The 144,179-nt window shown below is 37.7% G+C and overlaps 1 protein-coding gene across 6 annotated transcripts; it reads right to left on the bottom strand.

Annotated features, from left to right (window-relative positions):
• Nucleotides 1-23,316: 23,316 nt before the first annotated feature.
• PRUNE2 (prune homolog 2 with BCH domain) lies at nucleotides 23,317-128,152 on the bottom strand. Of its 6 annotated transcripts, XM_066568835.1 has the most exons (19): nucleotides 128,127-128,152; nucleotides 126,704-126,867; nucleotides 120,451-120,603; nucleotides 117,845-117,939; nucleotides 80,635-80,793; nucleotides 73,180-79,675; nucleotides 71,720-72,282; nucleotides 71,481-71,611; nucleotides 50,071-50,150; nucleotides 48,973-49,173; nucleotides 44,477-44,653; nucleotides 40,252-40,354; nucleotides 36,662-36,793; nucleotides 36,421-36,507; nucleotides 32,483-32,581; nucleotides 30,619-30,654; nucleotides 30,042-30,080; nucleotides 28,494-28,541; nucleotides 23,317-26,294 (listed from the first exon to the last, which is right to left on the bottom strand). In XM_066568835.1, the coding sequence occupies exons 1-19, from the start codon at nucleotides 128,135-128,137 to the stop codon at nucleotides 26,273-26,275; spliced, it is 8,796 nt and encodes a 2,931-aa protein (XP_066424932.1). In that variant the 5' UTR covers nucleotides 128,138-128,152; the 3' UTR covers nucleotides 23,317-26,272. The 6 variants fall into 6 exon arrangements, with proteins under 6 accessions (XP_066424932.1, XP_066424930.1, XP_066424931.1 ...); XM_066568833.1 differs by having other exon boundaries at nucleotides 71,481-72,282; XM_066568834.1 differs by lacking the exon at nucleotides 30,042-30,080 and having other exon boundaries at nucleotides 71,481-72,282; nucleotides 120,448-120,603.
• Between the last annotated feature and the right edge of the window lie 16,027 nt (nucleotides 128,153-144,179).

Below are 144,179 nucleotides of genomic sequence, written 5' to 3'. Positions count from 1 at the left end.
CAGTGAGACCAAAGCATTTATTCTTTCTGCTGTGCCTGTGGCACTGCAGCACTGAGCAGCTGCTGCCTGTGAGATATATAAATCCTCTGCAATGAGAAGCAGTGAGAGAGAAATGAAAAAATAAATATCCAGATTACACAATTAATTTATATCTTCTTCAAGCACTTCTAATAGAAGACAAAATACAAGGACCACACATACTCTTCCCTCCCTCTCTTCTTCCTCCCTCCCCACTAAATTTCATTCAAATAGCTGCTATGATGGGAAACCCTGCAAACAAAATATTTCACTGAGATAATGTCCCTGCTCTCTAGGGCAACAGACCTTTGGAGAGCTCTTGTTCTCTTCAAATGACCAAAATCAGAAGGGCCAAAGAGAAACTTCACTTTGTTTTCACAGCAATTACTCAAAGCATTTTCCTTTGCTGGTTTTTAAACATTTCTGCCTGCTTGTGCAACTAAGGGCAAAGTGAAGGAGGTCTGTTCCTCCAGTCTCAGTATCTCCAGTCTCATGGGCTTTTTCATTCCTTAAAACACAAGACTTCTCCCACCCTTGACTCCTTCAGAGTTTCCTACCTTCTTTTCTCCTCCTGCCATGATCTGTGAAGAGAGGGCACATGTGAAAGAAACACTAAGAGACCTTCTACACATTACTTCAGCTGGCCAAGCTACAAAGTCAAGTTTCAGGGAAACTAGTTTCAGATTAATTAGATCTAGCATGTGAGGGGTGTCTGTTTTTCAACTTGGTAGCTATTTTTTAGCTTAATTTTTTAGTAAATTCAGCATTTCAAACCCTCTTAGGAATAATTGCTTTTGCATGTCTCCCTTTTATTTGGCAAACTGCATTCTTCTAGGGTTTTATTTTTGACATCACATTGCTTTTACCTATTAATGTATTCAATCTGCAGTCAATACAGAGGACCTGACCTTTGAAGGTTGAATTTTTACTAGTAGCCTGAAGAATCTTCAGAAAATTCTAAATCTGCCAGACTGGCAGTGCAGCCATATAATTCATGTACTTCAGTTAATTTGGATGAAACTATGAGAACACAAACCTATTTCCATCAACTGAGCATCTTTCTAGCATTAAAATAGTCACACATAGCAATTTTTTAAATGTGGGAAAATCCTCCACAAGGCTACTTTCACAATCCCAAGATGAATGACACAGACTGGAACAGTCTCTCAAAAAATTGGAAGTATGCTAAGAGCAGAAAAGACTGAAAACAAAGTAACAGTCAGAACAGAACAGAATGACAATCAAAATATCAGAACACTTCACATAGCTCTTTCCAAGATGCTATTGTCACCAGTTGCTTTACAGCCAGTGGAGGTTAAAAAGCAAATTTGAACCAGCTGCTCAAGGGAGGGCAGTGATTTAGTGACAGATGATGAGGTACTTGGTGGCTTTCAAGTGAGCTGTCAACCTACCCATGCCTGCAAGCCCAGCTGGTCTGCACCCAAGGGTGCTGAGGATGCTGTCTGGTATCTTCAAAAGGCTGTTCTCTTTCAGCTCTGATGAATCATAGAGACTGGAGAAAGTCCCAAATGGCCAAGGTAAAACAGACGTTGTACCCATCTAAAGGAAGGGCAAATAGAACAATCTGAGCAACTACAGGATGATTGTCTCATTTTCAGCCCCTGAGGAAAGCATCTCTGAAGCAAGAACCCTTAGGCAAGTACAAGCACACAAGGCAGAAGATGGAGACTGACTAACTGATGCCTGATCTGATGATCATCTGTGACAAAATGATTGGGTTTGTGGGTGAGGCAAGAGCAGTAGATGATGATGTTCTGATTGTACGTGAGTAAGACTTCAGCAGACACTGTGAGCAAGCTGGACTGGAGGGGGGCAGCTTTGAGGTGTGTGCTCTGCTACAGGGAGGTTACCGGGGGCTACAGGTTTTTTACAGTAGTTTCCACTAGTAGAAACAGGAGAGTTTTCAGCTAGAGAAAGTAGGCCTCAGGAATTTCCATGGCAGGATAACTAAACACAAGCTATCTGGAGAGGCTGTACCATCTCTGTCCTTCATGGACTTCAAACCCTAGTGAGACAAAGCCCTGAGTAACCATGTCTGACCCCACAGCTAAGCCTGTTTTGGACAGGGGGTTGAGTTTGGTGACCTGCTGCACTCCATATCATTCCATATAACTGTTTTCCTATATTCTTCCAGTAGTTATACAGTTACAAAACCACTCCAGAGAAGTAAGAGCTGAAGAAAAATATTTCCAGAGTCAAATAACCTATTACTTACGAACCAAATGTTTTAAATAATATGTGATACCAGAGGTTTGCTGTAACTCATTTTCCCATGTTGCACATATCCACTTTGTTGCCCCTCAAGTATCGGTCCCCACAAAGTCCCAGCATTATTGGTTTTCACCTGTTGTCTAATTTTTAACTCATTATTCCTTTCACAAGAATACTGCCATGTCTTTCTGGGATTAAATTTGGTCAAATGATTGCTTACATGAAGACTGTTTCCCTCTGAGAGGCCCAGGGTGTGTGCTACATGTAATGTGATGGTATCTCCCCATTACTGGCAGTCACATTTCAGAGGCTCACATAGCCCAGCTGAAGCAGGAGTTTTTTTGAACAATGAAAACACATAGCACTTTCTGGTTCTGTTGTAACCATCATCTGGCTTTGCTCACACCACCAAATGAAGTCATAAACGAATCCTTTTACGAGATACAACAATGGGATGATAGGAAATATTTCCTCACTCTTTCTTGGAGTGCAGTAAGAAGGAAAATGAGTCTGCACTTGTACAAATCTCACTTTGGACACAAAGAAGAATCTGCACAGGCAAGTCAATCTTCTGTATATATATATCTCTAAGAAGGTATCTGGCTTTTGGCTACTTAAATATTGTTTAGTAGCTATAATGATGAGGTTGTTACTTCATCAAAGTAGCTGTGATTATGAACTGTAAGGAAAGCAATTCTGTTTTGTGTAATTATTTTCATGTGTACTCCATCTTGCTCCAGAAGGTCTGCATGTCTGGACTTGTAAGGTACTTTTATAAACAACTGCAAGAAAGGCTAGATACTTGCTTGATTGTGTAGCTTGCCATCTCTTTGGACAGAAGCTGATACGTAAAATTATAGAGACCTTTGATAGGAATTTACTATCTCATATATAGTCTAATAATCCCAAGGAAAATCTTGTCTTGTTGTACATAAGAATATTTCAGCGGTGGTATTATTATTTATATAAAGGCATTGGGGTTATAGTAGTATAAATGGCTTTTGGCAGAAGGCAGTATTTGGTTAATGTTTGTTAAGTGCTACTCTCTTTAACCACTGGGTAAAAAAAAGGAAAAATAACTCTACCAAATTTATTTCAGTTTCTGCTGAGTGCTCTGTGTCATTTGTTGGCAAAGGTAATGGAAGGAAAAACATCAGCAACAAAAAGTGACCATGAAATGGTTTTTTTAACATTAACAGCATTGGCTCAGATTTTCTTTCCCATATTTGGTACTGCCAAAACTGTAGGAAAGGACTATGATACAATTCATATTTCATGCTGCTAGCCTTGGCCAATTCTTAAAAAGAAATGAAAGCACCTAATGTGATACACTGAATAGTTATGTTCAAAATTACATCCATGCTCCACCACACCTCAAGTTAGAGCCATCTTGTTTCCATCACCATCTTATCTTTGACCTTTGATCCTTCACATGTGCATTTACACATCTCCCATCTAGATCAGCCCATACTGCACAGCCCAGCAGCTGACTAGTTTTAAAGTCTGCACAAAGACTTATGCTGTAAGCACACTCAGAAGGCTTTCCTTATCTTCCCCTCCCTGTGTGAGAACAGCACACACTCATTTTTTGAAAGAATGAGGAATACGTGTCGCTGCCTACACAAGAATTTGATCTCTTCTCTGAAGAAGTCAGCAGTTCTGTAATTCCAAGTGGGTTAAAGACAAACCCTCCACTGCCTTGGCCAGCCCCATGCAGTTGGTAATTTCCCATGCTGGCTGTTCATGAGGTTTGCGTAGTTTTTGTGCGTAATCTCAAATAGGGAATCAGGCACATAATGCCAACATCCCTTAGGGAAAACATTTTAAGTGCAGCCTACTGTGTACATCTTCACTGATGTTTGCAGATCTTTGCGCAGATACTGCATGCTATTTACACTTTGTAACTGCTACGGAGGAAGTGTCACTGTGCTTGTCTGATACCACATTCCTTTTATCTTTCTCTGAGGTTGTGGTACAAACCAATCAATATCAGAGGCCCTCTGCTAAGCTACAAGGGTGGCTCAGAGTGATGGCAAGTCTCAAGAACTGACATCTGAAGAATGCCAGGCAGGAGAAGTCAGGAAAACACAACAAAAAATTGCAAGTTACAGGAGCTTGGACCCTGCATAGTTTCAGAAAGGAAAGTTTATCAACCTCAAAAGGCTTAAGCAAATAAACCTCAGCTGGAGAAAAAAACCAATCCTCACTACCCTGCCTTTTAAACATCCCTAGCTACTAGCCAGAAGATCCTCTATCTTTATTTTTAAAATGGCAAAAAAAAAAAAAGGTAGAATTAATTTTCAGATTTGATGTTAAATTAAAAGCTGCAAAAAAAGGATTAGGCTGTTGGATAAAATACTCTCAACACTTAAGTATATGTCAAGAGGCCCTTGGCATTTTTCCTCACAGAATTGATGCCAGTGCTGCAGTTCAATATGTAAATCCTGGTTTCAGAGCTGCTCAGTCAACATTATCGCATTATTTCTGCCATAAGAGTCCAGCTGCTGGGCAGATTTGGGATTCTGCTGTGATCTAATTCCTGTGGCTCTACAGTGTATTTTATGAAGGCTCACACAATACATTTTTTGTTAGACAGAGAACATCAGCAGAGGCTTGCAAAACACAGTGACTAGGGAACTTGAAATTATCTACATTAACTTAGAGACCAAAAATGTCTTAAAAATAAGCTGTGAAAAGCAAAACTAGTGATGAGACTCTGCTTAGCACAAGCACTTGCTTTTTTCCACATAGCAGAGAGATGGGACAGAGGATTCAGTGTTAGATGTGAAGTAGGGAAGTGGCTAGGGAAGGCCATGAAAACCTTGGGAACACAAAAATATAGAAAAGAAAGTGGCACAGATCCGTTCACTTTTTCTGGAGCCCTGGCAGTGGACACACACTGAGTGGACACATAATGAGAGAAAAAAAGAAGAAAAAAAAAATCCTCAGTATGACTTTTTTCTGGAGTTAAATATTAACTTGTCCAGAGGAAGTAAAAGGCAGCAAAATAGCACAGTTATTGATTTCAGCATAACTTTATCCAAGTGCCCTACTGTGGCCAGTGTAAAGTAAACAAATGGGAAGACAGACCACTTCCTCCAAAGAAACTACATCAAAAAAATCATAAGCCACTGCACTAAAAGGCAAGGGAGATGAAGAATATATTTTGTTATACGGAGAAAAACAGAATGAGAAATTAATGTATAATAAAATAATAAATAGACTGAAACTAGAAAAATAGAAAAAACCCCAACAACCCCAAAACAGGAAAACAGGAAGACTGACAAAAAGAGGAACAGAAAAAATTAGTAAGAGGTAATAATAATAAAATGGCAGGATATGGTGCAACAAACTGTTCCAATGAAGTTTTGACATTTTAAAAAGTTGTCCATTCTGTCTGTACCCATCCTATCCACCAGAGCAGTGGTGAAGCATTATAAATTACTTGATATTGTAGTTGTGGGAAACTGCAAGTTTAGACTGGGAGCCCCCTGCACATTGAGGAGCAGTGATCCACACCACAGCCCTGCTGGGCAGGTGCCGCGTGCCGGGCTGGTGGTCAGGCTGTGCTGAGCCACACCGTGCCATGTCACACCGTGCCACACACCTTCCCCCAGCACAGCCTCCCCGTGGTGCTGGAGCCTCCTGTGGGCAGCTCCCACTCAGCACTGTTGGCAAAGCCCTGCCTTTTAACAGGACACAAGAAATTCTGTGGAGAATTTGTTTCTTTTTTGACCATAGAAATTATGAATAGAGTTGCTTTCTCGTTAGGAAATCCTGCAACAGCTTGAATGACTTTCAGGGTTGACTTGCTTGCTCTCCATGTCATAAATAGGGTCTGTGGAATGTCTTGCTAAGAAATACCATTTGAATGATACCTTACAAGATCTGAGTGTTTTTTCTTATGGAGATGGCAACAGACCTGCACCTCCAAGGCAAAACCAGAAGCTCTAAATGAAAATCACTCTAAGGATCTAAAATCAGCACATAGTTAGAAAACTAAAATATAATAAAGCTAAAATCTTTCCACTAACCTCCCCAAAACAACTAGCACAATCTCCTCTCACCTGCCAAGTAGTATGTATGCATTCAGTATAAATTACATCAGGCAGTGTAAAAAGATTTGGCAGTAAATTGAAATAAAATCTTTTTTACACACATCAGGGCTTCTCCTCCCTGGAAAGTTAAATTTCTAGCTTACCTAAAATGGAACAACTGTTTGTGAAAATCTTTCCTTGTGGAAAATTAATTCAAAGTAATAATGCCATTGTACTTTTTAGAATCTAATTCTGAAACAAGCCCATCCACACTGACTTCTACTAAACAAACAAGTCTGAGATAGCTTCACAAACAGCGCAGATCAGGATGCTCATTTCCATCTAAAAGTTGAAAGAACAGGAAGTTATGCATCACACATCAATCATCTTAAACAATGACATATCTCTTGCACAAAGTCATATCCTAGTGTTTTCTCACAAATCATCCATTATCTTGTTTAACCCACAACAGGAAGTCCTCTGGTACTTATGTAGCACTCACCTGGTCTGTTCTTTGGGCCTAAAAGTAAAATAAATTGGATTTTTGCGTTTACTTCTACCAGACAGCTGAAACCGCTTTTCTTCATTTGGGAGAACGTGCCCTGTTTACTACAGCAATTTATGAGATACTGTAATCCAGACAATTCTGTCATGAGACACACAGTCACTATAACTAATATTAGAATAGATTCCAGACACTTCACATGCAGTAAATGGAGATCAAACTACATTATATGTTTATACTGCAAGAAAATAATTTTATCCTCTGTAACCTCAGCACAGGGGTGATTGCAAGATGTCACTCCAAGGTTAATGAATAACAAGAGTACAAAGCATCCCCAGCAAAGACTTGAATCAGTGCAGGAGATCTCAAAATTCCTTCCTATTGCATACAGATATGGAAATGCTCTGTCATAGCAAAGCAGGACTGAGGGACAGTGGTGGAGATGTGCAACACTGCCCTTGTCTTCCTGCTACTGCCAGCTCTGCAGATTCAGCCTCTAGCATTGGGTGAGGTGACACTTCCCAGCACAATGCTCTCCTGGGGCTGCACACACTCCACAGTTTGATGGTGGCCAGTCAGGCACAGGGAACACTGGAGAAACACACAGTGGCCTTGTCCCCAGGGGCAGCCAGAGGGGAGAGTGAACAGGGGACATCCTATGAAGGACTCGAACAAGGCAGGAGCGCCCCAGGCTGGGGAACCATGTGCTTCGTATTTTTTCTGCATTAATGCTGAGTTATTCTTGGTGTGATAGTTAAGATTGATTTATCTCCCCTCAAAAATGCACATACCTTGTCAGATTTAGAAATCAGAGAGTTCTAGATATCTTAACAATTAGTTTAAGTGTTAAAATACTTTTTATTCAACAGAAATGGAAAAGGTTGAGAGTAGAAATGGGTTACAGCCATCTACTCTCAGCAAGCCAAACAACCAAACATAGTTTAATTTGTATATCACAGTGCTTTTCCCTGCTAGGCTGCTAATCTTTAACAGCATGGCCACAAGGATTGCAGAGTTGTCTATTCTTGTAACCACAAGTAAAGATATGTTAAAACCCACTGAACATTTCTTTAGAAAGGATGACTGACTGACTTCAACAGAACTAAATAAGATCTGTCTTATTCACCAGAAAATTTTCAAACAGAAGCCTTTTAGCTAACAGGAACCAGGTGCCCTCATCTCACTATTCTTTCACCACTAAAATTTTCTCAAGTTCCTCTATTTTATCTTTATCCTAATTCTTCCAGCATCATGTAGCATCACATGTGGACATGTGCACTTTTTGCAATGTCAGACTCTTATAAAACTTAAAAATTGGCATTTAAAAATATAATAGTACATTATTTTCACCACATACTTAAAATAGTTAATATAGTCTTATGCCTTCATTCAGCATAGACCTGCACAGCAATCTTTATGTCTAGTTAGACACAAACCTGCGCAACATATACACAAATTAAAGAACAGGCACAATGCCTAGGCAACAAAGAGAGGTTTCATGCACAGTACAATGCGTAATTTTTCAAATGCCAGAGATGGTCACGCTACCGGTTAAGAAATCCCCAATAGAACAAAGTAACAGGAAGAAGAAATAACCTTTCCCCAATGCCCACTGCACTGTTTTTTATTTCACATGCAACATTTGATTTCACATACAAGACTGACAGAAGTTTCCCCCATACACTTTCCAGGGAAGAGGACATACAAATTTGAATGCTCAAAGCCTGAAAAGGACATTTGTAGGTGAATATGTGTTCACAGAGCAGACATTCAAGCTTAAATATTAAGGAAGCCAAGCTGTGATGCAAAAGAAAATCTCCTTTAGCCCTATCCATAGGGATTTACTTGTCTCACCTGTATCTGGATCCTTACTCAAGCAACAGCTCAAAATCAGGTAGTTTTGGGTAGCAACTGAGTAGCGGGTAGTATTTTTGAGGCCAGGTTGTAGAAACAAACAGATGGCAGGTAAGGGATCATCTAACAACAAGGTATCTGAATGGATCTTGCTTTACCTGTGTGCATCATTTAGCGGCTCTAATCCAAGGCTAAACTGACAGTCCTCAGAGGAAATACAATCTCAAACCCACAAACATGCTAAGCCCTTTTCACATATCTTACTTATATCAGTAAATATCTTCTAGTTCAAACATGTTTTCCTTTCACATTTCTTCAGTCTGTTTATCTGACAGACTGTTTATCAGACTGTTTATAAACAGTCTTCATCTGTTTAATAGCCTTGTTCTGGACACAGGAAAAAGCTATCTGGAACAAATTGGTCTCAGACACCATCTCATCTGTCATCTCATCTGGACTGTTGAGGCCACCTGTAATGTATTTTTGGCTTCAAAAGTCACATTAGTTGGCTGTAGTGTGGTGCAAAAGAGGACCTTAGGCTAGCCTAGATGTTACAGATAATTTTAACTCCACTTGCTTTAACTGGTTTTAAGCTTTTCATCTTCCTTTGTCTTTCCATACTAGCAGCCTCAGAGAACACTATGTAGCTCAATTTCATTCTTCACATAGTTGAGTATTTGCTTATTCCCAGCTCCCTTTCTCTCCCATCTGGTAATAAATGATGGAAAATCCTGTCAGAGGTTGCAATACCTTTGGGAAGTTTGATGGCTATAATTTGTGTCATGTATATTACCCACTTGTAATTTGTTATGATTACTGATGATTTATTCAAAGACCTTCTAGGCTCAACTACTTGCACTCTAGCACTCTAACACTAACAGCAACAGGCTGGACAGAATAGGGACTCATCCCCTCTCCTGTGCAGGTATATAAAATAATCCCAATACTATTTATAAATCTAGGGTAAAGAAGGACACCTGCAGATGTTTTCTACAGGGAATAAGATCAATAACTTGACTAACTCCATCTGGGTAGCAGTACTTTGTCTTCATCAGGCTTTGTGCCATTCATAAACTGAAAGAATTACTGTGCTGGTTTTGGCTGGGGTAGAGTTAATTTTCTTCCCAGCAGCTGATATAGGGCTGTGTTTTGGATTTGTGCTGAACACGGGGTTGATAATACAGAGATGTTTCTGTCATTGCTGAGCAGGGTTTACACACAGCCAAGGCCTTTTCTGCTTTTTGTGTTCCAAGCTGAGGGAAGGAAGCTGAGGAAGCTGGGGGTGCCTGGCAGGCTGGGAGGAGACACAGCCAGGACAGGTGGCCCAAACTGCCCAAAGGGATATTTCAGATGCTATGGCATCATGTTCAGGATATGAAGGGGGGGAAGGAAGGTGGAACAGGGGTATGTTGGGACTGATGGTGTTTGTCCTCCCAAGTCCCATCTCCTGGGGATGGCTGAATACCCACCTGCCCATGAGTAGGGCTGAATGAACTGTTTTGCCTTACCTGTGTGTGTGACTTTTGCTTTCCCTGCTAAACTCTTTTTATCTCAACACATGAGTTCTCTCGCTTTTACTGTTCTGATTCTCTCCCCAGTCCTGCTGTGTGGAGCTTGGCTGTTGCCTGGGGTTAAACCATGAATATTACTCTCACAGCAAAAGAAAAAAACCCAAGAGAAGACAGAACTTAACATGGCAGAAAAGAAGTATTAATATTAAAGAATTAAGTAAATTTAAAAAAAAAAAACTCAAGGGCAACCATGAAGAAAGGTCATGTAATGGCTTTAAACTAAAAGAGGGTAGATATGGTTCAGGTATTAGGAAAAAATTCATCACTATGAGGGTGGTGAGGCACAGAACCAGTTGCCCAGAGAAGCTGTGGATGCCCCACCCCTGAAAGTGCTCAAGGACAGGTTGGATACACTGAGCAACCTGGTCTAGTGTCCCTGTGGGTAGGAAGTATCATCATCTTTAAGGTCCCTTATAACCCAATAACCCAAACTATTCTGTGATTCTATGATATGTGGACATTTGTGAACTGAGACAAATCTGAGATAAATAATTCTTGCTTTGTTTTTAGTTTTTCCATGACTTTGCATCTGGAATATTGTCATCAGTAGATCAGGACAATTTCTTTATCATATGAAAAAGGTCTTGATAAAGCAGTAGTCAAAAAGAGCTTTATATTGCAAAATGTTGTTCACTTCCCATCAAGTTTTCCATGAAGCATCTGACTTGTATATAGCACTTTACAAGATTTATCCCAGATCTGTCTCTATTGAAATCAATCCCATGCTATTTTTCTTTTCATTGTGGGTTTTTTTTTTTTCATTGTGGTTTCATTGTAAATGGAACCTACCTCTGTAGCAGCAATTCCTGTTGTACTTCCTGATGAACAACTACAGTTCTGGTTTCCCCATATGCAGAAAAGGACCTGTCCTGGATTTAACCTTGCTAATGAAAGCTGAAAAATAATTGTTTTTCTTGGCTGAACATTTGGTTATTAGTTCAGTCCACAAACCATAAGGCATGTTTGTTTAAGGCTCATAGGAGAGTAGAGGTCAGAAAAAAAAATTAATTCATATTAAAAAATGTTTAAAGTTTAGACTAATTTTCATGACAGATAGGGTTATGAAAAAGAAAGAAGACCTGTTTGGTAAGTTACAAACCAAGAGTTATCAGGAAATTCCAGATCCACAGATGTTCCATGAGTGCCGGAAGGGTCACTCTATTTTCTTTAACACCCTTTTAGCTTTAAAAGGGATGTAGTAGCTTTTTACATTTATTAATCAACATTCATAATTCACTTTTTAAGCTGTGGGGAAATGCTTTAGAAATGTCTATATCTTCTTAAATATTTTGTTGATCTAATTTTTTACAGAGCACTCTGTCTTTCCAGGACAGTTTTTTTTTCAGATATATATTTCTAAGAGCAATGAAATTCTTTTAATGATAATCTCAGTGCTAGCCATCTGTAACAGATCATTTCACTCCTTAGTAACTTCACGGGCTTCAGTCAGTGTTTCTGAATGCTGCTAAACAAGCTGACTGCAGAAAAACCAACAGAATATTTAGATTTAGCCAGGTGTTAAATTTTAAGTCACTGTAAGTTACTTTATTGTCCTCATTACAAGCTAGTTCCTTTTCTGTACACAAAAACACCTCCCACCTTCACTCAATAGTAGCACTTCAGTCACAAAACCATCAAACTGGTCATAATGGTGGAAGTCATTTCCAAGTGAAAGGATTCTGTGAAATGACCCCTGATTATCTAACCCTCTCCAGCTGTCCAGAAAGCTACAGGGCCATGGCACAAACCTGCTTGCTCTGAGGCTCATCCCAGCACTTCTACGGCCACTGCCTCCACAGCTGCTGCCATTGCCACATCTCTTCCCACTCCATTCTCAGCAGGGGCAGCAACACAACACCAGACAAGGGCAGTAGCACTGGTGATACCAGCAACAAGAAGGAAATCATGGCCAACAGCAGAGCTGAGGATTGGAGCAGCAGCAAGGGCACCCAGAGAGGAATGAAACTGAACCTAAATGTGAAATAAAATGCTATTTAAGTAAGCTTATAATCAGAATCCAGCAAGCTGCAAATGGGCTTTAACATTATTTGTGCACAACATAATATACTACAGTAGTGGTTTTAAATACACTTGTTTATAGCAAGCAGCAACTATTTCTGTCACAACTTTAGTAAACAAGAGGCAGTCATGGTGCCCTTCAAGAATGGGGATGTGTCATAAACCATCCCAGTTCTCATTTGCTCACTGACACACTGGGCTTTCTGAAGTTTTTGTACCTAAATGTGAAACTTTTCTTTCCTAGATTTTTTAAAAATTCCACCTATGTTTCTGCAGAAGCTTTCCTGGATACCTAGATTTTACTTCTAGGTTTAAGCCATAGGCTGCCCATTATTTTTGTCAGGTGTATTCTCAATGAACTGTAACTGTCTGGAGGAAAAATACATGTTTACTATGCACTATTTCCCCTGTACGGGATTAGTCATGGTAAAGATGGGTAGCAATTGTACCCTTCTTAATAATTTTGGCATCCCACCTGTCTGTACTTACATGCAGCATCCTGTCATGCTAGGCTGTTCAGGGCACAGCATCACAAACATCTGCCACATGCTGTGATTGTGAACCCTCCAAGGAAACAGGAGAGCCAACCTAATAGCCAGTACTGTTTGGATGCAAGAAACAACACCCAACTTTCTGCTCTGGTTTTGGTTTGGAATACGAGTTCTCCATGTCCAATCCCCACAGGATTCAAAACAACCACTGACTTTAAAGCAAGCTGCCTGGATTAGCATGGGCAGCCCTCAAGAAATGCTTATCACATTGAGTGAATTCTCATTATTTTTCATCTGTTTTCATGGAGTAGATCAGTTTTTGTAACTCTCCTTTTAAATATGTTTAACATTTGTACATACCTTGGCTCTCCCAAGTCTGAGACTCCAGCCCAGACAGCTCACTTCATCCATCCAAAGGGAATTCACTGATGTAAAGGGCGTCTCAACTAACCATGACATGATCCTAAAGTCACTTCTGTTCACTTCAATCTGGAAATGAGGATTCAAACCAAAGCAATTATACAGGCCTGACTAAAATGACACAGACTTTCCTCCTGTCTAAATGAATGTGAACAAGAGTAAAACTGGAGAAAAATAACAGTTCTGTTGAAAAGTCCTGAGCACATGCCCATGGAAACTTTTAAGAGGCTAATAAATAAGACCATCTGAGTGAAAGAGGCTTTTATTCTCAGCTTGAAACTGCAGTGGGTGAAACTGATACCCAGCCAAATTAGTATCAGGCACTCTCAACAGAACTGAACTCTCTCATTTAGTAGTAGTTACTACTGTTCTGAAGTAAAAGCTTTAGCTAGTGTGTGATTAATACTGTACACTGATTTGGTGAGAGTACCAAATGAATAAAAAAGGATTTAAAAGGTAATTGTATCTGCCAGCTTGAAGAACTACTTTCCACATTTGATGAACAAAACAGCAAACAGAAGACAGGAAGTCTCTGAAGAGAAAGCCAGCTAACGTGTGGAAAAAATGTGTGCATACTGAGAATGTCTGGAGGCAGGTACTGAGATAAGTAAGCCAGCTGAGGTTGCGTTTGTGCTAGTGAGCAGCAGCAGTCAGTGGGCTCACCCTTCTGCCACAACCTCCAAGACAATGCACTCACCTTTTAAAATATTGCTCACTGTTAAAAACAAATTTAGAGTACATTATAATGCAGGAATACTTAGCCACCATGTGGCATCTTCTCTGCATTTCCTCTTAACCTGGTTAGTACTTAGAAAAGAAATCATCTATGAATGTCAAGAAACCCCAGATCGTTTAATTCTATTTTCACACTACTGAGGTTACCTGATTTACAGCAAAGAACAAAAGTACACATGCAGCACATGTAATTTTCTACAAGTACATATGTAATTTTCTAAAAATTATACACTAAAATCCCTGCAGAGACATTTAACCTTCAAAAGATGTTGAAGGTTACATGTCCTGACCACTCCATCACTATTGAAGTTATGACCAGTGTGGCTAGAAATTAAATTTAATTAGTTATTTGGTAAAAGTCACAAAAAAGAAAGAAGCAGAACTCCAGATGTAGTAAACTTAATACACGAAGCAAAGCTTCATCCTATCATTCATAGAAAAGCTTCTGGTCACCAATATAAGTGTTCACATTTTAGGAAATGGGACAGGTTAGCAGGTTGTTTTCAGCTGCTCACAGTTGCATTGACTCATTCTGAAATTTATTTTTTTTTTGTCAAGATGAGTATACACATACTAACTTGTACTACTTATCAGGTACTCCCCACCTACCAGTAGTAGAAATGCTAGCAAAACACTTTAGGGGATGTTAGCTTTTCTATTAACAGTAATAAGAGATGGTTCCTCCTGTCTTTGAAATAGAGGATTATTAATAAAAAGAATGACTAAATTGTTAGGGGACTGCAGTAGGACTAGATGAACACACAAAAATAACAATATGATTCACCTTTGAGCTAAAAGAGTCTGAGTTCACTGCTCCAGTTAAGCAATCTCTTCTTAAAAAATGTCAAAGTAAGTCTTCAGATTAGTAGGCAATTTGAAATACACTGTGTTTGTTTATGCAGACTACATTTAATCTGGTGCTAAGCACAGTATTGTGTTACCTAATTCATCTCTGCTCATTGGAAGTGTAAGCAATGGAACATGGTGGTATGCTGGTGATCATCAAAGGCAGCTACAGCTGCTCATAAATGCAGTAAAGCATATTGCTGACAAAAATTACAAGTTTTTTTACTCCTTGACTTTTACTTTTTACCTGAACTTTTTCTCCCACATTGTTAAAATGCTACCTTAAGGAAAAGAGGAAGAGGAATCCATCCTCCAGTGTCTGAGTCCAAGGCAAGGGGAAATCTTGTAATATTTTCACACAGTCACATTTTTAAGGTTTTGGCTTAAGCTGTGCTATCCCATTTGTTATGCCACTAGAATAGCTACAGACCTACTATCACACAAAGATTTTTTAGGAATAATAGGAATAATAATTTTATAAGAATAATACACCTAATGCTTATCAAACACTGAGGCCTTCACAGGCTGAATACTGCCAGTGGGTTTGGGGATCACAGGCTGAATACTGCCAGTGGGTTTGGATTTCCAAAAATGTTCCTCTCCCCAGAAGAGAAGCAAAAAAATAAACATTAAAGGACATTTAATAGAAAGGGTAAGGAAGCAAAAATGAAAGTAATACACAGAATAACTGGAAAACTATGTAGCCAGTTTCAAGATGTGAGACTTCTGAAACTGAAAAACGTCTCACTGGGGAAGGGCAGAAAAACCTGCAACCAGACTTTTCCTGGGGGATTTATATACCTGTAGAAATTGAGCCAACAGTTTGAATTCAACACTGTTGCCAGTAGTTACCATGGATTTGTTACTTATTGCAATTTCCCCACCTCATAATGACCTGCTTGTCCCAGGCAGAAACACAGTTCAGCAAAACTTCAAACTTACAGGAGCTTGGTTACTTTTATTAAAACTATTTCCTGAGCTAAATCCAATTTTATCAATACTGGGTAATGTCTCAAATGAAGGTGTGTAAGAAAACCTCATATATAAGTCTTGCAATAATATTTTTACTAGGTAGCAGGGTATCATCCAGACCAGTTCAGGACTAGTTCCTATCAAGCAGCAGTTTTCTCCTTCAGGAGCATTGCAGTAATAGGTAAAACAGTCTTTCCCATGTTTCACTGCAGTTGGGATAGACTATTGCATTGTCAATAGAACAGCCAGAGAATGTAGGTGTTTAAGTGTACTGGCCCTAGGCTGTCATTTTGCTTATGCAAATAGTTACAACCTATTGCATACAGTCTTGGAAATGCAAGAACAGGAAGAAGGCTACTCCAGAAGGCCAGAGAGCTCGAGGGGGAAGGGTGTGCTGTGGGACAGCAGCAGGAGGACAGTGTACGGCCAGGCAGGAGTGAACCTGGCAAAGAGCTGCTCAGATAAAATGCCCTCTCTAAACAACAGCCTCTCTGCAGGCCATCTTGGGAAGCAGAAATTGCCCAGTCCTGGCGAGGGAAAGGCACTTGCTGCCATAAGCTATGAGCAGAGTAAATTAGGCTTCTGTCTTTCTGAGCCACTGCATGGTCTTGAGTGAGAATTCTTAAGAACAGGGAAAAACACATTCCTTTAAACATGTATTTACTTTTAAACCGTGATCTGGCTCTACAGGAAGAAGCTATCAAAAAACAGACCCAGTCAGGTTTTCACTTTTCTTGTTAATATACTCAGAAAAATCTCATCTTCTCAAACTGGATCTCCAAATGACTAATTTTTATTTTTGATTTCCCATCAGCACCCAGTTTCTAACTTTTGAGTGATCTTGGAACAGCTGACAGAGACGTCTCTCTGATGAATCTGTCTGCTGATTACTGCAGCAGTTGATGACCACTACTATCAAAAACTTGTGTTTCCCAAGCCGAGGCACTGAACAAGCACCCTATAACACCTGCATGTTCAAAAAAAATGTGCAAAGTTTGTTCAGCTTCTTGGATAGAGCTTACTAAATATTAAAAAAAACCTCACTGGAGACCCACAGAATTTCCAAGTTATTAATATCACTATTCATATCAATATTGATGTTTAAATAATCTGGAGTTTTCTAAACACATTAAAATGTTTTTAGGTTTGCCTCTTTTTTATGACGCAATTAGACTTGTTTGCTCTCTTCTCCTCTTTCTTTTCTAGCAGGAGTTGTCAGGGATACTTGTGTTGACTTCCTTATTTGTGTTTCTTTAATCAAGACAATGTCCAGGCACCTAGCAAGCTCAGTAATTTACAAAAACAAAATCCTAGGTGAAAGCAGGACAACATAAGATTTTCTCTCACAACTGCTGCCTTAAGTATTAGCTTTCATATTCTTCAGATTCTGTGCTGCCTAGGTGTGTATCTCTTGCACATCTCTATTAGTCTTCACCAACAACTCTGAAAGGCTGTTATACATGTGCTCCTCCATGCACACCACAAGAATGAGTGGAATGACCAATCAAGCTGGTTAAACCAGGTGCCAGTATATGGGCAGGTTCCTTATGGCCTCCATGGTAGGAGGACACCTACCACGGGGGAAGCTCTGAGCACTTGTGGCCTCCATGCTGCTTCTTCCACGGGAAAAGAGGAGGTGCTGGAGCCATATGGGCACCTCATGGACTTCAGATCTGGATGTATGCAAGTGAAAAGAAACCAAAACGGGCAGACCCCCCAAAGGTTTTTCCTCCCCTTGAATTTACAAAATCTTCCTACAATTCACACTAAGAATGAAAAAAAAAAGGCAAATAGCAGTCAGATATTGTGTTACCAGATGGTGAGTTATCACTGAAATAAAGTTAAAACTAAAAGGACCACAGACTCTGCATTTTTGCGGAGTACCTGAAGAAATTCACAGATTTATTCTGTTGGGCATAAAAATGGCTGTATCCCTGGGACAGCTAACCTAACATCCAGCACACCATTAGGCAGCTGAACAACAGATGCAGATCTTTCAAAGCTTGAATGCAACAGAAAAGCTGGAATGCAGTATAATCTTTCTCAGCTCTGGCTTTGCTCATAAATTAAGGCACCTATACATATGCACATATATTTATTAATATGTGTCTACTGTAACGCATCATATCACACCTGTCTACCTAGGTGAGTTGTCACCATTCTGTTTCACAATCTTTGAGCTTCAGGTCACTAAAGATTCTGAGAAACCTTCTTGTGCTTCCTCAAGATTCCCACTGTACCACATTCCTACTTCAAGAGAAGGCACTTTAAAAAAGTGCTGTGTGAATCAGAAACATGGAAAAACTAAGCCATTCATCAATAGTAATTATTCATTTGAAATTGGCATAAAGCTAGGAAGCTTATAAATGGAAGAAGTGATGGTGAATGGCAACAGGCAAGTAAAAACACCTAATATGGACAATTTTTATTAGTAGTTGTTATTGTTGTTATTACTATTTTTACTAGTATAGTAGAAGTAGTAGTAAGTAGCAGTAACAATAATGATAGTGATGATAATAATTACAACAACTTACCAGGCTAAGCAAACCAGAGACGAAAAAATCCAGAGAAAGCTATTAGGAATGAAAAGAGTGTCTCTTCTGGGTTCTATTCAGCATTCACAAAAAAAAGCCCACCTTTTTCCTAGGCTGTTCCTGCTCACATGAGAGGAAAATAAAGAACCAGCTTTGCAAAAAGTGCAGCAGCTGAAATCATCTAGGCATCCTCAGCTGAGTAATTTTGAGAGGACTTTACCCCTTTGTCCCTGTCTGATTTGGCACAGCAAAGTGCTTTTCCCCCCACCACCCGCCCCCTAGGACCTGCTAGACTGGGCAAGTCAACAAAATTGGTGACAACATTGTTTCTGTGGGTTCACATCACTAGCCTTATGCATTTTTACTCCCTTCATACTCTGGCAATTGAGAAAGTGCTCCACAGCAGGTACTGAACCTGTCTGACAAGCCTCCCATGAACTGAAAGCTCAGAACACCCACAGCATCTAGACCAGTGTCTATCTGATCACTGCTCAGTTTAAGGCACAGCATTTTAAGCTAAACATGCCTGAATTCAGATTTAGCAGGCCAAAATTATGTTTATTAACAGTAGCTTGGTTCTGAGCTGGGGTACTGGTTTTGGCTGGGATACAAGTTCACTTCCTTCATAGCAGTTTGTCTGGTTCTGTTTTGGATTTGTGGCCAAAATGACATTGATAGCAAAAAAAATCACAGAACCATAGAATGGCCTGAGTTGGAAGGGAATTTAAAGATCATCTAGTTCCAACCTACCTGCCATGGACAGGCACACCTTCCACTAGAGCAGGGTGCTCCAACCCCCATCCAACCTGGCTTTAACCAGAGGTGGGGCATCCACAACTTCCCTGGGCAATCTGTTCCAAAGCCACACCAACCTCTCAGTAATTATTTTTTAGTCACTGCCAAGCAGGCTTACACAGAGTTAAGCCGCCTTCTGCTCCTCCACCCACAGCACCAGCAACTGGGAGTGCACAAAGAGTGGGGAGGGGACACCACTGAACCCAGCTGATCAAAGGGATATCACAACCTGACCATAAGGCAACGTGCTCAGGGTACAGAGCTGGGGAGAAAAAGAAGGAAGGGGTGTGTTCACAGCTTTTCTCTCCATCTAACGGGAGCTGTCAACGAGAGACACTTCTCACAGTTACTGGGTGTCACAGCCTACCAGACAGAAGAGAGATTCCAAATCTCCAATCACTGAAAACTAAACAAAATTCTATTTTAAAGGAAATTTAAAAGAAAATTGATTCCAGAGAAAACAGCAGCAGCCAGTACCTATGAATCTTTCCTCCTGGAGTACAGTGACCACCTGGATAGTGTAACCTTATTGATGGACTGGGTTCATCTGGTCAGTAAGTATGATCATATCAGTGATGGAACTCCACCAAAGCCAACTCTTCTACTTAAAGAGTATCAGACCAACTTTAGTGGATCAAGGTCTCACTAATTTTGCTGCTTGATCCTAAAACCTGCAGTGTTCAATACACTTCTTTCACCATACTGATTTTCTTTCCTGTTCCAGTGGTAATGCAGTAGGAAGTGAGCCAGCAGATAACCTGAGGTCTTTTATTGCTGTATAAATCTATGCCATCATATACCACTGTGAGAGTACACCTCAGGAGATGGCAGCTTCTTGTCTGAGCACTGCTATTGATCCGTCAAGTAATACAAGAATTCTCTCCTGAGGCAATAAGCTTTCTTTTTTTATTATTTTACATTGCATTTCTGGTCTCCACTTTTCCTCTTTGGCATAGTTCATCTTCTATTCTGTCATTTCTCTCCTGCAGCTATTTTCCACTATGAAACACCATGTTCCATATGCCCCCCTATTGCATCTTGCTCTTTCCTTTCTATATTTAATTTGTTTCCTAATTCACACTTCTGACGTCTTCTGACTCATGCTTATTCTGCACAAGTCGCTAAGAAATGTGCAAAATTTGATTTTCTAAATTTGTGCAGCATTTCCCATTTCTTCAGCTTTCTCCCCTGTGCTGTCTACACACTGGCTGAGCGAGTTTTATTCTAAACTGAGTGAACACCAGATTAAGCCACTTATCACCAGGTATTCCATCATTTCTTTAAATAAGGCGGGGGGGAAATAACATTTGGAACAGAGCTTACTTGTGCTTCTTTTAAGCAACAGCTCCAGGCAAACAGGCCTGCTATGCTTCAGAAGCTCTCCCCAAGGAGAATCAGAATTTGGAAGGAGACTGGAGCCTCAAGCAGAAGGCTGTCTGTAACCCTACCCTCCCCCAGTCATTTCCCTGACCTGTCCTTCTTTCCCCTAGTTTTTCTTTCTCTGACTGATAATTTTAGCTGTGTTCCTTATTCTTACTTTTTACATCATAAAGGCCAAATTTCACATTAATATTCTGTGTGTTCTTTTGGCTGACTGTTTAAGACAATGTTACTCAGACTTCAAAGGGATGAAGGCAGAGATGAAGTTTTATGGTCCTAATGGCTTAACACACGTCTGTACTAGAAAGCTAGCACTTCATTTTGGGAGCCACTCTCTCATGGAGAAAGTCTACTTTGCATACCAGGCCTCAGGGAGCAGCATGGGAAGTACTCTGTGGATTATTTTCCTATCATTGCTAAAGGCTGCTTTGCTTGCTGCCTACTGAAATACATAATAGAGATAAGAAGATAAAATTTCAACATGGCATATTTGAATTTTCTTTTAACTGCTTATATTTTAGCAGTGAGTTTGGACTTAAAAACATCTAAACAGACAATGCTGAGAAGTGAAACAAAAGAATAAATAAATAAATACTGAGAAGTGAAATAAAGGAATAAGGAACTGTGGCTTGAAATGCTTAGAGTCTATCTGTTTTTCTGATAGACTAGATACTGTATGAGAAACACTGCACTTTTTTTTTCTGCAGTAGCCCTGCACAGAGGCCACAGCTGGTCAACTCAAATGTAACAGGAACCTCATTCTTTGGTGTCAGCATTTACTCCTAAGACTGTTCATAGGTCACTACTGCAGTGTCAGGACAGGCACATGGTCGACTGATATGACCCTCAAAGCATTTAAAAATCATTCGGAAACAGTGCTGTGCTGCATTCAAACTACTTGTTCATAATACATGATATTGGCTTGAAATGACATTTCTTCTGTCTTTACAATCCAAATATGATGTACTATAGTGGTGACAGAGTACAGAGGCATTTTCATACCTAACATAATTCTGGTTTCAAGACCAAAACCTTCATCCTTTGAAACCAACAAGGACCTTGCTAATAATGCTAACATATATGCACATACTAGGACACAAAATTGATTTTTGTCTAATAACAATAGTATTAATTTAATTAAAACAAACAAACAAACAAACAAAAAAAAAAACACCCCAGATTTGCCTTTTGATTCCTATTTTGTATAAAAGACCAAGACACTGGATTTTACAAAATGGAAAAAAAATAAGGAGATTGCAAATGTACTTGTAAAATCAGTCATGTGTGTTTGTCTTTAAAAATAATAATTACTGCAGGATCAACTGGCACGCACACATCAAAAAGCCTACAGCAGTCTGCACTTTTAAATGTACTATCATCTACCAAAAGTCTTGAGAGAAGTTCTGCCTTATTTCCACAAAGCTAGATTTAAGAGGGTTATCTCAAATGCAGGAAAACAACAAGGAATAAAAAAAATGTGTCAAGCTTAGGCTGTAGTTCCTTTCAGATTCTCAAATTTAGCAGGGCAGAGCACAGCCTAGTCAATTCTACTGCTTGGACTGAATGGACAAACCAGAGTCACTAAGACTGCTGACAGAATTCACACTGTGTGAGCAGTAAGTGACCACTTCTTCTGAAATGCGTGAATGTTTCTAGGAAAAATAAGTGTAAGAACCAAGCACATAAATTTTGAAGAGACTTCAGTACCTTTGCAAAGTAATTTTTGCAGTTTGAGAACAGTTTGTATTTTGTAGTGGTTGGTCTTTTGTCAAGCAAGGACTGCAGAACTGTAAATCATGACAGTTCCTGCAAACAGGAACAGCTGACATTCTGACTTCACAGTGCCATTCTCTGGTCTTCTCCTGAGCACAGGAGATAACTGACTCCATGGCAGCTGCATTTTGTAATGGAAACAGCGTGCCAGAAGGGTTGCATGACTGGAGGAAAGGGACAGCGAATGACCAAGTTAAACTGCTGATCTCCTGATGCATGCTCAATTGGCTTCATCTGTGCCAGGCAATACAGGGACACCCCTTTTGTTCCTAGAAATAAATAAATTTGGCTGCACAGCCAACAAAATCTGACCTGTCAGGCATTCCCATTAGTAGGAAACTGAGGGTCACTTCTTACACTTAAACTAGTAATTTGTAAACATCTGATAAATCTCCAAACCTATCAGAAGTCAAAAAAACTATTTTCAACAAGTATGAAAGGTTTGTTTAATCAAACTTCTTTGACTCTGAAAAGGTCTAGGAGCACTCACAGAGCTGCTTTCAGGTGGGTGGCAATTAAGAAGCCACAGCTTCTTCATGCCCTTTAATCTTGTATTTGGAGCCTACTGGACAATGATCAGGATAGCTCCAAAATCAGCCAGGTTTACTTAGTTGCAGTACAGATTGGCCCATTTGACACAGATGTAGAGTGGCATGTGGGCACAATGTACCAGGGAGGTGAGAGGACTCCACGTCCACCAGCAGCTCTGACCCCTTCCTTCAGCGAAGTCAATCAGGTTGTTAACCCACTCAGGGTGGTTTCACAGTCAATCTCCTTCTGCCCCATAGCTTTTGACCTTCTGACATATAAGATGGACTGTCTGTGGATTTGATTTTACATAATAGCACAGACACAAATTAGAAAGAAATTTAAAGAGTTCCTTCTGCTTTCTTTCAGGAACAATACTGCTAGTATCAACAAAGCCAGGATTTTAATACATGGAGATGAGGAATAATCCCATGAGACACAAAATTGACTCTGTTTCAGTTTTTGGAAGGACAGACAGGGAATTCAAAATATAACAAAATATTTCTATACTACAAAAAGAAGTGATCTAAACCAATCAAGTGTTTTCATGCACCCAGGGAATAAAAATCTCTACAATGTGGAGGTGAAAGGAAATATGTCCAGTAGTGGGTTGCAATTCTTTATTTCTGATTCATAGGCATATATATCCATACAATGCTATTAGATATTCTTGTATTGCTTAATCTATAATTTAAGTCAGCATAGGTATTTTAGCAAAAAAAATTTGCAACTACTAATTTATATTTCATCTGAGCACTCTGATACACAATAGAAAAAATCCATATATAAAAGCTTGTATCTGTGCAATGCATACTATATTTCTCTTTCAACAAACTACTGATTTAGTAATATTGATATGTTATTGTTAGTATAACATAGAATTGCTTTATCGTAACATTAGAAAACTTTTCAAAATATATTAATAAGCAAAGATAACCATTCTTTGATCCTGCAATCATTTTTTAGCTATCACATCAATGCCCCATTTTGTTTTAACGTGCCATATCACTTAAACAAATTCCTTTCATCTCAGGCTGCCACCATTATTCTGCCCATAATAATAATATTAATTTGTAACTTTGCTGCTTAGTAATTTCATACAAAGAAGTAGAATTAAACTCAACCCTGAGCTGATCTGATGTCCACCATTAGAATCACAAATCTCTTATACCCCACATAGGTCTCAAAGAGTGAATGAAGATTTGTGCTGAACCTCTGCTTTGCGGCGAACTTCTCTTCTAGTGGAAACTTTTCTTATCTATTGTGTAACACAGGTCATGTGGCTTGTCTTAAGAGCCTTGAACTACAGGTCTACAAAAGATGCAACTTTGCAACTTCATGCTACTAAATGCTTTAATAGTTTAGATCTTAATGAAGCTTAATTAATCTGGAAGTCGATACAAACATTAATCTGTACATAAAACATTATCCCCAATATACTAAGTGACAGCACTTTTGTAAGGCAGACACAAGCCAGGATTCAAATATCTGAGAAAAGGTGGACACTGCCAGACTCTAGTTTAGGATAAGGTTACAGAGCAGCAACAATGGTCAGCAGGATTAGGCCCTTCCTTTGTGAAAATTTACAGAAAGATGTCATACAGCATACTAGCAAGTAGGACAGAGACACCAGCACAAAGCAGAGGGCACATATTTTGGTTTTCACGTTGGCCAATAAGAAAGCACTCTTCTGTCCTTCTGACAATTTTGTCAGTCTTCATTACAATGGCTGAACAATTATGCTCACCATGACAGACACTTGCTTCACTGCTTGCAGACTACCTTGCAAATACAAGACAGAAACTGACAGAGTTGGAAATGTGCAAACCCCCCCAAAAAAACCAATCAAACTTTTAAGTGAAGGACAGAACAGGACTTTCAGTTTAGATCCTGCTGAAAAAATGAAGCTCCACTGACTCTGCTTAAACTTTATGCCCCAAGAATTACTTTGCTTGTTTTCTCTTTCATCAGTAATTCTGAACCGAAGGCAGGACTAGAGTTAGACCATACTAATAAGGTGCAACTTATCTTGAATTGTTAAGTCTAAGGATTTCTTTACAAAGTAAAGAATCCACAGATGTAATTCTAGGACATACAAGAATCTTGTGAAAAAAAGAATAGTATTTCAGAGAGTACGTAATAATAAGACTTCCATTAGGACTTCCCAAAAGGCAGGCAAGTCAGCAGGTTTGGAAAGTGTCTATGTGTATTCATTAGAGTAAGGATAAACATTTGTCATTTTCTTGACTCTCATATTTTTAAAGCCAAGAAACAGAAATCACTAGATAATTAACTTGCACACTTCTGTAAAAGTATGATCTGAGAAACTGAAGCTATTTCCCAGTAAGGAGTAGGACTTACTGTAGTATCGTTTGTGCAAATAAATAGGACCCCAGCAAACAAAAAATGCTTAGGGTTTTTCCACTTTTTTTTACTGGTGTGTTCTGTGACACAGACAATAAAGACCATTACAAGACCTATTTTTATCTAATAGAAACACTTGGAGCAAGATTTTAACAAATCTTCCTAACAAATGAGTATGGCTCCCAGCTTTCAGATCCCAGTAGGAAATAATATTTGATTCATATTCAGAGAATTAATAGCCTTTACAATTGGAGAAAGGATGTCACTTGAAGACTCATAACTTTTAAAAAAGTGTTCTGGAAGATACAGACTTAGAAAGCAGCAATAAATTAATGCTCCAAGGATTTTAGATTATATGAAAGTAATTTACAGGATTAGCTGCTTTGAGGAAATTATGCCTAAAATAAATATACTAAACAGAATTACTAAAATAAAGTTAATTTCAGTTACTCATTCATCCTCTGGGAAGTATAACGAGACTAATTATTATTTTTTAGTATATCACACTTTTCTCTGATCAAACAAAAAAGTAATTTAATGAAGATGGAAAGACTTTTTAGATCTCAAGAAACACAAATTCATAAAAGCATGAATAGTTTGTTTTGGAAGGGCCCTTAGGAATCATCTAGTTGCAGCCCCTTTGCCTTGAGCAGGGACACCCTTCACTACAACAGGCTACCCAAAGCCTGATCAAACACAGCCTGCCAAATTCAAGAAAGTCCTGCATAACTTCTAAAGTTATTTTTAAACAGCAAAGTTGCTGCTGCTCTGTGACACAAGCAAACTAACACTTATTGTAACAACAACTATTGCGTTCAGCTATGCATAAACATTAATATGCTGAAGACAAAAATTAAAAAATCCCCATCCTCATTGACCTATTCATGAGGCACACTGTTGGTAAAATGGTATCCTTTTAAACAGAAATGGCACTCACAGAGAAACCAATGCTAGATGATACAGCTTTCCTAATGAAAACTGTTTCTGAAAACAACAAAAATAACCAGGACCCAAAATTCTGTTGTTTCCATGGCCATAGGATTGGCTCTTTTGGTCTTCTTGAACTGCTAAATGACAGGGGAAACTTATAAACCAAACAAAATTGACCAAATCACTTATTGTACAGCATGGTTGTGATTGTCTGGGTGATGAAAATCCATGTGAACCCTCTTCTTCAAATGCCTGGCAATGATGCTTCTTATTTCATAGTCATGTCAATCCTGTTTATTAAAGACAAAATGACAAAGAACAAAAAATTAATGAGTGCTCTGAAAACACAGAGCTAGTTATTTCCCCAATCCTGAGCTCCCACAAAGTGTTTAGTAACCTTATCTCTCATTTACTTAAATCCAGTAGTGTGAAATAACTTACATCTTATGTACATCTATGAAAGAACACAATTTAGTAACTTATGTTACTGTTTTATTGGAATTAACAATTACTTTTTCAGCAATAGCAATCTGAATACAATGAAGTGTATCATGTTTGGGAAGATCCACTGGTGGAATGACACAACAGTGCGGCAGGAATGGGTACTCCTAAAAATGTTCCTAAGTGTACAGTTTTGCTACATAGTGCAAAGCACATGACATCAAAAACTTTCCAAGTATTCTTTAGAGTAAGAAGTTGTCTTCATAGATGTTGCCTCAAGATACAGTTTTCCTTAAAGAATACATAATTTAAAATTTCCTCAATATTTATGAACTGTTACACAATGGTTCTTCCACTATGAATTATTTCCCAATATTTCTTTTAAAGTCATGGAGAAGTGCAAGGAGTTGAACAAAACAGAACACAAGGGAGCATGATAATAGACAAAAGCCTTTGGAACAAAATGAAAGAGACAACAGAAGCAAACTAAGTGCTGGGCAGACTCCAGAGGTGCTTCAGCAGAAAGCATACAGAAAAAAAGTCTGTGTAGAACAGCTGTTCTCCGAGTGAAGGGATTTACATAGGATGCTATTTCCTGAAGAAATGACACGAGAAATAAGAGATATGATCACAGGAAAACTATTGCCACTTAGGAAGACAGATTAATATTTATGCAGAGAATATAAATGCCATGAATTAACATTAATTTGGCCTTAACTGTATTTATTTAACATAAATGTAAATTCTCTTCTCATATTGCTTTTTGCTGCCCAGCTTATTGAGAAAAACAGGAAAGCTGTTCAAGCCACAAAAGGTCAAAATCATACACATGTCATTTTTTGTTCTTATGTCATCTTTTGTTCTTACTTTGAAAAACAGTTCTCATATTGACTCATTATAGAATAAAACAGCGTCTGAGAAAAAAAGAGATGAGGTGAAATGTCAGTTCAGGAATCAGGAATTTAGCTTATGGTTATAACCTGTGTATAAGCTATCACGGAGTGACAGCTTACTAAGGCACTGTTTGGTTTTTTTTAAGTGAAAACCAAAGCTTCAATTTATTTATGCAACTTTTTGCTACATACACTGCTAATTATTTGCCTGTTTATTAATACTCATGTTATTGGTGGAATCTTTTCTTGAGGATTCAGGTTTACTATAGAGTATTTCCCGTACAGTGTGAGACAACAGTGATTTCTGTATTTCTACAGACCCATCAGATGGGCAGGGAGAGCAGAGGCCTCAATCCCTCTGCCCTGTGCACACTGGCCAGGACACACACTCTACTTGCTGCAGGGCTGGCTCTCCTGACACACTGTTCCAGCAAGGAATTGCCAGTGCTCCTGTGACACACTGCACCTACAAACACTCCCACTGATCAACAGGAAAAGCAGCACTGCAGGGTTTTCCATTTGCATACTACAGTTATGGAATCAGAGAGAGCTACAGCACACCAGGGGACTGACACATTCCCATTTCCAAGGGAACAAGTCCATCTTTGAAAGGAAAAGATGTAAAGATGCTTGAGATTTAACCAGGAAAATAATTATGAAAGAAGCTGAGAAGCAGAAAAGCAAAGAGAAGGCACATGTTAAGAGTATGGCCCAGAAATCAAAGTAAAAGATAAGACTTTTAATCTTTGAATGAGAATAGCAAGTTTAAAATTTAGGATAATGCATGGAACCATCTTCACTGTGATCATCCTCCACTTTTTCTATCTGTTTTTAATATAATTGGATCAGAATATTCTCAGGCTAACAATTATATCTCTCTCTGCCTGGAAATTATTAAGGACGCCTCAAACATGTTCCTAATGCAACACAAATATAACAAATCTTCAGTATTTAACACATATATAAAGTATATAAAATATAAATATAGCAAAGCTTCAATGCTTTGTCTGCTTGTACCATGTTGCTCCTGAATATTATCATAAAAGCATTTAGGTCTCAAAAACGCTTTAAGGAGTCTACCCAGCCTCAGTTCCCAGCAGTATGGTTGTAAAGTAATGTTAAAATGTAATGACAGTATTAGGCATAAATTCTTACTCCTGCTCCACTGAAGCCATTTCTGGATCATTTGAGAGGCAGCTAGTTCTGGATACAAGGAAAAAGATGAGTAAACATTTTTTCTGTGTTGATTTCTTTCTCTTTTAAAATATGACATCAAATTTGGGGATGTAATAACTAACTGTAGTGAGTATCTCTGACAGCACAAACACACAAATGTTGGTGTTTTTAGGAATCTAGGGATCTTAGTGCCCACAGCACACGTTAGTTTGAGTAACAAAGTTTTAAACTATTTCTTTAAGTTAGGGAGGGGAAATGCACTACAGTGATCTCATACATCCAACAGTAACAATAATCAGTGATGCCTCATGTGAATATTTCATTCCCCTTTCACTTGCTTGCAACACTGCTGTCTCTACTATTTTAAATGGAGTAACAAAAAAGCAACGTTTTTCAAGAGTTCTCATTGTCATATGCTTATGTTTATATGACAACATTGCATATACAATGCATTTGAAAATGTCTGAACAGAAAGGATAGAAGTTGTATTTCAAGGGTGGCTAGGCCTTTTAGTTTAACAAAATAGTCAGGTGGTATCAGATAATGGCTTACGTGAATTTATTGCTTCTGAGGCCGTGTTAACTCTTGGAATCAAAAAGCAGTGGCCAGTGTTTCACGTATTTCTCTGTAGTTGTTTTAGAAAGTGACCTCAGAAGAACTGAAGGAAAATGTGTACTGCAAAAGAAGGAACTTTCGGAAAAAGTACAGCAAAGAAGCAGCTGTAAATTGAAAATCCTGAAGGAAGGTGACTGGAAAGAAATTTCAAAATTCAAAATCTTTAGTTACAAAAACTGCAAGGGAGAATGTTATACTAGAACCAACAGACACAGACTTCTCCTCAAAAATTTGGTGTACAATACTCACATGAGGAAAAGTGCACTGTACACTTCCTAAAGCTCTGCTCATAGAGTCATGGACTGTGCACTTCTTGAGGATTTCTTTGGTACTGTACACCATACTTCCACATTATATTCAAGTCAAAGCACAAAGTTATTATTTTAAAGTATCTGATCACCACGTGTCCCTGTTTTATTAAGTAACCATAGACAATATAATATTATTATCAAGTATTAATTCCACAGCCTATCCAGCTGACATTGGAAAGACAGAAGAATCTACATACCTACCTTAACTGAGATAGCTAGCCCTGATTTAATGAACTGTAAAAAAAAATTATAGAAAGAACTACCTCTTAAAAACTGTATAAATCATCTGAGATAAGTGGAAAAGAGTAGAAAATGTTTAATGATCAATTTAATTGAGTATGTGATTCCAGTCATTCCCATGACTATAGAAACAATCATCAAAAAACAGCTAAAAAAATTTTTATAGTGCAAGGGTATGCTTATTTATTACTGAGATCCAGCAGTACAAAAGCAGTGAGAGGGGAAGTCAATTCTCAAATGGGGCAACTTACACAGTAATTGAAACTACAAGCTGCCTGTTGTACCAAACACAATGTACTACAGCATTCAAGTACTCCTGTGAAACAATATAATGCCAGGATTCAGCTGAAAGCTATCTTACTTAGCTGTTTCTGAAGCTTCCCTCAGCTCTTCATCCAGTCTGCATGAGTAAAAGTTATTGATATAAAGAAACAGAGAAGCAAGCAGAGCATAAGAGTGAAGCAGAGCAATAGCAGAGCAAAGAACAAATACAGTACATGCTTTTGTAAGGCACCCAGTACAATTTAGGGCTAAACCTAAAGCTCTTCAGTTCAGTATGATACTATTTATCCCTGTGCTCAACCCACCTTAAATTTCTAAGTCCTTATAAATTTCTAAGTCCTCTAAGCTCACTTGGAGGCAGAGACAGAGAAGCAGCAGGGGTCTGAGGCATGCCCAGTGGACAGAGCTGAAAGCATTCACTTGCTCTATCGGGTAATGTTAAACTAGCTGCAGCCTGGGCCAAGTCAAGGACATTTACAGTTCAGTGAGTTTTATTTGCAAGGGAGGCTGATCTCAACAGCTTGAAGGGGAAAGTAAGATGCCATGTCTTTGCAAGTCCTCTCTCATTCAGCTGTTGAGGTCGCCTGCAGGTGAAAGGCTGTCACACAGATTCACTCTATTATGAGCAGCAGCATGGGCTAGAAAGCAAGTTTTACCTCATTCTTCTCTTAATACACTTATCTTCATCATACCTTACAAGATAAGAATGGATGAAGGAAGAGAAAATATGTACAAGTTCATATACAACAATCATATAGTATCGTGCTTCACTGAAAACTACCAAGAAAATCACATAACCCAAATTCTGGCATAACACCATGTACTTTCTAAAGGTGGGGTTTTTCTTGCCCATAGGTGGTATGCTTGCTCTTGGCAATGGAGCAATTATGAAGACAAAAGATGAGTTGTATTTTTCTATAGGAATCTGTCCAAATTTGCAGCAAAGGGAAGCTATGAACTGAACACTGCTCTTCTCCCTGTGGTAAGAGAATAGCCACTCACAGATGCCTTGAATGCACACAGCCACTAAATCTTATTACAACATCCTGAAATGCTTGCCACCAATGGGTGCAATTGTCATCTTTCGAGGTCTGTCTTTTTCAGCAAAATCATGATCTTTCATCTGGCTGCTGATGACATGAAGCAGGCATTACCTTAAAACTCTTTAAGTACTAAAGTTTCTTTGGTACTACAGCTGTGATCATTTCACCCTTGGCCTGAGAGGTGAATGGACTTTTTGAACACTTTTAAGTTTACAGGGAAAAAAATGTCTGCAACACAGATGCATGTGCTGCCACAGTGTAACAGTAAAACACAGCAAGGAAACAGACAGAAACTCTCTGAGGTTAGAAAAGGTAAGGTTTCTATCAAAGGGAATCATAAGAAACTAAAATGTTTACAGGAACCAGAAGAAAATTTATTAGGGATGTTAGAACATTAGGGACAACTCTTTGTCAGTTGACCAACAGCCTCTGCTCCACATTCTTATCATCACTCCACCTCTAAAGAAGTTACAGCAGCAAATGAACCTCAGTGAAATTCTCTATGATCCCTGAATTTGCAACTGTAATTTACTGTTTTCTCATCTGCTATTGCTAGACCTGAGCTTCCCACCTGCTCCCTGGAATTGCACCAGCAGCTTGACAAAGGAAATTCCTTTACAACTACTGTGAAACAGGTGTGAAAACTCCTGCCTGGGTTGAGGAGATCTATGACAACTTCAAAAGCTGTCACTGACCAGTCATAATGAAAATACAATCATACTTGCACATCTACTCTTCACACTACCTTCTAGAATAAGCAATTCAAAACCTGGGACATTTGCTAAAGAGAACAGTTAAAAATAAAATCCTGAACACAACATCTTTTTAATAATGACTACATGAAAACCGTGATTTTTTTCAGTCATGCTTTCAGTCTTAGTGTATCACTTCTTTTTGTTGCTTTCAGGTCTGAAAAAAAGTCAGTTGAGGTGAGCAATGCCAATCAACTTCCTACAATTTTTTAACAGATATTTTCCTCTGGAAATGCCTGCATTTAGAAAACCTCTTCACATAAGCAGCAAGAACTAAGAAACTATCTTTCAGCACTTGTGAATTTAACCACAAGAACTGACAAGGCAAGGACCAGTAAACCTATAGAATTTCACTGGTCTTCTATTGAATAGGCTATCTTTTAATTAACATTTCTGCTAAAAGCCCTGCATGACTGAAACTTGAAAACACTTCCACTTAAATAGAGGTAAAAGTTATGAAAAAATATAGCACAGATGATTCCTCAGGAAAGGCCAAACAAATTTACCACTCCCCTAGAAGTAAATAGTTATTGTGTTTTGTGTTTCTGTTACACAGTGGTGTCCTGCCACTCAGTTTGACAGTGAAATGTTTGAGGAACAACAGACAATAATTTTGAAAAACAACAGGAAAGTGCTTTCTGTTTTTCTTATGGTCTTTAACACTATTATCAGTTTGTGGAAATAGTTTCCATTAGAACAAGTACATGCTAGTGTACATCACTTACTTGACAATACTGTCTGGTATATGCACATATTCCATTGGAATCATCTCTCGAAGCTCTGCCAACGTGTTGACATACTGTATCTTACTGCTGAACTTAGAGCTGAAACACAGGAAAAAAGGTATTAATTGACTGCCCCCCGATCTTTTATGACATGCTAAAACCAAATGAAGAAATGTATTAAATGTAAGAAATAATTAAGCAATTGGATATTCATATTTCAATTACAGACTGAGAGACTGGACTATTAATGATTAATTACTCAAACCATCCACCTGCCACAGCGAAATAAGGCTGGTAAGAGGCAAGTCCTGTGAGGTGGGATAACACCTTTTATCATGCCAGTCCTCTCTTACATAATGGCTCAGGTGTGAAAACTTCCCTGTGGGGAAGAACCAGGACTTTCACACAGCCTGAAGGTATTCATCCCTGACATAACTGGTGGAACATAAACGACTCAGCTCTAACATCTTCGAAGGCAAGGTACTTGGGCAGTCCCACCTGAACTTGAGTGAATATAAATGCAATGGACTCTGTGTTTTATGGGCTTCCCCCACTCAATGAAGACAGTGACCATAACTTTGACAAGACTGGAAAACTCATCACCAAGAAGACCAGAAGAAGAGGAACAAGGAGATGCCAACAGGATCACTGAATGATGATATTTTTTCTACTTTGTCTGTGTTTGTCATGCTCTTTCTCCTCTCCTCCCACCCACTCTCTTTCTATCTCTCCCTCACAATTACTGCTAAATAAAAGTCCGTGTTTCAGCATATGGCCTTGTTTGCACCTTAACTCAGACAGAGAGATCTCTCTAATAATTTTAATAATCATATCTTAACGCCGTTCAGCTGATTATGAGCCTACCTGAATCACATTATTAAGCCAACATCGTAAATTGTACTTCCTACATACTAGACAATGTGATTAGTTTTACAGTTGGAAGGAGATGCGTAAAAATTTGGAAAAGATTCAAGTCCCTTACAGACCACTTACATGTAAAAAGAGACGGAAAGCATTACTTGACATGGATATAATCATAAACACAGTTATCAAGGGATTGTGATGACTCAGCATTTCTATTTTACACTAATTCTCAAACACAATAAAACTGAATTTCATCATTTATTCAGAAGAGCACAGATCTGATTGTGTCTATTCTTACTGCAGTGTCTTTCTATGATGAAATAATGTGTTTATTTCAGCTGTGCTATATGATTCATTTATTGTGCTTATAAAATGATCACTTGGAAAAAAGGCTAAACTGTTCTGAAAACACACTTAAAACACAAGGCTATTAGCTTGTCTAACCTAAGTTATTTCATAAGTGTGAGGTTATGAGAAATCTTTCTCCTTTGGCTTATAAAGCAATTTTTCACATTTAGCTCTGGTTGTATTTAGATCATCTTAAAACAGCAGTAATAGTGGCAAGCTCATATGGACCATATATGTTAAGTGTAGGTCTTGAAAAACAGAACATGTTCTTTCTGTTTACTGCTGACCTGCAAGTACAGCCAGACAACATGAAGCCTCTGAAATAGCTCTGAGCAGAAGGTTACTGTCCCTCTCCTCAACAGAGGTATCTTCCCAATAATGCAAAGTGAGACAACTCACTTTGGGAACAGGAATACATGAAAGTGCTGTGAACAGTTGTTTAAGCTCACTCATTGTGATTTGTCTCTGTACCCAATTAGCATCACTAGGCACACAGAGTGGTCACATTTTAGATGCAAGAATCACCCACAACTGTCCAGTCAAAGCACGGAAACATACAGATTCTTAGCATTTTATCCAAATTGCTATCATAATCTGCAGCATCAGCATTGCTATCTAAACTAACCTGGAAAACTGCAAGCCAATCATAAGCTTCTAAAGACCGTGGGAAGGGATTAAAAAATCTTTCAGTGGGTAGTTTTTCTTTCCTGAGGATTCTTCTGGGTCCACTAATTCCACTGCAGTGCCTGATTTCTAATTCCTTCATGTGTGAATCAGTGTATGGGCATCCCAGACAGTTTCTTTCAGACTTCAGGGAAAACATGCTGCCAATAGTGGTAACTTTCCCCTATTTAAGTATTTCTGTCAAATGCCAAGTATGTTTCACCACTTGAAGAACCCCTTTGAAATACAATTTCTTACGTAACACAGCTCAAGTAATTTTTGGCGTGCATATCAACAGGGATTCTAAAAGAGTACCTAAGATCTATATCTGCTACCTCTAGTTCTTTAATTCCATATATTCAAACAATACTTTGTCAGTCAAGATGGTCCCACACTCCACTGAATTATCTTGCCAGTTTTTGAGGAAGAAAAAGATAGAGCTGAGGTAGAATTGAGGGTATCCCACACTCAGCCCCTTACCATTTTGTTGTCTTTCAGGATTTTGATTTCTACTGTTTAGCCCCACATCTCAGCTGGTATACAATTAAAATTATGTTGGTTCCTTCAGCTATCTCACTGAAATCTCTGCTTGCCTTGTGGCTAATTAATTTCTCACTCTAAAATTCCCACTGTGCCTGTCACAGGTTCAGGGAACAGCTGAGGGCTAGCAAATTAAGCTATAGTCATTGGCTTTCAATCCAATCAAGTTTTTATCTCCTTAACCCCTGAAGAAAGGGAAGGGAACTCATAATGTTCTTCTATCCTTGGTAAGGGTCCAAATATCTCATGTCATCCTCCACAAAAGTCACACTAGCCAGGTCTCCTGCCCACCTTTTCAGCTTCTATTTGCCCTTCACTTTCTTCTTGCACCAAGACTCAATCTACCTGGCTGAGATAGTCTCTAGTGTTTCTTGTTCCACACTGCTAATCTGCTTTGCCAAACTATTTAGAGTGAACATTTTCTTCTGTTTCACAATGAAAAACCTCTCGTCACTGCTGCTTAATATGGCTACTTTGAATAAATGACTAATGAATTGAAACAGACATGACTTTTAAAAAAGACCAAACTGTCATTTATGGGAGTAAAGAGGATGGCAACCAAAATATCTCACATATCAAATGCAACTCAGCAAATCCTCCTAACTACTGTTGATAATTCCAATTCACTTTTACTCTGGTATTCTGAATAGTAACTTTCAGCTTGGTCTTTAAGATACCACATCTAAAAAGGAGCTCTGTTATGACATTCTGCCTGCTGCACTTTGGCAGCAATGGGACAACTCATGTGCTTCCCCAACCCATGTCACTCTATCAGGACAGAGCACCCTGGGACAGTGCTCTCCACAGAGATCTCCACCTGCAGTGTCTTCACCTGCAGACTGTAAACAGAACGGCCCGAGATCTATCATGACACAAGTCATTCTCTGTGTGGCTTTTGTAGCTGAAGAGTCGCCTCTTGCCTGAAGCAACTCTTTTTCACACCTGCCAGTTTGCTCTCCCTGACCGCATACTTGCCTATCCTCTGCAGTAAGTGTGAGGTCTTTGAAGTTGATAGCTTTTTTTTAAATTGTTTTACTAATCAAACCATTATTTTTGACAGCATTAAACATTTCTTGAATCCAAATGCATTCAAACACCTCAGGGTGCACGCAGTTCCTCTTGTATGAGCTATGAGCAGTAATGATATTTTAAAAACCCAGAACCATAGCCTAATCTTGTTCTGTAGCCAGATTTTTGAATAAGGTGATTATAATTACATGCAGTTCCCTTTTCTATATGCCTTTTTCTGGATTCTGAACAAAGACTATTTTAAGGAACTGAATTCTCAGAACATACACATACAGGTTTAGAAAACCATGCCTATGACTTCCACAACTAGATACTCATACTCACATGAATCACTTTTTTTTCCCCTATTCACCTTCGGAAAGCCAAATTCAACTTCCAAAATCCCAACATGAACTATAAAATGAGCACTATTCAGCGAAAGATTAACAGTTTAAGGCTTTAGGGTGCTTATGTATTCTCAAGGGCATAGAAAATCACAGGTATTTGCTACATACCTTATAAAAGGTCGCGTTACAGCCAGAATTGTCCTGATAAACCATGATGGATGAACAATTATAAATGACTTCAAATTCTTCCGTAATCTAAGTAACAAAAGCAAGAGTTTCTTAGAAAAACAGAAAAACCACAAAAGATAAAGAAAGATCATATACAGTAAACCCTGGCGTACAGGAGAGTTACAGAAATGGACACTATTTAAAATAACGGCTGTGGATCAGACAGGAAAACACTACTTACCGTCGATCAATCATCTGGTAACATTTTTTCATCCAACCCAATCCAGGCATCCTTCTTCTTGGTGTTGCTCCATTCAAGTAGACAATCATGTAGTCTTCAGCTACCATCAGCTCTAAGGTACTGATTACATATCTGATAAAAGTACAGATGACAGTGAGCATATACGGTACACTATCTGATTGATCCCAAACTAAATCAGGCAGTTGGGAATAAATGAAAGCAGATTGAACATTTTATGACAAGATAGGCTTTTCTTTTCCTTTAAACAAAACCAAATATTTAGCACTGATCACCATGGTACCTGTAGATACACACAGCTAGAAAACCACAGTCTTACCTGTGCCTTCAAAAATGTGTGGCTTCCTCACAATAATAGAGTTCTGTAGTGAGTTTTCAAGTATCACTGGTGAATTTGCTTTTTCTTAAAAAGTAATTAAGTCAGGAGATTTTGCAAGGGAGAACATGGCATCCTGTGAAGTCCTAGGAACTTCTGAAATTAACTCTTGAGAAACTTCTATTCACTGTTCTAATCACCAGTTTTGCTCAATACAATAATAAAAGGTGTCAGAAGATACTTGTTTAAACTTCATGTGATCCTTATTGTCCTGCTATCGAGTCTGTGACTGCAAAATACAAATACTTTGACACTCATGCCCAAGAAAACCTGTCCATCAACCTGACATCTGATGGAACAGAGTACTCCACTCCATCACTTCATTTTGTGAGCAAAACACTCCCAACACCCGTTATCATACAGTGCTCTTGGGACCAAATGAATTCTACCTAGAGAGCACACTACTCAACTCACTCAAATAAGAAGATAGTTAAATTCTTGCTGGGGACTAGCTATGCAGATGATCCACTTATATGTCCCTACTCCATTTGGGAGCTGATCATCACAGGAATGTTCAAATTGTTCTCTCTACTATCCAGCCTCAAGGTATGCCTATGTAAAAACTAGAATGCAAAACTACCAAGCCACACCTTAAAAACCTGAATGCCTCAGTGCACTCACTACAAAAGGCAGCTCTATCCCGAAGCATAATGGCCCCTTTCAGAGTTATATGGGAATGCCTCACAATCTAATCTGACCCTTAAATTCCTTAGGATGCAATGTCTTTAGAAGAATTGTAGGAAATCTAGTTCTCACCAGAGAGTGGTATTTTACCTGGGCATAAAGCAGGCAACATTAACTAGACCAGTTCCATGCATTTGGTAAATGCCATCCAAATCCCTACCCCCTCAATGCATTCCACTGCTCATTCTTACCTTGCACTTGTGCACTCCCTACTTTTGCCTCACATTAGTGAAGGCTTATGTCTAACAGTGATATAGAAAAGCAAGGTATTGCATGGACATTCTGATGCAATCCCCTGCTTTTCTGTAATAAAGCTTCATTTAATAGCTATTTCAACAAAGCTACTATTTGACAGGTTATAAGATTAGCCCTTCCCACATGGCAAAACATCTAGTGCTTTAAAGGCACTTAACAGTGAAACATACAAGTTTGTAAGTACAAGTGTGTAAGTATGTATTAAAATATGACAAGACTTTCAGTTATGGAACATGACAGTCTAAAAATGTCAAGGGAGCAAGAGCTCCCTTGCAAATTATACCTATCTAATAATTTCTTATTATTTTATAATAATGGCAATTTCTTCATTATTTGAAAGGATGGACAGAAATTTTCTCATTGACTAGAACAACTAAATCACTCAGAAAGCAAAGTGATGGTTTTGTTTTCAAAGTGTAGTTTTTCAAATTGAGATTATTTTAAAAAATTTTAATCTGTGGACTAGCTTTAATCTGACTTCCAGGCAACCACAAATTAAAAAGTAGATTTTTTTTAATGTGGTTCTGCATTATCTACAAAAACTGCTGTAGAAGCTGTTTCAAGCATTTTCACACAAATTCATCCCTTCAAAGACAATTTTACAGAATTAGTTAATATAAAAAATAGGAAGAAGATAACTGGAAATGTGAAAGGAATTCAGATGGGAAAGGAGCTGTTGAGGACGGTTGTTAATCAGAAGCTAGAGGTAGCTTACATGCTACCAGAAACATGCTGTATAGAAAAAGAGATTCAGTGGTTTGCAGGTCTCTCCAGATCCCTATATAATTCAATAGTAAAGAATTACCAAATATTTAAAAATATCAGTTACTGTATATTTAGCAAACTGTTGTACTCTCTCTCTTTCCATGCAGACCTAGAATGGAAAGAAAGAGTTGAACTTTCTCCTTTTTCTTCTTTTCTTGGAGAGACTCAACTGTCTACAAGCCTTAAAATAAGCTGCAAGTTCACAGCCAACATGAACTCACATTTTTATTACTACTCCAGAAAAAGTGACTTACAAAATTGACTTCAGCAATATACTTAAGCCATGTGGAAAAGGCTCTTAAGGCTTTCTCTGCAAAGTTAATTTATCACCAGTTCTATCTGAACAAGGGTCTTGGGTGAAGACAAAGAACAACTATTGAATGTCAGTCATGGTTACAGTTAGCTTTGTTCCTTATTTATCAAGTTAAAACCGCTGAAGTAATTCCTTCTTCTCTTCTGAATCACTGAGCATTGTGTGTATCAGTTACTATAGATCGCATTGAGTTCTTAGAGGCCAGACCAGACCCTAACCCTAACCCTAACCCTAACCCTAACCCTAACCCTAACCCTAACCCTAATGATACCAGTTGTTCTGACCACAAACTAAAACACTGAGTCTTGATTTTCACACATACAGACAATTTTTAAGGCACTGGCTGCCAACAAGTACATCTTCATAGGCTGGAATATTAAGGGGACCTGGGTCTGTGCCTTGTAAGCTGCAAATGGCAAAGGCCGTGTCTCCTGCTGGCTTTAAATATTACTTACTGCATTTTAGCACAGAAAACATTGGAATGATTGATTTTTTACAGCTGTAAGAGGAAGTAGCTGCAGGCACTTCAGGAGAGAGTTGCCTTCAAAATTTTGGGCTGCCAAAACAATTGCTATTAGGAATAATTTTCCTGTGATAGATTTGGGGTTATGTGTCCAAATCTGTGTCCTGCTCAACTGGCCCCTGCCACTTCTAGCTGAATCAGAAGCAGCTGGAGTCAGGAAGCATAGTTAGAGATGCTTGTGTCAGCAATTTATCCTGTTTTTAAAAAGCAAGCGTCAAAAAAAGGCTCAGTAACTCCTAAACCAAAGACAGCGTATATTAAAAACATGTTCAGGGATACATCATAATAATAAACAATGAACAATGAAAAACTGTCTAAGCCCCTGCTGACTGCTCTCAGCAAGACCTGGAAATCATTAGTGAAACTGTGTAAAGACTGTAGCCCCAACAAGGTGAAGATATCGCACTCCTTGGCTTTTAGAGAGATACTAACAGTCAGACTTGGTCCTGAAAAATACACCTTAAATTGGGAAGATGAGTAGGTAAAGGATACCAAAATAATACCCCACTGGGCAGTTTATCTAAAACTGCTATTTTCCTTGTCACTCCCCTTCTAATGGCCAAAATTACCTCTTAAGGAAAGACAGGTTACCTCTCACTGCATTATTCTGAGTACTAACTCAAAAGACTTTGTCACATTGCTCACATATCACTCACAGGAAAAGATTTTCCATGACATAGTTGTAATCAGCTCGACTGCTGTCTGGCAAGAAGCATGCCGCAAACACAATGATAGCATTCAGACCATCACCATAGTATCCTGTGGAAAAAAAAATGAAAAAGCATTTTTATCTTTTCCAAAAGCTTTTAACAGGATAATTTTTTTTTAATCCTGTAATAAAGCTACTATGTGTACTGCTGAAGCATCCCAGAATGCTTCATACCGAAGGTTTGAAAATATATGAACTATTATAAAGTGATAAAGAAGTTGGACAGTCAGCTAAGCTGAATCCTCAAAAAACGCACATACCACAACTACTAGTAAACTTTTTACAGTGACCAGCAAAAAAACCTTCTAAGGCTTCTACTACTGGTTCATTGCAGCTCTATGGCAATCATGTACTGAATGCTCACCTCACACTGAGGAATAAGGGGGTGAAGAAAATATCCTACATTTGTTGTCCTGAAAAGTTTGAATTAAGTTTGGCAAAGTCTTGCAGTCCAATCTCAGTTGGTCCCCAATGGCTTTAGAACATTATAATTATGACTGCACTCCACTTTACCTTAAAAGCTCCTGGGGATCAGTTAAATCCTTTGCTGCAAGTTTTGTATAAATTACTTTTTAACCTTCAATGCTCCAGTTGTCCAATACTGGCATTCTCTGGGCTGCATCACTGCCTAATGATAGCTGTTAATCTTCAAAGCTGTAGCACTACCATTCCAGGGCCCAGCACGGTTGCTTATTATCCAAAAGAATATGCTTCGTTTTCATGATGGATTAATGTTGGTTAATTGTCTCCACAACCCTTTGCAGCTGCCATGGATTTTCTGTATTTATCATAAATAATAAATAAAAAACATTCCTGCATTTCAGTTGAAGGTTTTGCTTAAAGGATACATGCAATAAGGAGGGGATTTATAAAGATGCCATAGGAATGGCTGTAGGTAGACAGCACTAGTGATGCAGAGACAGAGGACAGATATACTCAGAGAACACTCAAAAACCTTTTGAGTCTAGAAAAATGAGACACTAAGGGAGAGATGATAGTATTTGTGAAGGAAACTTCAATTCCCCTCAGGAACATGTTTTTATGACAAAAATTAAAGGCTAATACTAACACTTAAACAACCTTTGCAAAAGGAGATTCTAAGACTTTTACAGTGCTTTCTGGATACTGGAGAGCAACATCCAAACCTAACTAAGTGCTTATGAAATTCAAGTCCTGTTTTCAGCATGTATTCTTATTCAGCTAGATTATTTGGAATTGTGCTGGTTTCAGCTGGCAGAGACTTTGTTTTCTTCACAGTGGTAAGCATGGGGTTGTAGTTTTGATTAGCACTGAAATCAGATGGCTGACAACATAGAGATGTTTTTATTATTGCTGTGCAGTGTTCACAAAGCACCAAGGCCTTTTCTGCTTTTTATACTGCCCCCCACCACTCAGAGAGCAGGCTGAGGATCCACAAGAACCTGGAAGGGGAAGGGGACACTGCCAAGGCAGCTGGCCCTAACTGACCACATGGATATTCCAGACCATATGGCATCATGCTCAGGAGAGGAAGAAGGAGGAAGTAGGAGGGGACATTTGGAGTGATGGCCTTTATCTTCCCAAATGTTTTGTGTGATGAGGACCTGCTCTCCTGGAGATGGCTGAACACCTGCCTGTCTTTGAGAAGTAGTGAATGAATTTCTTGTTTGGCTTTGCTTATGTGCACAGATTTTGCTCTGTGTATTAAGTTGTCCTTATCTCAACCCAAGACTTTACACATTCTTACTCTTCTGATTCACCATGTGGGAGTCAGCAACTGAATGTGTGGGGCTTGGCTGCCAGCTGGGTTTCAACAACAACAGGCAAAAGCAGTATTTCTCTCCCCCTCAGGTTTACAAATAGGGAGGACACTTCCTTCCTTCCTTCCATAAATTTAATAAAATTTTAAAAGACTTTATAATAAAGCAATCTGTCCAGCTGGCAGGCTCAGGAATTTGGCAGTAAGAGCACATTATGGCAGGGGCATCCACTAAATTACATAGCACAGTTTGCAGTTCATGGAAAGCAAAACAATTATGTGCAGATGCTAACTAACAACACACAGAAGAAAAATCCACAGATAAATCTTAGCCACTTTTTCTCACACATGCTTGAAGAGAAGGAATGTTCACCCTAGGGACAAGTGTATTTTAATTCATCACTAAAAGCCAATAAAAGCCATTTGCCCAAAATCTCAGTTAGACTAAAGCAAAGAAAAAGATCTCTAAGAAATTTCTCCATCAGGATATATTGAAGACAATCTCAAACCTAGGCCACCAAATCTACTCTCCCCTTTCCTATTTTGTGGCTACCACATAGGTTCTGCATTTGCTGTTATCTGTCATTTGGTAGGGAGGAATGTTCAGTAGATCTTTAAATCAAGAAATGCTTGATTTGACTTCCTATTGACTAATTTTAGTCAGAAAATATTATTATTCTTGAGATTAAAGAAAAGACTCCTGGCCCTCTAAACACTCCACTGAAGTACTGCCAAAGGGAGCTTCATATGGAATGGGCCTTGCTACCATAATGTAGAAACTGGTCGAGTTGTCCAAAGTTTTCCACATTAGATGCAACAACATGATTTTGTTTCCTTGTCTTCAACCTGCCACTTCATAAATGCAGAATTTAATCCAGTCCTTAACTTACTTTGATTTGCCTAGATACCAAGAAAAATTTCCAGTTTAGCCAGCAGCAGGCTGAAATTTATTGTTAGATCTTATACTGTTTGTTTTACAATGACTAATGCTATTGACTAATAGCAAAACAGCCTTCCAAAAGTAAAAAACCCTAAATGCTCTTTATCTTACATTTGTGATCTAACAAATCATCAGACATGTAAAATTTGAATTCATATTATTTCATACTATGAGAGTTGAGCTGAATTACCTAATCTCTCATTAAACACTGGTTTTTCACAAAAGCTGATATAAACATAAACTTCAACATCTAGTAGGAAATATACAAGCTTTTACCACAAATGCATATTGACTAGTTTACAGCACACAAAAATACATAAATAAACAACATTAGCAAGGCCCAAAAGTATTTTGTGTTTGTTTCCTAAATTAAAATTCCCATCTGGGCGTGTTTGCTAAATTGTGTCACATTCACAAATCTTTGATGGTAGTGTGCTAGTAGAAAAAGAGTTGAGCCCTAAAAATCTTTACTAATTAAGGTTAAACCTTCTGTACATGAATAGCTGTAGGCTAGCATTTAGCTGCTTTTAATGTAAAAATTAACCATCATTTATTTCTGTAATTTTACCAGACATAGGCTCAACACCGAAAACATTTTAACTTCAACATTTTAGTATCTTTAACTGATGCTGCAGACCAACAACACTGTGAAAAAAGCATCCTCATATAAACTCATAAATCTTACCTCTGAGATGCTACACTGCCTGTCTCAGTTTTTGCAGGAATAAAACAACTCATCTTAACCTAATACCTTGCTTAACAGATAGCAAAGAGTGTCTCCCAAAAATACAGAATCCAAAGATAATCCAATCTGAGACACCAAGGAAAAAGCACTTAGAGTAATACCTACCCATTTGAATTAATTTACATGGAAATGTACTAGTAACACTGAAATTATGAATTCTCTAAGGAAGGTGGGAAGCAGATAAGCAAATGAGAAAATATAGCAAGCACATGGTGCCATTTTCCTCCTTTTCTTTGATATATCATTTGATAGTTATTATGCTCCTGACAACTATAAATGGCAGAAAAATAGCATAAGGTGGGTAGCCATATGAATGGAAGCCCCATCATTTTTCTTTTGCCACTCTACTTGTTTAGATCTGTGCAATCACATACATCATTCAATAAATCACAGAGCATTACACTTCCTCACACAAAAGGTTTTGTCAAAACTCACCAAATAAAGTTTTCAAAATTTTATTTTGCTGTAAGTCAAAAGCTTTTTTCCTTGTCTGAGACAGTTTTACCTTACAATGACCAGATTGTTCCTGACACAAATATGTCAGTATGCTGCTTCCAAAATAGCTTTAAATTTAAAATTCTTATTAGTCATTGCCCCATTGAATTTAAAGCCTGGCTGACTTCAGCCAAAGCTGAAAAATAAATTTTCTCTCCCCATGTCAATATGATAATGGAACAAAAAATAATTCATGATCAATAAAGCATGAAATTTTTTACATCAATTTTAAAAATGCTTACAGCTGCTCCTACCTCCATGTGAAATGACCTTTTTGTATGGTTCAATGACTCTCATATCAATTCTCTGTTCTTGTTCTCCAATAACCACTGTTCTCCATAACCTGTTGTCCTCTCGCTCCTCTTCAGCAGAGTACTCAGGGATTGATTCAGACTCCTCCTGGGAAGCATCCTTAGCAGCAGTCTGCTCTTCTGAAAAGGGGAACTGTATGTATTACTTCTTCCCATTAAAGCTCTAAATATTTTTGCTGTTATGTACATTTGAGATAGATGACTGAAAATAACTGCATTTTTACTGTTCTGGTATAAATAAGAGCAGAATGACACATATTTGAAGTATACTGTTCTTTCTAAAACATTATTCTGTCTCTGCAGTCATAAGAACAGAATTTGAATTGCAAGTCAGTAAGGGAGGTAACAGTAAACAAAGAGTGAGATACATAATGACATACACAAGAATACATAAAAAGCTGCAGGCATTCTATTTGAAAATACTAAGAAGATCTATGAGAATTAAGAATAAACTCAAAGGAGCAGTTTTAATTGACAAGAACTAAAGAACACAATGTTTCATAGGTGCCCTCAAACCTTTCTATGTGTTGGGTTACCTACAGATGTACCTCTCTGATTAAGGCTTCTTCTTGAACTACTACTAATACAAACTGAAGCATATGATCCTCAAAACATCCTAGTTTATCATAAGAATTAAAAAAGTATCTATGAAATCAGGAATATGATAGCATACTGCATGTATACCACATATACTACATAGAAGCCACAGGCACATATACATACATGCACTAACTATTACTTTGTAAAACTGAATTCTCCAATAAATCCTACCAATAATTTCACCAGATCTGTAACAAACACCAAGTTTCTCTAACCTGGCAAAAAAAGCTTCTAAAAAAGATAGGTTGAGCACATATTTACTGCTACAATAGGACTAACAAAGTCTGAATTTCTAATGCTGCCTGTCTTGTATTTTCTGTCCCTAATACAAAATATTTTTACAGAATTATACTGTATATAATATATACTATATTATAGAAGATGCGCCTCTCTGAGGTAGATTCTCTCATGTGCAATGAAATCTGAGTCTATAAACAATTCTCTACTTTAAATAGTTCCTGCCTGATGGAATCCTGAAAGAAAGGAGGAATATTTCACCTCTTTCCTCACTGTCTAAGTAGCCAATGAGTTAAAAACATACTCAAATAAAATTGTATTAATGGTGGAAACAGGGATGGAAAATCAAGAAATAAATACACATGCAAATATAGTGTGACCATGTAAGCCTTTTGTTCCCTAAGAACTCCAAATGAGTTTGAGGAGATCTAAGGTTGGAAAAAAGGACAGTCTGACAAAAAAGTGGGGTTTTTCAAGTATAGTATTTCAAATTGATTTAACAGCTGCTGCTCAGCAGATTATATACTGAGGAACTGAAGAATATATTCATGGTTTCCCAGGGTACAATGCTCATGATGTTTAACAATAGCATTCAGCTTTGAAATACCACGTATTCTGTGACACTGGGAATAAGGTTACTAAATGCATAACCCCACTACCTCCAAACCCAGGTATCTTAATGCAATTTTGTTGCCAGTTTTGCAAAGGTACTGTTGGTAGCAATATGAAAATTACATGCATACAGTCAAGTTATGCAAACTTTAGCAGTTTGCCCATTCCTGCATCCTATATCCTTATACAGGGTCTCCACAGGACACTATTATGCAGCTCAGGTACTTTTAGAATAGACAGATGGGATTATCAACACAGCCTACAAAGACTGTCTGGTCAGCTGATTCCTTGTGAAGTACAAAGAACATGACTGAGGCAGAGAAGTATAGCTGGCAGAACGAACTTTAATAAAAAGAGGCTGGGCTATATACATGGCTGACCAATGTTCAAATTGTATTTGGGGTTTGATTTTTTTTTTTTTTTGCTTGGGTTTTTTGTTGTGCTTTTTTTGTTGTTGCTTGGTTTTTGGGGTTTATTTGGTTGTTGGGTTTTTTTTGTTTGGTAAATCTTAAGACAATAATAGTTACTAAAACCCTGATAAAACTTACAATGTTGAAATTGGATATATGAATTATTTTTTAATAGAAATGGTACTAGACTGCCTCTTCCTGATGAAATAGCTCTCCTTTACCGCCTGGAGTGTTGATTTTGCAGAGGAAGATGCGCCAGTGTTAAATTCACAAAGGAAATAAATGTCTAATAAATAAAATAATAACCATTCTTACTTTATAAATATGCTGATTGGAGAGAAGGCCTTCACTGATACTCATGTATGGCTTTCAGAAATGAATTTTTTTTTTTTTATGTCATCTAAATCAATGATCATAAAAAGCTGATTTCAGAAACTCGCATGGCTTCTGAAGGGAATGTTGGAATGTATGGTATTAGTGACTAAAAAGCCCCAACCCATGAAATTGGTGATCAACCAATCTCTGAACAAGTCAGGTGCTAGTTCAAGACAAGTATTTTAGTATTTCTGCTCTAATCTTCCATGCATATTGCAGTTGTGATAATTGTTCTTCACCATTCATTTGAAAAAATGGATCTCAGTATTAACTTATAATACAGAGACATTTTTCAGTGATGAGGTGAACTCCTGAGCCATGGTAACAGTCTTGCTTTTCTCAGTTGTCTTTTGTAGTTCAAAGGTACCTTCAGCAGTCTGATCATGACAAAAGTCACTGTTCTTTCTGGTCTCAGCAGCTATGTTTTTCTCAGTATTTACTTTTCTGGGTTTGGCAGCAGTTAGAAACATTGAACTGTGGGAGATTACTGGTAACATCATGATGAGTGCATACCAGCTATTAGTAGAGTACAGGAGTACAAAGATAATAAAGGCTATTTACCATGCAAATAAGCCATTCTGCACCAGTTCTTATGACTATAATCTTAGCTATCAGATTAACATTACACATAGCCAACTTCTTTTATTGCTGGCTTATTTTGATAAAATGGGGTTTTTTTTGGTCTTTTCTATTCTTTTCATGGCTCATCTTTTGGGGTTTTTTTTGTTTTGGTCTTTTCTATTCTTTTCATGGCTCATCTCAGTCGAAGGTATTTTTACTATTAACTATCTAAAACTACACAACTGTATAAATGTCACCAAAACCAGAGGGACCCTGGGCTCTTCACTTAAGAGTTTGGGGAAATCGGTCTAACTCTAAGAACCAAACAAATCATCACATTTAGAAAGCAGGAAAAAAAAAACCACTGGGAGGAAATGCCATCCATACAACTGCTACCAAAATCACTGGAGTTACATTTAATTACCTGAGGGTTTAAAGGAAACATCTGTTCTACTGCAGACAAGAGACTTTTTCTCTCACATGGTGGTCACAACAGTCAAAGCATGTGAGCCTCTGGGTGTGTGTTAGTTTTAACCTTCAGTGTAAAATCTTCTAACTATCAAGCAACTCATCACCACATTCTGCATCTACCCACAAGGAAATCATCCTCCTCATGAGAAGTAACATTAGAGATGCTAATGCATGAGTGAGTACACAATAATGCCTCTTTGGCAATACCACTTAAAATAATGCAACTGCTCTTGTATGCTCCAGCAACCTCACTGGTATTAGGGAAAGTAAATGCATGGGAAAATTCACTTTTAACTGATCCATTTTTAAAGTTTCTTTCTGCTCTCAGCTGTAAAATGTTCACACTTGTTTTTCCCTCAAATAGCTTGTGAACTGTTTGTATTTACATCAGCAATTAAAATTCTTACATGTTTATGTTTTATAAGGTACTAGCAAGGAACAGGAAACACCCTATTTTGAATAGCATGAAACTAAGTAAACTGAGTAAAACTTCTACATCATATTTCTCCAAGAGAAAATCATTAATACGTGAAGAAAGAGAGAAATTTCCATTGCACACTTCAGGGTGCATCTGTATTGTACAGCTAGCCCTGCTGAGAAAGGACATCAAAATTAGTGGAACAAGGAATTCCGTTCTTCCATCACCTGAGCTTTATTATGCCATCCATATACCTTCCATATCTCAGATTTCCAATCATGGGAATAAAGAGCAGACCTTTCTTCCTAACAAAAGACCTCTCTGCACATTGTGTCTACCTCACTAATATACTGCAAGATCTTTGGTGCAGCCAACATATTTTGCACAAAGTTAGATTCCTAAATATGGCCAATGTAACTGTAATCTGGAGCTGGCCAGAGCTGCAAGACGCTGCAGTTAGCTACAGCTAGCTACAGCAACAGTCAGCTGCCCTCTCCTTCTTGGAAGAACAAGACAATTGTTTTCAGACAAGTCCTGTGGTACTGGACAAAGACAGGACTTTGAATTTCATTCTCTCTAGGTAGCTCTTACTTTATTAATTCAGCTGAACTATTTCTTTCTGCACTCTGAATAAACAGAAGGATAATAATTTACAAAGGAGGAATAAAAGTTAAAAAAATAGGAGACAGTAAAAATACCTAAAAACAAAAATGCCTAGCATTGATGAACCCTACATTTACAATGTAGACCATTACCTTGTCCAGCGTATTCAAAAGAGTCAGCTTCATCAGGAGTGTCAAGGTCATCTACATTAATGTCAATTTCATCGGGTGTATCCAAATTATCATCAGACAATATAGACCCTTCACTCTGGTCCAATGAGAGATTGATGTTTGGAGCAGTGAGCTTTATCCTTCTGGGTTGGGAACCATTAAGATCAAGCGAATTGGGAGGTTCTGAATAAAAGAAAAAAAAAAGAACAAAAAAGAGAAAAAGAACTGTAGCTACTTCACATACAATTAATCTCCCAGGTACTCAAAAACTACCTTTAAACACAGTGGGACAGATCAATTTTAGTAACACCATGACATTTAAGACTATCTAACACAAAACACAAATATTAGCATTAATATCTAATGAAATGAAACAAAAATCTACAGGAACAGCAAATGTAGTTCAGAGCTCTTAAATTATGTTAAATCCAGAAACACTTTTTTGCAGTCATCAGACAAAATGAGGTTTTGAACATGCTCTGACCCACAATATTTAAGAGCTTGAAGGGCAAATATAAATCATTTGAGTTATGAATCAAGACATTGCTGAGTTCTGGGAAAATCTGTATGAGTTAAAAGCCATTGTAAATATTTATTTTCTCATGCATTCAGTGCTGATTTACAACTACTTACATCTTTAGCTTTAACCATATAATACCTTACTCAATATGGTAACAAATAAAAAAAATCTCTGAGTCTCTTAATCAGTCTTAAATAGAAGTAGTATTCAACAAGACAAGAGCTAGATATAACTTTGCTCCTTGCCTCTGTCTTGTATGGCACATTTCAAGTTGTTCTGCTTAGTTCACTTAGACAGAGGTCAATTATAGAATACATAATACAGACTATTAAACTTTACAAGGACTAAACAAGTGATACCAATGCCCAAGAGAAAATGTCACACTGTAATTATCATTTCTCAAGTGAAGAAGATAATTGACTAAATAAAGCAAACTCAATGCTTTTTTCTTTTTAACATTGAACTGATTCTTTACCAGCACAGAAATATCATTCTCACTGCATAATTAAATGCCACAGGAATAAGGTACAATTAAGAAAATGAGCAAGAGCTTTTCTCACCAGGTCTCATCTCCGCAGAACTGGGGCTTTGTACACCCTCAGCTAAGGGGATGTCCATTCCCACATCCTCTTGTACCAATCTGAGAGGTAAATACAAAGGAAGATCTTAAAGAGATGTACAGCTCATGATCTTATATAGAACTGCAATTTCCTCCAACATAGCCAGTTCAGAAGCCTGAATACAAAACTGATGTTGCAAACAGCAATATTTCTCATTTTACACAAATTAAGATGGTCTTCAGTTATCAAGCAAATGGGAGACATCACTGCAAGGAGCTGCAGCTACTCTTGGTAAAACAGTATATTCCTGACTGAATACACAGTTACTGTATAGTAAAAATGAGTAGGTTTTCCCTTTTTTGGTATTATGTATCTTACAGCAATTCTGATCCAAACCAGTAATACTGATACAGGTAATCTGTCACACTGAAAAAGTTCAGAAAGTAAAAAAGTGAGAATCAAAACTGCATCAAAGATTTTCAAAGACTAAATTGTTGCAAATATCTTACCTAGACCCCATTTTTAGGAAGATACTAAGAAATGACGTTTAACATACATATATACCTACATACACACATACGTACATACATAAGACAAGGAAAAGGCACTAAGTGGTGAAAATAGCAACAAAGATAGTTAAATATTTAAAGCAAGTTGACTTGAACCGTTTTTATGTCTACTTGTTATTTAAATATTTTACTAAATACTTGCTGGAAGAACAGTTCAACTGCAAACAGGACACAACATTTTAAATTTTCAGGACAGTTTTAGCAGCTACCAAACTATCTGCAAACACATGACTTCAAGAGAGTTTCATTTTCTTTATCATGATACTTTTAGTATTTTATTCTGCACTACTTTTCCAAAATCTGCTTTCTTTTCCCCCCCTCACAAAAGCTGAACAACAGACTCTTCTCTGAACTTTGACCAACAGAACTGCGATGAGATCAAAGCTGGTAGTTTTCCCTGCAATAGCATCAGCTAGTTATGTTTTTAATGATTCAAGTGACTCAGCTGAACAGATCTGAATAGGTGTGGCTTACTGCTCTTGCAGTTTCTTCCTGCCCTCACTTTCCCAATGAGGAGGACTACACTTGTTGTATTGCACTAAATAGTTTATTTAGTTGTTGTTTTGCACTGGGTGATGGGAAATTTGTACTGAGTATGGTATGTCATGTAGATTGTTATTTTCCCTTCTCCCATCACATGGTTTATCCCTCATGCACCCCCTGTTATACACACCTGGTGGTCTGTTCCCTGGTTACCCCTCCCCTCGCCCCTCCCCAAGGGTATCCCATTGGCTGCGGTCCTCTTTCCCCGCCCCCCCCTCCTGGGGTATAAAAGTCCACTGCAGGAGTGTTATGCCCTCTTCTCCACCTGGGTGGTCGTGGGAACCAGAAGCATCCCGTCCCAAGCCAATGAACAGGACACTTGTCCCTACATGGAGAAGAGCGCTTCTCGTCTTTTATTTTTGTCTATGCAAGACCGTGTGGGCTAGGGTTTGAGCTAGCCGGACTGGACCCATACAACAGCCCAGAGACACACAGATTCTTGCACACCCTCATTTGATTGTGTCCAGACAAGACCCTTGGGTCAATCACTGTTTCAAAGTGGGAGTAGAGTTTCTGTGATTTATAGTCATTTCATATAAATTATATATAAATGTGCATACTCAGGGCTGCCAAAGGCTTCACTGTGCCTAAATTGAAAAAGATCTTTACTTCAAACCCCGCGAAATCAAATTCCCAGTACAGACCAGCAATTTTTTTTGATGAGACCATAGGGAACACAGTTTTCCATGAGACCATAGAGAACACAATTTACAGCTATGGTCAAACATGTTTGTGCTGCTCAGCCTTCAACCAAACCTTGTCTCTCAAGAAAAACTGATTTTACTAATTTTGATTTTATCCCCACATACTGTATAGTATGTCTTTCATAAACACAGAGATGAACAGCCTAATGATTTTTACAAAACATAGCGATTCTGGAATATGTTTAATTACTGTTAAAGAAGGCTTGAAACACTTTCTCTTAGGATACACAACAGACTAGTGAAGAAATTTGATGAAAGTATACTGTTCATTACTAAAATGAAAGCACAAATTTCCTGTAAGGTACCAGTTCCTTTTTCCCCCCTACTCTGTACAATTATCTGTATTCAGAAGTACTGACTACCACCACAACTTACATAGATAATGTAAATAAATCATTAGAATCTTTGGCTTTTTTTTGTGTGTGTGGTTTTTATACAATCCATAGTAAAATATGTGTAATGAAGTCTGATTCATTCATATGAACTAATTAGAGAGAAATCCTAATTAAAAAGAAGCGCTGTAAGTAACAGCTGGCTAAGGCAAATAACTGTAGTGGAAAGGGTGTGGGGAGAGCATGAATATTTCTAACCCATTTTAAATTCAGATTTGGATTTTATGTGAGGTTTTATTAACCTTTTAAAAATAAAACCATGAAGAGTTCTTCGATTAAACCAGCTCAGGATTAGTCAGATGATAACTTATGGGTACTCAAGGGTTTATATTTTGGTTGGAAAGAATACAATTTTGGTACTGTCATTCAAACAATTAATTTGTGATATTTCTTACAGCTTTATCAGACCAAATGGCAATCCCTTACCTGCACAACCTTTGGGAATTACTGGAGGAAAATATTTGAAAGGAAATATTCAAATCTGTGCAAAAACTAAGGTAGAGCAGGACAGTGATATTTCAGGCTTTCTGTATTAAAAAGCGACTCTTTTCTCTGTATTAAACAAAAAAATTGTTTAAGAAGGAAGATCATCTTTTCCTCTGTATGAAAAGAGCATGACTGAGTTTTATATACTCTATGCCTACAGAAACAGTGACAATTATAATCTGCAAGAAAGCAATTTCCCACAAGTAATTAATTCACAAATTTAGAGCTGAGTAACATTTTTGCAATGCCCAAAACAGATTTATCCTAAATCATGATGTTTCTAGGATTACCTCAAGACTGCTTTTCTCCCTGTGGCATCTTTTTTAAACTTTTTTTCCAACACATACGTACTTGAGTTGGTATTGTAGCTTTCTCTAGGGCCTCTTACACTTTCACAACAAAATTTTGAGGTATTTTTCTTCTTTCAGTGGGACCACTGCAGCTGAGTTAAACCAGAATTTTTTATCATATTTGTGAAGAAGAGTATATTTCTAGGTATTAAAAGCTGCATGTGAAACACTTGTTTGAATTTCTTATAAAATTCAGCTACAAGCAGTATACTCAAAAAATATCCCTACTACTGGATTAGTTAAACAGCGTTAGAATTTGTTGGAGTACTTCTAACTTGATTTTGTTGACACAGTGTTTTTAATGTCAAAAATCTGTACTGTTCATATTGGGTTATTAAATTTGGAAAGTAAGACTCTCTGGTCCTACAAGAACTGGGTCAAAGCAGGAATTTAAAAAGTCCAGTTGCCAAAAGCACTGCAGACGCAAAGTTCTCCATTTTATCTTCAATTACATAAAATGCTATTGCCTTTCAGAAGCTTTTTATCAGAGATTAGGTTTCCTGGGTTTTTTTTAGTTTGTTATTTTTAATTGTGTCAGGTTCTTATGTACTGTCAAAACCAGTCAACCGGCTTTTTGGAGAAGAAAAAGTCTGCCTTGGGAGCTAGTCTTATTTTTCCAAATCCTTTGTGCTTTACTCAAAGACATTAAAGATTCCTTGCCAGACACACACACCCCTTAGGTTCAGTGAAAGTTCTTCATTTTCATACGCCACAGTCAATATTTCACTCATAAATTAATGGGCAATACAGGCATATTTAAAATGGTAATTAAATATCTGTGATATTGTGCCCCAACATACGGCTTCAGAATTGCTGTCACTGAGAGAATGAGGAGCGTATGGATGAAGATTGTTTTCTACAGACACAGCTTCACATTTTCTGATGGATTTTGAGAGCATGTTCTGCTGAGCAGCTCAGCACCTTGCAGAGTAACTTCTGGGTGTGCAGAAGCTCTCAACAGATCTCAGCAGGAACCCTAGCAATGGAAGTCAGACTCCAGAAACTTTAAAATAGACAACTACCTCCTCTTCCTTTCCCACAGACTACTTCATATGCTTTCAAAATTCTGGCTTATAAAATTCCTTGCCTTACCGTAAGGGTGCAGCTTGGAACATAGATGATGTGGACAAAATATTAAAGAAAGATATATTTTTTTTAATCCCCTTTTAATGAATGCTTCTATTGAAGAAATAAATTAAGTTACTTTAGAAAGCCCATTCTATTCAGGTATGATTTACTGGATTGATAAAAAAAAGATCTTGGAACAGAGGTCAAAGTCAATTAAGGTTTTTTGTATCATAAATGACTTCTTTTATGTTGTACACAGACCAGTCATTTAAGGATCAGCTGTGCTGGGAATCAAGTTACTGATTATTTGCTCTGATATTCAGGTCTATGATCTTGTTCAGAAGAAGCTGAACCCCCCTCATTTCTCAAAGGCAGATCAGAGACAGATACCAAATTCATTTGAAAGGAGGAGAGGCAGGAGGCTGAAATACTTTCTCTTTTTTTTGGTTCAGACATTCTTACAGATCAATAAATTAATAAGCTTTAAATAATTCTTAATGCCCTCTCAAATCAGTATTTCTCAAAATTAAAGTTATCCTTCCTGACTTTTCTAGGTACAGCAGCATTCTGCTATTTTGGAAAGAGCAGCTTTGAATATTCACAGCAATATGTCATAATCCCTATGGGCTGTGTTGCCTCACCCTTGTGTCATCTGTGATCTATCACCAGTTTCCCAAGTTGCTCTGCAGCTATTATTATCAAGAAGTTAATTTCTTTAGTCTAAAATAAGATATGCTTTTAATGCACTGCTTTGAATAAATACCTACAACATGCAAAAGAGATCAACATTAATCCAGTTGTGACTGCCACCACAATTTATTCACCAGCTGGACTTCAAAATGTATAAATTTTCTCATTTTCTTTACTCATCATTGCAGATGTTTCATCTGAAGTGGAGCCCCCAACTGCCAGGCACTTTTCCTAGGTAAGTAAATCTTGTTTCCTCCATGCTGTTACCCTTACGTAGAGAAATAATTATATTCTTAAATTTTCACAGGATTCAAAAGTTTTTTTATAAAGTTTCAAAACATGATGAATCAAAGAAATGACATGGATGAAATCACCTTTGTGCATATTAATACATGCTTGGTTTGGATACTAAAAAATGTGAAGAAGGGAGATGAAGTGCAGTGGGATGGTTATTCAGAGGCTAAGCATTTAGGCTTTTTTTATCTTCTCAAATTCCACACATATGCAGGTATACCCTGGTTTTGAATGAAGTAAGAGTCCTGCTGATAGACCACTTTCTCACTAATTTTGCAGAAAAATTGAGTTGCATTGAAGAGTAATGCAGGAAGTGAAATTTTAGGTATAAAAACAAGTAGGGGAACTTAAACTCATTGAGTTACGTTTGCAGCACACAGGCAGCACAAAGTTCTTCTCCTTTGAACCCATCCCATCCCCACCCTGTGACACCACCCTTATGCAATTACTGAGCCCAGGATAATAGAAAGGAGAGCTTGAGGGAGTGGAAATGAGAATATTTTCCTTGGAAGGTATGAAAAAGCCCTTGGCATTTATCCAGTAATGCCTGTCTACTGAGTCTCAGCACAGCTCTGTCTGAAAGTGCTTTAGCATTAAGTATTTTGCCAGAGTATGCAGTATCTTGTGTAAACCCATCTCTGGCCTGCTTGATGGGTCTCACATAATTTTGATCACCCACCTGGAAGATGTCTAACTTTTTGTAGACAAAACAAGAATTCCTTCCTACTAAGAAGCAATGAAAAGCCTTAGAAGAACCTAAAGCAATTGTTCAAATGCTCCACAAACTGCAATTTACATCAAGGATATGTTTACACAAAATGTTTTCTTATTGCTCCATTCCTCTTCAGAGCCAAAATACGTTACCAAATACATGATTTATGAGGGGTGTTTTGCTATCACCCATCTCTGTAGCTACCTTTCATGGTTTAAGCTGAGCTGGTAGCTAAGCATCTCAAAGACATTCACTTTTCCCCACCCCAGTGGGATGGAGTGGAGAATACAAAGTTAGACTTGGGGGTTCAGTGAGGAACAATACATTTGCTCAACACTCACCGAGCCATGCCAAACTCCATCCCCAAGCTACAATCAGTCCTGGTTCCCCCTTTGCTGGGAACTCCCCAGACTGTACACAAGGCATGATGTTCTGTGATCAGCTCGGGTCAGCTGTTCCAGCTATGCTTCCTCCTGGCTTCCTGTGCACCTGCTTGCTTGCAGGGCATGAGACACCAAAACTGTCCTTGACTAAGGGTAAGCATTGCTTAGCAGCAACTAAAACATCAGTGTGTTATCAACATTATTCTCATACTGAATCCAAAACACAGCACTGTACCAGCTGAGAAAAAATGAACTCTATGCCAGTCAAAACCAGGAAACTGCTCCAACATTCATCTCACCTGATATAAAAGAACAGCAAAACCCATTCTGTTAGCACAACTAAACACTTCACATATTATTTAATTTTTAAAAAAGAAACTGTTTTGCTGTTTCACATTTATATCCAAACAGCACATCTTTTGCATTCTCTCATAGACTCCACACTCGTGGCTTGTAATTTCTGCGCCATTTCTGTTCAGAAAAGATATTATAGGTTTATAGACCAACACTACAATAGCATTTTTAAAAAGAACAGCAAATGTCTATTTCCTACTTTTACTACTTGGAGTGCTCAGGTAAGAAAGTCAGTCTGTCCATTATCTTCCAGTTGTACATGTAATTCCATAAACTGTTATAACTGAGATGTGTTATGTCTGAGACCTTTAACACTGCTGGACTAACAACAAATCCTAATATAATCTACATGTGTTTGAGTTTTGATGCTTGGGTTACACAAACAGCAATGTTCTGCAAAGTCAGAGAAATGTTGGACATACTTCAGTAGCAACTGTGTCTACAGCCAATCGGAGATGCTTTAGGAAATACAGTGTTAATATACGAATTTCAGAAATAAAAAGTGACAAAATACTGGGCTTTAGTGTGAAGAAACTTTGATGAAATACACAGGAAGAAATAGAGAAAGAAAGCAAGAACATTAGTCCCCAAAAATCCAAATGGATTGTGTACTAAGAGATAAAGAACCCATCAGCATCTGTACCCACTAAACCCAAAATTACTTCCTCTAACTAGTCCCCTGCTACAAAACTTCCAGACAATAAACAAGAATTTATGCAGATACCTATTCAGAGATAAAAGAGACTGCAGTGTGATTTTTTTTAGGTTTAGCAGAATTAATGATCCCTAAACCGTAGAAGAGTATGCAACAAATCAAAGTGACATACACTGTGCAAGATTTAGTCAGTATCAGTCAGAGATTATGCTTCAGCTCTATCCATATACCAAGAAAATGAGTGTATTGGAAGGAATCCACTCCAGGATATCTGAGACTATAAAAAAGTAATTACTTTTCCTCACAGCTGTGTAAAATAATTATACTGTGTACAGGTGACTTGTAAAAATGGATTAATTTTATAACCTCTCAAGACCTGAATTTAGCAACCATATGTTAGAAATTAGCAGTGTTTCTATTGCTATTTATTTTTTAGCTCTTAATCACAAATTAGTTTAGGAAAAATCTATAGATTGAGTACTATAATTTATGCATAGCATGAGATTTTTATTCCCACATCTGTATGAAAAGGAAAAGAAAATAAAAAAGCTGTGGTGGTTTGTTTGAGCCAAAAGGTTTATTAATCAAACATCTGTGCAAATGCTAACTCATCATTGTCATACTGCTTGCTGCCTAGTAGATTACATGCTCATAATCATATTTTACAGAAATATATGTCATTTATGAAAGCCACAGAATAAGCCATTGCTAAATAGAAGCAAAAATCATAAGTTCCTTAGTTTTTATACTTCAGTTTTCATGTGCTAACATTTTGCTCCATTTTCAGCATGGGAGTTGAGCGAAAAGACTAGGCATAACAGTAAGAGACAATTTTCTTTCTGTAGAAAAATCCTGATACAGCCACAAGATTTGAAAACATGTTAAAATTCTCACTTAGAGCCACTGAGTACATTTTTAACCATTCTTTATTAAAACATTTCCTAGTCTCCAATCAAATTAATTGTTTAGTGTCTGTTTATATACCCATCTTTTCCCTTGTTCCTCTTTTTTAACTTATACTATAAGCCTCATTTTATTCCAGGAAGCTTGTCATAGTGGTAGGCTCTCCTGGCTCCTCATATCAGCTTGAGACTGCTAAAAAAAAAAAGTTGCTATTCTTAAGCATATGCTGCTGCTTTCACTGCTGCTAGGTGGGCACACACTGTCTGTCCTGACCCTTTGCCAGCTCCCTCCCTGTGTCCCAGCACAAGAGAAACAGGAAAAGGCATGGAGGATGCAGAGAGCCATGAAGGGACAAATCCAAGTAACAGGGATAATGGATTTCACTAGGCTATTTCATCAACCTTATGTTCATGCCCATTGATCAGGAAGGCCTACAGAACAGATCCAGGGCTCCAGCCTTCTTCAATTATAAGTGACTTCCAGACACATGAAATAAAAATGCATCTTAACATAAAAAGAGGGAAATTGGAAGTTCCAAACCTAAATGTCTTGCCGAAATGGGGACTTAGAAATGTAAGCCAGACTGATGCTGCCAGCAGCAGATCCCAGAGTTTCCAAAACCACGTAACAACTTCATGGCATTAACATGGACAGAAGACAATTCTGTAGCTGGTGCTTTTGGAATGTGTGCAAATAACAGCACTGTCTCCAACTGTGTCTCTTACAGAGAAATGCCAAACCTGCTGGGTTCCTAATATTACCATTTTAATAATATTCTCTTAAGGCAATATTCTGTGTGCAAAAGCAGAGAGTGACAAATTCTAAGGCAGAAGTAACATATCACATAACACCTATTTCTTTGCTTAGCATTGCACTTGTATACCACCACATAGTTTTGTCCTAAGAGCAGGGGTTGTTCTCTGTTAGGTGCCTAGATCAGCGCTCCTTAATCTTTACTGAAACAATGGAAAATCACCAGAATTAACAACACAAAGTTGGGGAGTTTATGGGTGCTCCTCCATCAATATTGAAAGATCAGAAGGTCCAGCAATATGCTGTGTACATTCAAAGCAGTATTAGCATTTAGAAAGCATGTTTCTGATCTCTTAAGAGACGTTGTTAGTATTCCACAGATAATATTTCACATATCTAGATGGTCTGTTAATCAACAACCACTCTTGAACAAACATTACAAATGCAACATGGTAATGCCAGCAGAGAAAGTAGAAATTAAATCAATCTGATTCAAAAGATCCATAAGTACAATCTGAAAATATATTTTCTTTTTAAATGGTATTTTTAAAAATTTTTACGATGCTAGGGACATGATTCCTACCTTCCACTCTCATTGAGCGATTAATTATTCCCTGAGAAAACTCAGGTTTAGTTCCTAACTTTTAAACCAGTTTCTCTTCCTGAATGTGCGGCTCACAGTGACCATTTTCCTGCCATACTGTCCTGTCAGGACCTATCATCAGAATACCTGCAGCTCCAAATGATTTAACTGGCATATCAGAAGCACTTGAAAAAGCAGGGTGCACCTTCTACCCAGTGCAGCCATCTGCACTTTCAAGAAGTATGCTAATGATTTGAGAGCAGTTAACAGGGGAGAGGTTGCAGGATCAGAAGCCAAAAAATCTTCAGAAAGTTTTAAATTTTATACCCCACTGGACTTGTCTATTCTCCACTGGACATGTGGAAAATCCCCTCCAACTATAACAATCTACACCGTATCAAGCACATTTGTTTCCAAATGAAAACATGCTAAAATGCCTCTCACTGCTCTTAACCATTATTTAAAACCATTAGTTCTGAAACTGAGCTAGTACCTGAACTTCAGTGGCTATTTCTCTTTACCACTTGGTTTTCTGTAGTATTGGCAATTTCTTGCATTGCTTAATGGACTTGTTTCTCTGCATGTCTGGATGATGACATGTACAGTGCTGATGACACTTACTGCCATCCTAAACTAGGCTAGAACAAAATGCTTTAACAAAGCATCTTACAACAGCTGAAGTATCTCTTGATCACATGGCAAAATGTGATGATGACTTTTAGAGCTGCTAATTACAAGAATTCACTTAACATCAAGATGCACAGATTTTTTTTTTTTCATCCATCCATTAAAGCATTAGCATTTTTCTAATATTCTTCTGATTTCAAGATCAGCTTTGGACAATATGTTGATAGACAGGAAAAGATACCTGGAAGCTTTTTTTTTTTATATTGTATGACTTGTATCTTTTTTTCCCCTCATACTGCTTTTCTCTGGTCCTATTTATCATCTCATTCCCTATCCTGAAAATATTTCTAGTTCCTCAAGACCTTAAATATTGTGAAATTCTTTGTCTTCTTTTCTCTCATCTGTGTCACTGCAATGCCAAATGTCCATCATCTTTTCCACATTACTGTATCAATGATTTCACAACTTAAATGTTATTGTGATTTAGATTCCTAGGTGACCTACTACAAACTTAGGAATAACCAACAGCTACATTTTCCCAGTCTTGGCTATGGGTGACCTAAAGAAAAGGCTCTGAAAAGCTGTTAATGTCAAACTTACTTCCCCTCAAAGCTGCAGTTGTTGGAGATGCAATTAACAGTAGGAGAATTTAACTGACAATGCAGAATATGGAGTGGGAATTTTAGCCAGAAAATTTAAATGGAAATATCCTATTGGGTGTAAATTGGTAACTGAAATGAATTCCTATCCATACTGCAAAATTATCAGCTTGGGAAAAATAAATAAGTCCCAAACATGAGCGAGGGAAGGCTCCTAATCAGGCCACACAAGCTCTACAGAAGCAGTTAAACTGGAAAACATGCAAGCTTGCTCTGGCAAGAGGTTTTAGGAGCAGGAAAGATTGTTAGACCCTGAAGCTGGCAGGCCTAAAAGGCATGCTCAAAGAGAGATGGGAGATGCAGAAAGCCACCAGTTATCTTCAGAAGCAGAACTCTGTCACTGAGTTGGAAGTGCCGCAAGAAGCAGTAGGAACATAAAAACCAGCCCAAGTGTGGGAAAGAGGAGTAATGTCAGTCATAGCAAAAATGCTGTGAAAGAGTCAGAGTGACAGGAAATGCCAGACTGAGTAAGTAATATTCAGAAGGAGAGAAAATGGGGCTCCTCCATCCTCAACATGGCACTTATATATTACAGCTAGTGAAATACATAGACAAGGTTAGCTATATTCTCTACTTTCAACAAGCAGGCAGTGGTGTATTCTGCTGGGCTACTGCCCAGCAGACAGCTCTTCAGAGTCTGCTGCCAGTGTGTAGGACACAGTCAGGTTTCACCTGTTAGCCTAAAATGAAAAAGTCCCATCTGCTGCTGTCATAGGTTTTTCGCAGGTGCAAGGCTGTAGATAAGACCACAAATTACAAGATATACTAAGAACTAATAAAGAGTTAATTCTTAATATCCTGTAACAGTGAAACCACTTTCTTCAATGTCCAAAGGAAAAACAAAGTAGATAAACTATGAAGTCTGTGAAGCAACTGGAATGTCACTCCTACCTACCCCTGCTTAAGTATTATTTGTTGTTGCAGTAGCACTGTCATTTTCTAGGTATTTTTACGGGACGTGATAGGAAGTGTCTCCAATACTGAAGACACAACAGTGATAAAAAAAAAAAGGTCTTATCAATTCTCACAGGTGCTTTCAAAAACATATTCTCATCTACACATTTTCTCTTATTAAGTTTGCAAGCTGCAACTTTTGCCCAAAGACTGGAGCTTTAAGATGCCATTTTTTTATTTGCCTTTTCCTGCAGATATATTACAAGCTGTAAATAAAACTGCTCTCCTATTATTGCTGAATTCTATACAGAGATGCCACAAAACTGCAACAGACTGCTCATAGCAGGATCTAAGTTTTTAAGCAGTGAATGTATGCAAAAACTAGATTTGTCTCTAACTACATAAATTTTCTACTATCCAGATTTATGCAAAGCCAAATAAAGAAACCAGACTAATCAAAGTCAGGAAAGAAAAGGCTATTTTAGATCTTTATACATCCCTACTCCACATAAGGTATCAGTGAGGAGCATTGCTGAGAGTGAAAGAATGAACATGGCAGCCCTGGAAGAAAGAAATGTTTGGCAGGGTAAGGATTGGTGTGCATTGTTCCCTGCTCTGACCTCCACAGTTATTTTAATGCCTCCTGATAGTGCTGCGCATCCTCCCTTTCTCAAAACAGCTTTGCTTTCCAAGTAAATATACATAAATCCAGAAATTACATCTCTGCCTGCCCATCCTTCCCTTCCCCAGCCCCCTTCGAAGAATTCTGGCTGAAGAAAGAAACAAGCCTGCATACATTTCCTTTCAATTTTGCTTTAAGTAGTCAATACTTTTACATTCTATATATTTCAATGCCTCCTGTATATCACTATCATCCCTATCATTCATGTGCTTACCATACTTGGAACTGAAGAATATTTTCATTCCTTCATCACAGACAGAAAAGCAAGTAACTGAATGAGCTGAATCAAGCTCCTATAATTAAATTTACAAAAAAATACTGCCTGCACAAACCAACTTTTGCAGTAATTGAATCTCTTACCACTGAGATTACTGCTGCATCCTTCATCAGTTAACCTTCAAAAATTACATATACTGTTCACTGCAACATTTTAAGAGGACATTGCAAAAAATTCAAAAATAATACGCTTCAGTTGATAGGGAAGAAAACCCCGAAACTATAATGCCAAGTAGCCTAAAATGAGAGCTCTCACAAACAGTGGAGCTACCAGTAATTAAGCACTTTTAAAAGCAAGACATATGCTGGCAATGCCCTTTCATCCCTTTTTGCCCATTGTATCCTCAGAGCTAGGCAAAAAAAGCTGAAAATAATCCAGCACATTAGATGATTGTGCAGTGAAGTTTTGTTTCCTAATTATAAATGCCTGTGCTCAGACAAAAGAAATCCTTCTGAACTGATGTAAGCTCCTCTCATAAAGAGCTGCAACAGAATTAAAATACAGCTGCCCTGTTTTCAGTAATGAGGTCCGGAGTGCTTTGCATCATGCTGACTAGCATTTACCCTTTTTCTGACTGAAGTAACTGCAATAAAGAGCTGTTAATCAGAAAATCTCCTGCACATCTGCTGCTTGGAGCCAAGAGACGCTTACCTTCTGAAGACTCGAAAAGGCCTCTCTACTGCAAAAATAGTAAAGATGCTTCACTGCTGCACTTCAGCATCCCTCGTTCCCTAGCAGTTTACTAGGAATACAGATCCTCCACCATTTTCTGGTCACGTGGGTAGTGGTACTGCTAAATAAGGGTGATCACCTGCCTTCACACAGCAGCTACTCGGCTTTGCTTACAGGCGCACTTCAACAAATGCAGAGCTGTGCTTCCGCCGTGAAAATTACAATTCTTTTTTACATTCCCTGTGGCGCTTCATCGGAACATCATCAAACTTTGATGCAGTGAGTCAGCCGGGCGGCAGCAAAAAAGCTCCCTGCTGCTTCATTTCACTGCCTGAGGAAAGCTTATGCTGCGACTGCATGACAAAAGTTCCTCTGGATCCAACTTATCTCAGCCCTCATTTCTGTTTGCATTGATGGCTATAGAGTACATGCACATTCAGACATGGTTTGCATAATTTTTTCAGTTTGCAATTTAGCAATGGGAATGCAGGAGCAAATTTAAACAAAAAAAAACCAAAACACCAACAACCACCAGTTGAGAAGGCATGGTAGATTCTGAAAACACAAACTATGTACAGCAGGAAACAATGCCCACAGCCTGTGGTCCTGATTGCGCTTCTTAGGGAAAGAAAGGATACTTCTTCCCAGGCAGTGCAGTCTCACAGTCTCATTTTCTAAAAGCCTATTGTGAGTAGGGTCCCTAAAAAATCCAGGTTCCTTTCCAAATACAAAACAAATCTCCACAGCAAGGCAATAGACCCTAAGACAGCCTAACCTTCATCTGGTTTCCTTCTTCATATTGCACAGATCCTCCTGGAAAACAATGAGAACTGGAGAAGCTTTCACATCAGACTGCTTAGCCAGAAACAGTCAAAAACAAAGAAAAGCCTAACCTCATTTTCTCTTTTCAGTACAGCTCCATGCACAGCTACAGCATATTACAATTCAGTGGCTCCCACCTTGTTCTTCATGGTATTAGTAATCCTACAGAGAAAGGGGTCATTATCTGCAACACATGTCCTGGTAAGTCAGTCCCAGATGGTATTTTAAAGGAAAACAGATAAATACAAAGCATTTCAAGAAATTTAAAAATCATCACCAATCACCACTTCCAAAGAGGACAGTGCTGCAGACACGTCATCTTTGATGTTTCTGTCACCTAGATGTACGTAAAATTTCCAGTGATGGTGATGTTTCTCGCACTTTTTCAACTGGCCAAGATTTATTTCACTTAAAATCAACAGTCCATAACCATTAATCATGGACCCTAAAGTCCATAATTCCCAGACTTCCTGTATCCAGGAAATAAAGTTATGAAGTATTTATGTACAATAGAAGTCATTGGTAGCAAGATTACAGTGAAGCTGTGAAATCAGTAATGTGGCAGAAAACAAGGTCTTAATTCTACACATGCAGAGTACCATAGAATATTTTTGAGATTTTAGGATGCTATTGAGGAAGCTTCCCTGTCTACGAAGCAGGAGCCATTCTGGCAGTCACACTCACAGCACCTGAGCTGGGACCCCACACTCACACGGTCAGACCAGGTTTCCTTACTGGTGCAACCCTATGATTCCCATAGCACAGTCTCAACCCTTAAAATAACCTAATCATGGTCCAACAACAAAAGAACAGCTTGAGCTGGGTGCCTCTGAGGAAGGACCCCGAACACAGGAAACTCTGGGCTTTTATGCCCTCACAGTCGGTGCGTGCAAAATTCTAGGGGTTACCCAGCAGAGTCATCAGCCCCTGCTGTGTCTTTCAGTGTCCAGTCACTTGCTGGCACAACATTTCCCCATGGTGCCCTTCACTGTGCAAAGACCATAACCAGCTCATGGACAACTCATCCTTAGTAGATGCTCTGCTGGGACCACTTACCTCACTGAGGCTCACTGCCAAAGTCAGGTCTGTGTGAATAGGGTTAAGGTTTCAAAGCTTGTTAACACTTCAGGCTGAAGTCTCTTGTCATTGATCACACTGATTGGAATATATAATTAATTAGGTCAGAAAACAATGGTGCTTTTAATATTGAGGGATTTTTTTCATTTAACTGCTAAACCATACTAACAAAGTCCAGGTCTTCTTGCTTTAAGAAAGTGGCTCTATCAGGCCAATCTCACAATTTAATTAAAATTTCAGTACAATTAGTAAACAATAATAAGTTGTGGGGTTTTTTCCCTTTTGAAGTTGTTTTTCAGTCAGTGATGTGCTATTCTTTTCCTCTTAACAGATTTTTATAAAGGTCTTGATATTTGCCATGTAAATATTAAACCTGTTTTTTACAAAAATGAGATCATCAGGACCTTCCTACAAGCAACCCTCTCAGTTGTTGCTCCTTTCCTTACATGTTTGGTTTTAACCTTTAAAGCACGGTCTTTGTGTTAAGTCAAATGTCGTGCTTTGTGCTGCCAAGTGGGAGACCTAAGTTCAATTCCCATTTCAAGTCCATAATTTTGTAGTTCAGCAGGAGCTGGAAACATAACTGAACCAGCATGCCTGGTCCCCAGAGTGCCTGGAACTCCTTTCTACTGGATATGGCCAATTAATAAACAATCCTGACAGAAGTGAAAGATGGCAGCCCCACAGGCTTCCAAGAAAAAAAAAAGGAAATAGGTATTCAAAGGGAAGTAAATATTATCTTATTTTTTCCGACAGCAACAACATTTTCAAGTCTTTAAGCATCCTATATACAACATCCCTGGCTGTGACCAAAGAAGAATAAGGCAAACCTGGTATGTCTAACTCACTGCCTTATTCTAGATTTGGGATGACAGAAGAGACATTTTGAGAAAATATTTGGTGAAACCTTTGGTCACTGGAATCAATCTGAATTTTTTCCTGGGTACCAGTCTGTCAGTATTTAATTTCAGTACCCACATCGATATTGACTCAAATAATTAACACCTTTGAGATTTATTTGTATTTGGCTAAGTCACAGAGACAGCAGAGTCGTCTCAGAATTCTTACTAATCTTGTAACACATATTTTTCTTTAATTATATTTGAATATCTTTATTCACTGGCAAGCACAGGGGAGTGTGATGAAAGCAGGCTTTTCTATTAATAAAACACTGGATTGCTCCACTACTGGGCAGTTTTAATAGCCAGCAGTATAGTAGTGGTCAAAGAGGGATATTTCATAGAGAGGCAGTGGAAGAACTATCTTTTCCAAAACATCATTATACATGTGAGCAGAAAATAATTATTCCTGTTACTTTGAGAAAATGCTATCAGAAAGATAAATGAAGCTTTCTTTTGAAGTCTTATTCTAGCAGGTTAAATACATTGTGGTAGTTCTTCAAAGGAAGTTGTTTTCTGCTCAGTTTTGCCACCAGTTTTCTAAGCTCTTCCTCAAAACTTCCAAATATCTCTGTTCTTATTTCTACTGTTCTCACTGCTTCTTGTACCTCAAGTCAATACATCATTTAATAGTATTTTATTCAGCTCTTTCTAACTCCTTCTAATAAGGAAAAGGATAATACTACCCTACAACAAACCTAAAAGCAAGAATGATCTGGTATACACAGCCACTAAAATACTCTGACGAATATGCTGAGTAAAAACTAGCATAGCCACCTGCAGTGTTCTCCCTCTGCCTCCTGACCAATTCATCACCACCAACCTTCATATAGCTCTGTAAGACAAGATACCTTCTATCAAGAACAAAATTACCTCCCATCTTCATAAATTTTACTGCTGGCACACCTCCAGTCAGCAGCAGCAAAGTATGTAATCCTGCCCACCTAACATGCTGTACAAAAAGCTGTTTCCTTTCCAGAAAGACTGACCTTATTAATGAGCTATCAAATCTTTTTTACTTTTTTTAGGAGTCCAAAAAAGCTCTAGGGTTTGTTACTTTCGGTGTTTGTGTATTTCTGAGACAAGCTGATGTCTTTTCTCCAGTGTTTTAATACTAGTAAACAGCCTTATTCTTCACTCCCTGCTGAAGCTTTTCCTTGTGGAAATAGAACAGGAGAGGATGGAAGAACTTCACCCCTAGCCATAGACTTCTTTAAAACACCTTTGAGAGTTGTTATGTGTGACACTGGGATGAAGGGCAGTGACTAGCAAGCATCAAGATTTTAAGGCACTTCCTCATTCTAGTTTTTGTTAATGCTTTCTGTTGCAAAACCTTAATTCCCTCTGTGTTGGAATACCAGGCTCTTTCTTGCTCCAAGGTCAGGGCAAATAAATCTGAGGAGATACTGTTTTTGAAGTCTGAGTCTGAAGTTTGTTATCCTTATCTATCATAAACTCAGGACATGTGAGCTCTCTCTTACAAGTCGACAAAGTGAGCTAAACTGGTGTCTATTTAAGGCTATTTAAGTCCCAATTATCCAATAAACAGTTCATATTAGTTATGCTCCTAACCCAATTATGATCACCCAAAACCCACAACACAGACATCTTTCACCCAGTCAGAGAAAACCAACCAGATTCATGAAGAAGAAGGAAGAAGAAGGTGCAAAAAAGACAACTAACCCACACCCAAAATTCTCCATCTTGGCTCCCATATATCATCATATACTAAAATCCCAAATCCAAGCTTTTCACCCAGTGAGATCACATAATACTATCCAAACTACACACACACTGTTTCTGTGCTATCACTCAATTTTTGACGCCTTTTCCAAGGTCTCAGGTCAAACAAGGTTTTTACTTGGCACCCTTAAATTCAGAAAGCTAGAAGTTTTCAGCCATCAGAGTTCCAACATCTCTTCTGTGTAACAGGCAATTTTGTTAGAAGTGGCAGACATCTGCTGGATGTAAGCAGAAAACAATGCAAACTGCATCCTTCACAGACCCTTATTCCACTACAAAGGTCCTACTTCAGCACAGTACAAGTAGGAACCTTTTATTTTTTTCCCTAAACAGGGGCATATGGATATAAAAGGGATTTCAATACAGTTACTAAGTGCCTTCATAAATTAATTCAGCTGTTCATTGGCTGGGTTTGAGTTTGAATACAAATGATAAATTTCTTTATTTTTCTAAGATGATAGAACCACAGAATGATTTGGGTTGGAAGGGACCTCAAAGGTCACCTGGTTCCAACCCACTTGACTGGGGAAGGGATACTTGCCACTACATCAGGTTGCTCAGTGCCCCATCCAGCCTGACTCTGCACACTTCCAAGGATGGAGCATTCACAGCTATTCCAGGCAACCTGTTCCAGTGCCTCACCACCCTCACACTAAAGAGTTTCTTTTCATCCTACTTTGATGTAAATCTTTGGTAGACTCAGAGCCTGATGGTAGCCTGATGACTAGCAACATCAGGTGCCTTCCAGAAATTGTACTGCAACAATCAGAAAAGTCTTAGTTTCTCCTCTTATGTGATAACACCAGTATTCCTTCACTAACCTCCCAGAGGCTGGCAGCTCTGCTGCATTACATTATTTTAAACTTCACTGGCCATGAAGGGCAGTTAATTTCAGACAAAAAAGTCAAAAGCTGCATACTGAGCTATGTTTTAAGAAGGAACTTCTGGTTTTAAAACTGTCAAATAAATACATTAAGAAAGCATTCGTAATTACACACGTCTACCATGTCAGTTGCTAGTTTTTCATCTGTTTATGTAAGAGCTTTCATTAAACAGGCATATCATCTAGAAATAATGATTCCTGTATGTGTTTCATCATAGTATTTTTTTTTGTGTGTTTGCTTTGGTTTCAAAGGAATCAAGGGCCCTGCAATCATGCTGTGGGCATGCACAGGGATGGGTATGTCTGTTCTCCTCGGAAGCCTGAAGTCTTTACCTAACTGACCAAAGAAATAAGCTTACTACAAGTTTATTGAATATCAACTACCAAGCAGAGAGGAAACTGAGGGGAAAACCACACTGCAAAAGCAATCTCTATTACATACAAAATCCTCACAGAAGAGGATTAATTACTTTTAATAAAATTAATGCTGGAAGAAATTTCCATTAAAGTTTACAACTTACCAAGAAAAAGTCTAACAGGAAAACTTAAACCCAAAGCAAAGTATATTTTACTGGTTCCATGCACCCACAATCAATTATCAATGTGGAAGCTCAATAAGTTACTTACTTTGCTTTTCTGGGCATCAGTATTAGTAGTGGAAAGGACAGACATAGCCACTGCTATTGACTAAAAAGGCATTTAGTATTAAACAACTTCTAAGTAAGATAAGACAAACAGCTAAACTAGAAGCTATAGTGATGACATATATTCTATACCAAGAATTATTTTATCTTTTTCTTGCAGGATGCACCATATTCCATCATGCATTTAAATTTTTATTGAACACACAAGAACATTAACATGGTCCAGTTTTGGATTTAAATGTGGGAATTAGCCTAAGCAAATACACTAAGTTCTAAGAATAATGAATTTACTGCATGCAAAATTCCAATGTGAACTGTTGTTGAGTAGTACTTCAGGATTTGCCAAAGTTCCTAAAAAGCCACAGAGCTCTTCTCAAAATGGATATAACAATTTATTGCACTAAGATGTTTACCCACCCCTATAAATCTACGGCATAGAAATGTTTTTTCTAGTACCAGTCTAAGTTCAAAAATCAGATTTTCTTCCTGAGGTGTCAAAGAGTCTTACTGCATCAAAGCTATCTCAAGTTGAAAATGTGCTGGTTTACTTACAAATCATTCTAAATTAGATATCTAGAGTTTTCTTTTCCTCTCTACATCACAGGAATGTAAGTACGACAAGTCAAATCTTGCAGGATGCTGCCTGCATGTAATTAATCAGTATGACTTAGACTGGGCCAGCATCTGCCTGGTTTTAATTTAAAATGCTTTATGGGAGACAGAGGAAATAACAGACGATTTCTTCATGTCAGATTTGCAAGCCTGCAACTAGCTAGTGCCTCTAAACAGCTCTTCCTGATTCCTGTCCCAGTCATTACTGGCCGTGAGCAGAACTGGTAGGCATGTCATGATTCTAAGATTTTTTACTAGAAATGTATGGTTTGTCAAGAAAGTATGTTTCCTAATTGAAATTAGTTGTTTTTAATTAACTCCCAGTGAAACCCTGCAGAGGTAACACCAGAAAATGGCTTCAGGGCTAACAAACAAAGCACCTCCAGGTCAAAGGACATCTCCCTTTCCTAGATTTGCAGATTCTCAGCCATGCTTCCACACAACAACATGGACACAAAACAGCTGCTTGGAAATTTTGTTTGTTTGGCTTCTCCCAGATTTCTCTTTTATAGGAAATTTCAAAATTTACACTTTTCATTCTGGAATGGAATTTAGAAGCTTAGAGGAGCGAGTGCGACAGAAATGCTGTGCCAACCCACCATACTTTGGCTAGTTTCAAGGTCAAGCACTCGATACTTGGTTTACTTCAGGCTCTAAGGTCTGATGAGTCTGCTAACACTTCTGAAAATTTCTCTGTCCCTTGATGGCAGCCTGCTGTTTGCAAAGGAAGAGAGGTCAACAACAGAAGCACCCTCTCCAATACACTACAGTAAATGGAGTCAGGAGGGCCACCCCTCACCCCATCTGATGACACAGCAGAGAGTCACTTGGCAGGAGGAATACTGCCAGCACAGAGACTGCATGTCTACCCAAAACCAGGTCCACATGTACTCACTCAGTCTGCTTCAATCACCAGTTCAATTCCAACAGTCATAAATGCTCCTCTGATCTGACTAGAGCTTGAAAATAATCACAAAGATCACAACTTTCTTTCATGCTTTTCTTTCTTCTACAACCAGCACATTTTTCTCACTCTGGGCCTTGATTTCCTCCTTTCTTCCTTCTCAACAATTTTGCATTGGGCAGACATAGTACTTCACTTCGATCCCTCCATAATCTCATCCTATACTGGCAACATCATTAGTACCTGGCTTGGGCCTGTATGCCCTGGCCATATCTGTTTCACATTTAAAAGTAGGTAACACAATCAGTGGGACTTCACAGAAGGAAGACAAATTTACTCCTGCAAGAAAGTAACCTTCAAATCAATTGCAAAACAACCCTAATTTGGCTCGTATCAAGCGACAAAGAACCAACAATCTGTTTACAGAAAGGAAGTAATACATTGATAGTTAAATAATACTTTGCATATTTCAGACTTGAAAGTCTTGCCATCTATACATAATAGCACACACCTCAATAACATAAGTAACAAATGAACAGAAGACTTTTGAAAGAAAATAGGTTGATTTTTACTTACCCTGATTTTTGATTCAATTCTCTGTCACTGTTGAGAAGAACCATTTCCTCCTTCATTTCTTGTTCTGTTGCTACATTATTCCCAATCCTCTGTTGAGAATGTGCTTCCCATATACTATCACCACCAACTACCTGCAACTCTGGTGTTCCTGCAATGCCCAAACTCACATTCTCAGCAGCCAGGCCATCTGAAGGAGAACAGCTTTCATGTTCAAAAGATTTCTGAAGGGGAGTTTCTACCTGAAATTCTGTCCAAGTGTCAAGAATCAATTCCTGCGCTACAACAGATGCCAGTTCTTCACCAGGATGTCCGGACCCTGATTTTGGCATCTCTGTCTTGGCAGAAATTTCTTCAGGTGATATGTCACTTATTTCATTTTGTCCCAATATAATCCAACCCTCGTCTTGCCCAGAGCTTTCCTGTGATTTCCTTTCACCATCCAGCTTCTGAGGCACAGCAGAAGAATTTTTCTCTTCTAAGTGAACAGCGTCCCATCCAGTCCCAGCAACAAGATGATCTTTGCTTTCATTTGAAATGGATATTGCCTGAAAGGCATCCAAGGAGCCTGGTGAAAAGTCTTCATGGGATTCTTGAAATGCAAAATTAATTTTGCTTCTTTCAAGGGTATCATTTGTTGCAGGTGTTTTTTCTTCCTCAGTAACAAGGATGTAATCCATCTCCAGTGAAGTTGGGAGCACCTGCATCCTCACATCTTCTTTACTGTCTGTACTTTCCAGTTCAGGGCTCTTCTGGGAATTTCTCAGCTTCTCTTCTCTACATAGTAGGGAGCTAGTGCCAGCTTCTAAAAGAACAGGCAAAGAGAAACTCTTTTTAATTTCTATATTACTGATTTAGTCACCATAGTATGCTTTAATCAGTACTGTGAGATAAAGCACTTTTCATTTTGCTTTGCTCTGTTAATGTGTACTTGAATTTTATAACATCATCACCATCATCATTATTGTTAAAGGTTACACATTAACACGGCAATCATCCCCAAGGCACAAACAATTCAGTGTCCCATAGGCTAGGCCCTGCACAAACAACAGAAATTATATTACTACTTCAGTGTTCAAAAGCTTTAGATCTGCCTGTGATGCCTAAAGTTTTAGCTTTCATATTTTCCAGATTCTGTAGTGCATTAGTATACAGCTCTGAACTCTATATAAAGTGTCAGCAAGTTCTCTTCACAGCTCAGTTAGACAAAACAATCCTTTTCCAGCCTGAGAACCAAGGACACCTCAGTTACAGCCTCAGGCCCAAAAAGTGTCAACAACAGCAAACTGAGGAGAGGAGTGGATAGGACTTCATAACCTGAAGCTGTAATTGGACAATTAACCCCAAAATGTAAATGGACCAAAACTTTTTAAAGTTTTGTGAAAACACGTGGGTCCATCTTGGGTCCATCTTGGGTGTAGCCCTGGCCAGGCTCTTGTACTGCCCAAGATGAATCCTTTGAAGGCCTTTTAATAAATACCTACTTTATTCCTTTACCTCTGTCTAACCCCTGTTCCAGGTAGCCTCTCAAGGCATCATCTGAGAGAATGACACTAGAGCTCTTTCCACAATAAATGTTCTGCACATTAGGGAGACACACAAACATCTCACTTCCCTCAAAGCCTCCTCCTCATAGGCTTCATAGAAATACTTCCTCCTTTCGCTGTTCTATGTTTTTGCCCTGGAAAGCAGATTTTCTTACCATCACATGATCTTCTATCTCCACCTTGTGGTGAGTCAGGATCGGTTGTTTCTTTTTCAGATTTTCCTGTCAAGAAATCAGAATCTGGGGGAGTTACTTCAGACATGGAGAGCGACGGTACTGACGTGTGATTTTCCTCAAGACACTTTGTGGATGTCTCAAACACCTTATCTTCAGTCATTAGGATGCCCTCTGCACCTTCCAGAGGAGCTGGCAGTGGCAATCGTTTTTCCAAAGAAACACTGTCATAAAATGGCTGCTGTAACCAGAGCTCACCATTTGCATTCTCACTGCTGCCAGAGGGTTCAGCATCAAAAGATGCAGAAGATGGAGGAGTACACACCGTTGGTGATTGGTCACTGGGTATTTCCTTAAGCACAGGAACATAATTTTCAATTACGGCTTCATATTCTTTTGCTGTGTCATCAAACAGTTCATTATTTGAATCAGATTCATCACCTTCATTACCACCAGGTAGAAAGGACTTGGGAAAGAATGTCCGTTCATCCTCTGACTTCCCTTCTGCTGCCTCACTGCCTAGCAGTGTCAGTATGCTCATTCCACCACGTGTGCCTCCCAGGCCATTAGTCACTGAGGTGTCCCTCATACTATGTTCTATCCCTGTGTCAGAGTCATCTACACATTCTTCTGACCTATCTAGCTCAACACCAGTTATTGCTGTATGATCAATACCAGAATATTTTACAACTTCACCCAAGGCACTAATTTCTTTTAAACTTTGTTCTTCCCTGTCAGGTTGATTGAAATCCATAGGAAGCAAATGCATTTGAGAGGTCGCTATTTGAGCTGTATCAGTTGGTGCTCCTTGATGGCTTGCATTAGTGAAATTTCCATGGAACATGTCTTTCACATATGAGGATGTCACTTTTATAACTTCACTGGCAATTTCAGTTGACTGAACAGGGTCAAAAACCAGCTTATTTTCTAGACTGTATTCTTCTGGAATTGCTAATTCAGGAGGCTCCTGAGGATTAGAAGAGATAAGCTGATAGAATTCACTGGCCTTTACTGGTTCATAGTCCTGGGGGCTACCATTTTCAGAGTGCATCTCATTCTGCATTACTAACTGACACTTTGAGTCAAAATCTGTCTCTTTATTCACATTTGATTTTGTATGAATTGGCTGACTGTCTTTGTCTTCAGGCTCCACTGCAACCTGAGAAGATGGGATAGAGGCATGCTTAGCTCCATATTCCTGGCACACATCAGGACTGCTTGATGACTCTGAACCATTGTCTTGGTCACAGTGACTTAAAATATCAGGATTTTCACCATCTGATTTCAAAGTGACAATCTCCTCAGCATTAGTCCACAGGTCAGGTTCCACTGAAAACTGCTGATTACTTCCTTGTGTGTTATCCTGTAAAATATCTGGGATAAGTGCAGTTTGGGGAACTAATATATTCCACTCTGGGCTTGACTTTTCTGCCATTTCAAAAGATAAGTCTACAGTGAAAGCACCTGGCATGGAGTTGTGCACTTCTACTCTTTCACAGGTGTCTTCCTGCTGTCCTTGAGGAGTGAGACTTGCATTTTCCTCACTGTCTTTTGGTAGATCCAGTACAGTGATTGCTTCAACTGGTTTAGCTTGTTCCTCATCTGAAAAAGAGTTTTGTGGAGTCAGTTGATTTTCATCATCTGTAGAAAACAACTGCTCTATCAACTCCCTTTCTTTTTTATCCAGTGTGAAAGAATCAAATCGATTGAACTGTGAAGTGTCTTCATTTATCTGACCATCAGGACTATTGATAGATGGTACTAGTCTTTCATTTTCTTTTTCATCAGAGTACAGGGGGGCAGATGGATTTTCATCATTATTTGTATCTGTGGAATGTGCTTCTGTTAGTTCTTCATCTTGTGAAGGTGACCCACAGGAGTACTCTTTACTATTTCCTAGCTGATTTGTTACAGAGTGACTTGAACCAGAATACTGATCTTCCAATTGCTTTTCTTCACAAGGTTGTGAACTCCACCAATCTGAACTGTTATCTAGAAAATCAGATGTTCCTACTGTGGATTTTGGATTAGTTCTTGAATCAGCTTCCAGCGACATACTCCACCTATCTACAGCTTTTAAAGAATGCTCTTCGTTATCGCCAGCAGCAGAAGTCAATGCAGGATCTTCATTCACTTGATACAAATATGAGTCTTCCCCACTATCTGGTTTTTCATTGAAAATACTCACCTGAGATACTTCATCAAGTGTTTCACAGTGGCCTGTTGTAGGCTGAATAGTCTTATGATCAATAAAGTCAACAGACCTATCCTCCTGCAATACCTTTTTGGCTTCAATTGTTTCAGAATTTTCACTGAAGGTGCTTACAAGGACATTCTCTCCCACCTTAGTTTTTGCACCTAAACTGTCTTCATTAGCTTCAGGACTTGTTGCATTGGACTGATCATAATCCTCTTCATTTTCAGCTGCTTTGTGCTGTTTGTTTTCACACATTGAATCTTCATTAATCACTTCTGGACATGCCTCTGAATTCTCTGAATCCTCATTTATGTCAGGACTTGATAAAGAAGATACAGTATCATCATCTACATGGGCATTCCAAAAATCTAAGCTTTTAGGAACTTTGTTCTCTTCGCCACTTGTTTCAAATCCTTCTTCGTATTCATTCTCAAATTCCTGCTTTTTAAAGGAATCTGCAAGATTTTTATTATTTTTCATCTCCCACACATCCCTGCTTCTTTCATGATGATTAGCAACTGGAAGGTCTCCCCACACATTCACAGAGGTATCACTTAAGTCAGGACTTGTTCCACTTGAGTGTGTATAATAATTTATTGAATTACTCCACATATTATCTTCTTCCAAATAGCTTTTGATCTGTATATCTTTTGAAATACTGCTTGTGGTATTTGCTATTTCAAGGATTTCGCTTGCCTCAGGACTTGTTCCAGGAGAGTGTAAATCTTCACATGGCTGTGAATCCCAAGCAGTTTGGGGAAAATTGTCATTAAGCACTGCAAATGGCTCTCCACAAAGATTAGTAGCAGGTTCTACATTTTCAGAGTTTTCATTTCTCCCAGAAGCTATTTCAAGTGAAAATGAATTTTCCACCACAGACATATGTGTAATATCAGGAACACTAACAAATCCAGAAGGATTTTTCTTAAACTCATCTGTGAAAGAATTTTCATTGGTCCTCATCAGTTCTAAGCTATTTTTAAAAGATAGTAAATCAGAATTACAAATGTCTGGATGGTTAGGAGTCACTTCATGTAAGCATTCTTGCCCTTCTCCCAGAGGTTCCTGTGGTCTATCCATCAAAGGAATTGATATGGCTTGGCCACAACCATTCTTTCCAGAGTCATTCCAGACACCTGAGCTTCCAGGTATTTTAGCAGAATTATTCTCAGGATTATCACTACCCTTATCAGAACTTTCAGAAGTACTTTCCATCTTGGGACTTGCTGCATCCTCTGTCACTGTAGCCTCTTTCCCAGCTTCCTCAGAAAGCAGCTGTGACATTTCACTATAATCGCAATTTTGTGGTAAGAGGTCATCAAAAAATTCATAATCTCTGCCTCCTTCAGAAATACTTGAAGATTCTAAACTGTTCTGCAACATGTCTTTTCTCTCTTCCTGGCTAACTGGATTACTTTGATTGGAAAATGACACATTCTCTGTGATTAATACTTCCAAACTAACACTATTTCTCTGTTTTTCTGGGGAGGTGGCAACTTCAGTTGTTGGTTCATTTTCTTCCAAATCTGTTTTACCTGAAGATTCATTGCCCTCTTGCACTGGTTTATTACAAATGTCATCAATCATCTGCTGCCCACTTGTCACATGTGTTCTCTTACATTCCTCTCCTTCCTTAGAGATGACAGTGGCATTATCCCAGCCTTCCTCACAACCCTGCTCACTCTGTAAATGCCACGAGTTCACCTGGTGCATTGAATCCTGAATACCCAGCTCTTCATCAATACTGGCAGTGGTTTGTGCTGCATTCTTACTAAGTATCTCACTCCCTAAGTCACATATTTTCAGATCCAAACCATTCTCATTTTCTGAAGTTGGCGTAGAGGTGTTTGTGTCTCCTACAGGAACACTGCCCACTGCTTCTGCCTCATCAGCTGCTCTCTGTCCAGTATTTAATTCATTCTGTGATGGTGATAAGTCATTCACTGTTTGATTATATGCCAGTATTACTCTTCTGCTTTCAGATACAGGAAAGTTATTTTCACTGCTACATGTTTCAGTTGAAAAACATAGATCAGCTGTTTGTTCTGAATTAAGGCAAGATTTAGCAGAGGCAGAAAGAACTGACATTTCAGAATTTCTTTCTTGTAACTGGGTGATGTTATTTAGGGGAGTGTTCCAGATATCGGTATTTCTAGTATTTGAAAAAGGCATATTGTTAGGAGATAATGGTTCCTTAGTTGATTTCTCAAGTACTTTTGACTCAGCCAAATTTGTGTTCATGAATTTACCAGTAACTGTTCCTTCATCAAAATCCTTGTCCTCATTTTCTCTTTCATCTTCCACATATGTAGGTGATATATATGAATCAGATGTTGAATAATTGGTGTCTGGTGGAGAAACAACTAAATCTTCTGCTATATTTGATGAACTAAGATCCGAGTTTTTATATAAGAAGGTATCCTCCCAGGGCACCACTACTTCTGTTACTTCTTTTCTGAGGTTTTTATCATACATATTCCAGGTATCTATATTTTCAAATTGTTTTGGTCTATGTTTAGGATCACCAAACAAAGCTTTTTCCCCTGTGTTCAGCTTGGAATTATTTTGCATATTGTTGAAAACAAAAGTTATATTTTCAGATTTTCCATGGTCTTCTATTGAATAATACCTTCCTTTATCCCACACTTCTGGATTTTCAATTTCATTGTCCACTGTGATTTCTGAAGAATCTGATAAACCTGTTTTTGATACAGCCCATTCCTCAGGAATATTCACTGATTTTAACTCTCTGTCTAGTTTGGGCATGTTCCATACGTCTTCTGAGGATTTACCAGCATTTCCTTCATCAAACTCAGTCCAGATTTTGTAAGAGTCTCCAGCTAGCTGGCTACCTTTTCCTTCACCGCTACACCATGCATCTGACCTCACAGGTGTTGGTTGGCTGACCTTCCAAAGGTCTGTAAAGCTCTCCACTTCTTGCTTTGTCTCATCTAAAGAAGCAGTTTGCAAACATGAATGTTCACTGTTTTTCTCTTGATTCTCATGGTTCCAATTATCTTCTTTAAACTGATTATCCCATAGACCTGCTTTCATATATTCCATTTGCTTTGGCTGTTTTTGGATGAACACAGAATCTGAGGCTCTTCTATCAGTATGTTCTCGTAGCAAAGGACTTTCTTTAGAATCTTTCCATAAGACAGGACTCTGAAATACAGATTCCTGTTCACTTGAACTCCATGCATCAGCATTTCTGGAATCTAGATCAAAGCCATCCCACCAGCTGCCATATCTAACACGAGACGGAGAGTAATTTATGCCCTCTATTTCATTAATTTTTTTTATGACATCTTGTGAGAAAATTAAAGGCTGCCCATTATCCAATGGTGAAGTATCTACAAGACTATTCATAGGAGTTGGTGGAATTTTTGAATCAGCAGATTTCAACGCTTCTGGTGAAGAAGAATCACCTTCAACAAAATCAATCAAACTTGAAGTTTTCTCACACATTTCTCCTGGATTCTCATCAAATTCAGCCCGATTGTCTTCCTCAATTTTTGTTGTACGTAAGTCAGTTGAATACTTTACTTTATCATTTTCTAAGAGGTTTGTCTCATCAAGTTTTTTCTTCAGAGTGAGCTGATGCCCTTCTGATGAATCACTATTGAGAAAATAGTCATCTGCTGGGGAACAATCAACAGAACGAGAAGATGACTCAGATGGAGCTGTAACCATGGGTGCTAGATCAAAATTGAAAAGATCAAAGTTATCACTCTTGCTTCCTGACTGAGACTTTTGCTCTTCAGCTATTGCTCCTTCAGGAATAGGGCTGTAGGAATCAAAGCCAGGCAGAAGACTGTGATGTGAAGCAGCCCCTTCTGCAACAGGGCTGTCATCACTAAGAAAAACAGAACTCTCCTTGGAAGACCGGCTGCTTCTAATGGTAGCCAAGCCACTGTCTGGACTCACAAGGTCTACATTAACATCAATGTGGGCTTGCACAGACCCATTTAGATCTTGAGGATTTTCTATAAAATTGGCAGAACTGGGCTGTGGTTCTACATCAGAACCATATAACTCCATAATACCAGAAGATCCTTGTGAAAGTGGAGCACTTCCAGCAACAGCTTCAGTAGAAGAAGTTCTACTGTTTGATACCATTTCTGGTTGCCTTCTATTTATAACTTCCTTAATTAGAAGAAAAATTTGATCACAGGTCACTGAAGAATTTTCTTGATGATAAATGAGAATTTGGTCACATTCACATTCTAGAGGATTCAGCTCCAAACAAGGATTCTGACATTCTTCTAATTCACAGCAGATCTGTTGAAAAATGGGATATTTCAGAAGTCACTGCAGTCATGGACATAAGGCACATATGACTACTTCATCATGTAATACAGCCATACCTATCTCTTCCTATTAACCTATTACTTGGCCATTTCACTGTAGCAACCTTATTACAATCCCCAAATAGATGATGCATTACAAAAGAGGATCAAGACAAAATATTTGTTTTAAGATTGGTCAGAAATCATACCACTTGACTTTTCGGCTCACTTCTTGTTAAAAAATCCAAATAAAACGTTTGGTTGTTTCCTTGAGAAATCTGAGTAAATTTTATGTAATTAATTTGTGAATGTACTTCTAGAATGGGGTAATTATATTACTAAAATAAATAAATGCATTTATATTGGCCTTGAAAACCATGGAGTCACTTAGCCTCCCAAAAATCATAAGTTTTCAAGACTGAGAAAATGGTTCAGAAGGTTGCCGCTGAGATAGTCTCTTCCATCTGGGGATAAATATAGTTTTAAAAAATGGGAAGCACCTAGCTCTGGACAAACATACAGAATAATAATAATTTGTTTTGATTTCAGAGTTTGAATTCTTTAGGAATAACATATACATATATATGAGTTTTGGTCATTACCACTTACAAGGTGTTTGCTTATCACTCATTGCCAAAAACATATTTGTGTACAAACCCAAGTCAAAACTGGGGGAAAAACCATTTTAACTGAATTGAAAATTCTTGCCCTTTCAGTATTTCTCATAACCTTTTTCTATTAGCTTGGTCTGAAGCAATAATAAATACCATAATCTTTCATTCTCTTACCATATAAATAATGCAGCCATTTCAAATAGCTGCTCAATTGCTGGTCAACTGTTGCTATGTTTTAAAGTCACTTAAATAATCAACATCTTGATATAGACTACTTAAAAAAACCTCAACCCTTTTTTTCCAGGAAAAACATTTCATTCTTTTTCCAGGTACTTACTTGATTGCCTAGCTCTACATTTTCCGAGTATACTGCTATTTGTTGTTTTGTTTGCTTCTCATCTGACAAGCAGTTGGCCAAAATGACAAGTACATCAAATGCATATTTATCTATGAATGCTTTCAGATCACCAATGAGACTCCTGTGTAATATGCAGTCCTGAAAAACATTAAAAAATTAAAAGAAATGTCAGCAACTTTTCTGGTTCTTTTCATCCAAATATGTTGTAAAAATAGCTGTAAATGTTAAAAAGCATCAGCAGGTCTAACAAGCAAGAAAATTCCATTTCACTTGTCAAAACAACGAGTGAAATAAAAATAAAAATCAAGAACCAGTCCCATAGCACAGTAATGGAAGAACACTAGAATACTAAATGCAAGTTTTGCCTTCCTAATCTGCTGGTGAAACATAATTCTTACTTGTTCCTGCTACTTGCTTTTGCAACATTGATTAAAAGTACTCCAAGCCCTAGTGTATACCCATGATAAAGAAACTGGGTAAAGGACTCGCATGGATGAGCATGGAACTTCCAGTAAAACTCAAACTCAAGAAAGAAATATATGCAACGTGGAAGAAGGGTCAGGCCACAGGGAAGGACTCTAGGAACATCGAGTTGCAGGGATACAATGAGGAAGGCCAAGACCCACTTGCAACTGAGTCTGGCAAGGGACATCAAGGACAGCAAGAAGGGCTTCTATGATTTTATCAGCAGCAAAAGAAAGATTAGGCAAAATGCAGGGCCACTGCAGAATCAGATGGATGTTCTGGTGATGGAAGACATTGAGAAGGTAAAATTACTGAATGTCTTCTTTGCTTGTCTTTACTGTTGAGACCGGCCCTCAAGAGTCCCAGACCTCAGTGGTAAGAGAGGAAGGCTGGAGAAAGGAAGGCTTCTCCTTGGCTGTCGAGGGTTGGGTTAGAGATCAGCTAGGCAGACTTAACACCTTAAACCATTGGGATCCATCCACAGGTGATGAGACAGCCTGGCAGATGTCCATTTGCTGCTTTCCATCATCTTTGAAAAATCATGGAGAATGGGTAAATTGCCTGATGATTCAAGGAAGGCCATTGTCACTCTTGACTTCAAAAATAACACGGACACCTGGGAAACTACCAGCCAGCCAGCCAGCCAGCCTGCCTCACCTCAGTTCCTGGAAAAGTGATGGAACAGATCATTCTGGAGACCATCAAAAAGCATATAGAAGACAAGGTCATCAGGAACATAGGAACAGTAAGGATGGATTCACTGAAAGCAAACCAGATTGGACTAATCTGATAGACCTCTGTGATGGCATAGCAGGATGGGTCGACAAGGGGAGAGCAGTGGATGTTGCCTACCTCACCTTCAGAAAGGCTTTTTTTTTTCCTGTAACATCCTCACAGGTAGACTCAGGACATGTGGGTTAGAGGAAAGGACAGTGAGGTGGATCACGAACTGGCTGAAGGCAGAGCTCAGAGGGTCATGATCAGTGCAGCAGAGTCCAGCAGGAAGTCTGCAGTCAGTGGTACTCCCAAAGGATCAGTACTAGGATCAACCTTATTTATCAGTGGCCTGGAGGAAGGGATCAAATGCACCCTCAGCAGGTTTGCTGGTGACACTAAACTGGGGGCAGTGGCTGATCCACCTGAAAGCTCTGCTGCCATTCAATGGGACCTTGATCAGCTGGAGGGTTGGGCAGAGAGAAACCTGGTGAGCCTCAACAAGGGCAAGTGCCAGGTCCTGCACCTGGGGAGGAATAGCCCCAAGTGCCAGCACAGGCTGAGGCTGACCTCCCACAGAGCAGCTCTGTGGAAAAGGACCTGGGACTCCTGGTGCATCACAAGCTGTCCATGAGCCACCAGTGCCCCTGTGGCCAGGAGGGCCAATGTCATCCTGGGGTGCATTGGCAAGAGTGTGGCCAGCAGGTCAGGGAGGTGATCCTCCCCCTCTACTCAGCCCTGGCGAGGCCATTCCTGGAGTGCTGTGTCCAGTTCTGGGCTCCTCAGCACAGGGGAGACAAGGAGCTACTGGAGAGGGTCCAGTGGAGAGCCACAAGGATGATCAGGGGTCTGGAGCTCCTCTCTCATGAGGAGAGACTCTGGGAGCTGGGATTGTTTGGTCTGGAGAAGAGAAGACTGAGAGGAGATCTCACCAATACACAGAAATATCTCAAAGGTGGGTGTCAGGAGGATGGTGTCAGACTCTTTTCAGTGGTGCCCAGAAACAAGAGAAGGAGCTATGTCCATAAACTGAAACACAGGAAGTTTCACCTCAGCAAGAGGAAGAATTTCTTTACACTGAGGGTGGTAGAGCACTGGAACAGCTGCCTGGGGAGGCTGTGGAGTCTCCCTCTCTGAAGACATTGAAAACCCCCCTGCACGTGTTCCTGTGTCACCTGCTCTCAGTGACCCTGCTTTGGCAGGGGGCTTGGACTGGATGATCTTGAGAGGTCCTCTCCAACCCTAACAATTCTGTGATTCTGTGATACTGGTCTATTGCTATTTCTTGAATAAAACCCAGGTTTTTGTTAGAAAAATAAATACTTTATGAAATTTGTCATGCCAATATTTCATCTAAAAAAACAAACATTAAAACAATAGTATTGAGAAGCAAAATTCACAAGCTAATTTAATTTTGCAGTCCTTCATATGTATCCATGATGATGTTAACCTATTGTAACACACAATTACCACAGACTGCTCCAACAGATCCCTTTGTTCCTGCTCTTTGAATTGTGCAAATCTCAAAAAAAAAAAATACACACACACACACAAGTAAGAACTGAGGCAAAGTATTTTTATACCCCTTGTATCAAAAAAGTTGCCTTCTTTCACACACACCCCAAACCAAGTACACAGGAGGTAAAGTTTTATGTTTCCTATTCTCATTAATACTTGGACCAGCCCAGTTAGGTAGGACTTGAAATATAAACCATACATCACCTTTCTCAGCTGAGAACATAATGCACAAAGTATAAATATCTTTTTTCAGCTCTCACTTCTGATAACTACTGCTCAACAAAGACGTAGAAATTTCATTTTCTCCTTTATGTTTCTGCTGTTTGTATTAAAATAATTTTTTGTCATCTTCTAGCCAAGACTTCTTTTGATGCTGCCAAGCTACACTGGCCTTGAATAAACAGCAGTTCATCATGAACACGGCACAACTGTATGTGCAGACTGGCATGTTATTCCCCTGCATCGGTCTCTTACCTAATAATTACTATTTTGATTACAAATATATAAACACAATTTATTAATCTACTCAACTGTGTCCACAAAATGCATCACCCTCCAAGTTAAACTTAAAAAAAATAATCTAGTTTGTCAAATGCTTTGGAAGTAGATTCTTTTCTGCAACCAGAGATGAAGTTTCCCTTTGACATTTGCATAGCACCTTAAAATGAGGTTTATGTGAAATTCACACAGATTAATGCACAAACAAGTCAGCTGCCAGTTTATTGGTGGACACTAAAATGTGAAATCTGAATAGAAAGTTATGATGAGGAACTACTCTGAAAAAGCTTTGAATATCCAAACCAGTAAAATCTTCTGAAGACACAAGTACCGGGTAGATTAGAAACAGTTCCAAAATGTCCTTGAGCATGGAAAAGTCACTTCAATTATCCCATTCCTAACTGCAGCTGGAACAATTAAAATCGATTCAAATAAAAAAATCTGAACTATAGCAGATTCAAAACCTTCTGAAAATTCCTGATAACTCACCTAAACAACGTTAAAGTTTATTCTTTTAAAGTAGTACCAGCAACAAAATTCAGATACTCTCTTCACAGGCATTCAAACATTCAAGTAAATAATGACAGCTGCAAACAAGTCTTAAAAACTACAAAGGCCATATACTGAAAGACATGATAGATATATGGACTGTCCTATGAATTTTATAACCTAAATTAACAAGAACTTATTACAAATGCTTACAGAAAATGAAAAATTTCCTTCAGAAATGAAAAAATGCAAATAATTTCAACAGTTAAGCTAGTACACCCCAAATTAATTACATGCATTTAAAATATGCTTTTGAGGAATTAGTATAGCAGGAGATAAACTAACAATGACAAAGGTCAGTTAACTGGTCATTTTTATACTCTTCTTTTCTTGTACTAACATGTGCTTAAGTATTAGGTAATATTTACATAGCATACAGCAGATAAACAGTGTATGTAAATATTATTAGTTGTCATAATGCTGTTATAATGCCCTCTAAGTATCTTATATACAAAAAATGAATTGTTAGCATACTTGAAATATATGTACTTGAAATAAATAGAATCTAGTAGTACATATATTTTGCATAGTTAACAGCAGTGTAACTACTGGAGTAATTTAGTGTCACAACACGCAATAAAATGGTGCTTTTGTCTAATGCACATAAATAGCTTCCGCTGTAACACAGCAATATGATGTGCATTTTAAAATTTACAAATATTTTTGTATCAGTTAGGTGAGCAGAATGAGAACGTTGAAGAAATCCAAAGACTTTTGAAGGATTTTTGAACATGAACTATTTAGTAATTATGTATTTTTGTTGAGAAATACCATTTTATGTAAGTTCTATACTGTTAGGAAATTTCTTTTTTGGAAACTCTATTTTCTTTCTTGATTCTCAAGAATTTATTTTTAAGTTTAACAGATAATGTAACTATAAACATGGATGATCCTTTAAAAGAGGCAAAATATCGAAGAAATATCTGAAGAGAATCTTAACTTCTCTGTCTCTTGCAACACTGATTCATGAAATCAACAGCCAATTACCCAAGTGATCACTGCAAGTGTACATTACACACACTTCTGACTCTTCTAAGCTAACTGTGTCAATATTAACCTGACCAAATTAAGAACAAACTGTCTCTTTTGTTCTTCACACTTCTCACATGGGGAGCACAATATGGCTTTTGTCAGAGGTGCTCCATCATTTTGGCTCAAGGAAACTGTCAGTACAGTTTGGGATTCGTTATTCATGGGCAGATACCCTGATGAGTCTAATGAAGCCTTTCTGCTGACAACTCATTTGCTAAAAATACCAAACCATCACAAAATATAAATGAGGAATATCGTATCCCATTACAGTTTTCACAACTGATGCAATTATCACAATACAGAAGTCATACATAGTGCTACTGCATTCTCTTAATATTTCATGGTTGGTACTTCTGCATTCCAGTTTATTTCTATGTGATCACTGATAAAACTTTATGACATACTTAAATTGCAATATAATAGGGTAAACACCAAAGATACAGCACACACGCAGAGCTAACAGGCTGTGTGCCATTTGTTGTAAATCCAGCTAATTACTAGAAGCCCCCTCCTTTTTTAAAAAAAAATTAAAAGAAAGGCAAAAGAGTGCAGAAAAATACTCAATTTTTATAAGAAGTTTTCAGGTAAAGGTCAGTAAAAATTGAAAGAACAGTATAAACATCATGATGTTTACCACACTCCAGAAAGACAAACAAGCATATTTTTTGTTTTATCTCTTTTTTTCTTCTATCAAAACCACTGGTAAAAATGCTCTATTAAAAATCCCTACCTTCTCTGTAAGAAAAGACTGTATTTTTCTATCACGTATTTTGATGTACCAACTAGCAGCTTTTCTGCACAATCTTCTGGAAAGAACAAAAATAGCAGCAAAATCTGCTTTCCTTGTGTCAACAGTTTCCAAAGCCAAAAAAGGTATTAGGTCCTAAACTAAAGAGTAGGAGAATGGGCATCTTTGAGCCTTGTTATCTTGCTCTATGACTACCCAAGTGACACGCTCACCTTTGGGTATTCCAAACTTAAGTTGGAATGAATTCAAACTGGAAATACTGTAGCAGTGTGAAAGCTCATATTGAATAATGCAATGAGTGCCTATTTAGCACTCACATCCCTTAGTACTGATGATGGCTGTGTTTTTACAGTCTGTTTCATTAAAGGCAGAGTAATGAAAAAAAAGAAAGAAAAAAAGAAATCAAAGAAAAAATAGGAATTCCTCTTTAATAAAAAAAAGTTAGTATGCTTTGTTCAATTAAAGCATGTTTAGACAGGTTCATAATGGAAAGAGTGTCTTTTCTACAGCATTGGTGCATTTCATCATAGTATCTTAGCAATGATCCATTCTTTATGAATTCAGATTGCAGCTAAACAGGTTTTACTTGCATTTGATATAGCTACAAATTCTGTATATTCAAATTCAGGTTGTCCATTTTAACCAGTGTTTAAGTAGAACTTACAAAGATTTACATGGTTTTTGTGTATTTAGCACAGCACAAATACATGAATACAGCACATGATTTCTGGGCAAGACTGTGAAGTCTCAATTCGTTCATAAAACCTGAGGTAGAAAAATTTTGCTCAGGTGTACTGCCAAACTGCAGTTTCATTATTCCCCATTTACAGAACTAGCTGAGACAACTCTGAATTTAGCAGCTGAGGTACAGCATCTTCATGTATCCTAAAATACATTCTGATATACATGTAACATAAGGATATCATCACGGCCCATTTGGCTTATAACATTCTTCCTAGAGTTGGAATACCTACCTTCAGTGTCTATCACTGTCACTCACCTAAGGAACACAATTTCTTATCCATAAGCAAGGCAGCCCCCCATGAGTGCTGAGGTGTAAAACTAAGTATGAAACACAACAGTGAAAAATGCTCCCCGGTGTCAGTGGGGTTTATGCACATGTACTCAAAATACGTGGCAGCTCAGAAGGGCTGGAGATGAAGCCCTGTTAAGGCACTGCCACTACTGCACAACACAAACATTGAGTGCGTTAGCCTAAAGACATTAACAAACATTGGTAACAGTCTGCACACTCCTGTGTATCTAATAATAATATTAGATTGCTGGGACCTCAATATCTAGAAGAAAAAAAGTTTTGCAGCAGTACAGGAATCAGAGAATATCAAAGTACATAATGTAGTCTGGTGTAGAGATGAAAGTACTCATTTATTTCCATCTCTAAAGGAAGAAATTCAAAGTGCTTGTAATTTGTCTCATTGTAGTTGGATGTTTTCTGTAATAGGAAAACCATAACTGACAAAGATAAAGCTTCCAGTTTTGAGCATTTCTGGTAGTTAAAGGGTAAGTAGTTTGGAGTTGCTAAAAATGCAAAGTAAATTAAAATATGTAGAAGTAATTTTCAAGTTTAACAGCTTAAATGACACCCCCCTTTTCAATCTGTCTTTAAAACTCTACCTCTGTAAAATAAGTGAAGGGACCAAGTAGAAAAGTTGCAATCATAGCAATATGACTTCTGGTCCAACTAGATAAGTATAGAGAAATGTATATGTTGAAATGTACTCCCTCCAGATAATTTTAAAGGTTGAAGTAAATACAATTTTTTTTTTTTTTGGCTAAAGTATATGGAGAGGAAAGTCTTTTATTTTTAAACCACAAGTATACAAAGCTTAAAAGTAAAGGCAACTGCTTATGCACTATACTTATAAGCAAAGATTCCTCACAGAAAATATGCACGAAATATGTACAAAATTAAAATAAATATCTCCACACTGAAGTACAGCATAGTTTACACAATCTAATAATTATTTGCCTCAAAAATTTAGAGGAGAAAAAGAAGCATTATTTTTTTATTAATCAATAAGCTATTTGGACATAGCCTGCAATACACTTTTTTTATTCTCCTTTATATTATTCTGTTTTCTGATTCTAGGTTAAGAACTTGCATCTTATTTTTCCATAGCTTGTAAATCAATTAAAAATACTGAAAAAGACATAACCTATCACTTCAGTTACAAGGTTCATTTAGTCACATACAATATTTGATTTCACTGTTGACTGATTAGCAAGTGGTAACAAGCAAAAGGCTGAATAGACAGAGTGATGAATTAAAACATAAGAAACATCACAACTATACATATACTGACCAGGAGCTGTCTCTTTTAGCCAGCTAAGTCTCAGGTGTAAGGTTATACATAATAATTCATACCTTACAAAATAATGCCCAAGCAAACATGATAATGCAAAAACACATTTCTGGCTGTCAAGAAAATTTCTGGCAAAATTAATCAACCATTCATCCATTCAGGCTCTTTGCATATCCTTTTGTCAAACAGGGAATACTAAGAGATTTCTTTCCTCTTTCACGCGCTCATTGCAATGGTTTGTAAAATCCATCAAGCCTGAGTTGATTTATTGAACTGTCTCTTAGCTCAGCAGTGTAACTATAGCAAATGAACTGGTAACTTCTTAAAAAACAGCAGTGATTCAACAATATCTGGTTTATTTGATTCCTTCTAACTTCAGATTAGCAATTTCTTAAAGGCACTAACTTGCATTATTTAGTAGTTCCATTTGCAATTTTATACCAACACATTTTGTTTGTACTGCCCCACATTTTTAATATTATGTTTTGACAATTGATAAAAGCATTTTTAATTTATAACTGATGTAAGACTCTACCTAAATCTTCACATCTTCATGCCAGGTAGTATGCTTCTACTGCTACTCAGTAAAGCTTTCAAATTTAAATACAATACTGCTGTGTACTATTATGTGAGCCATCTCCCTCATTAGGCTATGAATACTGAAAACTAATTACCCCCACCTATTTCTTTAATTACACAGACAACTTTGCATGCATATTCAACTGTTTTTATATTTATCTATTCGCATCCCTAGTAATGAGAATTGTTATAAAAAGTAGTTAAGGCACAAAAGACAGAGATATGCCAAGCCATGTGAAGCACATGGATTTTATTGCTACGCATCGTCCATTGAACCCCATGAAGCACATTCATCACTCACCAGCTTTGCATTTTTCTTCATAAAGATATATGACCTTTGCCTATTAGATTTCATTAGCAGGGCACCATACAAGGCTCGTCTGCAGATGACAGGATAGAAAGCTAAACAACCTCGCCTGAAGGATTTGTGAGAACAAGCCCATCTTCAATCTTTGTCCCTGGGAGGCACTTCTAACACCTGCCAACCACAGCACTATCATCAGAAAAACATTTAGAGATTTATCTTCAGGCTGGTGATTATAAGAGATAATTTGTTTGGAGTATGGATAAAGTTGGTCTAGCATAAACAAACTACAAGCTCAAATTATACGACGAACCTCATTAACTATTGATTTAACCACTGCAAATCCATGAACAAATGTTGTATCAAAATGTTAATTCTTCATGAAAATTTAATAAAAAACAAAAATGCCAAGGCAGGATGGCAGGCTATTTTTAGTGCACTTTTAATGTTTGCAGCTTAAACTGAAAATGGAGACTTGCTTTTTTTATAACATGGACAAGACTATACTATAGTGATTTTCTCTTAACATGAAGTTTTGTCTGGCAAGAAGTGCTAGATCTTTTCAGTTACTGCCACTACAGAGGGATGAAGGAGTGTTTCCTCTCCTACTTTCAGGAACACTTCTTTTGTTTTGAGACAGCAAGACTAGATGTACCATTAAAAACACCTTCAATAGCAAGAAGCTAGAAGTATTATAAATGGATGCCATCACAGGCAGACAGACTGAAAAATTATATATTCATTGATACTTTCTATATTACAGATATCACACATATCCTATGGAAATAACTTTCTCCTAATCTTTGAAAATTATTTAAACTCAAGCTAAAAATAAACTCTCAGTCTTCAGCCAACATTGTATTTAAAAACAATACAGCTGCATCATTCCTGAGGTCTGTTTTTGAGGGGGAAAGGTTGAGGTTTTTCCTTCTTTTCTAATACAGCGTCATTCAGGCCTGTCCCCTCTTTGGTAACAGAGAGAAAAAATGCTGTCAGACTTCCTGTTGTAATCCAAAGAGAAGAGCCACAAAATATTTCCACCTGATGTTGGTGGAATATGGCCTAGGAGAATTCCATTGCACCAGCTCTGACAACAACACAATTCCTTAATATGCCCATCCTGAGAGCTCATTTGTGCAGAGAAGGTAGAAGGAAACAAGCAGACCTCTTACACTCCAGCAGTCTAAACAAATCATCCAGTGTGACTTGCACTTAATAACATAGTATCAGTACTTTTAACACTATTATTACTGTAGAAACAGCAGACATATTTTGAAAGGAACTCAAAACCTTTCAGGTAAAACATTCAAAATAAGAAGAAATTGTGAAAATATTTTTATGGGATGACATTATTGACATTATCTCTCATTACTAATTGCTTCTGGATGGGAATGGTATTGATTGTGAAATTATTAGTTTATCAATAAAAAAACAAATGCAAAATGACAAAATCTCCTGGGGAAGACAGTATTCCTTACACACCAACATAGCCATTCAAAGTTACATGGCAATTTTAGTTTTTCCTTTTATTTTTTACCTATTATTTCCCTGTCAACTCACAATGTCACTTCAGGAATAAACCATAGTTATTTAATTATTAAAGCCATTTCACTCCATATATATAGACAAGAAAATGATGCTGCAAGATAATTGATAGAAAATGTTAAAAAATCAGCTGATAATACATCTAAAGAGCCATTTGTGCAGAATTCAGTTATATCACTTCTAGTACATTCTAAGTTGTTAATATGCCATTTTTTGATTGTTTCATCAAATTTCAGTAGTCGGTGAAGCTTTCTTTTTCACCTAGCTACATCTTTGCCTTTCTAAAGCAGCTGTTTGATTCCTCACAGTCTTTTGACTGCAAATAATTTTTCTCAAAAAATTTACTTCTTTCATTAATGCTCTTGACTCCAAAATACTATTTTCTCCTACAGGTTTTCTTCCTCCAGTGCTGAAAATTCTTGACTTACATAATTTTTACTTTTGCTATTGCTTGTCATGAACACTCTTGTTCCCACTTTCAACTTCTCATTCTCCTTCCTATTACCCCAAATCTCTCTAGATGCAAAATACAGTTTCACACTGACGTACAATGCTCTTTAATTACACTTCAGTGTTTTTTATACATTTATCCTTTGGTTCACAACAAATGCTCCCTTTCTGCACCACAGATCCACATTTTGAAAAACAGGTTCTCTTCATATGGGAAAATTCAAAGAGTAATTACTACCTTTAGATGTTCAATTTGCAAGCCTGAACAAAAAGGCCTATTCAGAATTTCACAAACTAAAAGTTAATGGAAATCCTCTCACTGACTTCACAGGATTTGGCATATACCACACGTAAGAATTCTCCCAATCATATCTGTGGCGATATTCATAGTAATGCATAGGCACTCAAATTTAGCAAAAGGCCCTTCTTGGAAGCAAAAGTTCTCTGCTAAAAATTTTACTATTTTAGAAATGCATTTTCAATTATTTTGATTAAATCACTTTTGCACTGTATACTAAATCACTGGCACTTTGGTTGATCACCCATAGTGTCAATATGGAACAACTGTCTGGAATACAACTGAAGACAAAAAGGAATTAATTTTCTCTTCATTCAGTTTATCTCCCTGCTGTGGGAAGCTGAACACCTTCCTCCAAAATACATGAACAAACAAGGATCAATGTATTCCCAATGCAATTGGCTTTAGTCTCATCTGCAGTGAGACTGAACTAGGAACTAGAAATTGAACAGAGATGGTCAAAGGCTGTACACCAAACTTTTCCACCCAAAAAAAATCCCAGACAAATAAGAGTAGCAATTCAGTTTCTTCCAATTAATTTAAGTTTCCTATGGATTCTTCTAATACGCACTTACAGTTATGCAAACAAAATGCCTTTAGCAACTCGTTTGTTAAACAGTCAGCTCCTTCAGAAGAGAGAACAGTCATTACCAACAGAAGCAGAACAGGATAAAACAAAGTTTTTTGCCGATGCCTGCCAGGCGACTCACACTTGTTTACCCAAGGCTGAAGTTAGCTGTGGCACCCCTGTCTCTGCTTTACAGTAACTAAGAGGACAGCTTTACTACTGAGATGGTTCTATTTCCTGAGAACCAAATACATGCTTTCTGTAAGGCTGCTTTTGGAACTACAGAACCAAGTTCTCCAACATATATGTTTTCTTCAGGTTGTATCCTTCAAGAAATTATTCTTTGCTCTCTCACTACAAAAACAGAAGTGAAAAATGAGATGCAAAGTGAAACAGTACCCTAAAATCTACCTGAAGTTAACCACTCTGAGACACAAGACTGCTTTGGTGATACTGGCGTGTAAATCCAGTTAAACAATCACCCAAAAGAACTGGAATACATTTCATATTGTTCTAGTTTTACTTGATACTTACATGAAATACTCAATGTTTAAAAGAAATTATGACGAGGAGTTTGTCAAAAAATAAAAAGGTTTTTTACTGATGAACAACAACAGGGGGATTTTGTTTGGGTCAGTAAACAAAAATGTGCTTTAAGATTTAATATTACAGGAAAAGTGGCATGCAAAATCATTTTTTTCCAATATGTTCAGCAGCCAGGTCAATTAATTTCCATAATCTTCTGCTGCATCAGTACCGCCCCTGCAGCATAATACAAGTCTCAAATGGGCTTTACCACCTTACTGGCAATCACACCATGTGCACTAGTGACTCCAGCTAGCACAACTGACTCTGCTCACACCATTACAGCTTTCTTCCATTAACTTAAATCTTGAGCCAAGACTAAACATGTGCTTACTCTCTGCATCATGACTGTAATCATTCATTGCAACTGAATCATCTTTCTAACACACTATTAGGTACTTCTCAGCAATAATGTATTATCAGAACCATGTAGTAGATGCTAAGTTATAAAGAAAAGGCTCTTCTAACAACACTAGAAGAGTGCATCATCTAATAGTGTATCTACTACATTAATATAGTTTTAGTCCCTTGCAACTGTGTTAAGAGTAAACAGCAGTACCACAGACCTACAGCTCCTTAAGTGAACATACCAGTATCATAATCCTTAAAAAAGACATAACTTAAAACATCCAAATTGTAAGACACAATGGTCCAGACCTAAAAGAACATAAAAGGCATGGACTTAACCTCTCTTTATCATGAACCACAAGCCCTGATGTTCCTCCATTAAACAAAAGGAACTGACCATAGTCCTGCTGTATCCTTCACGAGAACAACATTTTTACATGTAATGTGTGGTTTACCTTCACCACTATACATCCACCAGGAAGAAGAGGGAGAGTAACGAGAGAAAAGAGTACAAGACACAGGATTCTTTGCCAGACCTTTTAGCAAACAGCTGCTCACAGGTATCAGGGAAGACAGAGAGGATATGATAAAGAAATTGAGAACAGATATAAGGAGAGGGACAAAAACAGGGTGCCCATTAATTTGGGTCATGAGTTTATACCAGAATAATACTCGTAGAGAATTCTCTGTTAGGTAGAGATCATTGAGTAAACATTGAAAAATACAAGGTAGAGGAAGAAACAGGAAAGCAAGTATGTACAATAGGAAGTATTATGCAATCTGAGTATGAGCATTACCAATAAAGGGAGCAGAGAAGTCTTGACTAAAAGACATTTAGACCTGATTTAATCTTCCTTTTTCACCCACCAGATGGTGCCCTTGCAGCATCCATGAACAAGCTAAGTCAATCTCTGCCTCGTCTACAGACACAGACAGGTCATTCCATGTGTTCTCACACCTGGTTCTGAAGGGACAGTTTAGCTGTATCACTGACACTTGAACTGTTCTTAAAAGAGAAGACTTTTCAGATAGTTCTTGGCATACATATTTTTCAAAATCTCATTAGAAGTCTGACTAATTTTATTAGCAGCATGATCTACAGGCCATACCTACCCCTATGGCAGCTGGTATCTGCTGCGGTGTATGGATCTGTGAGCACAAGAATGACAGTTTGGCATCAATTAGGAGAGCACACAAACTCTTAGAAAGCACTGGAGATTTATTTTGTTGCCTGAAACATGGTTTCTAATCTGGAAATACTTCATCTCTGCAGAGCTGTGTATTTCTCCCACAGTGATGGAGAAAGCTTTGCATCTGTTCAGGTTAATGTGCTCCTGTTTCTCTGCTGAGATTTAAATTCAAGGATACACAGCATTCTTCAAAGCTTGATTGGCACACAGAAGTAAAACGTGTACTCAGTGTTAATCTCCTAGTCTATTACTACTGTCTTTCATAATCTACATATATTTTACAAAATTCTTTAGTAAGAAAGGCTGTCAGAGCAAATGATGCATCAAATTCAAACAGGCCATCAAGATTGCTAATGGATTTTAATAGCAGCTATTACAGCATAATGGTATTTTCCCAACAGCTGTTTGTTTATAAAATTTTCAGTTTACAAGACCTTTATGTCCAATCCCAGGAGATATCCATCAATTCATTTATAATCATTTGGTTCAACCTACATGCAAATGCTGTCTTATTTGCACTGAGTGTGATTGTATATGTGTAGAAGACATGAGCAACTACCACAGCAATGAAAATGCTGGGAAACTTTACAAACTAAACTAATTAGTGTGTGCCTTTTGACTTAAGCAGCAAATTAAAGTGCTTTACTTGTTTCTTTCTTCCCACTCCCGAACAGCTCATTGCAACTAAGGAAGAGCTGCCTGGATTACAGCCTATTTTATGTCCTGACATGTAATTATTTGTTTAGTTCCATGTAGCTACAGCTGGTAAGATTTTAAAACATAGCACATAACTGGGCATAACTGGAGCAACTGGCCAGCAGACAATGGCTCAATGTGGTCTGCAGAAGTGGCAGAGAAGCATTAGAGGAGAAGTATCTTGACAGGCTTACAAAGCTTGATCTGATCTGGAAAACCTATCAGACACAAAACCCATAAAAGCATGACTAAGATTTTTTCCCAGGTTTCTGATGATTTGGTTTGGTTTGGTATTCTGGGGGCATTTTTTGGTTGATTGGTCGGGGTATTTTAGTGTACAAGCACGTATTTTTTGATATCTACTAGACACAAATCAGGAAGAAATAGGAAATTTGGACCCTGGCATGCTTTTTCTATTGAGTCATATTCAGAGCTGAACTGTGTGAAATAAGTGGGATTAAAAAAAATTATTCAGAAGATAACTAGAAATGGGAGCTAATTATGAACTGAGGGAAGAAAAATTGATAAATTTATTGAATGAGATTTTTTGATGTTGCACACTTAGAGATGGCTGTCTGTCCAGCTCTCTTCATGATTCTCAAGCTGCCTATGTAATATAAATTTCTGAGTAACAGTTAATACTGAAATCTGGATAAATGCCTTTAGTATATGTACTAATGGGTAAGATTTTTCTAGAAACATCTAGACTTAAATAATTTTGCTTCCATGGTGTTAGCAAATACCCTACTAACAACAAGCAACTGAAAATTTTTAAAGATATAGGACAAGACAGAAAGACACACACTTCACCTTAAACACTGCCCTCTTTAAACAGCAGGTGGCTCTAATTTTCCACAAAAGAAGGCTACAACTAAAATTTTCAGCCAGGATTCTCATTTCCGTCATACAGGAATAGGGGAGTTATTAGGCAGTAAACAGGATATGGATAAATAAGCTGTTAAGTGGGTGCTATTTGTGAGCAGGTTAGGTAGCCACCCTACAAACCATCAGTCTTCATCCATACAACAAGTACTGTTCTGGGTAATTAGCTTATAGTAAATGTCAATTACAGCAGGCTCTGTAGATTCAGATTCTACCTCTGTGCCTGCTCTGTAGTCTGATATGCACTTAAACATCTCAAGCAACAAGGAAAATTACTAAAAGAAGAATCTTTTTTTTTTCTTGGAATGCCTTGACATTTATGGTCCTTTACATGAGATGCACCATCCTTTCCTCCTAGTCATTTCAATACCATACCATGACTTACCATTACTATTTGGTTTACTCTGATTTTTTCACATCCATTCTGCACAGCAGAGTTATTGGCAGGAATTTTCAGGGCAGAAGAAGAATTTAAAAAGTAAAAAAATATCTGCCAAAAGAGTTATGGTCAGATCTATGGACATGAAGTCAATATGAGGAAATCAATTAGAAAACACAATCTAAATATGATTAACTAAAAAAAAAAAGTACTTTCTACCTCTAAATCAATACAGTAGAAGAGTTGAGCTTAACAGAAAACCACCAATGAGATTAGACTGCAAGTCATATTTATAAACCAGCTGGCCAGAACTGTGGGGGACAATAAAAGAAGTTTTTTCAAATACCTAATGGCAACACGCAGCATAAAAATAACATTGTCCCATTACAGGGTAAGGATGGTTATCTCACAAACAGGTACATGGAGAAGGCAGAGATGTTTAATGCATTCTTTGCCTCTGTCTTCAACACTGATGACTGACCAAAGGGGTCTCAGTACCCTGAGCTGAAAGATCATGAGCTCAAGAACAATCAATTCCCAATGGATCCTGAAATTTTGAGGGACCTCTTGCTCCAGCTGGACCCCTACAAATCCAGTCCTGATGGGATTCATCCAATACTTCTCAAAGAGCCGCTGTCATTGCAAAGCCTCTCTCAGTGATTTCTGATCAATGAGTTCTGGGAACCCAAAACTATAAAGTCCCAGCTGACTGGAAGCTGACTTTCAAGAAGACCAAGAAGGAGGATGCTGGAAAATACAGGCTGGTCAGTCTCACTTCAGTGACAGGTAGTTATGGAGAAGATTACTCTGGGGGTATTAAAAAACACCTGAAGGACAACACAGTCTTTGGTCACAGCCAGCATGGCTGCATGAGAGAAGCTGCTTTATCAAACTTGTTATCCTTTCATAACAAGGTAACCCACCCAGTCGATCAAGGGAAGCCAGCTGATGTAATCTTCTTGGATTTCAGTAAAGCTTCCAACACTGTCTCTCACAGAATCCTTCTGGACAAAATGTGCAGCCCACAGCTGGATAAACACATCATGTGATGGGTGAGCAACTGGGCCACAGGTCAGCCACAAAGGGTTACAGTGAATGGGGTGACATCAGACTGGGGACCTGTCACTACTGGGATTCCACAGGGCCCCATGCTCGGCCCTCTGCTCTTCAACATCTTCATAAGTGACCTGGAGGCAGGACTGGAAGGTATACTCCACCAGTTCCCAGAAAACAAAAAACTGGGAGGAGCTGCTGACTCCCTCAAAAGGCAGAGAGACCCTGAAGAGAAACCTTGACAAATCAGGGGTCTGGACAATCACTAACCATATAAAGTTCAACAAGATAAATTGCTGGATTCTGCATCTGGGATGGGACAACCCTGGATGTATGGACAGACTGGGAATGAGGTGCTGTAAGCAGAGCCATGGGAAGGGACCTGGGGGTCCTGGCAAGTTGAACATGGGTCAGCAGTGCCCTGGCAGCCAGGAGGGCCAACCCTGTCCTGAGGGGCATCAGGCACAGCATGGCCAGCTGGGCAAGGGAGGGGATTGTCCTGCTCTGCTCTGAGATGGGGCAGCCTCACCTCCAGTGCTGGGGGCTGGTTTGGGTGCCACAATATGTAAAAGGATATAAAGCTGTTGGAGAGCATCCAAAGGAGGGTAACAAGGATGGTGAAGGGCCTTGAGGAGAAGCCATATAAGGAGTGGCTGAGGTCACTTGGTCTGTTCTGCCTACAGGAGACTGAGGGGAGCCCTCATTGTGGTCTACAACTTCCTAGTGAGGAGGAGGGGCAGGCACTGACATCTTGTCTGTGGTGACTAGCAGGACCCAAGGGAATGGCCTGGAGTTGTGTTAGTTGGAAAGTTTACGCTGGATATTAGGAATGGTTCTTCACCCAGAGGGTGGCTAGGCAATGGAACAGCTTCCAAGGGCAGTGGTCAGAGCACCAGCCTGAGAGAGTTCAAGACACATTTGGACAATACTCTCAGGCACAAGGTGTGACTCTAGGGGATGTCCTGTGTAGGGCCAGGAGTTGGACCCAATGATCCATGTGGGTGCCTTCCAAGTCCATATTCATAACTCAGGAGCATCATACTGCAAAAAGTCTATTTTTTGATGGGAAAGTTACCTGTTGAGAACAAGCAGTGATAACTTTGGAGAGGTCTCTGCAGAAAAACTTAAGGAAAAAATATGATTCAAAATGGTATTTTCGCTGTTTGTGTATGGACCCTCCTACATCACACAATGACCACATGCCTATGAATATGATAGGCACTGAATATCTTTGGTTTTCATTGAGAAATACACAAATATATGGAAGAAATATTACTTACCTGGTAGTTTTGGAACTCTGAGAAACTCTTTGGAATTGATCTTCTATGATCACAGCATTATTTAATTTCACTGGATGCCATAAAAATGAACATTGTCTTAACTTATCTGAAAAGTGCACAGTGCATAGGCAGGTGCCCACATCTTAGTATGCCATAAACTTCCCAATGTCTTAATTTTTCTTTGTCTCATCTATGATTTTTCCAGAAGGTTTGTTCAAGTACTTTGCACTAAATGAGGCATATTCTGAGATATCATCACAAGTGGTCCCTGCATTAGTAAGTTAGCAAAGATTATAGAGTCTTCTGGCCTATAATTGGCATGACACCACAGTGACTGGTCAATTTTCCACCTTTAGTCAAAATGAAATGTCAACTGCAGCAAAAAATATGATTAAGAAAGCTTAAGAAAGCTAAAATAAGGGTGTGATGGGAGATGAAAGACGAGCCCTCTCCACAAAGCTTTCTTTCAAAATTCTAATACCTTTCCAAAGTGAGAAACTGAAAGCAGTGTAATTAAAGAAAACACCTAAAAGTTAGTAAAGGCAACATTCAGGATTGAGGTCTCTACTTTTGTTTGCTGATAGAGCTGCTTGTGGAAAGAAATTAGTTTAAAAAAAATCCAATGTATATTTATTTTTTACTGCATACACACTGTGTATTTTATACATATGGTATACAAACTCTATATATACTGAATAGTTCATATTTCTAAAGTGTCCATATGCATGTATTTTTCAAGATAGTATATTTGTACATAAACACAGACACACGCTACTGCTTAGGCATTTCAATTCAAGTTGACGCAGTACTGTCAGTAAGTATATATTCAGGGAATTAAGACTTTACAAACACTGTAATTCAGAACTTTGTTTAGTCATATAATAAACAGTGGGTCAGCAAGTTTATTTATATTAGAGATGTTACAATGCAATAGTCAAAAAGTAAAGATAAGCAACAGAACACTAACTCGTTTGTGGTAACTTTTAATTTTAGAGCTCTGGGTAAAGGAAAACCTATAATATATTCTAGAGTATATTGCCTCAAACTTACCTAACTGATATCACCGTTATGCAAAAGCACAGCAGTAACCACAGAAGTGAAATTTATGTAAACAGTCAAAGAAATTCAAAGCTAGGTAATTAGATATAAATACAACTTTTGAGTTGTTAAATACTTTCTTCATAGTGTTTTCCTCACAAATTTATAATAAATAAGTAGCTACACTCTCAGTTCTGGCAGAGCTCTGCTAAACACAGTATATGCATTTGTCTTTGTAACAAGTATCCTGGTTGATGTGCTTCACCGAGTGTTATGTTCACGCAATTCTGGTTTTTAAGGTGCAGCCATGCTCTGACACAACCACAGCAGAAACCAAGTAGTGCCTGCAACAGAAACTGTTTTGCAACCAATTTTTTGATTATTTAATACTCAGCCATCTCAATTATACCAAGAAGTTACAAGACTTTTTAGTTTAAACTGCAATTTTAAAGAACTCAGAGTTCTTAATTCTTGCCACTGTTACATGCTTTCCATGCAATCTCAAAGGTATCCTGCATTCTCCAATGCATGTACCATGCTGACCTAAGGAAATGTTGAATAATAAAACGAAGAGATTCTAAAGAGAAATTGAAGATATAAAGTATCAGAGAGATGACTACTCAAAAGCAATTTTCAGCTCTTCATTATTTGTAACACATCAGCTTACTCTCTGAATAGTTTTCTGTACAATAAATGAAGGGAAGGGAGGGGGAGCCAATACTTTTTAGAGTTTTCCTTGCATGTTCCTTGTACTTTCACTGTTGAACAGAAGAGTATCCAAATATATCATACTATATACGCATAGGAATGCTATCTCTTCCATACAAAATACATAATATTAACTTATTCTTCTGTACAGTGCATGGTATTTCCTTGTACTACTGAACAAATACTGCATTTCTTGCTGCCACTAATGAGGGAAATAAGATTTACGTGGATCAGATACACACAGACGAGAATAGTAAGAGAACACTATTTTTTGGGGGCTAAATTCATAAATCATTATGTGATCTGTCAAGATTCATAATGATCCATAAGAAAAACCTTCCAAAGAACTAGCATGAAAATTGCATATTATGTGATACTCCTCCAGAGTTTATATGTCAAATGTTTTGCCTCAATGGCAAAGAATTTGTCTATTCCACAGTCAGAAATATATGTAAAGTAAAATGTAACACAAAATTTCTGATAATGCCAAACAGATGCATAGCCGGAGCAAAAAACATAATGCATTACTTGCTATGGCCATGACAAACTGGGAGCCTTTAAAAGGAACAGACAACTTCTGCATTTTTTAACACAAAGCAAATATATTTCCTGTTGCCACCAACAAGTAAGCTAGCACATATTTCTGTGTCTTGGATTTCTGCTAAATCCTTGCCAGTTATTTTTACTGATCAAATTATGCACTATTTACTTAATTATTAGAAACTACTCCTAAGCCATTCATAGAACTTTCTAGTGAGTAGGAGGTAATCTACCTCTGCTTTCATCAAATGAATAAATTCAGGTATTTAATTTTATTTGCTCTAAGCTATATTTTAAAAGGGACACAAGGACTGGTAACTAATAATCCTGATAACTGATAACTCAACCCTCATCTTCATAGAACTTATAAATGCTGAGTAAACATTTTTTACATTCATCTCTCAAACAAGCCTTTGTCCTGTGTTCTCACCAAAATTGCCCTCTTTTACATATCAGTGGAATTTACAATATCTCATAACTGCCTGTCCACTTATTAGGTCAGATTCTGATTTCAACTGTACCTCAGAAGATGAGAAAAAATGGCTTCAAATGAGTTAATGTAAGTCACTGGAGACATTTTAGATTGGAAAATACCAATACCAATGCACTGAAGAGATACCAATCTATCTAACCAAACATCTTTTCAGATAGAATGAGTTTCCATGTCTTTCATGCTCCTAACGTTTTTTTATTCTATATTATTTGAAGAACTGTTAGTATTGATTTACTTCACATAAATTAATGGAGAAAATGCTTTCTAGAGCACGATATTTCACCAGAGAATGCAAAACAATGTCTAGAATCCTAATAAATACTGTTATGTCTGAAATGAGTTATCTCAGTAGTGACTTGGGCTCAGATTTATTGTACAGTTCATCAACTTCTCAGCATGCTGGATAATGAATGTTTCATTTACATTGCTAATTGCCAAGCCATGGTTCCTTCAACCTTTAACCCTTACGCTTTATCACATTATCACCATATGTCAATATAATTGCATTCAACATTCCAAACAACTAACTTTTTCATGAGGTCAAGAGATTCTCTTTTTTAAAGCTTTACCAGTGGGAGATCTTTAAAACTACCAAGAAAACCAGTAGTATACAGACAATGGGAAGCTAAGACAATTTTTTCTTCTGAAAAACTGCTTACATCTTCTGACCAAAAATAAGTTCTTTTCTGTTAAAATCACCATTTTCCCACTGTAACTAAATTACACACAGTTCTGTGAAGAGCTTCACCTTTACTGCCTGTAATTATGAAACACTATTAACTAAGTCCTAATATGAAATATCTTCTGTATCTGCCTGTACTTTTTTTTTTAATCTGTGGAATTATGCGGTTATTTCTACATCTTGATCTTCATTCTGCATTGTCCCAAAATTAAAGCATTTTACTGTAAGTACCATTCAAGATGCTGTCTTAGCTATGTCTGTGTTATAAAAGCATTGCTACTCATTTCTTACATTTATACTTTCCCTCAACAGAAAATTGGGCTGTATCTCATCTCCAGAATATGTTAACTCACTCTGCACCTGCGAATTCCTTTCTTTCTGTTGAATTTCATCAGAAATACTTCTTCCATCCCTGAAACATGCATTGTCAATTGCGAAGTTCAAGCTAGATCATACACAAAAACTGTTCTGGAAAAAGATTTTACCACTGAGTGTAACTGAATCAGTTTTACAGCTTGTATATGGTCAAACTTAAGAAAGCATTGTGCTCCTGGTTGGTAACGGTTACACCAGCAGAGACTCTGGCATTTCTCCATTTCTTTGGAAAAAGAAACTTTGACAAGACACCTTCTCAGAACAGTTCTGAAATACAGAAAGTTAAAAATTTATTTCTCAGTATCTGAGTCAGAAATCAGATGCACTCTCAAAGACAGAATTAAGCAAACTGCCTTAGAATAATGAAGATGGGTAATGAAGATGATGAAAGACAGTGAGCCTAATTCATCTTCCATGTAGCAAAACTTTCACATTACATGCAGATAGGTACTATGTCTCAGATATATCTGGTGTATATGCGTATATATCCACAGAGACATAAATGTATGGCACGCTTTTGTATGGACATGCAGTGCCACAAATCAGCAGCCCCATCTCTAAGAAAAATACTGTGGCATAATCTTGAAGCCCACAAGCTGGTGGAAGCTTCAAGCTGGTTTATATCACACTTACACTGTTTTATATCTTTATGTTCTGTACTATAGCAGCTCACTCCCCTCTACTGCCATAATTCCATATTTCTTCTTTGACTCTTGGAATGTCCTTTCTGACCAAACACCAAATCCATGAAGGCTCCTTTCTGTCAGTTACTTTTATCCCTGACTTCTTCTGCAGGAACCTTGCTTGTATTCTACGCCAAGAGCACTACAAAATAATAACTGCATTTGAAAATTCTGAGGTATAACAGAGTTGCAGGCATGAGCCCTCAGTCCATCTTGAGGCTCATATACCACTCCCTTGCAACTTGCATCTATTAAAAAAAAAGTTTTAGCATATACTGCCGTTAACATAACCTTCTTCCCAAACTGTAGATAATCCCTTTTCAAATCATCTGCAGTATCCACCCAATAAACATCCATTTATAAGTGTTCAACTGATCATGTTCCTGGATGTCACAGAAAAGGACTGCTTCTTCTCCCTGCTAGCTTGGACAAGACATAACCTTCTGATTTACCTATACATAAAACATGAGAAAAGCCTGGCATCAGAACTATAAACCCCCTTTGAAGTAGATTAAGACCAGAAATATATGTTTTCTTCAAAGTGTTTCAATCCATTAAACGTATATCAAAACATTTTATAAAATCAAATTCCATGTTACCACTGAGAAATGAATATTCCCTCATGCACACCAGCTGAGATACAACGTAAGTATGTCACTCCTAAGTATGAGGAACTTTCAGCAGTATATGCCAAACAGTGTTCCTAGGAGATTTAAGCACATGGTTATTCATTTCCAGCTGCTTCTGTGGAGTCAAACTTGGTTCTTGTGCTTTCAGGTAACATTATTATCACATTTTGTGAAGGACAGTGACATCAAGCACAGGTAATCACTGACAGTGCAGAGGGCCATTTGAAAGCATGCTTGTTTTCTTAGTCTTTAATGTGGATTAAAAAACTACAGCCAAATTATATGTAACTTTAAATGTGCTCAGAATGTGAGTTCACGATGACTGAGTATACAGTACATGAAGGATCACTCATCACTTAATTAACTTTAACCTCCCACCTACTTCCAGTTGACAAAAGGAACTAAATTAACATTGTTCTAAAATAGTTTAAGGCATAAAATCCAGAGTCCCGAACAGTCTGAATACCAGTGGCTCCAGACTTCAGCTGGTATGTGTAGAAATTTAAATGCATAAGTAGTGAAATTACTACTTTCAGGGTTCTGTTCACCTGGGCATCTTTAAAACCTTACTTTGAGTTTAACAGTTACACTGCTAGTACCCCAAGGCCATAGTAAGAGAGGCTGAGGCTTGGCTTCTGAGTAAATATTGTTTATACTAAAAAAAAAAATTCCATTACCTCAGAGGATCTGTGTAACTGACTGAAACACTATAAACAATTAAGCTAATGATACACATTATATACATGAAGGAAGAATTCATAAAAGATCGTAAAACAACCAATGCTTCCTATTTATTCAGGTATCAGTATTTATAGATTAGTTTGTGGAGAAGACCAACAAGAGTCAGCACACTAGAGCAGTACAAAATACCCAAAACAAACAGTAAAACAAAACTTGTCATTCCAATTAACTCCTATCCATAAGACGGAACAAGGGGAAATCAAACATAACTGCACACACTAATACACAAGCCAAATACACAACCTGGATCACACCAACAATCTGTGGTGACCATGCTTAGACAAATAAATGCAAAACTCTTTCACTGGATGCTGCTATAGTTTTTTAGAGTTTTGCATTTATTTGACCTAAATACCTCCAGATGGTGTAAACTAACTATTTTATCTTGAAGACATGGGAAAAATGTTGCCTAAAGGAAATTGTACCATGATTATTCAATGTTCAATGCACATTTTTCTAGATCAGAATCATGAACAGTTCTGAATTATCACAGAATCAAGAATGGCCTGGGTTGGAAAGGATCTTAAAGATCATCTAGTTCCAAGCTACCTGCCATGGGCAGGAACATATTTCACTACACCAGGTTGCTCAGCCTCATCCAAACTGGCCTTGAACACTTCCAGAGATGGGACATCCATGACTTCCACAAGGAACTTGTTCCAGTGCCTCGTCACCTTCAAAGGAAAGAATTTCTTCATAGTATCTAACCTAAATCTACTCTCTTTTAGCTTGAAGTCATTTCCCCTTGCCCTATCACTACATGCTCTTGTAAATAGTTTCACTCCATCATTTTTGTAATCTCTCTTAGGTTCTGGAAGGCTGTAATTGGGTCACCCAAAGCATCCTCTTCTCCAGGATGAACAAACCCAATTGTCTCAGCCTCTCCTCACAGGAGATGTGCACCATCCCTCTAATCAATCTGGTTACCCTCCTCTGGACTTGCTCCATCAGTTCCATGTCCTTCCTGTGCTGGGACCCCAGAGCTGGATGTGTGGATGCTGGATGTGGACCCCCACCCTGCAGGTGGGGTCTCAGCAGAGCAGAGCAGAGGGGCAGAATCCCCTCCCTGGCCCTGCTGCCCACGCTGCTTTGGATGCAGCCCAGGACACGTTTGACTTTCTGGGCTGTGAGTGCCCATGGCTGGGTCATGTCCAGCCTCTCATCCACCAGAACCCCCAAGTCCTTCTCAGTTGAATCCATATCTGGAATGGGAATGTGCAGGTCTCTTGCTGGAACAGGCAGCATCCAGGCAGAAAAGAAAGCATATGTATTACCAAGGTCTAATGTATAACAATAAGACAGAGGGCGGGATGCAAAACACTGCTTTTAAAGGCATTTCCTTTTGTAGCTTTAATGTTTGCAATTACAATAAGAAGTGCATAATGGCAGCCATTTCTATTATTGGGACAAATGCATCCATTTATGCTACTGAGTTTCTTTTGCTCAGATATGCCTGCTCTGAAATGATAAACAGATTTTTTCAAGGTATTTTTTAATATAGCAATGCAGACCCACCTGTGGGGAAAAAAACTCTTTCTTTGGGCTGGAAGCACTGATTGAAGAGTGGTAACTTGGGTTGCTGCTATATACAGGGCCCAGGGTGGACCAAGCTCTAAAGAGTCCTTGAAGGACAGTAATTGCAGTGAAGTCCCTAGAGAAGAAGAGAACCCACACAGAGAAATAAAGCATGTACACATTACTAAGAGAAAGCCCCAGGAGCTCATTGGAGATTGGAGGTTTCAAAATATTGATGCTACGTATTTCTGTGGCTGTGACTGAGAAAAAAACATACCATTATTTATTTTTTATTTTATACCTCCTTCGGTGTCTGAACCAAATCCTAGCAGTGGCCCAGAAGATGAACACATTCAATTAACTGGTGATCCTCTTGCAGAGGCGCAGGGCAAAGCTAAAGCACCCCACACCAAAGCAAGAAAAGTGATGTTTTCCACCAGCTGCCCTTCATGGAGAAAGCACAGCCCTGGGGCAGCTGGCAGCATGCCAGACCAGAGTGAGGAAGGGATAATTTACACATTGCCATGCAAGCTCCAGCAAATCAGTCTCATGGCAAGAAAAGTGCAGCACTTCAGTCTTCACAAACTCTCAGGAGAGTGGGAAATACACACATACTCAACTAAGTACCACAGCTATATGGACTGAACCTAAATAAGCTGATTTCAGTTTAAAAAAAATGGAATGACGGGAGAATATGAATATTTTCATTGCCTTTTTTTCTGTTCACTCACTGTGTGTTTACCATAAATTAGACCTGCTGAGAGTGTAATGCTGAGCAACCCATATGGCAAATACTCAACTGAGAGATATGAAAGGAAAATCACTTTTTTATATCTGAATTACATCTAGCTTGTTTATTTAGAAAGTCTTCTTTAATAGAAAATGTTCAGAAGCAACCCAGATAACACTGTTTATATTGGAAAGGACAAGGTAACATACCTTTTAGACCAAAACAAATTATTTTCAGAAGAATATGATTCAATATGAAATGAAATATGAAAATAATTACACTTAGGTCAGTGTTCAGTTAAGATTTTTGGTTCTAAAATACAATTACAGAGGTTCTTGGTTGTACAGTTGCCATTTATTCAAACTCATCCTCAAATCCTTCTTCCAATTAAACAATCTAGAACTAGTCTCAGTCCATGGTGTTCTACCAACTGTAGAGCTGACCTAACAGCTCCCATTTAAGGTACAAAATTAATCTATTTCAACTTTTTTCCTTACTAGACTGTGACAAACACTGACGAGGAAATAAGCATGCACAGAGGGCTGTCATCCATGAAACCTAAAAACAATCAAGTTCTGCATGTGGAATTCAGGCACAGATTGCTAACCAGATCTCTCTGGCAATCTTGCTGTGGGGAAAATAATGAAGAATGGAATGCAGATGATTCATTGTTCAATCATTCCCTGTGGACCTTGTTCACTCTTTCTTTTCCTGTAAGTCTAGGTCTTCCCTTCCCTTCTCCCCTCGACCCCCATAAAGGATGGAGAGAGAATCAAGTTTCATAAAATTCCTCTGAGAATGTGACTAAGGCAACAAGAGCAGCAAGATGGGAAGGATAATATGCAGCCAAGTTACAATATATCTACCAGTGACATTTATCCTTCTGTAGAAAGTGCCAGAACCAGTACCAGATACCAACTGATCCATTTTGTTCGTAAAGGTAGCATCCAGGGACTTTTGCCAAGAGTTTTAATTGTTCATGTAAAGGCGGAAGAAAAATCATCCAAAAATGAAAATCGATAACTTACCAGGTTCTCTGCTTCGTTTTACTACCAACTCTATAATCCTGTTTGACCTGAGCCACAGAACAAAGTGGCCCATATTCAGATATATTAATTCTTTCTCACTGAACTGAGAGAACTCATCCTCCTGAAGTGTGAAAAGGTTGTATAATTCCCCATAGCTTTAATGCGAAAACTGTGATTTTTTTCATAATTGGGGAAGATAAAATAAACAGCTACTACTGTTGTGCTCTGGCTTAAACTTGGTGGCCTCAATAGGTTCTTCCTCACCAGTCTAAGGGCTGTGTTTGTATTCTGTTTAGAAGTAAGAATTCTGGAAGGCAGACACCCAATAGGCATAAGAAATTCGGACACACTGAGAACTACATGCTCTCACAAATAAGTAGAAAGTTACAAAACTCAAAATACTGAGATTTATTCTACTGAAAAAGTAATTAAGAAAAAAAAAAACCAGCCGGGAAAACAAGAAATGTAGACCTTCCTACACTGTTTCTTTCTTTTTGTAATTAATAAATTCAATCTGTATTAAGCAACTTTGCTTAAAGATATTGTTTCATTTCAGAAATGCAGCAATTTCAGGACAAAAGTGTATGTTCATGCACAGAATTTCTTATGGAGAAAATAATAAACGTCTTTATCATGAAAGCAATGCAAATTCCTGAAGGAATTTTTTCATTTTACTCTTTATCAAGTCTATATAGAAAAAAAAATTCTAAGAAAGTAAGATGTTGCAGTCTCACAACATACAGAGGAGTTCTGAATGTTGATTTTTCTGGCTCAAAGAGCCTGCAGGTCAGACTTAATATGTACTGATTTAAATATACAAAGTATTTAATGTACCCAAACAATGCCACTATGGAGTTGCAGAAGAAATTACATTTTTTAGGGAATACCATTCTTGCGGTAGCTTTATGATGAAAACTACATTTGGGTAGAGATACATAGAAGCTGTGAATAATTCTGAATATAGAAGTGGTGATCCTTCTGAGAAAATGTTATATGTCTCCAAGAAAGAAAGGACTTTAGTAGACTAGTCTTTAGTAGAATTAGTATTCTCAGCTAATTTGAAAATCTGAAAATTCAAATAAGGGCTGAAGGCTTTTAACCTTAATTATTTTGTAATTTTTAAAATCTCTGTATCATAAATAAAAAATACAAAAATGCACATAGAATTAAATAAACCATGACGTTGCTGGTTAAACAAAACACTTGACTTCAAGTCCTGAGAGTGTACCCAGTTACAGAGTGAAAAAAAGGATCTTTCCCATCATCATCTAAACAGAGAACACATGTGCATCATAAAAATCTTTCAGAGCACTTGATCTGCCTAATTCAAAATTCAAAAATGTTCCTATGTCCTAAAACATCCAATAGTTTCAGGTCTGGGCTTCTGATATGTAGTAGAAGGTATAAAATTCAGTGGTGCATGATAAAAACATAGGCTATTGTAATGTTTACCAGTATTAGGCATTCCTTTATTTTACAGTTCAGAAGATGTTTTAGGACATGCTTTGCCAAATGGAACAAAAGTAGTATTTCAAGACACATCAGACAAAGTTCATGGAATTTCTGCATCAAAATATCACTATTCTAAATAAACATTGCATGATTTTAGAAGTGGAGAGATTTTAAGATTTTTAAGTTAAAAGCAGAAAGCAGTCACCAAGCAGAATATTTGTTTAGAAATACACTGTATCTCTCTCCACATCTTATCCACAGAATTGCTGGTTTCTGTAGTACTGGAACACAAACACTAGCAAACTCAAAATGTCATTTTATTTACAGCTAGAGTTACACTGTAATGTTAGATCAACAGTTCAACATTTTAATTGATTTGTTTCCCACAAAATAGCAAAGAAAAAACAAAAACTAAATAGCAGAAAATATAATTTCTGTAATATTCCTACTGTCATCCCTAACTATTATCAGTTCTTATATTCCTATGCATTACAGCCAGATTTTAAAATGTTAAATGTTCATGCTAGGTTTTACATGGAATTTTTTTTTAAAGTGCATTAAATTTCATAGAAACAACTCTTTATGCTGAACGTTTCTCAAAACAGCACCTCCCGCTGTCAATGTCTATGCCCCATAAGCAGCTAAGCTGAGTGCTACTGACAAGAACTAGAAGAGTATACAAATGATAAATTAGTCAGCTTTGTATAAGTCAGAAATACAGGCCAATAATGATACGGAAGATTATCGCATTTTACTTAGCTGAAAGATAGTGCATATTTTACACTGTATTTCATAAAGAAAATACCTTCATTTATTTAAACACATTTCACAAATTATACAAAAGAAAACAGTTTATCTTTTTGAACAATGTACTTATGAGCACAAGCACATTTTTACTGTAATGTTAGTAATTGTTTATACTCATTCCTTTGATAATTTTCATAGCTATTTTACTTCCTTTATTACCTTTTGAACCAAGACTGAACTAAACTATTAAAGGCAAAATTGTAAATGATAGCTTGGACCAAATTAGAGCAGATTTCACACTAATTATAACCAATGACATCTATCCAATTTATTCACATAGTGAAATAAAAATGAAATCCTAAAAACATACCACTGTGCACCTTGCAGTGACTCCACTGTTTAAGTAGCACATTTTTTAAGTGATACTGCAAGTACAAAAAATTATGCTTCTGGCTTACTATCTGTTATGATAGTACTATAGAATAAAATAATCAAATATACCTTGCAAAAATGACAGTTGAATAAATCAGTACATGCTGATTTGAGAAGATTCATAAATATAATGGTCTTAGCCAGTTTTACAAACTCACATTTTTCTCAAATCTCAAGAAACCATAATAACATCCTACATGACTTCATGCCGAAGCATCTCATTGACTGGAGGAACATTAGCTCGCATCACCCCCACATCATCTTTTAAAAGGAATCTGATATGAAAACTATAAGCAATCCTACTAATTCCTGTAATAAATGTAATTTTTGCTGCCATTTGATTTCAGATACTTAATTAGGAAGCACTCTTTTGAATCACAGAATAACAGGCAGAAGAAATCACAAGGATGACATAGTCCAAACTTTTTGTCAAAAGCACTCTTGACAATGTGGTCCAACACCCTGCCCAGATGAACCTTAAAGTGCTTAATGTTGAGGAATACACCATTTCTCTGGAGATTATTTCAGTGACTGATTGTTATAATTGTGAAAAATTTTCCTCTTGTGTCTAATCAGAATCTCTTTAGGAGTAACTTGTATGCATTATCCTTCATTTTCTCCATGTGATTCCTTCTAAAAACAGAGTCTCTGTCTTTTTTGTAGCCACTCTTTAAATACCAGAACCAGGTGTCAAGGTCTCACCTAAGCATTCTTTCCGAATGTGTCAGGGTTCTCAGCCCTCTGATCATCTTTGTGGCCCTCCTCTCCACCCTCCCCAGCCTGTCCATATCTTTTTTGTACAGCAGAAACCAAATCAGACAACAGTATTGAAGGTGTGGCCTGAAAAACACTGACAATAATGGGATAATCTCTGCTGCTGATGCCCCTGTTGATGCAGCCCAAGACCTCACTGGGCTCCTTTGCTCCAGCAGCAACTCCTCACTCTTATTGAGCTTTTTGCTCACTGGGACTCCCTGGTCCCTTCCCACAGAATTGCTCCTCAGCCTTGTGCTCCCAGCTCGTGCTGCCCTCCTGGATTTGTTTTCCCAGGTGAAAGACCTTTCACCTGTCCTTGCTAAACTTCTTGCTAAACTTCCAGGTTTTCCTGCAGTATGGCTCTCCTTTTCAAAGTGTTCACTTGATCCCTGAGTGATTTTAAGTGCTTTGGATGACCACATGTGAAGACACGAAACAGCACTGGACCCAACACCAATCCCTGGGGGACCCCACTTGTGCCAGTTCCCAGTTGGAAAAGGAGCCATTTACCCCCACCCTGGGGGCTGCCTGAGGGTCAGTTCCCCACCCACTGCATGAGCAGCTTGTCCAGACTGTTACACAACAGCTGGACAGGAAGTCATCCAGCAGACTTGTTGCACAACTTCACCAGAAAGCTGTGGGAGACCGTGGAGAAAGCCTTGGAGAAACACAGGCAGACAACGTCCACTGCTTTCCCCCATCAACCAAGCAGGTTACTTTGCCCTGGAAGGCAATCAGGTTTGTCAAGCACAATTTGGCCTTGGTGAACCCATGCTGGCATTTCCCAATCATATGCTTCATCTGACTTGAAATGAATTCTACCAGAAGGGTTTGTGTCATAACTTTTCTAAGACCTATAACTTCTTGGGTTCTCTTTTAAGCACCTCTTGCAGATGGGGGTGACATTAGTCTTCTTCCAGTTTTCTGAGATGTCTCCTGATCTCCACAATTTCTCTAGGATTATGGAGAACAGCCTCACAATGACTCCACCCAGCTCTCCAATACTCTTGGGTGGATATTGTAAGGTCCTATCAATTTGCAGGAGCCAAGTTCCTGTAATAGCCCACACAGCAATTTTTTCTTCACTGACAATGGGTCTTGTTTGCATCAACACAGATTTTTGCTTCCAGCGTCTGGGGTCCAGCTGAGCTGATGACAACAGAGGTCAAGGAAGTGTTGAGAACTTCTGCCTTCTCACTGCTGTTGGTGACTAATTCACCTCTCCCATTTAACACTGGGCCAGCAGTGTCCTCCTGTTTCTCCTCGTTGTTTATATACTCAAAGACCCCGTTCTTGTAGTTTTTGACAACTCTTTCAACTCAAGCTGAGCCTTTGCTTTTCTAACGGCATCTCATGCCCTGGCAATGTTCTTGTGGTTCTCAATAGATTTGTAACTCCCTTTCCATCTCAGTGTGTTTCTCTTTTGGTCCTGAACAGACTCAGAAGCTCACAGTTAAACCAAGAGGGCCTCATGTTCCACCTACTTCCCTTCCCTTTGAAGGAGATGACCTGGCTTTGTGTTTTCATGAGAGCTATCTCCAAAAACTCACAGCAGTCGCTAGCTCCTTTATTCTCCACGGAAGCTTCCCTTTCAATTGGGATCTGAGCAAGCTGAAGCTTGCTCTTGTAAAATCTAAAACTTCTGCCTTAGTGCTAACCTTCAGAGTGCACAACCAGACCCCAAACTCCACAATATTGCTTGGAGATGACCCTTTTAACCTTGACCCAGAAGCATTTGATAGGGTTTCTACGGGCACTGTAGCTGATTTCTGTACATCTGAGGTTCTCCTTAACTTAAAGTGCCAGTCCCCCTCCTCTTCTTCCCTGACTCTCTTTACAAAACAGCCTATAGCCATCCGTCATATTCCTCCAGTCATGAGAGTTGTCCCATCATGATTCAGTTACTCCTGTGACACCCTAACTTTCAGAAAGGGTGTCGAGTTCCTAGCGTTTATTCTCCCGCCTCTGCATATTTGTATAAATGCACATGAAGTGCCAGGTCTCGTTCTTATCTTGGGAGGCAGCTAAGGAACAGTTGTCACTGCTCAGACTGGCCTGCCTTATTTCCCAGGTGGCTGCAACAGCAACCACTCAAAACTACCACTTAAACGGTTCTCCCCACCAGACTCCTTTCATATCTTTAGAGAAAAGTCACTATAGAGAATTCAGCTTGCCTAACCTCTCCACACCTTGGATTGTACTCGTTACAACTGGGGTACTTTGGATGACCTGAGGCATCAACTGGACAGCCATTGTCCTCCAGAAGACGGCAGTCTGATGTTTGAGTGTGGTATTTACATTAATGCACGTGTGGCTGCATTACTCAGTTATATGAGGTTATGACTTTAGCCTCTTAATATTTCTGAAAAAGCAAGTGAAAGTATGTTTAAGCTTTATGTACTATATATGTTATAAATTTTCCTAAGGCAGATATCACACACTGACATTTTAAGACCTTAATTAAGGTTGATTTATTTACAAATGGTATGTTTTCAACTCTCAGAAATGATGTATTTAATGTTTTATTTTTAAACACAATTAAAAAATAATATATAAATATATACATACTGCAAATGTAATACAGATAACAAATTCATTTAAGCCCATTTATGCACATTAGTGACACACCATGTGGCAGAAAGACTAGGACTACAAGAAGACCCCGTGGCGATTTATTTTATATTAAATCCCTAATGGCCTCTTCTCATCTTTACAAAAATATGCACAAAAGTCCAGACTATGCAGCCATTGAAATGAATGGTTATTTATTTGCTAAACGAGAACCCTATGTTTAATGTTCCTTAGACATAAGGTAGTCTGCAAAAGTCGCATTCCTACAGCTCTATACATCATTTATTTTACATACCCTAACTTCTCACAACAGGCATCAGAAAAATACTTTTGAACCACATTGCTATTGTAAGTTGCTGAGAATTTTGTTTCCAATTCCATTACTGGAAGATTAAATGTTAACATGTTTACTTGGGGTTTGCTTCTTGTTTTGTCTTTTGCATTAAAAACAAATTCATGGACCAATCTGCCATTTAAAACACGTTTATATTTATACCAAGAGGAAAAAAGTTCCCAAATACACAATACATATAGATAATCATTATAGACAGATAACAGAAGTTCAAATCTTCAAAGATATATGTTGTAATCTCACTTATTTGGGTGCAATGGTCTACCTAGGACTTGTTTGACATGCTTCAGCTAAGACAGACGTCCTTGATTTGCTTTACAGAAGTATTAAAAACATCACTTTTCAAAATGCAGAAATAAAACTGTCCAAATTATGAAACAGTGGCATTTCTTACTAATACTACAAAATAGCTTTAAAATTAACATCTATCTCCACGATGAGACTATTTTTTCATGGAAGATGATACACCGTGCACCCAAACACTTCTACATTTCTTAAATTTCTGTGGCTGGAACTGCTACTGTAAGTTCCTCTGAGGCATAAAGCCACAAAGGGGGAAGTTGTTACATGAGATAGAACTTCATATTGGTACTATCCCAAACTCATTTGGACTATGGAGGCTACTTAAGGACAGTCAAGCTTCCCGCAGCAGCATGAACGTGCAGGTCATTTTCTTGAGGTAACAACATTGGTGACAGCAGCCTCCAGTGCAGCTCTGACATGTTCTCTAAGCTTTTACAAGTGGCATACAACCCCTACTACCTGGAAACTGTCTTTATGCAGTATGTGGATGCCATGGCCAGAGGCATGAACCTCAACAGACCTTCAGAACATCCCTTTGTCTGCCACAGTCAGTAGCAGACAATCAGAGAACTTGTTTTCAACTGAGTGACCTGCTTCCTCAGGTGGTAATTCATTTTCTATAATTGCAAGAACAGATAAAGACTTGGTCCAACAAGCATATTATTAATCTATGTTATAATGAGCCATTTCAACTGAACTGAACATTCATGAAACCTGGATTGTTCTCCCAGTGCACTACACTTAAAAATGCAGAGAACAGAGTTCGCTTTACAACAGAAATATTTATTTCCCAGGAATAACATTACTTTCCCAGAAAGCCACATTGAGAAGATATTTCTCATTTCCAAGAGAATTCAGCAGAGTAGGAGCAAAAGATACTCTAAGGGTACAACAAAATGTAACAGAAATTAACTGTAACACATGCATTGAATTTTGCTACAATATCTTATGAGTAATCGTGATTATGACTTTCCAGCAAAGGCTGCAAAAATAACAGTGATCTGGGCAGTCCCACTTTTATTTCATCCTTCTCTTCAAAAATAAAGTGGTTACAAATGTAAAATTCAAGCAGCATACACTCTGAGAGCTAGCCACTGTTGGCAAAGGTCTGATTTCAACTTACAGCTTCAATACCACCTGAATCCAGGAGGGCCAGATCCAAAGGTGATTATTTCAATAAATGCAAAGCAGTATATGGAGTCTCAGAGAAACCTAAACACATTTACACAAAATGGCTGCCCTACAGAAAGCATTTTAATAGATACTCTTGCATATTTGTTGATTATTAAGGAAAAAAAGTGACTTGTGATACTTCTGAAAAAGCAAAAACACAAACACACCAGAGATTCAACACCTGTTGCCAAGCCTGTTCTTCATGTTTCCTTAATATTTAATCAGGTAACATCTGTGGAGCACTTTAAGGATGAATAACAAACTACCACTATCATTGCTGAGAAAACTGTGAATTCATTAAAGTCTGTGTATTCTGAGCTCACAACAGAATTCTGAACTGGAAAGAAAGATCTGGATGGTTTTGTCATTCATTTTCTTGTATATATTGTGCTTCTGACACTGGATGAAGTAACTACATGTGAGCCCTATTGATAATAAAACTGAGTAAAAAACCATCTTTTACTGGCCAAGCACCAAAAATTAGGGTGTTTTCATTTCAAAAAAGAGCAGTAATGTAGCAAATGCAAAAGGCATCTCCATCCCAATAACTTTACAAACATTATACCTAGGAAGAAAAAAGTTACGCTCCTGAAAACTTAGTCCTCTATGGCACAAACTATTCCCAGAACAACAACAGAGCAAAAAGCAAAGGAAGGTACCTGTGACTTCCAGAAAGAAATCCCATCAGAAATACTAGTAATAAAATTACTTCACAGACCGAGACAAAAAATCATCTATCAGTAAAATCTGTTCCGTTTGTTCTTACAGGCAAATGAATCTCCTCTGCCCTTCTAGCTATGTAAGAAAAACAACTATGAAATATTTACTGCTTGACCACCAGATCTTAACACTTCTTTACCCAGGTTAGTCAGCATCAAATGTTACACTTCACTGAAAAAAGGCTGAAAATTTGCCTACTTTAAGAACTAGAAACACCTACTCTTGACAAAGTCGAATTGTGAGATCCAGACAAAAGGAAGACAAGATCTGAGTTACTGTTAATTTGAGCATACAGAGTTGCAAAGAAGAGGTCCGATCAGATTTACCTGGAGCTTAAACCTGTGGAGCACAAGGTCTGTATTCTACATAGTTATCCAACATGATTTAATGTAAAATAAACAGAAAGAAAATGTAATGCTAAAGCTAGCTCCTAGCTCTGTCCACCATTAACTGAAACTGACTGAGTAAAAGAGAAAGATGTAAAACAAAAGATGAGGATTTTATTAAGAACTTTATAAAATCCCATTTTCTCTTTTGGGGATTTATCTTACAACACTCTTTCCCCATCCCCTTTCCACCCAGCCTCAGCCTAATTTTTAGGATCAAATTATGGTTCATAAGCAGTGTTGTTTTGGTGGCAAAGATTGCTCAACATTGGAACAACTAATTGAAAACTAAAAGATTCTACTTCATTTCTTGAAGCTTTGCTACCTAATTTGCTTTCTATATTTTAGTATGCAAGCAGAAATGTATGGGTAATTATTAGCTGGATTGTAACCAACATTGTTCAACCACAGAAGCATCTTATTTTTTGTAAAATGCATCACAGACATATATTATAAGAAATCTCTTAGGACATACAAGGCAAGAACTATTCAAGAGATTTTATTTTTTTTAGCAGCATTTGATATTTTAAAAAGTTTTGATTTAGTGCAAAAGTAGATGAAAATTTCTTGTACATTTCAAATACTTCTGTATACGTGACTTTCATGAAAATGAAGAGACTGAAAATTACAAACATATAACATATAAAGATGTTTTTGCTATTGATATTTTTTTCAGATCACTTAGGTTCTATTACTAATCAATATGCCAGTATGCAAACTTCAATCAAAAATAACAGTACTATGTCGTAACAGAATCATGTCATGTCATTTTTAGTGATCTAAGCATTATTATTCTTAAAATAATGTTTTAAAATAATATCCAGCAACATGTAACTCTCCTCAGATCAAGGTAGAAAGCTCACACCTTCAATTCACCCAAAGGTTCCAATTTGTTTATGCCGTTGTTTTTAACACACCATAGTACAATCTAAAGGGAGGGAATAATTATAATATCATAATAATGGAAGTCAGATAACAAATAGCTAATAGTTCTCTCAAAGTTTACCAAATCACTGAAAACTCTGCTCATACTGGAAAAAATATTGGGAAAATAACTTGTTCACATTCTGTTTAAAAGAACTATCTCCATGTGCAATAAGGCTGTTAAACATATTTTAAGTTCCTCTTACCTCCAGTGTCATGTACACAGTGCTAATTGCTACTTTGATTTCTCCATCTGAAATCTCCTTGAGATCCTTGAGCATAACCTCCTCAATGCTCACACCTGTTTAAGAAAATAAACAAATTTCCATATATACAATTATCTACACCTGACAGATGCACAAGCATAAATTAAAAACATAGCTTAGACCTTAATCCTGAACCTTCTTTCTGTATTTCAGGATGTCATATGAGAAAATTAAAGATAACATTAATATTTCAATGCTTAATGTTTCTAGAGGGATTTTTTTTAAGAAAGGATGAGATTTAATGGAGGATACACACTAACAACAAGTATGAAGAATTAAGTCTACTGCAACACCTGTGTTCTTGTGTGAACACTGAAGTTTTTAAGTGAACCTAATTCCAGCTGATGATAAATATATAGCTATTTCTATGGCTTAATATGAAATCACAAATATAAAATTACTTCTGAAATAATTAATATATTGAAAAGCACCTGTGGACTACTATGGTGTTTATGAAATATTCAAAAGCAAGGAACTTAAGATATTCTGTAAACACAGACATTCAACCTTTCTGACCTTCTTCATGAATTGATAACACCAACGGGTTTTCCTGATTTCCTTCAAATCATTCATGAACTAAGTATATGTACCACAGAAACATTATAATCAGAAACAATGGTGTAAAACAGGAATTGCAACCAGACATATTGGTTTGTTTAAGCCCAATGTATTGAAAATCCAAGTGACTAAGTTTCCCTCATTAGATGTGTTTGCCTAAAATGCTGCAAAGATTCTCAAAAAAAATACATATTATGTAGAGGAACATAACTACATCACATTATTGCAACACAGACACGACAGCCAAATGTCTATGTAAAGAATGCTGCAAGCCACCTATCTCAGGGCATGGCAACAACTAAAACATCTACCAACCTTCAAGGCATAGCAGTTTAACATCCACCACATGTTTGTACAAATTATTTTCAAGAGGGAAACAAATACCAATCTGAGTCAAAGAAATTAATCCTTTCATTACTGTTCCTGTATAGAGTCCAGATACTGCAGTCAATCTAATGACAAGATGAACATTTACACATCTGTCATTAAAAAAAAATTTTATATAACCTATAAACTTTCTGGGGGGCTGCAACCTATTGTGCCTTAAATTAATTCAGGTCAATAAATCATGATTTCTGCCAGAAACTGCGAAATATTTTGGCTGCATTGTCCTAATATTGCTTCAAATAATGAGTATATTAGGTAGAATACTTAGTAGAATTTACATCTTTCAAGGGGCTCCTGAAACTCAACAGCATCCTACTAAAAGAAATGCCACATGCAATATATGTATATGAATATACAGTAAATATGTGCCTTGTAATACACAGAAAACAGGAGTTATAAGCCAAAAAAAAAAAAAAAAGGAAGAGTGCATGACAGTGCCTTCCCCATGCCTCATGTGACATACATAAATTACTGGCAACCAGGACCATGCAGACTACACCCACTACATATACTTGTCCAAGTTTTGCATTTGATATGACAGAAAACATAATGGCAAACAGTACTAAACTGTTTTCCCTGGCAACTGGCAGAACTAAGAACTGACTTCCATAAAAGCCACTTTGACCGCCACTTTCCAATCCAGACTGCATACAGTTCATTCCTGATCTCTACTGATTACTTGAGTAGAGGAACTTAAGAGAATTCATGTGAAACTTTATACACCTGAACTAAATTACCCTGTAATCTCACTGTAAGAAAAGGCAAAGGAAGCAGCACCTCAAATTCTGCCCTTATCTACCAGACAGGGCAGCTGTCTCAGGCTGATGGTCTGAATTTCAATGACTACTTTCTGCATATGGGCAGACAGAGAACAAATAAAGAGCCTGAGTCTGCATGGACCCTGTGCTTACCTGATACATCCAACAGAAAATAGCCCTAGGAATTTAATACTCACTCTTTGGTATGAGCTTGGCAGCCAATGCCAGTAAAAATTTTACGAGTTATTGCAACCATTTTCTTCAAGCTTTCACAGCATCTCTTCAAAAGCCTGCTACTAAATTTTGGGTTCAAACATTGCCACTTTAGATCACTGAATATTTCTACTCAGTACTTCAATCAGAAGAAAGGAAAAGAATTGCAACTTTTCCACTACTTCCTTAATCTGAGTCTGATGCCAAATTGACTTCATATGTACACAGCCCTTAGTAAATCTGGGTCATAACACAAAATCTACTTCTACACAACACGGGCAATTGCAATACAATTTCTTCCCATGGGCTGACGCATTTTTTATGACCATGTGAATCAACACAAATTCTTGATGAACATACACTTGTAAAAGCAATATGTAAAATAAATTGTTAACTTTATCTGTAAAAACAATACAAGATTATTTATGAGCAAAGTAGTTCCTCAAAAGAAATCACAATTCCATGATTTAGAATGTAAGGAGCTTAATTTAAAATTAATATACAACATTTAACTGTCAATGAAGATAGCATGCTGCACCTATTTTCACCACACACAATAAAACAGTATTCTGATACAATTACACAAATAAATTCATAACAGGTCTGAAAAATGGAAGGAAGTTGCACTACCTTGGGTGTTAAACTGAGTCTCCCGGAGAGCAGAGATAATTTCCTCTCGTGGGGGAAGATCTGGAAACCTTTCCTCCAAAACTGACAGTAACTTCTCCTTATGCTCTGTCATTCTGTCAGCTTCCAAAGACATGCACTTGAAGAGAATACTTCCTGAAACATTGATAGACAAAAAATCAATGTCTCCTGTAGATATCAAAGAGGTACAACAGAAACAAGAAGTTTTACTGTATTGCTTCTTGGATGTTCTTTCTTGGCGGTTGTTTCCACTGAGAGTTCACTGAGAGTTTCACATGGAAACATCTTCCTAACATGAAACCCCTAAATCAGAACTGGCTGCCTCTCCAGTGCCTCTGCTACAGGTAACTGGCTGGTGCCAGTGTAGCCACGGTGTGCAGCATGCTTGTACACGAACAGAGCTGTGCGGCACAGCCAGCAGCAGCCAATGGCACACCAGCCTGTATCCTCCTCTCTCCAGGCATTAGTGCTGCTGTGTTTTGAAACATAAATACACATTGTCAACCATCCTTATACAGATGTGTTATTGAACTCCTACAATGGAGTTCATAAGGAGGACGAAAGGAAGAAATATTATACTGTGAGGATGGTGAGTCACCAGAACAGGCTGCCCAGAGAATATGGGGATGCCCCATCCCTGGAAGTGTTCCAGGCCAGGTTGGACCAGGCTGCTCAGAGCATACCTAGAGAAAGGTATTCCCATTCATGGCAGTGGTGTTTAAACTGAATGATCTTAAAGTCATTTGTCATTGTGATGTAACTAACTCTGGATAATTCTTGTCAACGAACACACCAAAAAAACACCAATTCAGACAACCAAAATTTTAAAATTTAAGAGAAATATCATCCAGTAAATAACTTCAGAGTGATTGGAACTGTCCTACAATACAGAAGTGAGTCATGTATTTTCAGACAACTGTGTGCTGCACACAAAACTAAGTCATCCCTTTCATTCCCTGGAGACTGAGATTCCATTTATAAAAATATCTAAAGACAGTGTTTGCTTCCAATCACTTACAGTAAATTCAGGATAATAAAATCTTATAGTTCAGCCTTGAAATAATCTACTACTTTACTGCGCACAAGAATTTCAAACAAGTGTACGATTTCATTGCATCATGCTGGGTCAATGAGCAACAAAGTACAGTAAGTGTGTAAGACAGTTACTGAGAAACAAAGTCTGTAGGCTTCAGCACAGAGCAAAAAAGTGTAAATGAGAAACCTTGATACTGCCACTCTCAATCTCACCAGATGAGCTAGGATCCAAACACCTACTATATATATTCATTTTCCTTTTCTCCTACAACATCATATAAAATAACAAGTAGCATTTCTTCAAAATTCACAAACCACTTGCAACAAAAAATAATTGTGCCATGCTAGGTAAACACGTCCTTATTAAACAAATCCTGTGTGGATTAAACAATAAATAATGCTTGACAAGCCAAAAGCTGCTCCCCATACTAATCTCTGGAGTTAAATACAAATACATGAAGTTCCATTCTGTGTCTCTATAACAGATATTGTAACTGTCAATATTCCTTTAATTCACAGGAGCTCTTTATGTCAGTCTTTCAATCACCTTAAGACAATGCTCCTGCACTGTTAGATAGTATTAAAAAATAAATACAGACTGCATGAAAATCATGTATACTGATCCCGATTGATATTTCTAAATCTAGGTACACAACATAACAAGCAGATTTCAGACTTCTACAGGTAAATAACTGATATATAAAGTATCCAGATATCTATACCCATTATCAAGGCCTGGTTTTCAGTCCCTCTAACAGGAAAAAAGTTTCTCAACCAGCAGCATCCACAACAATTCATGTAAAACTATCCCTTTGTTGTTCAACTCCATAGCAGATAATAGTGCTTGTGCTACATATATACTCTTGAGATACATTCCAAACTTTCCACTTTTCTAGGAAAGAGTGGTGACCAGAATGATTGAGACACCCCACAACACGCTTTCAATCAGCACAGAGGTAAATCTGGGTAAATTGCAGCTCAGGGACCAGGCCGCATAAAGTATTTTAGCAACAGCAATTTTCTGCTTTTTTTTCTACCTCTAGACACAGTGAGGGAAATTGCTCATGCACACACAAAGGAAATGGAGACTCCAGAAATAGTGCTGTATCTACAACATGTGCTCAAATTCATCACCTAGTGGAGCAAGGCTGCAGAATATCCTGTTAAGCCCCCCTGTAGTATAAGAATGACTTAGGCAGTCTGTCCATCTGCACAGAACCTCCTCAGATATACAACGTATGAAACTTTTACTACAGCTCAGTGTGCTTCAGGGAATGAATATTTTGGTAAAACCAATACAAACATACAGGAAAATGCAGAAGAACAAGAGGTATGAGTTGTGTATCCACCCAAGCTCACCAGTTTGGAAGTCAACATGATGTAACCTTCATTCACAATAGGCAGACACCTTAGAAAGGTTTCTAAAAGGCTCTGGTTTTGTCACTAGTCACACCAAAATTGTAGTTTCTTGCAACTAACAACTTTTCTACTAGGATGAAAGCCAGAAAAGGATCATTCTCAAATTACTAGGGTGTCAGCAAGCCCCAAGATCAACATTTACTTGTCCTTTAATGCTATGATCAGTCTTCAATACTCTCCTGATCACCAGGGGAGAATGGCACACCTCCCTCAGGGAGCCTCAGCCTTCCTGTGAGTGTTAAGATTCCAGGTAGTTTAGTAAAAGTGGTCACTTAAGTTACTTTTGCTTGACCAGAGGTCGTAGTCCATTTAGTCATGTGCTATCTTATAATACCTGCTGTAAAAGCAATACACAGTCTCAGAAATCTCCTGCAGATTTTACTGAGTGTTGGAGCAACTCCCCTACGGTTTCTGAAAGCATAATGGTGGCTGCTGTCTGCTTACAGGCAGAGAAAAAAAATATAATAGGCAATACAAGATTCAATATTATTTCTTGTGTACATCACACTTCACTACATTTTTTTTTCTGAAGAGGTCACTAGAAAATAGGCTAAGGCTCTTAAAAATGTGCATTTTATTATTTTTTTGCAAAGCAGTTTGGAAGCGAAGCATTAGTTTTGCCAAAAGCAATTGCTGTGCATTAATATTAAACATGATCTAATGAAGGCAGAAGTCATTTCGGGAAAACATTAAGAACAGCACAAGCATCTCCTGAATTATAAGTTTACTGCTGAGAGAAACAGTACAATGAAAATATAGGCATTTCTCCTGTCAAGGTTTTGTCCCATAACCTGTAAAAATAAAGGATAGGAAAAAGGGGAAAACCAAGAGTCCCTTATGGAAAGTATACTTCAATACTCCTCACACACCACCCCTCCCCCCACCCCGCAAAAAAAATCAACAAACCTGCAAATCAAAATTGTAAATATATCCTATTAAGCAATCTTTACTGTAATTAACAGGAAATGCAATGAAATCAAAATAAAATGTCAATGGCGAAAAGAGAGGAAAAGCACTGCCTCCAAAAAAACCTGCTTCCATATATTAAAAAGAAGCATCAGTCCAAGTAAGTGCCAAAATGATCCTTTCTTCTGGGTACATATATTAAGGATGGATCAGTGCAGGAGCATGTGAACCATCTGATCAACGTACAAGACAGAACAAAAAAAAATACTGGCCTAATTCCCAAAGTCCTTAAAAGGGCATTTCTTAACATTTGTCCGGGTGGCTAGAATAACACACTAATCTTCTCTACTGAAAGTCAGACTGCCCCAACAGGGCTTGAAAAGACCTGAACTATGCAGCTCCTCACTAGCAAAAGATTCACATTAAAAAAATTGCTGACGCTCTTGCTGGAAATCTGTCTATATTTACATGTTGTGGTTTGCACCTTGTGGCATCCTTCAAGGCCTTATACAAATAAACATAAGGAGGCATTTTTGAGAGTGCATTGACCCAAGATACCTGACAGCGAGTGCTTAGAATAAAATCCTTGCCAGCTGGCTGCAACAGAGAATGTAATGATTCAGCAGTTTAATGGATCTTGGGTTTGGCAACAGTCCCCTCATAAACATCTCTTGGGAAATAAAATAATACAGGCCCAGGACTCTGGCAGGTTCTGTAATTGTTTGCTTCTGGCACAAATCCACAGACAGCACAACTCTAACTTGAGGCAAATATGGCTGTACAACACTGATTGTCCAAGCAGGCTCTACTCAAAAGCCCAAGGGTAGAATTAGCTTGTATAATGTCTGATAAGGAGATAAAGATACCAGAAAAGCAGTCACCTAAAAAAAAATTATCTTTAAATATAAAAATACCTAAATCAGTAATGCTCAGTTTCACAGGAAATGTCTTTTATCTTGACTTGTTTTTTTTTAAACATAGACAAGCACGTAAAGTTTGCTCAAAGGTGACATTTATATACATAAACATCTGCCTTTTTATTGGAATTTAAAAACTGCTAACAGACTTAAAGAAAAAAGAAGTTTCAAAAACAGTCAACAAATTAAGCTGTCTTGGTCGCCACATGATAATTATTAAAACATGAGATTTTATCTTAAAAGTCTCCTAGCAAAATACTCACTGGAAAGTCAGAAAATTAAAGAAGGCCTCCCAACTCAGAGACTCAGACAACAGCAGTTTTATGAAAATAAAATCCTAATTCTTAGCACTCTAACTTTTAATTTGGCCTTCTGTTCTGAACTTCACCTGAAGTTTAGACAAATTAACCATATACACATTTACACGGGAAGTAACATAGCAAAATGTGAAAAACACAATAGAACCTTTTTCTTGCAACCTCTGTACCAGTCCCTGAGCTGCTGGGAAAAGTAGAAAAGCACCAAGTCTCAAGTGCAGCTGTGTTTTGTTCCCTAGGCTTTGCCAGTCACTTCATACCATGCAAAAGAAGCATGCAGGGACTTTTTATCCACTAAGTTCCTCAAATTTGCTCTACCAAATGTAATAATCAAAATGTAATTACTCGTTGATTAAAAAAAATTAGAATTAGCTACTATATTTCCCAAAACTATAAGTGCTATCTCTAATGCAAACACTAAAAAAAGAACTTAATTTTAATCTGGATACATATTAGAGGCACAAAACATGCTGACACAGCCACATACAGTACTCGAACATGTTCTTGAACATTATTCAGACCTCTCCCTCTGACTCTGCACTAACAAACAAGTATCCTGATATTCCCTAAAAACCCTTTTTTTGTTCTGCCTCCAAAACCAATTATTATGCTTGGTCATTTACTTAGATTCCTGGAGAGCTACTCAACAGAAATTTGGAGCTTACAAAAATGCTTCATGGCAAGTTAACTAAAGCTTGTTAGCATGGAAAGATACTGTAAGGGCAGGCTAAATGCTGTGCTACTGTTAATGCTTATTCTGTGGAATACTTTAAAAAATTAAACTTTTTGATTTTTTTATAACATGTTTATTAGTTATCATAGTGATGAGTACAATGATTTGCCAAGATTCTCATTGCTTCTGAAGTCTAAATGTAGACAAGTTTTTATAATCCTCCTTAAACATGCCCACATTAATTTCTTAAAAGGACATTTAGCAGTTTCACATCATTAAAACTTAAAACCTATAAAATTTGCTGAAAATTATTAAAACATAGTAAGTAACCTAAAAGCACTGACTGTTCAACACCTGTTTTATTTCCAACTGGAAAGTTCTATGCAGCAAATAAACCAAGAAAATTAATATAAATTATGAACTTCCAAGACAGAGAAGAAAATACGTCTGATTGTTGAAGCCCACCCCCATTTTGTACTCTGCTGGTCATACACTACAAAAGTAAAGGAGAACACAATGCAGATTTGGTAACACTGTTTTTAAACAGCAAAAGTTTTGCATCATGCCATTAAAATATCATTCCATAAAAAAAGTACAACCATTGGGAGGGAGAAGCTTTAACTTGTAAATATTAGATTCCAATCCATATTGTTGTCCACAATGCCCCTGGAATCAACGAACTGCACAGCTTTTCCAGCTACCCAGCTGGTATGTCGACAGTTTCATTTAATATTCTTGTCTAGTGATACAGCAAAGACCTCTCATGCCTATTTTTAAATGCACATTTTTAATATCCAATATAATGTTACTCTTTAACAAACTCTTTACTCCCTGCTTCTTTTATGAAGCTTCCTGTGGTCTTTAAAGGGATTGTTAACCAAAGAATGGATCACACTCTTTCTGCATGAGCAAATTCAGAAACACTCCATTAAACCTTTCAGTATTTAATATAAAGAGTAATCTCTCACCTCTGAGGAGATAAGCCAGTTGCTGAGTGATTAACCCTGGTGCCTTCTGAAGAATCTCTTTTACGACTAAAGAGGAAGAACATGCTTGTAACTCCAGGGTCTTGTCACATTGCTCATCTGGATTGATGACTTTGACAACAGCTGATTCCAAACTTTTATCCTCACTATAAAGCAAATTCAGAAGTTATACATATATTTATCTTTATAGCTACATAGACAACTTAGTAAGAAAGTGCAACATATTTTTTTTAAATTCTGGACTACGACAGCATTGTTATAGCTACCTGAAATCTGCTATAAAACCAAAGGATGTCACAGAGGTCCTAAATCCATGATTCTTAAATTAAGTGTTCAGAGTTCTTTAACTGTTTGATACATCACTAAGTACAACATCTATTAAAAACTATTGAAAAAAAGTATTTCTACATGTGCTGAAAACAGCTGTCTTTATATGGAGGAGATTTAGGATCTTCCCAATTAAATATTCTGAAAACTTACAAAAAACCTTTTCTTTTTTTTTTTCATTAAGATACTTTATGTTTCTGTTTACAATAGTAGTAACCAAGCCAAACTAATTTTAATAGTAAAATACTAATTGTAATTCTTCAGAAGGAAGAAACAGAGGTAGTGACAGTAATAAACAAAAAGCAGATCTTACAGATAATTTTTGCTCTGAGGAGTGAATGATGCACTGAGCTGATGGCACTTAACACATCAACAGCTATGACATCCACACATATTTTTTTCTTCAGGTTTTCCCTACTTTTAGTCTAATCTATAAACTTCTCAGAGTACCATGGAGCTATAGGATGCTACTTGTCTTAAATGAAATTCTAAGGACAGCTGGAAGTAAACAGCATCCTTCACTCTGGGGAAGATAGGCAGACCATTATAAAGAGGCTCTTCATAAAAGATTCACAATGGCCTTGTAAATGATCCCTTTTAAGGATGGGTATCCGGACCACGATCTTCCCGACATCAACTCTGAGCCTTTTGAAAGGCTGTAGTTGGTAAAGACCACTATAATCCATCAGCCATCTTAACGGCACATCCTAGTGTGTGGGCACCTGCAAATCAATATAAGATTCTCAAAGGAAAGCTAACTAAGAAGCAGGAAAAAAATTCTGATCTCATATCTACTGCCCACAGGAAACCTCCAGACTATTTAACTAAATTAATATATCTAATCTAAGAGGTGTGAAAACATAAGGTTTTTAAAATTGGAAGTTCCATTAAAAGTGATGCAAAGATGACTGTTCACCTTGTTACAGTTACTCAACATAAAGAGAGACAAAATACATTTTAGGTTCCTTTTTTTGGGTCTGTGTTAACATAGCTGTATCAATGTTAATACAGAAAAAACTTAATTTTTGAAACAGTTCAAACTCACATAAGCCACCTTAGTTTACGTAAAACGCAATACCTTGTCAGCATGCTGCTGTTTACAAGCGTTAAAGACAATTTCCCTTCAGCATTCAGCTGATGCAAATTGATTTCATCTCGGAAGATATGGAATGACTCTGGGATTTTCAGCTCGTTCAAAATAAATCTTGTCTCAGTGAAGTAGCTGAAGTCTTTTCTTGGTATGTTCAACACAGGTAAGCAGAGAACATCAGGAGGGCTGACCTGTAACATACGTGTGCATTTGTGAGAATTGGACCTGTCTTTTATCAGGATGGTATTTTAACAGAGTAAACAATTTGGTATAGCCTAGATTTTCTGTTTCAGGTTTTCTCCCCATCACTTAGTTAAAAGAAAAAAAAAAAAAAAAAGAGGTATTTCACACTTTTTTCCCTTCACAGGTCACTGTTTGCCTCTTAGAGAGTACCTGGGAAACCAGGAGAGGAAAAGGATAAGGAATGAAGCACAGGACTGATTTTTCTCATGTTATTCAATAAACCACCTAATAACCATTCATTCATTTTTGTATGGAAAGAAATGTTGATTATTTATCTTTTAAAAACTCACTTTTGATAATAACAAAATCATTGTCCAGGAAAAATACTTTTACAATTGACTTAACAATAAGATGTCTGTAACAACCTGGAAAAAGTGAATTAAGACCACTCAGTCCAATTTTTCCATTACCTTGTCTAGAAAGTAGGCGTAGGCCAGGGTAGAAATAAGCGAATCCAAATCACAGGGCTTACTCGCAAGAACAACATGGACTTTTTCCACACGTTTGCTCCTGTTCTGTAACATATTAGAAGACAATTGCCATAAGTGGAAATGATGAGAAAAAGTCAAATGAGAAAAGTTAAAAGGGCAAGTTAAATATTAGGCCTTGTACTCAGTTGCAGCATTTTTCACTGCTGACTGAAGGAATGGACTTCCTGTTCAGAGGAAGGACATTCCTTGGCTTCAGACCTCCCAAGAAAGCCAAAAACTAAATTTCACAAGACAATATAGTTTAGAAACCAATGAGGTCTGAATCTGACATAAGTCCCTCTCACAGATAAGTAACAGATAAGCATCAACTTCATGTACACATGGAAAAGCATTTCAAAACATCTCACAAATCCATTTAGAAAAACAGTCCAAGAGAGTGTAGAAAATATACAAAACAAAATACACAGCAAATAATATGCAGCAAGTTCTAATTTTAATTTTGCCCTTTTTTCTTCACTTAGCTGGAATCAGTAAATAGACAAAGTAACCTTTCACCCTGAATCTTCAGAAGCTGAACACAGTTGAAGTACTATGAGTTTTGAATTGTTCTCACTTAGTAAAATTAAGAGCCTTCTAAACAAGAGGAAAAGAGAAGACAAACCTACTGTATGAAAGAAAGTATTGAAGGGAAGGATCTACCTTCTTCACAATCACACACATAAAATATAAGACTAAGTTCTTCTCTTGTGCACATCATTACTGTCAAGCCAGCTGCATGGAAACATTACAGTTTATTTACTTTCAGTGCTTCTTAATTGGTGAAACATATGTGACTGATGCTAAGAGACGTTTCAGAAACAAATATGTGAAAGTAAACATTTTTGTTGTAGGCATGTACAGGCTGATGTACTTTCTGCTATTTTTAATCCACTGAATTCTGGATATCAAAATTTTAATCTTTCAACAGAAGCATGTAATTATTACATTACCCTTAATGATTATAAATGTGCAATTCTTCTTAAGCTAACCTTTTTTTTCTATGTCTAATCATAGGTCTACCTGAACATATGGAATAAACTTAGGTTCTTTCCTTTAATGGAACACAGCCATCAAAATAGATTTGGGTAATAAATCCAGGGGACAGTCTCCATTCCCTATATTCCCTCCATTCCCAGGAAAGACAGCTTACTGAAGAATACAATGACTAGAACAGATATGTTCATTTATGCTCTAACTCTTCACTGGCAATAAACAGTTTCCATTAACTCCTTTCAATATAATTTTTCTAACATTTTCTTCTGCGGCATGCATTTCTGCTTGATTTGCTATGACAAAGAACAAAAATAAAGCTCATGAGCTCATCCTTTTTTTAGTATCCTCTCAGTAAAGAATTTCTTCACAATACCTAATCTAAACCTGCCCTTTTCCAGTTTAAGGCCATGTCCTATCACTACGCATCCCTGTCAGAAAGCCCTCTCCAGCTTTCCTGTATTTCTCCTTTAGGTAGTGGAATGCGGTTCTAAGGTCCTATTGCATTCATCTCCAGGCTGAACATTCCCAGCTCTCTGAGCCTGTCTTCCCAGGAGAGCTGTTCCAGCCCTGAGATTGACTTAACAGATCTCCTGTGGCCTCCATCAGTTCCATGTCCTTCCTGACCTGGGACCCCAGAGCTGATGCAGCCCTGCAGGTGGGATCTCAGCAGAGCAGAGCAGAGCAGAATCCCCTCCCTGGCCCTGCTGCCCACATTGCTTTGGGTGCAGCCCAGGACACAACTGGCTTTCTGGCATGTAGGCACACATTGCCAGGTTATAACAAACTTTTTCTCCACAAACAACCACAAGTCTTTCTCCTGAGGGCTGCTCTCAGTCCCTCTCCACTCAGTTTGTGTTTGTGCTCAGCATTGTCCTGGCCCAGGTGCAGCACCTTGCATCCGGCCTTATGGTTCATGAGGTTCACCCAGGCCCATCTCTCAAGCCTGTCAAGGTCCCTCTGTGATAGTGACAGCAACTAGCAATACCTTTCTCCCCACCTTTCCTGCTTTTCTCTTCAGTGAGATGAATTTGTTTCTCTTCTTCCCTTCTTGCAGATCCCAGATACATGATTTCACCAATATTTCATTTCCCCATGTGCAGCTAAATGAATGGCTTTTTAGCATCTTATTATTATTTACTAATAATAAACCTCCAAATACTCTCCGTTATACATTGTGCATAATGCAAGTATGCCATCCAACCTCTTCCACTATCTCAGATACAACTAGTTTGCTTAGTCTACTACATGCTCATCAGCCATCTTCAGGAAAAGCAGGCACACGTATGTAAAGCTTCCTCTCACAGCTCTTTCCATGCAAAAACCTGGGCAGAGAAGATCACAATCCAGAAGACAAAGATCCATAAGCCCAGTTAGGCTTAGCCACGATAGGACTAAAATCTGATTACCTCCTGCAGTTATCACAACTAAACCTGAGAGGAAACATGAACTGCCAATTTCTCTAAGAATTACAAAAAATTTGGAGGTTAATGATGAAGCTAGAACTCTTAAATCAAACTACATTTGAGATCAGTGATTTCTCTTCATGATGATGAGTTTTTGTTTAGCAAAACTAAAGGTAAATTGTAAAATGCACAAACACTGGATGACTGGGATAAAATGAATTAAAGAAATTATGTGTCATTTTCAGATGGCATCAGTCAGGATAACTCAATTTAGATCAGACCTGCATAGATTAACATTCATTTACTGTGCTCAGGAAAGAGATTTATAAACATTAGGCTACTTCTTAAAGAGATCTGATTCTTAAAGAGATCTGAGATATTTACTATGAAGAAGCTCTCATATCTATCCAGTTTTGTTGTCTATTAATACATAAAAGCATTAGTATGACAACTGCATCCTTATGTAACTGCAGTAAAAATAGCATTTACTGGTTCCCATCTGCATCAAACAGCTGATATATTCAAACATACTGCAATACTGCCAATCGGGTTTGTAAATATTTTGATCAGGACATGTTAACTGCAGTGATTGATCAAACTACAATATTCAAAAATTACATTCTCTCTACTTTTTTCCTTCTGTTAATAGAGAAACTGAAGTGATCTTGCAAGGTAATAAACACTGAAGATTCATCCTAGTATAAACAGGAATGCCTACAAAATGCTCAATGTAGCATTTTGTAGCCAAAAAAACCTTTTCCATTTCCTCCATACACAATCACACCCCCGTCCCCCACCCCACATACACACTGCACAAATACAGACTCAACAGCCACACATAGCCTTGCTTTCTGAGTCATGATTTGCTTTTTGCCTCAAATTTCACTAGTTCTGTCCTTGGGTGGAATGGGATAGCACTTGTCAAACATAGCAATTCTTTGAAGAAGAAACAATACCTCTTAACACAAGCAATTTAAAAATGAAGAAGCTGCAGAGCCACACAGCAATATACAGTGTCAGATACAACACTGAAAACTTTTCCAGTCTTGTGGTTGAAGCACCAGTCAGGGAGTACAAGCTTCACAGACACAGCTTTCCTGGAGGTGCACAGGGAAAAATCCTAACTGTCTGGACAAAGGCCAAGATAGCAAAAAATCTGTTTTTCAATATTTAAAGTAATCAAATCACATGGAAGAGGATTTCTGTACCTGAAATTGTACCTTCAAACCAGAGGTACAATTTATTCAGTAGCCATTTTGGAGTGCAACTTGCATTTACCTTATACTAAATGGCAGCATTATGCTTCCAGCAGCCTGAGGGCTTTTAACATGATTATACATCTCTACTGTCAAAGAAATGGTTTTAAGCCAAAGCAAAGTTAATTTAACATTTCATGCAAAGTTCCAGTTAGTTAAATACTTCATAAGTCTTTTCACAAGAAAGCTTTGGTCTGGAAAAAAATAGATTCTCTCTTATTCTAAAAAGAGATATAAGAAAGAATCCTTGTTTTCTCCCATATTTGAGGTCAGTCAAAAAATTACTGCATTTCTCTGCCCCTATCGTATCCCATTTATCATGTAGAGTATATGACACATAGTTATCTAAAGTACTAGCTGTTAAATACCTGGTACATAAGGATTCTTCCCCAAGGAACAGAAGTGTAGTCACAAAAATTTCAGGTGTGACATGTTTTAATCATTACTTATTGAATATCCATTGTACAGTCTTGCTTTACTTACAAATATAAAAAAAAATTACAGCAAACACCAATACCACTAGCAGAACAAAATATAAAACATAAGGGGAATTTTCTAATTCCACACCATCTGTTTTTTTGTCGAAGACACAGCCTTACCAGTAAGATAAACAAAGGCGGAAGGATCAAAAACTTAACACCATCCTCAGAGATGGCTGAATAGGCATAAAACTTTATCTGATATTTTGCTTTGAATGTGATACGGTAAAATAAGACTATGATTAGTCCATAACAAAGAGTAGGAGAACTTCTTCACACCTTAGCTGTTGTACATATAGCACTTGTACACATGATTTACCCAATCATACCTGCACTCTGATGATGAGTGCACTTCCCACAGCATGTTGAACACAGCCTTATGATTACATCTGCTCTTCTGAAATTAGTATTTTAAAAGCTATATTTAAGAGTCAACCTCTTAATAAAAGGAGGAATTTTATTAATTTTTTTATTTTAAAATAGTGCTTCCCCAATTCACAATGTTCCATAGAACTGTGACGTTCCTTCAAAATTAATAATGGAAAAGAGGCAGGGTAGCTATCTGACATGCCAACCAGGCAAGGAAGTCTTATCTTTAGATTGTTCCTGGAATTTCCACAGGACAGGAACTCTCTTTTCCAGTCATTTCTAATCACTGGCATGGTCAGCTATTACTGATGAGAATGCAGTTCAGTATTTCTGCATTACCAATAGGCTCTAAGAATTCTGCAGGCAGACAAACTCAACACTATTCAAGAAAGAATTCTGAAGAACCACAAACATTTATTCCTTTTCCATTTTTAGTTAATTTTACAGCCTGTAACTGTAGGCAAGTCTGCTCCGCTTGTTTTTGAAATACCTCCTCTCAAGCTTATTACATACATTCATTCATATTGCAAAAATCCAGAAATGAACAATGATTTCTACATCAAGTTTTCACTTAAAAAATAGGTGGAGTAATCAAATAATGCATAAATTTATTAAAATATAAAAAAGAAGAACTACAGAACTCAGAACATCAATCAAAATCTTGTTGGCTCTTTTTAAAATTAGATTTATTGCATCAATTGGTTTGGCATTGATTTTTCACCATGTTTTGTAAGCTTTACATGTTCACACTCTCCCGCTTCTACAAAATTTTGCCTTCAGGTTCAACATTTGAGACAGCACCTCTACTAGATCATGGAGTATATGAATTTGGAATATCCAATATTATATGGTTTACAAACTGAATCATACATGGGGTACATATATGTGCCCATTTGCACACACATTTGGAAGTGTGACTTTGACATCTTATGTTTTGATCCCATCTTCACTGCTATATCAAGATTAAAAAATGCTTTAAAAGTCATTAAATATGTTTTTTTCTTAGAGAATTAGAGAAACCTAAGTTTTTATGATATAATATAAACAAAATGATAAAGCAAAGTCTTATTTTAATGGTCTTAGGCTCAATCACAATATCACATTACTCCTCCTGCAAAGACAAAACAGGAGATGGTCTCCTATGGCTGAAAAAGGAAAATGTTCCCAGCACAATGATTACTTAAGCTTGACTTAGCAGTACTTCAACCATTTGTCAATGGAATTCTCTATGATAGAAAGTACTAAAATAAAAATCAAAGTCTCCTTTCATTTAGGCTGTATTAATTCATTTGTTTAAATTAACTGTCTTACACAGGATTAGTGCTTTCACCTAATAACTGAGTATACAGCACACAGAAATTCAGCAAAAGAGCAAGTTATATTCTATTCCAGGATATCTTGGTGCTTACAGTCAGTCACAGCAAATCTTTGAATTTCCATCTCAAGCTACCTGACTCCTCTTCCCACTCCCTCCCCACTTGCCACTTAGCATGCAGAAGTGAGAATGGGATGCCTAATCTAGTTTACAGGACTTGATTGTATTTATCTCCCTTAGGAATTGTTTGGCTTACTATAGGACCAAACAGTTCTTTGAGCTATTAGGCACAAATCACTTAAAAGTAGGAGTACACTTACCCGAGGAGCAGAGTGCCCCTCGGGTAAATATATCAGCTCTGTGGTGCATCAGGAGGTGACAGGTAGCAATAAACCTCTACCTCATACAGTGTAGAGGCTAAATAAATAATATAGAGCAAAGAAAGTGTATTCAAGAAAAAAAGGTTTGTTTTGATGAAGGCAGGGTCAAGCAATCCAAACAATGCAGTTAATTTACCTGCCTCTCACAAACTTAACATCTGACCTTGGATTGTTTTAAGTTTAGCTGCTTCTTTAAAATGAAGGAAGCAACTCTGCAACTGAGAATGAATTTACCAAGAGTCAGGCAGCACTTTAACACTGCATTGTATAGAAGCCTCTGGAGTCAATCTTCATCTTTCTTAAGTAAGCGTAATCCTTAAGTGATGGGCACCAGGCTGAACATGAAACCATAGCCTGAAGTAAGCCAACAACTCAGGAGAAGTATCATTAGTGAGCAAGAAAATCACAGCTGGAAGAGATGATCAGACCAAAGTCACTTCCACTTTTGCCTTTTTAGTTCAACAGGTTCATCATACCATAATTCTAAAATGTCTTTGGTCTTTTACCCATTCTCTGGTAAGAGTGACGCTGAAAAGTTGCTAGTTTTTGTTTTGGCTTTTGTTTTGTTTCAGTTTTTAACTTCAGCATCATTTCAGTTGCTCTTCTTATTCCACACTGAAAACCAGACACCTATTCCTCCACAGCAGCCAGTACTGCTCTGCTCTGCCTGCTCTATACATCATTCCACAAAAACTCCTTTATTATCATTGGCAGCTTCTTTCTCCATGAGGTAATTCTGTGATTGTAATATGTTTTACTCCTGTTGTCCTTCTGAAGGAAAAATATTTGGTTGATTTGATGTTTGGTTGATTTTTTGTATTCTGAGCACAGAATAAAAACTGTAATACTGTGCTTGTTAGAAAATGACAGTGCACTCAAAATAAAACCCAACTTTAAAAAAAATCTATTTTTTTATTTGCAATGTTATGAGAAAAGAAGCATATGTTTCATTATGAGAATGCAATTTTTATACAGTAATTAGTTAGGTCTATATTGTTTAGATCTCTGAATTGTCCTCACTACAACACTAACATCAGAGCCACAGACATACCACAAATGAGAAAATGCACAATTACATTCCTGTATTACTTTTAACATGCATATGATTTCAGTGTAGGGCTAGTCACTAATAAAGTTATGTTGCTTTAATGCCTAATGCTCCCTTTTACACAGATGACACAACAGCGATAGAAATTTTTAAGTAGTTTATTTAGTGAGTTCATCTGGGTTCACGCTAGGGAAAGAGACTGTATGTTACCTCTTGAACACAAATGCAAAGGATGTAATACATACATCATAAATATCCACATATGGAGTGAACCTCTTTCTGTGATCATTTGGGCTGTGTCCAAGTGTCCAGTCCACTCATGAAATCCAAAGAGGTCATTAATGCAATGACCCACAGAACACCTCTTGGAGCAGTCTGAAAGAAACCACCTTGATCAATTTGCCTCAGCAAAGAATCCAGATCAGATGTTCTCCACCATGACACACCTCCCCTTCAACATAACCAAGGAGGAATAATCTATGTCAATACTATTGAACTAAGATCCTCACATAGGGTCTTCTCAGTCACTCATGGTCCCTTCCTTTTGCACTGGCCATCTTTCTCCAGAGCAGAATCATGCAAAAATGTGCTACTGATGTCTTCAATGCCAGACATACGAGAGTAAGGAGCTGATCCTCCATTTCATTTCACCATCTTATACCACTGCATTTCTTCAGAAGTCAATAAGCCTAGACATACCAGGTATTTTGCCTCTACAGTTCCTACAGACGTTCCTACAGACATTCCTCTTGTGATGCCAAGTAGACTCCACAGAGCTTTCAGACTTGCTCTCAGGTGACAAAGTATGTTTCAGCATAAACATTATCAAAACCTTTTCTGAAACAGACTTCCTCATCTATCCCTGAAGCATTAAGAAGACATTTAAACATATTTCCTTGATACCACTTGGCTCACTGCAGATTTTTGCTGTGTTTTAAGCACACTATTGACTGCATTAAATAACCTCATAATCACATTTAAAGGCTTAGTGATATAGTGCCACCAATACAGTAAAATATATGATAAATGCAGTCAGCATTTTCCATACCATATGCTTGTAAATGTTATTCTGCAGGGAACCAATTAAAACTATAGAAAATTTGGAACACAGACATATGGAACAAAACAAAGCAACTTATCTTGTCACCATGATGCTTGCTCAGTACATCGATTAGGGAATGGTGATATTATAGGACAAACAAATGTCACTTTAATTAAAGTATGCTGAAAGGCAATATACAATAGCAATTTAAAACATTAGTTTTTGCTGTGCTGATGTTAGTTTTCCTTCTAATTAGATAAAGCAGGTAAAATACACTCCTGAAAAAAAAAAAAAACACAAATATTCCTATTTGAAGTAATGCAACACTAGTCCCAATTCCATTAAAAAACTTCCTCTTTTAATATTCAAGAAGAAAAAGGTAGGAAACTGAAATGTAATGTTTGGGTTTCAGGAAAAACATTTAAAATACTGCCAAGGATATATGATTTTTCAGGGAAAAAATAAGTTTAGGCGTGGACTTATAAGTTTTTCTCTGAAAACTTTGTGCATCAGGGGAAACAGTGAATCTAACCCTTGTAAATGCCTATCACAATTGACAATGTAAAAATAGTACAATAACTAGAAGAAATAACAATCACTTTAAGGCAAAAAGCAATCGGGAGGTAGAATCATGATTACTTCATTCCCAAGGCAAGTTGGGAAAGATTGGAGGAAATATGCTCAAACTTGCATTTCCCATTCCTTCTTCCACTTCAGAGTTCAGCACTGCAGTAGATAAAGTTTCACAAGGCACCACAGTGCTCATTAGAAAGATTACAAAAAGAAATTAAGAACCTTGAGGTCACATATTCTGGGTAAGACTCCTGTCTTACTACTCTTGTATTGTGCCAACGACACCTTGAACTGACATACATATGATGATAGTGCAAACAGTATTTATGAAGATTATTATTTTCCCTCTGAAACACACCTCCATTTCACAGTACTTTGTCTGACATAGAATATATGCATCACTGAGCCATGTTTTTAATTTAATGCACAAGAACAAGCAGTAGAAAGGAGGGAAATAAAGGAATTAAGTTAATTCTGCAGTCATCAAGTAATGTTCCAGCACAGCCAAGATCTGTCAAGAGCCACAATACAATAAACAAATCTTCCTCATATAGAATTATTGGCAGATTGTCACTAACTACAAAAAATCCCCACCTTGAATGGAAGGAAAACTGTAGTAATGGTAAACAGGATATTAATTGCAAGAACTCTTATCTATCACAGTAGTTCAATTTCATCTCCTAGGAGATATGGTATAGAGAGCTGAACCATAGAAATAGAGAGCATACAGAATTAGAAATTATCTTTATGGTAAGCATATCAATTACTGCTTTAGAAGTATGGAAAATCTTAGAAAAAAACATTTGAAGCATAATTACAAAGAAAACTAAAGCCCTGTTTGTACTATAAAGCTATAAAACTTTTTTAAGGCTATCACACTATTTCAGTTAATAAAAATTGATAATGAACAGAATATAAGAACTACAAACACAAATTGAAAGTTTTTTAATTTAAGATTTGGCTCAGTTTCATTAATTTGCATTAAGATTTTGACAATGTATTAATTAAAATTTTATTAAGCAGAAGGAAACAGGAGATATAAATTGACAAATTCACATATGAGGGGACATTAATGACTGATTAAGACATTGTTCTCAATGATTTTTGCTGAATCCTCTTACTTAACACCAAAATGGGTAATTCATCATCCCTGGCAAATCTGCTGCCCTAGCTAATTCAGAAGACAAGAAATATTTTAAAAAATATATGGTTACAACAAACAAAGTAAATTACATTAATATCTCAACTTTCACCTTTCAATATCTCCTAGTTCTGCACTGAAGACACTATCATGTATTCGTAATCTATGAAAATCACTGATATCTGTGTCCTCTCCCACAGAGGGACTTGCTAGATTTTCTTCAACAGTCAAGGTTTTAGTTTTCAATCAAAGAGGACACTGTTAGGAAAAGAAATCTCCACGGATTTCTATGCCTACTGTAGTTAAGAACAAATGATCCAAAGGAGAGGTATGTAAGCTAGCAAAGAACAATCTTCTTCTCAGGCTTGGCTTACTTCCAATAAACCACAGAGCTCAAAATTGCTTAAACTCTGATTCCAAATGTAAAAATATCCAAGGTACAACATCCTTCCCATGTCTTAAGTCTTTGGGAGTGGGGGTAAAAAATCCTTCAACCAACTAACAAACAAACAAAAACCCAAAACAAACAAAAAACCCACACAAAATACCCAAACGAACATACCAAACCCCAAAAACCCAACCCAAACGAACAAAAACATACACCACAAACAAGAACCAAAACAAAACAATTAACCAAAAAACCCACAAACAAAACCAAAACCCCTATATCCATAAAAGGGACATATACAAGCTGAATACCTATGCACATGGCTGCTCACAGCATCCAGGCTCAGATTTTCCTACTTGGTAAACTCTGAGGACACTGGTAGGGGACTTAAAGTTGTAACCTCATCTCAGCAACTAGCAACACAACTTACTCCAACTCACAGACATGCATCCTATGTCAGTAAGACAATTCCAGTATTTCCAGTCATAAGTATGCTACAACGTGTGAACTAAAATTTCTCTGTATCCTGTGTTCTGTATCAATGAGTTCAAGATGTTGAAGGGATTCACTGCCCTTGGAGATACTGACAAGCATCCAGATAAACACTTGTCAGGACAGGAGCAGTGGTAACATTAGAGACTGGTGATGATTTCACAGCTTTGCGGTGTAAGGTCACTCTCTACTCCCAGTCTGTATTTTTTTAGCTTATTATTTCTACCTAGTTAACTGCATACTACTCAGCATATCAGAGGACAATTACACAGTATTTTGTGTAATGTAAGTATTTTTCACTGAAAGAACAAATGGAGTAACTACATGTAGCTTCCTTTCCCTTATTTGGGAAGCATATGCTGGCCATGTAATGCTGTTGAAAGGGTATCTGTTCACCATTAATGGAATTAGGAAAGTCTGTTAAAAATAAACAAAGCGTAATTCTTTCCTTTCTTTCACCAGCTAAGTAGAACAATAATTTTTCTTAGCATCAGCCAAAGAGGATATGGTACAATGGCAATGTAATTACATTCAGTCATATTTGAACATTTAATCCCTAGCTGTAGACAGAGTTCATATATACAAACACGAACATATATATATTGCCGCTTCTGAATAAAAAAAGCATGTAATATCATAAGAAACCATTCTGACTTAGGAGATTTGAGATATTCTACTACAAGAATACAAGACATTAGTAAGCTGTTTAAATTTATAGAAACCCTCAGAGGGTTGGTGATTTGAGTCATCTATTACACATAGCAATATATGAGAAGTAAATATCGAGAATGAGGCCTACTTATAAAAATAGACTACTATGCCTGTCTGAGGAGATCCACACTCACTGAAACCACATGAATTTTACATTCCTATGATTTAAAGGCCAGCCTTACAAATACATTGTAATGATGTCCATTAATTTGAGGAACTAGGATGTTAACAATTACGGCAGTTAGTATCACAATTAGCACCAAAATAAAGTTTAAATTTTATTTATTTTTTAGTTCAAACCAGCCTGTATGGTTTACCAAAATCAACATATATACATGTTGTAATAAAAGCATGACTTAAATTACCTGTTTTGTTATGAAAGGTATGCTGTGAAGCATTTGGGCTGTGTAATATGCTTAACATAACATCAGCAAAAAAATCTGCAATTCTTACTCTGCTGGCAATCAGTCTGTGAAGTCAATGTGATACAAAGCAATACTTAACAATAAGATGAAACTCCAAATGCTATTTAAAAATGTACACCACTAGGAAAGTTCATAACATACTTAAATGAAACCTACACCTGACGGGTCCTCATAAGGGAATTCTCTTTTCACCATGAAATGCTGAATTTTAATGCTTCAGCACGGAAACAACATTTAGAGAATGCAGTACAAAATATTTCAATTACAAGAATTTTTAATAAATATATAACACCTCAGAAAAAAACTGCTGTCAGTTTTGGATACGTTGGAATACTTTGCAAACAGTAGGATACAAAAGACAGATACCACCTCTAAGTAATTCCTTCATCCATCTGGTGATGGACGATACTAAGAGAATGACCAGTACCCAAAAATTAAACCAGCAGAGTCTCTGTATAAACATTCTGGAACTCAAGGAGGAAAAGGGGAGAAAGGGAAAGGGGAGAAAAAATATTAGGTGCTGCATGACAGACCACCCAGTCAAAAACAGAAATAATGTTATGGCTCAGCACGGTCTTCCTCATAAACAATAGAAAAAACTTTTCTTCCCACAGATCATTCAGCAGGGGAAGCTATGAGCACCAGAGATGAGAGAAAGGGGAAAACTCATCTCTCTGTGACTGGAAACACCCTATTTTCAACTGACATTTAATTCCCTTGGTTTACATTGCTCTCTGGCCTCCCAGTACAACTAATTTATGCAGGTGTTTGTGTAAGAGTTAACAAGGAAAAAGACCTAGCTTCTAAAGCTCAATGAGTTTGAGCTATTTTAAACTTCATGTATATTGATTTATATTAATTCAATTCCCTCAGAAACATTTGCAATTATGTAAAGTTGGAACACTCACTAACAATAGTAACCAAAAAATGCATGCAAAGACTGGAAGTATAGTGGAAATAAGTTTTCATGATTCAATTTAAGTTTGCAAGTTTATTTAGACTTTTGACAGAATCAGAAACTAAATAGGACACTTCTGCATCCAATAAATTTTACCATTCTACTTTCACTTCTGTCTTTTTCAAAGTTTTGACTTATTAGTTGCTATGGAGTTCTTGTTTCTGGGGGGGAAAGGTGTACAGGGATATTTTTGCAGGAGTTTTTTGTTTTGGTTGGAGGTTTCTTTGGTTTGTTGTTTTTTGGTGGGGGGGGGTGGCGGGGAGGGAGGGGGTTTGTGTGTGTATATTCAGTCCCCAGCCTAGACCCTGTCTTACTCAGCAATCATGTCAAATAAGGTTCTATAATTTCCAGCCATCTATTCTTAACTTAAATGTGTCACACCATATTCTTGTTCAAAACAGTAATCAGTGTTAACGAACAGGAGAGAATGGGGCTTGTACCCAAGCATTTCTGTAAAGATGCAGAAAGTGCAAGGAAATTCCTTTGCCCTGTCATCTGTTATCTACTTCTACAGACTTCTGCTTATTTATTATTAGAAGTGGTTTCTAACTCTCAGTGCAGACAACATGCTCTTCTATCACATACAAAACTAGTTCACATCAAATTATCACAAAAATGAGTTTCTTTCTAAACATTCAGCAATGTGTAAAGGAGTCCTCAAAAGAAATGCTGTGGAGATTTACTCTTAAAAAAAAAAAAAAAAAGGTACATCTGAGTAAGGAAGCATGCCACTTCTGAGCTTCTCTGGACTGTTACAGATGAATAGTCTATCATGAGGGCTAAATATTTTAATGTGAAGATAAACAGTCTTACAGCTATAACTGTCTCACTGTCATCCCATCACCTACTGCAGCTGCGTATTCTGCTGGGATCTCTGAGGGATGGAGCTTATCCTGCTCTTCCTGTTAAAAAAATGACAAGCCAGTTGATTTAAAGTGCTTTCTCAAGAATCTGTGATGCTCTGAATCTATCTGTTCATTACAGACTTACTAATATTCAGGCTTGAATATTAGTAATATTAGGCTTGAATATATGCAAGAGTATATCAAACTATGATCACAAAGAAACCAGACCTATTTTAGATTTTGTGGAAGAGCTTGAAGAAAATTGTTTACAATACTTCTTTTTGTCTCAAAGGAAGAAGTAAAAGCTCTCCATATTTCACAGAATCATAAAATCCTTTAAAATCTCAAGTTGGATGGTATTCATGGGACCATCAAGTCCAACTCCCTGATTCTTGCAGGACTACCCGACACTAAACTAGATGACTAAGAGCATCACCCAGACTCTCCTTGAATTCTGAGAAGCTTTGATGCTATGAACACTTCCATGAGAAGCCTGTTCTAGTGACTGAGCACCCTCTCTTTAAGCAAAGAACCTTCCTAATGTCCAGTCTGGACATCCCCTGGCACAGGTTCACTGCATTTCCTTATGATCTATCACTGCTCACAAAGAGGGATCAGCTGCTCCCCCGCCACCACCCCATGTCTTGCTTCAACCTTCTCTTCCCCCAAGCCAAGCAAACCAAGTGACCTCAGATATTCCTTTGAAGCCTTGCCCTCGAGGCCCTCAAATCTTTCCTTCAAATCAAAGTGAAAATAGAGCATTAACAGTACTTTATTTCTTTAACAGTGTTTGTCAGAAAATCAAAAGCTATGGCATGCCATATGGGCATAAGGAAAGCCTAGTTTCCTCCTCCCTTAGAGGTGCAAATTTACCAAAGAAGTCAGTGTTTCTAATACATATCAAAGATTCCAACCTGACCAGCCTTATTCAGTAAGGTCTCTACCCCCACCACCTCAGGAATTTTCTTGTGTATCAACAATGTCTAGAAACAGACTCCCTAGGGTTTGTGCTTCTCTCTGTTTGTCCAAGTGACAGAGAATGTGAGTGCACAAGTGACCTACATGAAAGTGGTAATTTAATAGTGTGGACTAAGTGAAAACCGCTAGGGCTGAGATGCCAGGTTGGACAACTACACTCAGTGTTTGGAGCCCCTTTCCATCTTTCTCAGTCTTACCTTTTTCGACTATCATATACAGTCTCTTCCTAAAGAATCTATGTAGCCACTTTGGAAACATTAAAATCCAAACCCATGCTTTAAAGTGAGCACCACATTCTCACAATGCAATAGATCTGTAACAGAGATTTTCATGTATCTCAGAGAGATGCTTACACCTTACAATGCCTGGAATTCAATCATCCTCTGAGTTTTTAAATTGGACAGAACACATCAGATTACTACTCCAGCTGTAGCTTCTGATATTTTACTGTGGCTCAAACAATTATATGAAATATAGATGTATAACCACTTCTGATTTATGGAAGCAGAGAGCAGATTCTGCTCCTACAGAC

This window comes from Molothrus aeneus, chromosome Z, assembly GCF_037042795.1.
Source record: "Molothrus aeneus isolate 106 chromosome Z, BPBGC_Maene_1.0, whole genome shotgun sequence".
NCBI lineage: Eukaryota > Metazoa > Chordata > Aves > Passeriformes > Icteridae > Molothrus > Molothrus aeneus.
This window is presented reverse-complemented; position numbering and strand designations above follow the sequence as displayed.

Coding starts and splice junctions, on each gene's coding strand:
- PRUNE2 (XM_066568833.1), bottom strand. Junction 80,794..117,844: donor CTGTGTACATGACACTGGAG/GTAAGAGGAACT, acceptor AATGTTTTTCAG/GACTGCATATTACACAGGAG. Junction 50,151..71,480: donor GAATTGAATCAAAAATCAGG/GTAAGTAAAAAT, acceptor TTTACCTCTCAG/ATTGGTACAAGAGGATGTGG.